Raw genomic sequence first — 126,219 nt, forward strand, 5'->3', positions numbered from 1 at the left:
GTTTTGCGGACTCTCAGATCAGAGGTCCAAAGTTCGAACCCCACTCTATCCTAACTTGATTTCCAATTTCTAATGGTGAGTTATTTACAACTCGTTGAAATTGGTTAGCAAAATTGAAATATTTGGGTAAATTATAAGAAAGCTAACATTTCTTTTAAATATCAAATAAATTTGGGTTTTATTTATGTACCACTTTATTTAATACAAAAAACCAACTAGTTTCGACAAAACACCATGCCTTCTTCGGGGTGACCCTGGGAGAACCCCTCAGCAGCTCAATTATAAATAACTATCGACGTGCTAATAAGCGACGTGATAACGATTTCTCACCATGGTCGTTTATCGTATTCACGATCACAATGGAACACCTAATATTAAATGTCAAAATATTTACGTTTCGCGACGCATAATTCTGCTGCGGAATCACACATTTAAATACGGAAAATATTCCAAAAATGCTATTTTAATTAATTTATTTATCACGCCATTCATTGCATTTAGCTGGCGGTTGTCCGGCCAAATGTCAAGAAAAGCAGTCGCCATAGTAATTGTAATCTAATTTCCACTTGCTTGTATTAGATACTCCTTACTATTTTGCAAATGCAATATATTGTATTATTTTTTATAGTAAATGCAGATTTTTCGCCAATGAACTGTATTTATTTACGAGGAAAACAAACCGACACGAGCGTTAACTTAGAGATTACACACGCGTTTACTTATGACTGCGATAACTTAAGCATTTTCATTATTGTTCATTGTGATCGCTCAAATGCTTAGCATGTTTTTAAGGACGTCGATAGTTATTTGTGATTGAGCTACAGGAAGAGTTAGTGAGAAAAGGTTATTTCATTTTTAAATATTGAATAATAATTAGTTTCACAAAGTTGATGCTATTTTTAAAAAATAATTTTAATGACCTAAAAGGTGTTTTGCCAGAACAAGTTTCTTTTAACATTAAAAATATAATAAAATTGATAAATAGAGTGCCCTATAAACAAACTACTTTAAATGATGACAAGATAAACCTGTTTTTTTTATATCAAATTTGTAAGTTTGATTACTCGCGCTAACTACATTGCACGCAGCACCACGCGCCGGACAAATAAATAAACATAATATTATCCCTCCAAATTGGTTCCGGTTGCGCCTTGCGCCCTAAAGGCCAATTATGGATATAATTAATATAGAGTTAAACTGGCGGAACGAAACGAACGGAGGGCCGCGGCCGCTTTAGTAATCAGCGCCACGCTTCCCCATACTTCCCTAACTTCCAATAACTTATAGATTCTGAAGTATTGTTGTACCTGCCTCCCTGCCTCCCTGCCTGGTTGATCGGGTAAATAGATTCACCTTTTGCGTATAAAATAAATTTGCGATGGCGGACAGAACGATAAATTATTTCTACACACTGACAAAGTGAGCTAGTGGATTATGCAGCCAACAATGTATTATTGGTGTACTCAGACCGGAGAAAATCATCATCTAATATCACTAATCCGGTCTTATGAGGAACTTCAGCCCTACGGGAAATTGGATTAAAAAAATATTTTCTTGCGCGTGATAAAAAATAGAGCATCAAATTGTAAAATGGCAAAGTTTCTTGAAAATGTACGAAAAAAATAATGAATTTTTTGAAATAAAAACGCACTACTTTGATTGACGTCGCTGGTTCATACGAACCATCCGATGATGCGAGAGCTGGAAAGGATTTCCGGTTTGTTTACCGTAAACGAACCAATGGGAAGAACTAACAGGGAACAACCTCTGACGTCACACGCGGAGTTGTTTCAGAAATACAAAACTTTAAAAAAATCATAGCGCTGATAATACGATAAGTAAAAAAAAAATTGGCTTAGTTTAATAGTCTTTTAACAAATAAGAAAAATAAAAAAAAGACAATGAACTTCCTCATTAGCTTACGCTACCGGGTAATGGTCTGAAAACCCGAAGGAACATTGCAGACGCACAATTTCGACTAGAGGCGAAGGAGGGTGACGAAAGGCGATGGATGATGATATACTTCATGTTTGTGGCGTTCGTAAAAACGCATACGGCACATTTTATCGCTTGCAGGATGAATTCAAAAAGGGCGCAAAAAAAGTCGTCAAAAAAGCGAAAAAGCGCGCGCGGGAGCAAACAGTGCAGCCAAAACCAAAAATGTCTTCTCCGCGTAGAAATATTTCTTTCGTTTCTTTAGAATGATATTGTGTATTTAAAAATAGGATAATTATATTATAATTTACATTTTAAAGTATTGTTCAATTACGTCGGTAACCTGTAAATGAACACGTTTAGAAAAAAAATGTAAAGTAAAATGTAAAGGTTTCATATGAGGCCAAAAAATAATTTTTATATGAGGGTACTTTTTGCAAACCCGGCAAAATCCATCTTTATTTATTTTGAGCAAATCACAAAAAAACTGATAAAATCCTTAACTTCAACTTTTTTTAAAGTTCTTTTTTTTATTATAATCAGTAAATATTTTATACGTAAACAGTGATGACATAAGCATGATTGTGTCAAGAAACAGTAGTGAAATAGTAAATTTAATTTTATACATTCCACGTTTACAATACTCAAGTAGAGGTTGCCGTGTTTGCAACAAACCCGATAATTTAAAAGTCAAGTTTTAACAAATAAAGCCATATTTTTAACTGAGAATATTAGAATTTTTGTAAAAAATTTAATTCTGAATGAGGTTCAATTAATATCTGACTTTTTTCGACATAGACAGCTTAAGCTGTTTTATCTTCCCGCTTGCAGAACCAACCTGCATTGCCATTGGGTAATGCCAGTAGGAAGAGCAACGTCTTTTTTCAACCGTATCTCTTCGAAAATCGACATCTTTCGTGTCGCCGTCGTCGCCGAAAGAAAGTTCATAGAGAATAGCTTCCTTTTACTCTAATTACTAAGTATTTTTGTTTTAACATTTAAATTGTTTCGCAAATTATTTTTACGTTTTATGTGTGCCACGAACATATTTTACTAATGTATATAAAGGTATTGAATAAATAATTTGGAATTGGAAGATGGCGTCTGTAATCGCCCCCCTGAGGCCCTAATTGTATTCATAGCACTGTAGCACTATGCTATGCAAATACATAATATATTTGTACCTGTACAGTTTTATAGAACTGTCGATACATAAATAGATCGTCGGTAAAATTAAGTACCTATGATAAAATAGCGAGCGTCGATATATCAGTGAGGGGCGAGGGTGAACCGCGAACTCGATGATTCAAAAATAAATATATTTAGACAGGTGCAAACATTATTATTAATTTGTGGTCTTCTACTAATCGCGTATTATGTTTTCGTGAAGGGGTATCGTTATTAGGGTTGTAAAATTAAACGATACATTTTATTTCCTATCATACTTCCGCGGGACTCACCCGGAAACCGATGCCCATCGACCTACTATCGCCTTAAGAAGATATGCGTCGAAGAGCGGATTGACCAATAGGTATTTGAATATATATTATGTTATAAATATTATCATTTTTTGGGTAAACTCTACTAATGTACAGGTTGTTTTTAAAATAAAAAGAAAATGTGCTAGGAAAATGGTAAATGCTGATTACCTGGCTACATGTAGGCCAGTTTTGATTAATTTTTAGTCAGTGACGGGTATTTATATAATGGAACTTTGTGTTGTTGTTAAATCAAGACCTGAATATTTTAGGACACGGGAAGAAAGTCAGTTTCGTAACACCAGGAATAAAAGTAAATTAAAAATTCCATTAACGAAACAATCATTTATACAAAGAGGGCCCGTGTGCGTGGCAGTAAAAATATATGATAAGCTCCTCAATAAAATTAAGGAAATAAATTGTGTTAAAAAATTTGCAGGCGTGTTAAAAGTGTTTCTAATCAACAAATGTTTCTATAATATAAATTAATAGTTGGAAGATGTAATAGAATAATGTAAAATGTATGAAATATAATTGATATAAGCAATAGACATTATAATTTTTACTGTTTGTGCTTTTCTAAACTTTTTCATTTATTTGTTTTTTATTTGAATTTTTTATTAATTTTAAAATTAATTTTTATTCTATTTTTTAATTTAGTTTTGGTTATACAGTAAGAAATTGCAAGTGACAATAAGTGCGCCATTTAACTGTGTATATCTTTATTATTATTGTTGTATGCATGACATTGTATATTACAGATAATAAAGATTTATAATTATTATAGTTTTTCTCTCACTCTCTCGCAGACACCTCCCGAATAGTGTGCGAAAAAGACAAACTGATAAACCTAACTAGAATCGACAAAATTAAGGTTGCGTTATTCCCCTTTTCCGCACCCCAAAACTGTACCGATTTTATTTATTTTTCTTTGTCACCGCGTTTTGCTTTCATTCAGAAATATCATATCTGTATACCGTACGTCCGAAGACGACAGATAAAACGGGACTAAACTAGACGTCAGAAATATCATATCTGTATACCGTACGTCCGAAGACGACAGATAAAACGGGACTAAACTAGACGTCAGAAATATCATATCTGTATATCATACGTCCGAAGACGACAGATAAAACAAGACTAAACTAGACGTCAGAAATATCATATCTGTATACCGTACGTCCGAAGACGACAGATAAAACGGGACTAAACTAGACGTCAGAAATATCATATCTGTATACCGTACGTCCGAAGATGACAGATAAAACGGGACTAAACTAGACGGGTTCTCGGATGGTCATGGCTCCTTAAAAAACAATTTGTCAAAAAACAAAAAACAAACATGTTCTCTCATTATATTTATGAAAAACTTAAACTGGATGTATGTACTATTTTTTATATTTTATGTTCTTATATAACAACCGCCGTTTTTCCAAAATAAATCTAATTAAAATAAGGGCGGGCATATTACGATAAGGCATTTTCTTCCTGTCTACCCGAACCGTTCAATTTGAGAAAACCAGTGGCGGATGGATGGATGGATTATGGATAACATATCTAGCGCCATTTTCGTAATATAATACCTTAAGGGCCCTTAACGTAGTGATTCTATAGATAAATAAGCTTTTAAATCTGTAATTTAATTAAAACAATTTTTTTTATCACATGCTACGGATTTATTCAAATGATTTAAAGAACAAGTGGGTTTTAAGCTTTTTCCGAAACATCACTTCACTCTCACAGCCTCGCACCTCTGCTGGGAGCGTACTCCATGCTGTAGGGCCCGTTCACTGAATATGTTGCGCTGTTTGAGTAGAGGTATAATAACTGGTATATGTTTATACATATTGATTGTATATTATAATATTTGCATTATTTAAAACAAAACATTTATAACTACAATAAAAGGGTTATTTTTTAAATTAAAAGACTCTTCTTGTTTTCCTTGTATAATTTCCAAAGACTACAGACTACAGACTACAGACTACATATAAAACAGGACACCTAATGAATGTCGTCGGTCGGGCGTCAGGAAGGGGCGAGACACTTCTTCCTTTTCGGGGAGCGGGGGTGCTCACCAGATTAAAAGTGGTGTTGGGGCAGGAATTTATGTATTTCATATGTTAAGCCAATTTTTCCCACCTCGTGGCTACCGGGCATTCGTAATTCTTAGGATTCGTAAAATACAAACTTTCAGTTCCAATTTGACTCTAGAGCTTCTCAACGGTGTCTTGCGCCTTAACAACTCCTCACATAAGCTCAGGTTTCTTTTCATAGACGATGCTCGTCGTCCCTCAGCGCGTCTAGTATATTAATATGTGCCTCTTCTTCGGTGCTGAGTAAAGATCCTTATGTCTTCTAAGGCCGCGGCTCTTAATAAATGTAATGCGTGCATTGCTAGAATAGATAAACATATTTTAATTGTTATATAAATAAAACACGAGTGATACTTTAATCCACAAATTTGGAATATCCAGTGACCGGTTTCATCGCTTTCGCGACATCTTCGAGACTGGTATCTTTATTAAAAAGTTAAATGTATTTATACAGAACAGAGGTAAGGATACATAATTTAAAGTTATATGTAAGTAAATTAAATAAAGTTATTTTTATCTTAAGGATCATTATCAACAAATTTTCTATGGGTTAACTAATGAATTGAAATAATGCTATTTTAATGAGTTTAAGTTTTTTTTTAAAAAAATTTTTTAAAATTGAAAATACAAATAATTTTTTTTATTAACCTTTGTTAAAAACGGCAGTTTTAAGTATTCTCGGTATTGATACTAAATATGCCCGGTTATTGATTTATCACTAGAAGATTATAGTTTACTAGGTACTATTTATTAATGATTTGAAACATACCAAACAAAAATTGGCAACGTATTGACAGTTGCAAACGCAAAAGCGAAATGCCAAACTACATAATAATAGCTTTCGTGTAAAATGACTTACTTTCGGTATTAAAACGAAACGAAAAAACCCATTTATGATGTGTATTTTAAGGAAAATTATAGAGAAGATTGGTTTTTAAAGGCAAAAATGAAGACATACATACTGTGCAAGTGTGCAAATAAGCAAAGACTCGATTTCGCTTTGTCCCCCGTATAAAATATCCTGCCGAATCGAACCAAATTCTGTCATCGCAATCTTGCGATGAAGTCCCGTCCCTTCAGGGTCGTATTTCCTGGAATCTATGAAAGGTGGATAAAAACATTGGTCATTATATTTAATTTTTCCTTCATACAATTTGTTTCCGTTTTCATAGGCAGAGTGAAATACATTTTATTTCATTTTGATCAATGAAAATATTGAGTAATAACGATTAACATCATATTCGCCTCGGCCGACTGGCGTCGATGCCGCCGCGGAACCGCCGTGGAACCCGTGGAACTTAGGAATACATTGAACAAAGGTTCATCTAGACATGTTCTTTTCCCCATTAGGAAAACCGAGAGTTGTTTTGTGTCCATTTTGACTAGAACAAAACAAATTATTTTTATTATAAGTTGTTAAAAATACATTTTATTTAATTAAGGTCACTAAAAATATTGGCCTATAATGATCAAAATCATATTCACCTCGACAGACTATCGTTGACGCTGCCGAACTCCTAATGCTTCCACCATTCGTCAAACACGAATATATCTATGGTTTTACGAGTACATGCTGACCTTCCGTTGTGGAAAACACCGCTGAGGTTCTGGTGCCCATTTTGACTAGAACAAAACAAATTATTTTTATCATAGATTGGTAAAAAAAATAATTTTAATTTTGTTTTTTTTTTACGCCTCTACTCGTTTGCGGGTGATTTCGGCTCTTAGAAACAAGAATTAGAAATTTAAAGAATATACGCTTCAGTGAAGGACAAAAAAAAACCGTACCCACAAAAAAATATAATATAATGTGAGGTAATATAATCTAAATAAAACGTAAACATAACATGAAATTTCGGGCCAAAAGTAAAGAGGGACATTCAATTTGACTTATTATTTAAATTTGGTAAATAATATTAAACAAATTAAAATATTTTTATTATTTGTCCTTAAGAATTTAGTCAGAAGTAAATTAGTATCCAAATTGTTCTGGGCGAGTAAAAATTTTACGTTAAGAGGGAACGTATTATATTCTTCACAAATATTTTGAAGGAATTCACTTCTGTCGTAGAGGGAACAGTCGAAGAACAGATGATCTAATGTCTCATCGTCATTTTCACAAAGACACATTGTCGAAGTAAAGACACCTATTCTCAATAAGTGCGAGACAACGAGACAATGTCCTATTCTCATTCTTGATATTAAAGAGATGTTCAATTTTGATTGCTTTTCGATTTTAAACCACGGTGTAATGGGGATGGAGCATTGGATACTCCTATAAAAAAACCCAGTCGAAGAATTCTGCCATAAAATTGTCCACTCAGATCTAATTTTATTAATTATGGTTGGTACGCAATCATCAGTAGGACGACTAAAGGAGTAAGGGATGCTTCCATGAAGGCATGCTTCCTTTGCTAGGAGATCAACTCTTTCATTTCCAGAAATTCCGATATGCGAAGGGATCCAACATAAGGTCACCTTGAAATTTCTCTCAAACGCAAAAAATATAAGATATTTCAGTTCACAAAATAGTCTATCATTACCACCATAATTCTAGATGTCAACTTTTTGATCAGACTTATCAGAATATAATCGAGATGACTACGAATCAATGCTTTATACAACATTTTTAAGGTCGAAGAGTGAGCCCCCCACCACACTCGAGACACGGCTCGAAGAATATTAAGGCTCCTCTCGCACTTTGCGACAACCTCTTCCATGTGTATATTCCATGATAATTTCCTATGGATAGCCATACCCAAGAATTTCACTGACTGCTTAATTGGAATCGGTATTTCCCGAAGTTTGATGCATATATCCGGTATTTTATGTTTATTGGAAAATACTACTAATTGACTTTTTGAGGGAGCAACTTTTAAATGATTACTGCTAAGCCACAACTCTAGATAATGCATTATTGTCTCCATTTCGATCGCACCCTGCGTTATCTTTTTATGGTGGAGATAAATAACAAAATCGTCAGCATATTGTAAAATTATACTCATACTTGGGAGGGAACTATGTAGGTCTATACTATAGTATATATGTTAAATAGCAAAGGGCTAAGAACTGAGCCTTGTGGTAGGCCCTTATAAACAGTTCGCAAAATCTTAACAACTACCTCTCTCTGGGAAAGCATAATATGAAAGCGTACATATGAAATCATATTCACCTGGGCAGACCGGCGTAGAAGTCGCCTCATTTCTCACGGAGCTTTAAAATCTATCAAACGAAGCTACATCCAGGCATGTTATCTTCCCCACTGAGAAACCCATAGGTTTTTTTGTACCCATTTTGACTAGAACGATTTTTTTTTTTATCGTAGGTTGGTAAAAATTCATTTTATTTAGATCTTAATTTGTTGCAATGGAGAGGGAAAACATTTTCGAAAAGGGAATTCGGAAGTCTAGGCATTTACAGGGAATTGACCTGTCATTGTCTGGTTTTAGTGGCCACCTTTCACCCTCTGTTCATACATCCACAAACCCTCAACCCTTCCATCTGTTGACTTTTGTGAAGTAAAACCCCGAAACCTTTATCATGTGCTGTCATTACCTTTATCGGGTGATATTCATCCGGCTGAACCATTTCAGCCTAGTAAGGCAACGCCTGAAAACAATTTTTATGTTTCTTATATAAGTTAGTTTAATCAATAATGTTTTGGGTAAATCCAAATGTTTGTAGGTAGGCAGGATTTCCTCCCGAGGGAGTTATTTAGATTTAAAATTGTCGCAACAGAGCGGGAAAAACATTTTACAGAAGGGAATCAACAAAAGTCAACAGATGGAAGAGTTGAGAAAATTTGGATGTTCAAATAAAGCCTTTAGAATCATTTGAAAAAAAAACAGATACACGAGGGTAAAGTCGATGGTAAATGAAATGAAATTATTAACATATAAACAAAGAATATTTTACAATACAATGATATTTGTTCATAAAATTATAAACTCTAATAAAAAAACAGAATTTTGGAAAAAAATTGATCGGAATTAGCATGAACACGATCACAATACTAGAGAAAAGAACAAAATTAGACTTCTATTTAGGAAAAAGGCAAAGTCACAAAATTCAATTTTATTTAAAGCAATTAAAAAGTATTACGAAATGGAAAAAAATATTTATGAAGAAAAAAACATATCAAAATTTAAAATAATGGTCAAGACATATGTGATAAACAATTTATAAATTAAATATATTTGCAATGTTATTATTAGAACACACATAACAATATGTATGATATGTGTGCCCTACTTTAAGATTTAAATAAAAAACATATGCACAAAGGTGAACGTTACACAGTGCGTATAGTTATGACGTAAACTAATCAATGGCGGGTCATAAGCCTTTGAATGCCTAGACGTCCTTATTTTCTAGTAAAAATGTTCTCCCTCTCTGTTGCAATATATTTATGCCAACAATAAAGCTTCAGTCTATTCCGTGTCTGCCGTTGTGCTCTAATTGATTGCCGGTAACTAATCTTTGAGTTTCAATTTGTGTCACTTTGTTGTGCAATTTTTCTGAAGTATTAATTATGAACCTTTTAAATGAACTGTCAAATATAAATATATGATTAAAAGGGGAGAAAAAACCTAAAAACACAGATATCAATGCAAGCGCAGATATCAATGCAAGGTATTAAGTTTTATTAATTTTCATTTAAAAAATGTAAACTGACTTAATAAAGCACCATTAAAGTTAGGGGGCAAGTATAGCGTGTGAGCTCGCATATCAAAAGTAAATCAATTTAATTGTGTTTTACTCACATCGATAATTTGAGCGCTGCAATAGTCCGCACGCTTAAACAGGAATTCTGTGATGTGAATTGTTGCGCGAGAGATTTTAGGTTCCAAATAATACTGAAATTAATCCGAACAGCCGTTTAGAGATTATACACGTGTAAGTCGTTCACGAGCCACCGATGAACTTTGGGAGTGTGTTACCATATGGCCGTTTTCACACCTGCCACGCAAATCCATACTACCCGATATTTTACCGCGCTTATCCTGCAAACGCATACAAAATCTGTTACCTTTTCACACGCGTTGTAAAATGAATACGACCCGGTCTGTCAGACATAAATCTGTTGGGGTGTGCTTAATCGCAAACGATTATTATCAATATTAATAGTTCGAATAACCGAATTAGATTATTCCCGTAATCGACTTTTTATTTATGGATAATGCGTTGTTTTTTCAAAATACTTATGAAGTATGAAGAATGAAAGAAAAAATATTAATTAAAAATCTATAAAATAAATATGCCTACTCTTATAATGCTTTATTGTATACACTAACTAAAAAAATACATAAAAACTTATGTATTGTACTCGTAATATTATTATTATTGTAAAAAAATATTTTTCGGTCATTTCTGTTTAGAAAAAGGTGTTTTTTAATTAGGTATTTTTTCTATTTTTTGTTATTATTATTACCTTTTTTTTTAATAAAAGAAATATTCCTTCACACAGGTTTTATCAAGGGGACCATTGAGAAAGAGTGGTGTATTTCTATAAAATAATTTAATAAATATAATAATAATAACGCGTAAATCAGGGAATTTTCATGTACCTAAGTTTTGCTCAACGAAGTTCAGAAAAAGGTTTCTGGAAAGTATTGACCATTCCGAATTTTAAATAAATATTAAAACACGAAAAATCGAATAGCCAATTCAAAAGTGTCGTAATTAAAAAATATTACTTAAATCTTTTTGATAGTGATAGTTATTAATGTTTTTTATATAGATGGTGTAAAGTACTATGCTTTATGTTTCTTTCTGTTTTCTTACAATTTCGGATGTATTTACTATGTATGATATTATGTATTGTCACAAAAATGTCTCATTTTTATTTACGGTCCCAAATGAGGTTTTTTTAAATTCCTGGGAGTATAATATCTTAGATATGTATTATATATTTCATAAATAAAATAAAAATAAATATAAATGTGTATATATATTGAAATATTCGATACTTTTGAGGCATTTTTTTCAAAACTGTAATTATTTCATATATGTAATTCTGTCTGTAGCTCTGATTTAATATAAAGAAATACATTATGCTACATTGCCTCTGTCACTTCAAAACTTTACATTTTTATATTCGTGCTTTTCTTGTCTGATAGAGTTATGGGTTTTAATATTTTTTTGTTTTTTTTTATTTTTGTTTTGTAATAGTACAAACACAATACATGAATGTGCTAATATATTAACCTATAAACAATTATTAGTTGGCCTCGTGGTGTAATGATAAGCGCATTTGTCTCCCATGCAAGAGGTCTCGGGTTCGATTCCCGACATGGATGATAAGAAATATTTATTTAAAAAGGTGTTTTCCCACCAGAATATTTCATAGTGCCTGGACTGGTACCTGAAGCGTAAGACTGATCATCTTACCTTCATGTAACAAAAAATGATCAAGATACGCTGCGATTTGTGTACCACTGCAGTAATCTAAGCACCATTAGGTATGGAAAGGGAATGACGACGACGAATTGTTATTAAAATATATAATAATTATTAACATTTCACTAATTAAAAAAATTCTTTAAGACCAACTCGAATGCAATCACTTTTTAAGAGCTAACTTATCTGCTACACACATGTTTTATCGACTAACATTCAAATGAAATGATTTTTTTTTGTTCTCTTATTTCTAATGGTCTTTCCTTAAACTCTTATTTCTGATGGTCCACCTCGGTGAACCAACGAGTTCTGTGTCTTTGTTTTCTTACTAAATGGCAGACTTACTTCATTTTTATTTCTAGTTTCATATCCGAGTTCACACTGATTAGAAAAAATCTTGTTCCCTATGTTCAAAAGATTTTTTGTTCATTTTGTTTATAAACACAATTGTTTTGTATTTTGCTTTCAATACACAGGAATTTGGTTCTATGGAGTTGAGATTTGGTCTCAAAAATTGATAAATTAATTTAACTAAACTAAAATTATTTTTCTGTGTTAAAAACCTAACATGTTTTTTAAAATTGAATTTCATATATTGAAATTGATCAGGCAGAAACCCAAAATTTAGGCAAAAGAGCAAAGATAGATATTTTTTATTTGGCTAGGTTGGCATTGATTTCTTTTACTATTTCGTTAGCTTAATAGAAAAAAAACTGTATTATTTTTAAGTATTCAATATATTGTTAGCTATAGAGTGATTTAGACAAGTAAAAAAATACCGAACGTATTAAATATTTTTGATGAATTTTCATAATGTTCCTTTTATTGTAAGAAACATGACTAAATAAGTATTTTTATACACAACGTATTATTATTTAAATTTTGTTGATATGTTTTAATTCGTATATATCTTAAATCTGCTAGTTTTTATTCACAAATGAAATGATAAATTAGGAACCGTTAAGTCAAACGCACAGAAATGTAAATAAACCACGCTGCTAATTAGCGTATTATTAAATAATAGCTGTCGTCTTCATAGAGATCCCATCCCGCCTGACATTAATGTATTTATTTGCTTTACAAACAATGAAAAATAATATACAGAAACATTAAAATAAAAAAATGCACTACTTATTTTTCATCAATTACGTGCAAACACTTTTAATAATATTTTACTTAAACTTAAAATACATATATAAACAAAATGAACAATATAACCCACTTATTTATAATATAAATTAGAAAGGGTATAAATAAATAATATGCACTTATTAGTGCAGTTTTTCGTTTTCATGTAAATTATTTATCATTTGGAAAATATTGCTCTTAAATAAATACCTTTTTTTTTTTAAACTGATATAAAATATTCGATTATAATAACAGGTTTAAAAATATTCATAAGAACATCGCAAAGAGTTTTTACGAATGTGTTAGTGAAAAAGTAATGTACCGCCATTATTCGTTTAAATAAGTTTCGATAATAATATCGATTTATCGTTTATAAAAACGAATATTTCTTTATATTAAAGTAAATTTATATATACATCGGTAAAATTTATATTGAAATACATTATCACCAAACCCTTATCAGAACCTAATGGTGCATAGGCCAGTGCATTGTTAATTTGAATGTATATATGATTTAAATCATTATATAGACATAATAAAGTAATAATTGCATACAATAAACATTAACGTATGCGAGTGTATAAGTCCTTGTTTACACCTTCAACTTTAGTAAGCAGAAAATTAACTATCAACAAAATTACCAAAACAATCAAATTATACAACAACAAAAAAAGATTTTTTTTTGTACAATTTGACTGTCTAGTTTCGGCTACAAAATGTTTCCCTCTTTAGGGTTATTTAACAAGTAAACATACATAATACATATATTATATATTCGGTTGTGTAAGCAAATACAGTGGATTACAAAACAGTATTTTTTATTCTCAAATAAAAATTATATATTACGATGATCCACAATATTAGATTTACAAACATCTAAAATAATACAATAACATTATGTTCATCACCATCAAACTCTTATTCGCACCCAATGGTGCATAAGGTACTGGAGGTGCAAGTAATGATGTACCGCGGGAAAATTCCCGAAAGCGTAATTCCCCGGAGCAGGAGTACATTCCTCCATATACCCGAAACCGTTTTAAAGACTGTGGGTCTTCCTATCGGTTTTACTCATTCAAAAAAACAATATTTTGGTCAATAAATGAGTAGATCTTTTGAAATTTCTAATTTCGTATATTATTTCAATTCAATTTAACTTTATTACGTTCACTGCCCCTTTCACTGTGAGTTTGAAAGATTATATGGAGGGTCTTAGTCGGATATTGTCATTCATCCTTATGAACATACATGTGTATATTGCAAGCATAAATGGTAGCAAAAACGATATTTACTTGTATCGCAATAAATTCGAGATGCACGGCGGTAAAATCTCCGCGGTATTTTACGGTAATTTTCGGTAAGAAATGAATATGACGTACTAATTTTTATTTTTCGAAGATGCAACAAATACAAGTAGCTTTGTTTTAGGACACGTTACATGACAGTGAAAACCAGGTTTAGATCCATCGGGTGGTTTTCAAGATTTATTATAAGTATGGGACGTTCAAGGTCATTCGGTGTGTACTTTTTTAATTTTTTTGACAAAAAAAGTTATCATATTTTGAAACTTAACAGGATCGGTGGACATAATGCCCTTAGCCCTCCCGTGCCTAAGGGGGGTATCTGGGGTCCCCCAGGTAGCATATTTGACGAAAATCTATTCACAATATTAGACAGCATCAGTCGAAAGGTGGACTACACTTTTCCTAAATCCCAAATAAATTATATATCACGGGTACCGGTTCATAACTCTAAAGAGAAGTCAATAATAGTGAGTTTTATTAATCGATATTTAAAGGAAGATTTCACATCAGCCGCTCGCGCCATGAAAAACTTATCAGCTAACGATTTAGGCTTCCATTCGACCAATCGAATATATATAAACGACCATCTGACTCCGTTGACCAAGAAACTCCTTACGATGACCAAATCCAAGTTGAAGGATGAAAAGGGATATAAGTATATTTGGGTAAAATATGGCAAAATTCATGCAAGATTGAATGATACTTCGAGTGTCCACATTATAAACACTGAGGCCGATTTAAACAAGTTCGTTTAATATGTTTATTATTATTTATATCGCTCGCACTTTCCTTATGTATTTTTTATGTACTCGCATTACTGTCAATGATTGTTTTGAATGTGTTTGTAACCCCTGTTTTCGAAAGCAAACGCTCGCTTTATTATATTATTATATACTCATATGTTTACTTACAATTTAACTTTATTTATCTACAACGCAAGTATCTACATCTTTATGTCTCTTTTATTCGCACATTTATTGCAAATTATATCCGCTCGCCCGCTCTAACATTACATTTACTTTTTTCTGCCTAAACTACGTACCGGTAATCTTCGGAATCAATACTCGCATGTTTCTATTTTATTTTGTTTCATAATTATGTTAATTAATATTTACGATCTTTCTTATGGCTAACACCAACTTAAATATACTGTACCAGAATGTAAGGGGATTACGTTCTAAGACTACTATATTCCAACGTAATTTAAGCATATCTAGTTACGATATTATAGCTCTATCCGAAACGTGGATAAACGACAACATTTCCGATAGTGAACTATTTGACAGCCGCTATATGGTTTGGCGTCGCGATCGGGATTACACGGCAACGGGACAGTCGCGGGGCGGCGGTGTTCTCCTAGCGGTACGTAAAGAAATATCAGCTATTGCCCAGCCGACATTCAACTCCAGCGCTGAAGATCTGTGGCTAACACTATCTCTTAATCTCGCAGGTACCCGTACGCGCACCAAACTACACTTATGTGTTCTATACCTATGTAAACAAAAATCAGGCAATTCCTTTTCCGACCAATTGATAAATTTTTTCTCTAAGTTAAATATGACAATTTCTAATAACCCGCTTGACAAATATTTGATAATAGGTGATTTCAACTTGAGCGGTATTAAGTGGCTTTCAACTGATAATGTTTCATACTTGCCTTCTAATGCTCAAAGTCACGATGAGTACCTACTTATCGATGAATTGAATACACATAACTTGTCGCAATTTAATGGAATTTTTAATAAACACGGACGGATCCTAGATTTGGTAATTTCTAATGACATTGTTAATGTTAGTGAATGTATAGACCCATTGGTACCTATTGACCCGCATCATAATGCTCTCTTCATTAATGCTCAATTTATTGAACTTACTTACCTGAAGCCTGCACCGCTAACTAAATATTTGTTTAATAAAGCAAACTTTGATTCAATAAATAGTACAATCTCTGACATCGACTGGCATACTGAATTCTCAATTAGATCATTTGACGAATCCGTAAACTTTTTTTACAATACTTTTACAAATCTGAGAGATAAATTTGTACCCGCTGTTAAGACTTTGAACAGTTCATATCCTATATGGTACTCCCCCGCGCTAGTAAAAGCAATTAAAGAAAAGGATAAATACTTAAGAAAATATAAGACTTACGGCAATCACTCCAATCTAATAACTTTTAAATTATTACGTGATAGAATCAAACATCTTGAAAAGGATTGTCACGATTCTTACATTGCATTCGTAGAAAAGTCCATCGAGGACTCACCTAAAAATTTCTGGTCGTATGTGAAGTCCAAATCCAAATCTAACTGTATTCCTAATAGTCTTGTATTAGGTAATATGCGAGTAAACACTGGTATTGAAATTTGCAACGCATTTTCTGAATATTTTCACTCCACTTTTCTAAATCCAGCTAGTATCCAATCGAGAAATTCCACTAATCCCTCATCTACCTCGTCTCATGTGTATACCTCAGATATTAATTCCATAGTGATTACCACAGACTATGTAAAAAATCTACTCTTAAAGCTAGATACATCAAAATCAGCTGGACCTGATCACCTTCCCGCATGTTTTCTCATAAATTCTGCTAGTACTATATGTGTACCAATCACTTTGCTATTCAAAAGATCTCTCAAAGAATGCACAATCCCACATATTTGGAAATCCGCTTTTATAACACCAGTCCACAAGAAAGGGCCTAAAACCGATATTGTCAATTATAGACCAATTTCTAAACTGTGTATAGTGTCTAAAGTATTTGAAAGAATAATCTATAACCAACTATATTCCGCCATTAAAAACTCACTGAGTCCATCTCAACATGGCTTTCTAAAAGGGAGATCTACTGTTTCAAATTTAATCTTACTTAATGATTACCTTACTGATTCAATGGACGGTGGTCATCAGGTAGACGTTATTTACACCGATTACAGTAAATGCTTCGACCGAATCGATCACAAATTACTATTAAAAAAATTAACTAAAATCGGTATTAGAGGTGACCTCTTCAGATGGTTTTCATCTTATATAGACAACAGGTCGCAAGCGGTAGTGGTTAATAATTTTATTTCTAGTTGGGTACGGGTCCCCAGCGGGGTGCCTCAAGGGTCTCTTCTGGGACCTTTGCTCTTCATAATTTTTGTTAACGATATTGATAAATGCTTTACCTCTTCGCGTTTGCTTTGTTTTGCTGACGACATGAAAATTTTTGCAACAATCAAGACCCCAGCTGACGTCTTTGATCTGCAGTCAGATCTCGACCGTCTAGAGGATTACTGCAACTCCAACTGCTTGGACCTTAATCCTTCTAAGTGTTCAGTTATTACATTTAGTCGCAAAGTAAAATTTTTACGTACTAACTATGTGCTTAAGGGTCAAAACCTCCAACGCTCATTATGTGTAAAGGATCTAGGTGTCTTCCATGATAGTAAATTACTTTTTGACGCCCATGTTGACAGCATCATAAAAAAGTCATCGCGTGCGCTTGGCTTTGTTATGCGTAGCTCTACGTCGTTCACTATGGCAAAGACACTTAAAATCCTTTACTGTACGAAGCAACTTAGAATATGCATCACAAATATGGAATCCTATGTACAATGTGCAGATATCACGCATTGAAAATATTCAAAAAAATTCGTAAAGTTCATGTGTTTCCGGTTGAAACTTGAGTTTAAATCTGACCAGTATATTCATATATGTAAAAAACATCACCTACTGCCTCTGCAAAAACGTCGTGAAATAGCGGATATAATTTATTTACTTAAAATTGCCTCTGGTTCAATTGACTGTCCTGAACTACTTTGCAAACTTTCTATCAATGTTCCTTCCAAAGTTTTAAGAAATAACCCTCTTCTTCACATACCTCTTGTTTCATCTAATTATAGGCAAAATTCATATTTATGGCGAACTTTTAATAATTTTAATGTACTAAATAAATCATTTAACATAGATTTATTTGAAAATAATCTTAATAACGTGCGGCGTTTGCTTTCAAAATAACTCGTAGTATTTTTTTCTTTTCTTTTAAATTTACATTTAATTACTATTCATTTTATGTTCGAGAATCTTTTTTAACTTACTGTGATGCTACTTGTGAAAACCTGTAATTGGCTTATTTGTTATTTGTTTTGTTATATAAATATGATATCATTATAGCTGTTGGTTATCCAAATAAATAAAAAAAATAAAAAATATAAAAAAAATTGTTCAATACCATTTCATTTTATGCATAACTCTACTCCATTATGTTACAAATGTATCGAAGATATTAAAATATTTTTCCGCGGAACTCATTTAATAATAATTCACATTTGTCTTTGTTTCCCCACCGCGCAAACAGCATGCATCACAATTCATTTGCTATTTGCTCCACAGTTTAGTGATCTTTGATACTTCGGTCAATCCAGTTTACGCGAGTAAGATTTTGCATGCTAAGGGTGTTTAGAAAAAAGTATTATTATGACTAATAATTTCAAATAAACATAATTTTTATATTTAGCTATCTGGATATTGCGCATTGGATTTTGCATACAAAGGTGTTTTTTGAATAATAAGTGAATTTTTTAAAATTTATAAAACCTTTTTTTACTTCACCAATCTCAAAATGAGTAGAAAAAAATTGACGGATGATGTCATTGAGCAGCTTCTAAACGATACGGATATTGAAGTGTCTTCCAGTGATGACAGTGATTTAGAGTTAGAATCTTCAGATGATGTTTCTGAAACAGATGACTTTGTAATCGAAGATTACGATGAATCTGATTATTTCGACCAGGATAGTGTTAATTTAGAAGAAAACAGCCAAAATGACGGAGAAAACGTCTTCGCTTCTAAATCGGGTTACCAATGGAGCAATATTCTACCTTCAACTTCAACAACACGTTCCCATAACATAATTAGTCCTACGTCCAAATTAACTTTTTTATTTTAATTTTGCATATTATATAAATTTTTACACGGCGTTGTTCGATTTTTGAGTTTTTATTTCTTGATTATTTGATTTTCAAGTTTTTTAATTTCGTATTTTAGATTTTTTAAGGTCTCGAGTTTTTTTTTATTGTACTTAATTTTTTTTAAATCGATTTAGTGATTTTTCAAAGTTTTTTTGCCATGGAGTTACTGTGGAGTAATAGAAATTACTATTTTGTATTATTTTTAGTCGTCGTATTCTGTAAAATTGTATAATATATCTACCTATGTAACCGATAAAAGGAATTCGTGCCGTGTTATACTTTATTGTATTTTATTTGGGAAACATACCAACAATTTTAAACACATTAAGATTGAGCTGTGTGATTTTTTTTCTATATTATTTTGTAAAATATTATTAGTTTTTAAAATTAATTCAAATAAATTAACAAACACGCTGTATATGGTTTACGAACTCGCTCATCCCTCTCCCGACCGCCCGCCGTACCGCCCCGCTAGCTAGTGGCGTAATTTCAATCAGTGGTATCCAAAACGTGGCAGCGGGAGGAGCGCGCTGCCATATAAAATATTATCGCAGCAGTATTTTATGAAAAAATGTATGAATTTCCTGCTGGAAAAAACTGGAAATATTATGAACCAGTTTTATAAACAATACCATGACAATTATAAAGACATTTTTTAAATATTTTTTTAAGACGTATTTATAGCATTTTAGCTGGGGTATTCGTAGTACCCCCGCTCGCGGAATTTTTTCACCCTCAGGCTCCCAAAGGTTAGTAAAACCGTGTGTGACCTTGAACGACCACCGCTCATGCCGCAATTTAAAAAAAAAAAGTTTTTTGCTCTTAATTACGTCCCTATAGATTTAATATAAAAAATATGAAAGCCTAAGAAAATAAAATTTATTAAAAATGTTCATATATTTTTTTTCTTTGGACCAATTCTTTTCAAGATACACGTTTGAACATCAAATAGAGTTGATCGAAATAGCGAAAAAGCGGTATTTGCACTAACTTTTTACTAATTGTTTGATAGTCGACCTATCAAAAGTCATCATCATCATCATCATTCTATGTCCGCTACCTAGTTGGAGCATATGGTGTTCACAAAGATCCTCCAAAAGCAAAAGAAAGAGCAAAAGTCGTACGGGTTTTGGGTATGTCATAATTCATGCTTTGGGAAAACCTCGTACGGACATTTTGCTGAGACCTCTCCTCATTGTTCGACCAAAAGCGTGTAAGTGCTTCTTTTAGGTACAGTTGTCTCATATCCAGCACCTTCATGTATTGGAACAGCTGTTTTGACGGGTATGTTGGAGGGTGCCGGAATATTATTCTCAATAATTATTTAATGATGTAATCGTATGTGTGTATATGAGTACTTACATATATATTTATATTTTTGTTTTTTATTACTTTGTTGAAAGTTTTACATATTTTTGAATTTGGATTTTAGGCCAGAGCATTCTTAACAATTTTAAATCGATTGATAAGGTGGTTGATAGCTTTCCTCATAAAGGTTTGAAAAAAACAATTATTTTTTGACAATCATTGTTCAATAAGTCAACTTATATTCACTACACATTGTCACATATATGCACACCCATACATGAATACACAATATATTTAGTAAATACACACCCTCACACAATATATTTAGTCCCCCTCCCTAACATGTACAATAATACTGATACATTGTAACAAGTAGGTACTTAGCATAAATATTATTATTGTACAGTAAAAGTTATCCTCATAATGTAATAGGGTATTTTCACGTTTTTATTTTATTTTGCAAAAAAATAGAAAAAAAAATTACGATAGTAACTGTACAGTTTTTATTTTTTTATGTCCACGCGTTAATTTTTCAGAGCGGTTTAAAAACGTATACTTTGAATTGGCGCCAAAACGAACATTCGGATGCCGTATGGGCTTGTGACGTCACGCGTTACGAATTTGACTGACCGTTCAAACAAATTCATACGAATTTGTATAGCCTACGTGTTGTTTTTGTTGTAATTGGTTGTTTTAACTAATTAACGCGCATAAAATGTATTTAGTTATAAGATACAAGTACTGTTTAGTTCCGATGTGCACAAACACTACGGTGAAGACGCAAAATAAAGCTTTTTTCGCCATTCCTAGTACCTAATGAAAAAATGCAGAAAAAATGGTTTAACGCATTTGAACGTTATGAAACGAGATGTTAAAAAAAACAAACCACTATTCTTTTTTCCGTAGGTCTTGTTCAGTACAAAATACTATATTTTATGGTGTAGACTGTAGACTATAAACATTTACTAACAGTAGGTACTGAAATTAGCACTTATAAAGCTTGACAGGTACTACAATACTAAAATAGTTTATTCTTTGAACGTTATTGTTTATATTTGTATTATATTTCTGTACTTATGTTACTTAGTTTAATTTGTGGAACTGTTGGTTTTCTATATGAATAAAAAATAAAATTACAAAAAAAATCCTGTATGAAAACCTACCTTATTTATTTGTGAAATTTATTGCATTTACAAAATGGCAACTGACCTTGAGATGCTGGACAGTCTTCACACTTGCAGGAATCTATTATTTCCTAGACTTCATCGCAAATCACGTCACCGAGTACGATTTGGTTCTAACTTTAAGTTCTGCTGGGGTGACTCGACCTTTTACCATTCAAATATCACCCGTCCGTTTTACTTGAATGTAATCTATGGCACTGTCTCCGTAATTTACCCTAGCTGATATATTAATAAGTAAATCACATTTAATAAAAAAAGGCATTAACACGCACTCGAGCAACAGAGATGTTTACAAGCAATGGTATTTTATGGATTATGTTGTTTCAAAGTCACGTTACTTCCCTTTTGCATTAAATGTACGCTAAACAATATATTTATAGTACATGCAAATAATACAACTATTTGAATGAATACATTCTGGAAGCAAACATTACATATTTGCTTACCTTACGGCCTTTACTTTCTATACTCGAACTTAAAAAGTTTGTATTGGATGAGAAAAAAATACCCATCATGATTATATCTATTTTGGGCAAGTTATCGGACTTTCCTTGTAAAAAACCAATTTTAGTCATAATGCTATGGATGTTTATAAATGAAAACAAAAAAAAACAAAGGAAAAGACGAAATTTAACAAGACAAAACAAATAAAAAGCCACAAGCCGCCCGCGTCGGAGTATCTCAGTATAGAATTTGAGTGAACGTAGGATATATAAGTCACGCGTGACGTCATCAACCCTTTTGGCCTGTTACGGGCCGTTTTATTTCTATCAAACTTTAAATAGGAAATTATAAATGAAAACATTTGTTTCAGATTTTGATAGTAATATGGTTCGAATCGTAAAAATATTCTTTAAATACTGAATACATTAAAAATCGTATCCCCAGTTTATGAAAATACCCTATTGTACACATTATATATAAATGTATATATTTGTACCGACATATTGAAACCATTGTATAAATTATATAATGTGTTAATAATGTGGTTTTATAGTACATAAATTTAGAGTTAACTCTAATGGACCGGTGAAGTTTACATATTATATTACATGCTAAGTTTATCAATTAACTGTTTGAATTTTTTAAGTACAATATTGTAAGGGAAAAAAAACATAAATGAAAGTAATTAAATAATTAAAATCGAAGTAAAAAAGTTATGTTAAAAGTTTCTAGTTAGTATTTACATAAATGGAAATAATATTAACATTAATAAAAAAACTTACTTAAAGTAATTAAAAAGTAAGAGTTAAAATAAAAAAGAATAAAAAAACATGATCAAGTGCACAAACCATTTTTTTTAAAGGTAAAATATATTTACGTACCTACATATTTCAAGGGATTCAAAAAACCGATGAAAAGCAACTTTAAAAAAAAAGACAGTAAGTTTAAGTTAATTTAAAAAACATCTTCAGAATTAATGTTAGGAAGATAGAAAATATCAGTCTAGTGCGTCTAGAGGGGACATGGTATGCAAGTAGATTAATTAGTTCTGGGGAATCAAATTTATTATTTACAGTTTTGTAAAGCAGGATCTGATTGAAGATATCTTTTCTGTGTTTCAATGAATCAAGGTTATGAAATTTTAAAGAAGTTAGGTATATAATTTGGAAAATACAAATGAAATTTGTATGTATATTTATATATATACACATACAAATGAAATTTGTTTGTATATTTATATATATACATGATCCCGTAACTTCGAATCGATATTCGAATATTCGAATCGATACTTTAGGAATGAAATGGTTCCGCAGTCCCCATCCCCTTCTCACACACACAAATACAATTCTACTGACTATGCGATGTCGCATGGATACGCGCTGCACATGTGAAATGGGCCTATGGGTGAAAACAGTTAGATAGTTTTAAAAAAATAGTGAAGTACCTACTTACAATAACTCATTTCACACTACAGTAAAAACCTTTTCTCTTTTCGAATGAAAGACAGTTTTGTCTGCAAAACTAAGACGTTTGTTTCCCTTTGAGCTCAATACACTTCTTTCAACGTTTTTCTAATTTTTATAAGCCTTCCAAGTAATAAGATTTGCTTATATCCTCAAAACAGGCGTTTGTTTGAATGATAATAATATTATCGTTTGAGCTAAGGTTTGGGCTTAAGAAATTGTCACTAGGGGCTAAATCCGGAGAATATGGCGGATGAGAGGAGAATTCGTAGCCCAATACATGAAATTTCGCCATGGCAGATGCGCACGGGTGCACCTCAACGAAATAAATGGCTCCGAATCACCGCGATATTTATCAAGCTTATCCCGGTTTAAGCGACGTTTTCTCCGTCAAAAGTAATGCTCGATTAGAACACGATACTTACTTTTATATATTTTTTCCAAAAGTTCGAGCGGTTATCTGCTTTCGATGTCTGTCAAATGACGCGTCATGCTCACTTCGAAAGCAACTAGCTAGGTACCCCTTTCCCGAAGCTGTTTATATATTATAAAGACTGTTATCTTTCTTCAGTTTCGCATTTTCACGGAAGTTGACAATGCACGGTGGTCCCCCCGTAGGTCACAGCCCTCTAATATTGATGTCCAAATTATGATGTGTCACTACAGGTAATTAGTGACTAAAAGCCAAATTTACTGAAAGTATAAAAACTACCTAGGATTCCTAAAAGGTTCATTTGTATTTCGACATCGAAAGTGAGTTCATCCAAGAAAGTGCTAATTACTGTAATCAGTGCGCTTATTAGTCACCGTGTTAACTGTTCTATATTTCTCAGAATTAGTCATTGATGTGTGTTGTTTTGTGATAGAAATTCAAGTTGAAGGTACGTTTGATAATTTTTGAATACTTTGAAACGCAAATGAACAGTTGTTTTTGAATAGTGTACCTGCTACATCATGCACAAATTTCGTTTAAATTAAAAAAAATATTTTTGTTTCCATAAACTTTTAACTATTTTGCCCTGCTCTGCCCCTAATGTTATTTACAACATAATGTTCATAAGAACACTTTATTTATAAAATAAAATATATTTTTATTTGCACAACTCTGCTCCGGGGTTTAATATGAGCCATACACTCCGTACATTGCACACACATAAAAAAATTAGGGAAAATTCCATGCCTGATTTTTTTGTAATTTTTTTTTAGGATCTCTTTACAAGTGTTTATTTACGCGGATGTACTTGTTTGACATTTGACTAGCTGAAAATGGAAGTAATGTGGAAAAAAACGCCATACTTTACATGTGTTAGCCGAACAATTAGGTACCTGATGTTGAAAATATCATTATTATGATTACATTTGCAAAAAAAATTCGAAGTATTGGATGCAATGTGCCCGTTCAAAACCAAAAATGGTCGGTAAATATTCTGATTGGTTGAATGTGACAGAAGGATGCGACATGCGACCTTTTGTGATCCACGCAACGTACAAGGGAGTCCAGAAGCATCTACAAGGGATGCCATTTTCGACATAAAATGATCGACACAGGAAGAATTTCGCGGACTGTAGCAAACGATCAAAACGTAGGTTAGCAACTTTATCAAAGGTAGACGATTCTGCCGTAAATACTTTATTAAATTACTCCGATCAATCTAATACATCTTTTTCACAAGTCAGTACTGACGAAGTAGTATCTCTCAACTGATCAACAACTAGTTTAGGAAAATCCATGGCACTACTAGCCATCTTCTGTTCATAAAATACTTATTCATGGGTCTGAGGTGATTGAGCATATTAACTACATAAACAAGTTTTTTTAACTTTTGCTGAAACATTATCTATGTGAATTGTCCAGTCTCAGATACAATCGATATTTTTTACATTTTTATAAAGTTCCATGTGCATTTGTCACTATCCAGATCAGTTTTATTGCATTTATGCATCGTCAACTAATCACACTTAGGTTGTCCTATTTTTGTTTTACTAAAATTAATGAATTTTGTCATTTATTCGTTCAACATCAGAAGATTCGAGTCTAAATAACCCTTGATCGTGGAAAGCGCTTTTTCTGCTGCTTGGTAGGTTTCCTCCCAAGTGTTTCCATCAATGAGAATAACAGTGTCATCGCAAAGCTTATAATTTTCTTCTTGAGGATTAAGGTCATTTATATACAGTAAGAAAAGAATTGGTCCCAAAACACTACCCTGAGGTATTCCAAATGTGATTGGTAATTGGTGACTCAAGATTCCATTTACTTGTACTATTTGTGTTCGATTTATCAAATAGCTCCTTATCCAAGCCAGTTGGTGTCTTTAATATTTACTTTACTTAGTTTACTATATAATTTATGATGAGAAATGTTTTCAAGAGATGGAAGATTAGAAAAGATGTTAAAAGAAGAGTGAATGCGGGCAACAAAATGAACGGAGCACTAAGCACAGTAATTTCTAATAAAAATATGTCAATCGAAGCTAAACTGCCAGTCCACAACGGAGTTTTAGTCCCAACACTTATGTATGGAAGTGAAACATGGAACTGGCAGAGGAAGGATGAAAGCCGAGTGAACGCGGTAGAAATGCGATCTCTTAGACGAATGTGTGGGAAATCAATGTATGACAGGGTTACGAATGATGAAATCAGGCGAGTGTAAATCTGAGTCAAGTATAATTGATAAGATTAAGAAAGGGTCTCTGAGATGGTTCGGTAACGTAGAACGAATGGACGACGAAAGAATAGTAAAACAAGTATATATGGCGAAAATGAACAGCAACGTGAGACGAGGACGACCGAGGAAGACGTGGCATGATCAGATAAACCAAAATCTTAAGTCTGGTCATGTCAAAAGCAGACAGAACCGAAGGGCATGTATGACAAGATGTATGAATGTGGAAGAAGCTAGGAATGTATGCCAGGAACGACGTGTGTGGCGGTCCATTCTCTCTGCCTACCGCTACGGAGAAATGGCGTGATGGTAGTAGTAGAAATGGTATCAAAAGCCTAACTTAAATCCAAAAATATTCCAGTGAACTTTTTACCTTTGTCCAGCTTTAAAATAATATGACTTGTTAATGCACTCAGCGCGTCAGAAGTTCCCATGTTTTTGCGGAATCCAAACTGATTTCTTGAAAGAATATTATTTTTTTCCAGACAATTGGACAGTTGAGCTTTGAATATTTTTTCAACAATTTTGGAAAGGACATTGAGAAGTGATAATGGTCTGTAGTTGCTAACAATTGTTTTTAATCCATTTTCGAAGATTGGAATGACTTTAGCTAATTTTCAGTGTTCAGGAAATATACCAGAGTTTAAACTTTTATTTATCAGAATTTTCAGTGGAGACAAAATTTATTTTTTTATATTTTAATAAAAGTGCAGATATCCCAGCTAATCTATTCCTCGACGTTCTTAACCTCGTCGTCTTCTTCGGCCTCCCCCCTATCGCGCTGTACCACACGAACATCACGGCACAGGTGTTTTGAGAAGGTTGAATTCCGGAATAATTATAATTATATTATTTTCATAATATATTTTTGAGAAATAAATAACAATATATTTTAACAGTAAAATATATTTCAGTAAACATAAAAAGCTATCACACAGATCATTTATTTATATATCTTATTCTTAGAGGTGGGTCAGTGCTATGCGAGCTCCTGACGTTACTGCGACCTGTGAAGATCTATTGTGACGGGTCCCCGTGAAAAGTTCTCCCTCTCCAAACCCAGACCCGTAAAGTATCGGGCTATAAGGTAGGGGGCGAGCTCTTTTACATCCTCAGGTTTATTTATTTATTTTAAAGAAACAAACAGTCGACAATGATATACATAATAACATTTTTATTTAAAATACAGTTTGAAGACAGACCAGCAAAGTTCCTAAATAAAAATACATATTTTTAAATTGTGTTACAACAAAAGGATGTGTTTATGTGTATTTGTATGAGAGTAAGTGTAGATGTGCGTTTATGTGTATTAGTCCGGGAGTAAGTGTTCAGGAGTGTGCATCATTAAATAGTAAGTGGGATCGTATCGCAACCAGAAATAATAAGTCTTCATTTATTTTTAAATAAATTAAGGGGTATGTAAAATATATCAATAGATGAAAAAAAACATTATAGTTAGTTGTGCATATTTAGTGATACAGACTGGCAGATGGAATGAATACTTATTTTTTGTCACGCGAAAGGGGACATTAAGATTAATTTTGGAAAGTAGGTTAAAAGAGTCTACTTTATTATTTAATAATTTAGGTAAATAGCATAATTCAGATACAGTGCGTCTATTTTCAAGGGTAAAAAATGGCGGGGGGGGAGGTGATTCGGATATCCCTCAACACGAGGCACCTACATTTTACCTTTGGACCTCACTTCTCCGGCCACCTGCATACTAAGTGACATTTGACATTAAGATTGACATTACAATCTTTTTGTTTAGTATGTATTTAATAAATTAGCTTTGTTTACACAATTTGGGTCTAATTGTGAATCTAAACTACCCAGGGACTCACTTAAACGCACACAAAATCACCATCAAATTTCATCAAAATAGGTCCGGCCGTTTAGGAGAAGTTCGGTGAAATAAAAGCTTACAGAACAATTATATATATAAAGATGTGCAGCTTTATATCAGGTATTTTTGTATCTAGTGAAGCTGCTAGGAATATTTTCTTGCAATTTTTACATGTCAAACACTTATTTCGTATTGTAAGTATGTACTTAAGTTTTTTTTGCCAAAAAACGCCGTATTACGGCACAGAACTGAACTGAAAGACAGAGTGATTTTATTTTATCCTCTCTGCCTAGCCATACGGAGAAACGGCGTGATGATTTGTTGGTTTTTAATTATAATTGACTGACGATTGCGGGAGATTCTTTGAATCGTATGCAAAAAAAAAAAGGATTTAAAATTATAAAATATGTAATCTGAAGAAATAATAAAAGAAACGAAAATCCTTGAAATATTTACAGTTAATTTTTGCTCGCTTCGTGGTCGGGTAATCGGTATAGAAGCCGGTGTGTAATGTTAACTGGCGAGCGTGGCGACAGTGCCAGCGTTGAAAATCTCGACCCAGTAGCCATCGGGGTCCTTAACGAATGCGATTCCCTTCATCTTTCCATCCTCGGGACGCTTCACAAACTCCACTCCCATCTTTTCCAACCTAAAGACCGATACAATTAATTACATTAAGTTATTCAAGTTAGTGGAAATTCTTACTGATTTATCATACATGGCGTGTCCAGTATGTCAAGGATTTTTTTTACGCGACTTTACGTCGGAGCGCACGCGGACCGGTTGGGAATGGCAGTGGGGGATATTAGCTAACGAACGCTCAGTCTTCTCCGGCCATCCGGAGAGTGAGGACAGGCGTTTCCGTGGAAGTTAATTTGGGACATTGTACAAGTCAACATGCGGCGCTCGGTAGAGCAAAGGATGGCGATCAAGTATTGCCTCAAAATCGGAAAGACTGCGGCGGAAATGATCGCAACAGCCTTGAACAAAGATACTCAGCCAGATCGGCAAAAGGCCGGCGTCCCCTCGCTCTTAAAAGCAGCCAATGACTTAGTCATGAGATCATAAGTCCTGTAAATGCCTAGACTTCCATATTCCCTTCACAAAATGTTTTCCCTCTTTTATTTATAATTTTCACCAGGAACATGGTTTCGTCGTGACCGAGATCATCAGACTGGTGGGAGACTAAACAAATGTCTATGTTATATACAAGCGCAAGCGGGGGTTGTTAATCATGATTTTATATAATTATGGGAATAAAAGTGATTAACTTAATAATATTTTTAGAATAACATAAATAAATTACAAAAAAGATATAAACGATGTTTTCAAACAATGTTACATAAAGAAGAATTATAGATGTAATTTTTCACTTCATTCTTAAATATATTGTATTCTTGACTGTACTTTTTATTATCTTTGTTCATTTCATTTAAAATAGTTTTAAGTATAAAGTAATAACAATTGTATGAATTTAAGTTTTGTTTGAATGTATATAATAAAAACAGATGTTAAATATATAATATTATGAAGTTTTATAATAAAAATGTATTTGAATTATGTATGTGTATTTAAATTTTATTAAAACTATAAGAGGGGCCGCTCGTCGGTAGTTCTTCGACAGCCATGCCCCCGAGCCCGGGGGCAATTAAATGATTCACTGAAAGCACAATTCCCGGCAGTTAATTCTCATCGAATAGTGTTATTGTTTGTATTTTGATGGATTCAATAATGGGAAATAAACGTGTGTTGCCTGATTGTTTAACATTATTTCATTGAGGCAATTCTTTAAGCAGTTTATTTCTAAAATATCAAGTTTATCTAATTTTTTACCTTTGCTGCATGGGTGAAGGGATTTAACATTTGTATTTTTATCAAAAACATGATTTGACTATATAAGGTGGTTTGCAAACGTGGAGTTTTCCTTGTTATTTCTCCAACTTAATGACCTTCCCGTTTGGCCCACGTACTCGGCTTCTCATGAACCACAGCATAATTGATGTGTGCCTGAGTTAGTATCCCTTTCCCTTTATTAATTAACAATTTCCCCATATTTGAATTATTATAGAATGCAATACAAAGCTTTACTCGTATTTTACGCGTTTTTGAATCTTTTATAATAAGTAATAAGTCCTTGACTGAGTTGCAATGCAACTAGTTTTTTCTGTTTTTTTCTAATTAATTGATCAATAAGATCACATTCACATCCATTATTGCGTGCTAATGATTTAATTGTATTTAATTTAGTATTAAAGTTATCATTATTTAAAGGTACATGTAAAAGTCTATATATGGTCTATAGAGAGTCATCTAAATGTAAACCTCCAACTCAAAGATATCAATATTGAGAGAGTGAAACAGTTTAGGTACTTAGGCAGTATCATCACAAAAAATCTAGACCCCGACATTGAGATAAAATGCAGAATAGAAGCAGCCCGAACAGGATTTAACCAAATGAAAAATCTTCTTTGTGACGATAATATAAACCTTAAGCTGAGACAACGAATGGTCAAATGTTATATATGGTCTGTCTTACTGTACGCTGTAGAGGCGTGGACTCTAAAAGTTAATAAAGAATATCTCGGACCGATATGATAACCAACAATGAAGTATTACGTAGAGCCAATACTAGTAGAGAACTATTCGCCGCTGTTAAGCGCCGTAAGATTTCATATTTTGGCCATGTGTTGAGAGGTGATAAATATGCCATACTTCAGCTTGTCACGAAGGGGAAGATCGAGGGACGTAGAGGGGTCGGAAGAAAACAGCTTTCCTGGCTTCGAAACATCCAAGCATGGACCGGGATTAGAGCTGTGGAGGAGCTGTTTCGCACTGCTCAGCATAGGGAAGCTTTCTCCCGATAAATCGTCAATGTCGGGGGGACCCGACATGACAAGTGAAGAAGAAGAAGAAGTAAAAGTCTATGGATAAAACTATGAAATATAGCGAGTTTATGAGTGATGTGACATTTTTATTATAAAACTTCCTAAAGTTTTTATTTTATAAATTCATACAGTTGTTATTACTTTATACTTAAAATTATTTTAAGTTTAGACTCTTTTGTTCCCATCATTATATAAAATCATGATTTACAACCCCGGCTTGCACTCACATAGAAATTTGTTCAGTCTCCCACCAGTCTGACGATGTCGGCCATGACGAAACCCGTCACTGGTAAAAATTATAAATAAAAGTGGAATAAACTATTAGTGGTATTTTTATTATAATCATTTAACAAAGGTTTTTTGCAAATTTTTACAGAAGTTACCGCATTTATGTCAAGTGATATTTAAAAAAATAAATTTGAGATTTCAATCGATCAAATCACTTTCAAATACCTTAGATATTAACCTAAATACCCGTATAGAATCAACAATTCGATCATCAAGAGTAAATAAAGTCAAATAAATAATGACATCTGTGTAAACTCAGTCAAACTAATACCGCAATTTTTGAAGTGTCGGTAGATGGCAGCAGAGATAAGATCGTATTAAATGTCGAAGTCAGAGCATTCCCTTAAGATATTAACCGTTAATAAATAAATAACTCTAACGTCATCGATGTTACATCACCTATCGCAAGCGGCTCGCACATCCGGCACCATGATCCCGATGTGGCCGAACCCCCTCGGAGCCTCGTTCCCGCTGTGGAAGTCCTCCTCCCCGCCCCAGTTGTGCGTGAGCTCGAGCGTGGCGGGCTGCGAGAGCGCCCACGCCGTGCGGCCCTCGCGCGGCGGCGCCTGGCGCGCGTGGCCCAGGAAGTACAGCGAGAAGCGCGCCTCCGGGAAGTCCAGCTTCCGCAGCAGCGTCATGCCCAGCCCGCGCGAGTAGAAGGGCAGCGAGCGCCGCGGGTCCTTGATGCGGTACATCGTCTGCTGGAAGATGTAATCCTGCAACCGGCCACGGGAGACTGTCTATCGTAAGAACTCGTCAAGAGAGGTAACAGTATGCGTGATAGATATATTTTACGAGGTATATTGATTTATTTTATTTTATTTTGAATCTTGAAATAGGCCACACATAAACATATTCTTATGTGAGCTCTAATAATAACTTAGAAAGTAAGTTCCGCTTGGCAGGTCGAAGCATTCACAAAGTTCACATTCACAAATCACAAATATTTGCAGAAAACATACACACGGTATACCGTAAGATTTTCCCATCAGTATCTATAGATACTGATGGGAAGATGAATGCCTCCAGAAATTTAGTTCTCTTAAATAAATTGTATAAAAGTATTTTAATTCTTTAAATTCATTAATTTTATAATACCTGTAATAAAAAAATATGTTTTAATACAGAATGCCACTTCATACATTTATTTATTTAACACTTTATATACATATACATCGATCGATGCATTCGAGATGCGGTGTTGGAGAAAGCTGCTGCGTGCCTTGGACAGCCAGAAGGACGAATGCATCGACACTGAAAGAGCTCCATATTACAATTCGTCTATCGGTGGTGTGTTTGAGATGGATACTGTCTTTCTTTGGACATATTGCTAGACGCGAGCCAGACAATCTAGAAAAGGCAATAATGTCTGGCCGAGTTGAAGGTAGGAGAATCCGGGGTAGAATCCCATATAGATGGACTGACCAAATAAAGGTGGCTACGGGGCTAAAATTTGATGAGTCAGTTCGTCGGGCTGAGGACAGACTGGAGTGGAACAGGCTAATTAGAAGTGTGACTGACTTGGAAGAAGAAGATACATATACAATATATATACATATAAGAGCGGGCTCTTCCTACCTACCCAAACCGTTCAGTTTGAGAAAATTACAAATACATGTACATATTGAATCTTACAATTTTATACAAAAATTAAAAACAAAGATTAACAAAATAAACAAAATTAACACTATACTATGAAGAGAGGAGAGGGGATGGGAACGAAAAAAGAAGGGTAAAGGAACAATTTAAATATTTAGATAGTGACATTTCAATCTTGACTTAAATGTAAATAAAGACTCTAACTAATGTTATTCCACAATCGAGCGGCTACTACTGTGAAAGAGGAGGCAAGAAAATTAGAGCGATGACAGGGTATTAAAGGGGTTCTCTCGTTACTAGAACGAAGAGATAGTCCGTGTTGTGAAAGAGGTTGGAAGAGCTCTCTCAGATAAACAGGCGAAGTGGGATATTGTGAAGAAGTGATAGAATGTGAATGTTTCTTCTATGCCTGATGCTGAGGCGGTGTAGTTGCGTGCGATACTCGGTTCAAAGTTTGAATGAAGTATCATCTGATCTGGCTGTTTTCTGCAAAATGCATATTGTGTGGTCAGCTGGACTTTAAAAAATTGTAAAACTAACTTTAAAAAAAAAAACTTAACTTTAAAACTAACTAACTTTCTTGTAAAACCAACATAAAAAAAATCAATCTTTACAAAACTCGGCTCTTAAATTAATTAACAGATCACCTAGAATTGATAAGGAAGAGGTACCCGAACTTTTTATAAAGCAAGGTGCCTGTCTGTAAATGCTATTCCCTGGCTCAAATTTGTTACTAGATATCAATTTGATAGCAACTACCAGAAAAGGTATACACATACGCACAATACAAGGCTAGCACAGCGTGAAGGTTTGTCAGTAGCGAGATTTGTGAACAAGTATGGCCAAAGAACACTTCATTTTACAATTCCTATTCCTAAAATTTTCAATAAGATTCCTAAGCAGATCTGGAAAGAAAATGTTGACAAAACTTTATATTGATTATTATTTTATGTTAACAGTCATGTATTTAAATTTTTGTAAATAAATTTTGTGTAAAAAATATGTATGCTTTTAGTTCTTAATAATGTTTATATAAAAATTTTAATTTATGTAATTTCTTCTTTGTAAAGAAAAAATAAGAAACCTGCTGACAAGCCGGTTTCGCGGTTTAGTGGGTTTCATTATTTTTCCTTTTATATTTTCTGTTCACGTTTACCTTCTTTTTTTTATTTTTATTTATTTACAATTTTAAAAAACCCGTTAGGGTTACATTAGAAATTTAATATTGTCTAGTCATTTTATGTCTCGTCTAGTCTAGTTAGTTCAGTCATCATGTGCTTTTTCAGATTGATTTTAAATTTGTCTCCAGTAAAAGTTTTCAAGTAGTAAGGTAGGTCGTTGTAGTGTTTAAGTTCATTATGTAGTATTTTTGACTGTTCTGTGTTTGTCTTTGCTTTTTCAATATGATAGTGTTGTTGTTGTCTGGTGTTATATTTGTGTATGTTAGCATTTTTGACTAATATTATTTCGTCGTCTTGTATGTTTCCCAGTGTTATTTTGTGCACAATTTTTAAGGTCTCAATTTTAGTCAAGTAGTTTATGTCAAACTGGTGTGTTTTTTTGTACAGTTCAGTCGTAGAGGTCAGGTAGGGTAGGTTGTATGTTAGTTTAAGAATTTTATTTTGTTGTCTTTGTATTCTTGTTATGTCTGTCTTGTTGCCAGTTCCCCAGAAGGCGATCATGTAACTCAATTTACTTTTGACATAGGCTTCGTACATCATAATTTTTTCCTTTCTCGGTATATAATCTTTAATTTTGTAGAAGAGGCTATGTAGTGATGCCATTACTTTAGTGAGTCCGTCTATGTGTTTTGTCCATTTTAATTGTCTGTCCATTGTGAGTCCTAGGTAAGTCACATGTTCTAGTTCTTTAAGAGTTTCGTTGTTTATTTTTATGTTCATGTTATGGTTCTTCTTTTGTGTTTCGAAATGTATTATATTGCATTTCTTGGCATTTAGGGTTAAGAAGTTTTTGTTTGTCCATTCTAATAGTTTTTGCACGTCATTGTTGATGGTTTTAGTCGTTTCAATGTCATTTTTGTTTTCATATAAAATTCCTAAGTCGTCCGCATAGATTGTTTTTTTTCCCATTATGTCACTGTGTATTATGTCGTTAATGTATATTATATAAAACAATGGTCCTAATATTGATCCCTGAGGTACTCCGAATTGCATTGTTGGTATTTCACTTTTGTGTCCTTCAATTTTCGTAAACTGTTTTCTTCCTTGTAGATAGTTTTCCTTGTAATATTTTGAGAGCTTGTCCCTTAACTCCTGTATGTTGTAGTTTATCTAGAAGGGTATCTATGTGGACTGTGTCAAATGCCTTCTTGAAGTCAAGTATGAGTGCAGTCACTGTATTTCCTTTATCAATGTTGGTTTGTATAAAGTTGCAAACTGATGTCATTGCTGTGGAGGTACCCTTTCTTTTTTGAAATCCATGTTGGTCTTTTGCAATAAAATTAAGGTTTTCGAGGTGTTGGTATAATTCGATATGTTCAATACCTAATGATTAATGATACGCCTTACATCAGAACTTTCTAGGGCTGGCTGTTTTCTGCAAAATGCACATATTAGGAAGCGTGGTCAGCCAGACTTTAAAAATCATTAAAACTGGTCAAATACATAATAAAATTATAAAAAACCGAATGTATGCATTATTTTTCATTTGTCAAAATAAATCCAACTGTTGTGTAGATCTGATTATTCACTCTTTTCACAAAAGTGCTATCATCTCAGTTTCACTTTTCTATCGCTGGCTGCTTTCTGCATAACTCCGTTCAATTATACCTATCTCAGATTTGCACTTTTGCGCAATTGATTTCACCATTCGTAACCCTGTCATACGTTGATTTCTTGATGTTCTTCCAACGCAAACGTCCGATGTTCCAACGGGTACGTCTCGAAACCGGTAGACATAGAAAAGTCGGTAAGTGGTTTTATGCAAATATTTAATAACATTTAGTAAATAATTATTCCTCGGAAGTAAACATAAACTGTTTACATCATAAGCGAGGTAACTAAATATAATATGAAAATAAACAGGAGCGAAACTAAAGTGATGACCGTTGCCCGTAATGAGCGGCAAATAAATGTAGTCATGTCGGGAGCGACTCTGAAAAACGCCAAAGAGTTTGTTTACTTTGGAAGCAGGATCACAGAACTTAATTAATAATATTAATAAATCATGGTTTATTAACAAAAATAACAATTACTTTACCTACTACATACACACTTAGGTAATAGATTTCTCTGGATCATGTCTAGTCTGCCTAACTAGGTACAACCTGTTTTAAGCAGACATTTTTATGCAAAATAAAAAATAACATTAGTACCTACTAGTTAATTTATTATACAGTTATACAATATTAATATAGAACCATTTATTATTTAAGAATATTTTTGAGTAAATTTTACGATTTTTCTCTACCTAAACCCAGAAACAATTTTTTTACAAATTTATTTAATTGTATCCGGGTCATGGTTTTGCAATGTTCGAGTAATATATTGAATATTTTGGGGCCCAGAAACCTGAAATTTCTTTGCCCGAATTCAAAGTTTGCGGTGGACTCCATGACCCATCCTCTAGTTTGACTTCTGGTATTGTGGGAGTGTTCCTTTTGGGATTTGGTAGAATAATTTGCTTTCACAAACATTATTATTCTAAAAATGTATAATTGCCTTATACCTAGATCTCAAATAACTTGACGCTGGGGTACCTGAAGGGCTTTTAAAAAATTATTTTAACTATTGATTTTTGAGCAGATTCGAGGTTTTAATATTGATTTATTAGTGCCTCCCCATCCTATTATGCCATAAGTTATAATTGAGTTACATAAAATAAAATATAGTTATTTGAGTTTAATTAGGGATAAGATGTTACGTATCGACTTGGAGATATGGAAAAGTTTTCTAATTTAATTTTTCAATTGATTACCTTTGTATCCGGATCTTGGACACTGCATAGCTGTTCGGCTTCTTCATCCGTGAGACCAGCTGCCATGGTTCTAAAATAATAAGGGATATATATTTTTTTTTTAATATTACAATATGCTCGATGAACTACTCAAACTTTTAACTACACAAATAAAATGTTGAATTTATCGCGAAAATAATACTCAGACCTTATCACAAAAATATGATAGTTACTGATAACACAAGTGCAATGAATTATTTCTTTAAATAATAATTAGTATATTATTAATAATAATATAAATAACTTTCTAAAGTTATCTAAAGACGCTTTTTAAGTGGAAAAGGCGTTATTTTGTCTTACCTGCTCGACGTTTGGAGGTTATTAATTATAAATGTGCGACTTTATGCACTTTCCAGAACGCACTTTTAATTGAAAATGCAATAATTATAAATTAGACAAGCAGACCGGGCCGTGCGCCGCAAAAAAAAATGTGTTAACATTTGTTCGCAAATTGCACACACAGTTGTAAACGTCAAAAGTTCTATTGAATATTTGTGGGGCAATTTGTGCTCTTGAAGTTATCAGAAAGTTTTTTACCATTCACTCAAATTCACTATTCATATTATTATTCATCGTCATTATTCCTTTCCGCACCTAATGGTGCATAGGGCACTGCAGTGGTGCACCAATCTCATCTTATCTTGATATTTTTTTGCTACACGAAGGTAAGATGATTAGTCTTACGCTTCAGGTACCAGTCCAGGGACTATGAAATATTTTGGTGGGAAACAACCTTTTAAATAAATATTTCTTATCAACCATTTCGGGAATTGAACCCGAGACCTCTCGCATGGTAGGCAAACGCGCTGACTATTATATCACGAAACTGACATATTATTATTACCTTTACTCTACTATAGCATTTGGTTGTCATTACTCATACTACATTACTTGACTTTCCTACATTATTTCACACATACTTTTTGTTTGTGTCTACTTTTGACGGTTATTATTTTTTTTCCAAGTATGAAATATAATAATTTCTAATACAGTAAAACTCCAATGATCCCAATTGATGTGTGCTAAATTTTAATGCCTTTGAATCAATACAGTGAAATAGAATCACATTATAAAAATACTAAAACACGTCCAGCAAAGTTAATTGAATATAAGTTAAAATTAAAAACATCTCTATTTTTTATTTCCTGACCACGATTTGCATATTTCCGAATGACTGAAGTTCGGATAAACGGAGTTCCACTGTATTAATTTAAACCTTGAAATATGTTGGGAGTTTTGTGATAAGATACTATTTTTTTGTATTATCAATGATCTCTCAAAAGTATTACGGGTGGAAGGCGGTTTGAAGGAATGAAGTAATAAGAAAACGGACGCAGCAAACTCTCGTGACAACCGTCATCGAGCGGAGGTGATACAGTTAGCTGGGCCATAGAAAGTAAGGAGCTCTATTTCCTTTATTTGTTTTATTATTTTAGGTTTAATAGACACATTACAATAATACTTAATGATTTCAGTGTTTTATATTAATGAAGTAATAAGATAACGGACGCAGCAAACTCCAGTGACAACTGTCGTCAAGCGGAGGTGATAGGGTTGGCTAGGCCATATACTGCGGATGGCTCCTGGAGCCTTAACTACGCTTGCCTACTTTACAAAGCATAAGGTTCTCGATGTCTTGGACGTCCGCTGCTGACTGTTCGTCGGCAGTTTTTGTCATAACTTTGGGACGAGAATCTGACTTAGGACACAAAGATAGAGATGCATGGAGGCTCTTTGTGGATACCATATGCTCCAACTAGAGAGTGGACTTGGAATGATGATAATGATGATGATGATATAAATTTTAACAAATAATTATCTATTATTTGTATTGATTTATTTTTGTGTTATGCTTTCATATTTTCACGCAGTTTAGATTTTTTGTTATAATATGTAATAGGTTTTATTCGTAACTAAACTTAATTTATTGTACTGTAGTATTATTTGCATCCAAGCGATTTTATAATATAAAGATATTGAGACAGAAATAGAATGTTATAAATTTGATAAATATGAACATTGTTTTCGATGAATAATATTATTATGTACATTGTAAATAGATACATATACACTTTGTTAATTACGAGTTTAGTAAAACGTCAATTAGGTTATAATAAGACAAACATATTTATTTTACCGAGATTTAGACAACCATGATACGTGTTTTTACATCAAAAGAAAAATTGTAAAGCTAACTAAATTATTAGTTGGTGTGTTCATAAATGGCGCTCCATGCTCCTGTTCCATAATTGAACAGAACAAACATTACTGCTCGTACGTTGGCTCCTGCGCTCCTGGTTTGTTACGCCGTCAATCTTTGGCGCGAGGGACATTTTACTGTTTTGATTTCCCTAATAAATCCAAAATTACTCGCAAATATCGCTAGAAAGTAGCTCACACAACAGGTAATACAATGCCTTATCGAATCAACTGTTGTTATCCGGTATATACGCTCGTCGGCGTCCTCAAAAATCTGCCGCCGAGGAGGCCATCATAGATAATAGCATTTTGTCATTTTTTAATAACATAACCTCATTTACTAATGTTTGTCATTGAAAAGACGCGTATCCGACAAATTTAAACCCGTACAAGTAATGCAACTGGCGAAGGATTTAACCCTTAAATAGATACATTAATTCGATTAACGCGTTGTGCTTTTCCGCGCCCTTCGGTTCGTGCGCTGGTAGGCGGGATTTCGTGTCATATTTTTACCGCTCGCTGCATATTTTCGGATTTCGTTAACTTTCTGCGTTGTTTTAGCGAAAAATGCCGGCGGCTAGAGGATTAAAGCGAACCGCTTCGAAGGCTGAAGCCAAACCCGCGGCGGGGTCTTCAAAAATCAAGAAAAAACAAGGTAAGCGAACTTGTGCATATGTATCAATATATTATAGCCGAGTACATACCTACATGTCCACTGTTTATAAACTAATTTTCGCGATGTCGCGTGCTTTCTGCACCGAGAAGGGAGAACACGCAATGATTGGCCTAATATAGCGTAAACTGGACTGTATTTACAAAAATCTTTGTATTTAAAGTGTTTATATCGAAATTGAAGCGTGTCTTTGACAGCCAATTGTTCTAGAAGACATCTCTGGATAGATCGAAAGTATGAACATTTAATTAAGTTTCATGTTTTTCATCTAAGTATTTCATTTTTTAAGCTTAATTTATTTTAATATTACCTATTTATTTATTTAATAAACGCCCAGATGGCTCTTACAATATACAGTTAAAAGTACATGCAGTTTTATATAAAATAATAAAAATAAAATCATAAATATTATTACACTAAACACGTAATTCATTTTTAAAAAAAAAGGAAAAAAAGGGAAGATGAATAGAGAAACACATTAAATAGGGGAGAATTGAGGGGATGGATATTCGATGGAAAGGATAGCTAATTTAAGGAGTGGTGTGGAGCGAGTCCAACAGCTACGTAAAAAGATAAATTTATCTTAAAAAAAGTCCATTGCAGGAGAATGCCGCGAGATATTGCATAGATTTATATTATTAAGCGTGTTGTCCAAATGTTTATTAAAATTTATGTTTTTTTAAACTTATTTTTATTTGTACCGCAACAGGCCAGTAGCTCAATCACAAATAGCTATTGACGCGCTAATAAGCGACGTGATAACAATTTCTCACCATGGTTGTTTATCGTATTAGCGATCACAATGGAACATCCGTGAACACCTAATAAAATATTTACATTTCGCGACATATAATCCTGCTTCGACGTATAATCACATATTTCAATTTCACCGGTGTAAATATGGAAAATATTCCATAACTGCTATTTTTATTTATTAATTTATCACGCTATTCGTTGCATTTAGCCGGCGCCGGCGGTTGGCCGGCCAAATGTCAAGAAAACCAGTCTCCATACTAATTGTAATCTAATTTCCTCTTTTTTGTATTAGATGCTCCTTACTACTTTGCAAATGCAATATATAGTATTATTTTTTATAGTAAACGCCGATTTTTCGCCAATGAACTGTATTTATTTACGAGGAAAACAAAAAACAAACCGACGCGAGCGTTGACTTAGAGATTACACACGCGTTGACTTATGTCTGCGAAAACTTAAGCATGTTCATTGTGATCGCTCAAATGCTTAGCATGTTTTTAAGCACGTCGATAAATATTTGTGATTGAGCTACAGGATGCCCAATTACAGTGGTGAATTACAGCGCAAAACACCCGGGCTCGAGAAAAGTCACGTATAATTTTTGCGTTCTCACCGGGAATCGAACCCGGAACCTTCCATATGTGAGTCAAGCGTCTTAACCACTGCACCACGGAAGCCGCCGCAGTTAATGTAATAATTTTAGTATTCTTCAATAATATGCATCCTTCTACTCTTCATTATGTAGTATCTTAACTCAACACAGGGCTCTCGGCTCCGTAGAGTTAGGGATAGGTTCTTTTTTTTTGTAATGTTTATCTTTATATGAATAAATAAATAAATAAAAGTCATAAACTGAATATCTAGTTACTGCAGTTTTGCCTCCCGGGTTTCACAGTTCCCCGAGGAATATTGATATGTGAGTGAGGCTTAAATAAAGATCTGTTCTTCGTGATACCGAATCTGTATTCAACAAAATGTCGTCAAAAATGCTACATACTGCACTGAATAGTACGAATGTAAGGACGGCAGTATTGTGTCCCTATAAAAAACAGTCAGCGACGAAAGTGTCCCGGGATTTTAACCAATTAAAATTCATTACATTCTAACGGAGACCCTCGACCCAGATATAGAAATTAAATGCAGAATGGTGGCAGCGAGAGCTGCTTTTAACAAAATGAAATCCCTCTTCTGCAATGATAATCTGAAATTCAAAATAAAGCAAAGATTGGTAAAGTGTTATGTGTGGTCTGTATTGTTGTATGACTGCCAGACTTGGACTCAGAAATCGGACACTGTGAACAGGCTGGAGGCTTTCGAGATGTGGTTGCATCGCAGAATGCTTAAGATATCTCGGACAGACCTGATAACGAACTCGGAAGTCTCAAGTCGAGCTAGAACGAACAGACAACTCTTAACCACCACAAAAGTTCGTAAAATTTTGTATCTGGGGCATATAATGCGTGGAGAAAAGTGCCACTCGCTTCGTTTAATTTTGAAAGGCAAGATTGAGGGTCACCGAGGGAAGAAGACGGACGTCTCAGCTGCGTAATATACGAGTGGAACAGATTTTCCGGGCCACACAGGACAGAAGACCTTCGCCAGAGCGATTGTCAACGTTGGGGATACCTGACAGGGCACTAGGAGAAGAAGGCTATTATCCGGTCACAAGCCCTGTGATTGCCTAGACTTCCATATTTCTCAGTTTTGTGTTACGTAACGACTACCGATTGATTGCAGAGACCAAGACCGCTGCCAGCAGCTCGGAGCTCAAGGGCCCGAGTCGGCGTGGAGAACTGCTAACCACCGGCCAGGGGGATGTGGGACAGCTGGGGCTAGGGGAGGATCACCTCGAGAGGACCAGGTATTGCATTTTCTTTGTACATAGCACGAACTACTAAAGGTCACCTGTCAGTGGCGTCCGCAGAGTTTTTAACCTTTTAAGTGCCGCCGAGCATTGCTATGACATTACCCAGTAGGCCGTGACATTTAAAGCAATTTTTAAATAACTATTTTTAAAATATGTATGTCAAACAAAAAACATAAAAATTCATCAAATAAATGCGCGATATGTCATTTATGACGCCATTGCAACAGAAAAATGTAATAAAATTTTTCACAAATTGTCAGTGTTAGTCATTTGCCATATATTATAAATTATAACAGAAAATGTACCAACTGAATTTTATAACTAATTTTTAATAAGTTAATTAACAAAAACGAAGTCCATTAAATCAATTGTTTTCTACCGTGTGGTAAGCTTCGGTACTTTTTAAAACTGAAAAAAAAAAACGTTTGACACGTTATATTTAGGTTTGAAATAAAATATATCATAAAATGAATAAACACAGACTCACACAATCTATACTAACATAAATGCAAAAGTGTGTGTCTGTTTGTTTGTGTTTCTTTCACGTTGCAATGGAGCGACCGATCGACATGATTTTTGTGTAGGGATAGCCGGAGAACTGAGAAGTGTCATAAGCTACTTTTGGTCCTGAAAAAAACATCTCACTCCCTCGGGATCATGCTTAGTGGAAAAATGCCGTTTGCATTATGTAATGGGTTAAACAGCCCGTAAAGTAATGCAGACTACAATTTGTCAAATAAATAAAAAGAATAAAATTTATTTTGTATTTGAAGAACTAACTTTGGTTATTCATTATAGTTAAATAAATAAAACCACTTTGTCTTAACCACTAATTATTTTTTTCCACTGACCGGTTTCGTAGCAAACGAGCTCACATAAGCCTCGACGAAGAAGCTCGTTTGCTTTGAAACCTGTCAGTGGTTTTTTTTTTTATAATTTTCAATTTTTTTTTTTTTTTTTAAATAACGACGCTACGTCGCCATAGATAAACGCACCATCGTACTTTTTGCAAAGCTATAGTTGGAGGACTGGCAATCGATCAGGCTACTTTTTATTCTAAAAATTGTTAAATGTCAAAACTAAGTTTTCCCTGATTCTAAAAGTTAGTTTACTAAATTTTCTGCGTGTATTTTAATATCTTTAAATTAATGAACAGTAAAATTTCGCGAAAATAATGAAATAAAAGGACGGGACATTATGACAAACTAAGCTTGCTCGAACTGCCTGGTGCTTACAAAATGTACGGCTGGAAGGATGAAATGCGCGCCTCCTTCTAGAGCCTCGATCACCGCGATGTTACAACTGAATGGAGTGCATTCCTTGCAGATTCACCATTGTGAAGACCCTCCACAGCATTACGGCCATATGCGCCGGAGGAATGCACACTGTGGCTATTGACGCCGAAGGAACTGTAAGTCCTCTGCTTTTATTTTACATACAAATGCCAATGTCGATACGTCCGTGTGGGGGCGATAGCTTTTCACGATCATAGACTATTTGTTGATAAATTTACCACGAGTTTTGTCGTAAGGTTGCGTTTGAATAAAACTAAACCACCACTCTTTGTGAGTGATTTTATGTCCAACCGAAGTAAATATAACAGTTACTGGAATCGACAATGTTTTGAATCTGTCCAAATGTTTGTATACAACAACTGGATTCAACCCCATCATAGGGAGCTGTTAATTTTATCAATTATTTATTTACGGTTCCGTGAACCTTTTACATAATTGCGATAAAACTAGTGAAAAAAAATAACATCATTTTAAAAAGAGAATAAAAACATCGAGAAAAGTATACAATGGTAAACAGTATTTATATATAAAAAAGAAATATTACGTCTGTGACAAATATAAATATTTACCTTTATAAAAGAAAGGTAAATAAAAGAAAATATCAGTTTTTAAAAAAGAGGAAGAGAAGAGAAAAAAAAAAGAAAGTGCTTTAAAAGGAAAGTTAAAATTTTTACTTCGTGGTTTATATAAATATTAATATTAAACAGTAATAAATTTAAAAAATAATTATGCACACGAGAGTAAAGAGTTAAAACAAAAATAAAGAACTAATCATTATTTGAATTTTTAATTGTTAATTCTTTTTCAATACATAGGACTTAATCATCAGCGGCGTGGTATAAAATAAATCTAAATCATCACTGTATTGATTTGCAAGTCGCTGCATGCGAATAATCGGTGGATTCAATGAATAATTAGTACCATGATGATGACTGTAAAACAAAAAATTAAGTCTCGTTGGTCTATGTGGAATACGAAAGTTTGTTCGGGGCAATCTATTTTATTATTTAATAATTTATAAATAAACAAGAGGTCATTTATTGTCCTCCTACTTGAAAGTAATTATATTAAAATGTTCTTCATCTCTGTTGTAATATCGTCGCTTTAGTTCATTTTTGTCCAACAGACCATTTTTAATGAAATTGAGTGAAGTGCGCGGGAGTTCTGAGAAAGCCTTTATTTATATAATGAAATTGTTGTTGATGCGGCCTCCAGGTGTGGACGTTCGGGTGCAACGACGAGGGCGCTCTGGGGCGCGACACGGAGGAGCCGGGCGGCGAGTGGGCGCCGGGCCGCGTTCAGCTGCCGGGGCGCGCGGTGAGCGTCAGCGCCGGGGACAGCCACACTGCGGCGCTGCTGCACACCGGGCAGGTGTTCGCCTGGGGCTCCTTCAGGGTGAGTACTGTGCCTGCGTAATCACTCTCTGTATTGGCCCGTCGGCGCGTTCCACCCCAAACGTGAGGCTTAAAATTTAAGTTGTATGGCCCGGCCCTTACAGTTGGGAAACAATGTTCATTTCACTTGTATTTCAAATTCTTTCATTCGTTTATTCATTTTTTATCCATTATAAACAAAGATTAATAATAAAAATAATGTAACCTCACTGGGATTACCCGTGCCGAGGACACTTAATGTACTTTTAAAAAATATTTGTACCGTGTGAGAATAAACAAAGAAGCCTTAATATACACAGAGATAATTAACAAAATGTTCAGACATTCAATGTTCAGTTTGAAACACTACGTCTTTATGTTTATATTTAATGTATGTACACCTATATTATTTATATTAACGTGCAATAAAATAACAAAAACATAACCTAAACTATACATTTGTGGAGCAGTTGATTCAATATTGGTTTGGGTGAATGAGACAATCCATTTTACTTCTACCTAACTCCACTATCTATTTTTAATAGCCTTTTTGAACATTTTCTCATTTCTAATAATGTCTATATTTGGACTGTCAATGACATTTATGGATGATACTACGCAAAAAATCATTGAAATGTTTTTTTTTGTTTGACCGATCAATATAAAATAATTTTTAAATGTTGCACAACCTAATCTTCAATATTGCAAATTAAGAGCTATTATCTCTATACCTGGTTATAATTAGCTTTTTAATCGTGGCGGTTTGGCATAGCGTACTACCTTCCGAATTCTATTAAATGTCATATTATTTATCATTTCTATCGACCGTTGGCCACCGCTGCCTTTTACCTCGGATCGGGCTATCATCGGACTCATTACTTCCGTCTGCGCAGGACTCGCACGGCACGATGGGCCTCACGCCCCGCGGGCCGGAGCGCGCGCCCACCGAGATGCTGGCGGGGCGCCGCGTGCTGCAGCTGGCTTCGGGCGGGGACCACCTGGTGATGCTGACGGAGCAGGGGCAGGTGTTCACGTGCGGATGCGGCGAGCAGGGCCAGCTCGGGCGCGTGTCGCTGCGCTCCTGCGACCGCAACAGTCGCAACGGCATGAGTAAGGAACGCTATTTGTTTATTTATTCAGCTTAAATTTACAGGTTCGGCCAAGTCAGATATTTAGTCGGTTCAGGGAGCCCACTGAGTCACCGAGCCATCGAGCCATCGAGAATTTCATCTAGGATGCTCAACAAGGAACACATTATTATGTTTACAGCGGAACTTCTTTTTACACGGTTTTGAAATATTATCGCTATATTATCTGTTCTGTTTATTCATAAATAATTTGTAAAAAAAAAATTATCAGTAAAAGGTACCGAGTCTTCCAATATGTATCTCGGTGATATTCTGAATTGCAGACGCCCTCCTGGTGCCGGCGCCGCTGTCCTTCACCCGGGACAAGCCCAAGTTCTGCTCCATATGGGCCGGCACGCACTGCACGTTCGCCAAGCGCGCGCCCAGCGGGGACGTGCTCGCCTGCGGCCTCAACAACTACCTGCAGATCGGCGTGACGCGCGGCGCGCCGCAGACCGTGTTCGCGCCCGCCGCCGCTCAGGCCTTCGCCGGCACGGACTGGACGGCCATCGCCGGCGGCCCGCACCACTCGCTGGCGCTGGACGCGGCCGGCCACTGCCACGCGCTCGGCCGCAGGGAATACGGCAGGTATGCGAACATACTCAACTTAACTCCGGGTATAATCATTCTGTAGTGATACTCTACACCCCCCTGATATAAACATGCTAAAACAACATTAAAACTGAACTTTAGCACGATTATGCACTCCATGTATACGCGTGCTGCTGTTTAATTATCTTCTTCACTTCAGGTATAATTGTGTTGTAATAAATCTCTACTTCACTTCAGGTATAACTGTGTAGGATTTAAGTTGTTGAGGGTTGGCTGGAGCTCCTACCCCAGTTAGATATTGACAGAGAAGACACGAGATTGCTGTTTGATGTTTATTTATTACATGGCAAATAAATAATGAATTATATCGGGCGAGTGTTACGGCGATGAGGAGTTGAAATAACTGCACTTGAACTACAGGCGAGCGTTACGACGTCGAGCTGGTCTGACGTGAACTGAACTTGTTGGGCTGATTGACTGAACGGGCTGACTGACGTTGGCTGCGTCCTGTATTCTCTTTATTTCCTTTGCAGTTCATTTCTTCATGGTAGGGATTATGTGAATGTCGTGCAGAACAATGCTCCCGGTTTAACGTGCAATACTATAAGAGTTGCATTATACTAATGTATTGGATTCGATAGAAAATAATGACATTGCATCGTCGGTCATTAGTCTACTTCAGGTGAACTAATTTAACATGTGTGTGTCATCGACTATGGACCCTACAATTGTGTTATAGTGAATCTCTACTGCACTTCAGGTATAATTGTGTTATAGTGAATCTCTACTGCACTTCAGGTATAATTGTGTTAAAGTGAATCTCTACTTCACTTCTCTGTAGGTAGAATTGTGCGACTTGACAGTGTGTGTTTCTTCCACAGACTAGGACTGGGAGAGAACTGCGAGGATGCCACCCAGCTGACCTTGGTCCCGGAACTGAAGGACAAGAAGTGTGTCTCCATCTCGTGCGGCTCGGCGGCCTCCTTTGCCGTCACCGACTCCGGTAAGGCCGGAACATAATCACCACTCGAGGGATGAATAGTTTTTCTATTCAACACGGGCCTTGTTGCCAACATAAAACCACGAGTCGAAAAGATTAGTCATTTTATTACTGACCGTTCGCTGCTAGTTTAGATATAATTATTGTAAAGGGAGGAATCATTTGATCAAAAATTAAATTACCTTTTTGCAAAATTGCAAGGTGTATGATACACCTCCATTCCTCCCGATCCTGGAGCGAGTTATTCGATCGGTCACCATTTTTGGATACATACCCTAAAAAATATAATTAAATGGATTTTCAATCTTTGACAGAATTTATTTTTAATTTTAAATTTCTATTTTTAAAAAGTATTAAAAACAACGATTTTCTAACATAAAAAGTTAAATTCCTGACGATGAGGTAGTAACCCCGAAACCGGTCGAAGTGTAATTAAAAAAAAAATTGAATGGTTTATACAAATTTATAAACAAATAAGTGTAAAATGTCATACCACAAAGTGAAAAATGTTTTTGATAACAATAATATAAAAAGACCCATTAAGTTTTCATAAATTATGAAATAGTGAATACTAAATAGCCTGGTCAATCTGTTGGTGTCTGTTGCAGGGGAGGTGTGGGCGTGGGGCATGGGCAGCTCGGGCCAGCTGGGCACGGGCGGCGAGGAGGACGAGGCGGCGCCGCGCCTGCTGCACACCGGCGCCCTGGCGGGCCGCGTGGCGCTGCGCGTGAGCGCGGGTGGCCAACACACAGTGCTTCTGGTCGTAAGTCTCCAAATTGTATCATCTGTATCGCGCTTGCCTAAAAATTTGACACGTTCAGTATTTAATTTTTTAAATAAGAAAATCAACTATAAACTATTAGTTAACTAATCGTTTTAGTAACTACTGCAAATATTTTTTTAAATTAATTTGTTGTTAATCGAAGTGATCTGAGTTCGGAGTTCATTCATTAATAACTTAATAAAAATTGCACTAAACCCTCACACAACCTTTCGCCTGCGCAGTTATGCGCTTACTGAAGTAAAATTCATCGCGTTCCGTCAGTTTAAGTGAGGTCGTTCAGTACTGAATACACAAGCGGAAGCAGTTCCAACAAACCAATCCATGTTTATTTTCCATCTATTGTAACTGTTTTCTAACAATGTTAGCACTTAAATCAGTCGACACGATGGTATTATAATATGAAATCGTCTAATATTTATATCTGAGAAAACGCCATATTAATTTTTGCCCTTGTGTGGTGACGTCGAGTCTCCGATTCGTGGCTTTTATTTCAGCAGTGGATTAACACGTCCGGTTTTTCTATTCTCCAGGCCAAGACGGAAGAGAGCGAGGACGCTGTGACGGAGCCCGCGGCGGGCACCACGGCCCCCGCGGTGGCGGTCGGGGGGGGCAAGCGCTCCCGCCAGCCCTCCGCCGAGGGGAAGCCACCCGCTGCCTCCAGTGTGAGTATAGACAGTCATCACATATTATATGGATAATTTTTTATAAATAAATGAACAAATATATCCGGGTTTAACTGCTTTAGAACGAGGTAAACAGACAACCCTAGATAGACATTTAAAGAAAGGAAAAAAATATCTATTTCCAGAAACAGAACGGCGGCAGCCCGGTTCCCGAGGAGATAAAGGAAGATGCGGAGGCCGAGAAGGCCGAAGAGCAGCCCGCCGCGGAGGAGAAGAAGGAAGAAGAGCCGACCGCGATGGAGGTCGCGGAGGAGGCCAAAGAGGAGGTCGCGGAGGAGGCCAGCGGCACCGAGCCGCCCGCGCCCCTCCCGCTGGCGGACAAGACCAACCAGGAGATGGAAACAGACAGTATGTATGTTGGGTACTGCTTGCTTATTTACCTACTAACACCGCACTAACATAATATTATGGCTGGAATTACACTCGAACATTACACTCGGACCTCTTTGTGCAATTTTGAAGTTCTGCATTTTTTAAAAGCAATTAATCAAAAAGTTATAATTTAGTAACTACATAAAATAAAACCCCTAAATTGCGTTTTTTAATGGAAGAACATAAAAAAATAATTCGGTAAATTATATTTTAATCGCTATTTTTCGTAATATTATTTTCTTAAATAATAAATGTCCCTAAAACACAATAAACCATCTGTAAAATTACAATAAAAAGACATAAATGTTCGCAAAACGCAATAAACTGTTTGATGACTTCTAGGTTTTGTCTATTAATTTAACTTACCAACAAATTGGTACGATGATAGAGACTAACTTCATACTCTTGAATTGTCAGTTTTCGGTGCAGATTGCAAATTTCACCGACCATGAAGTTGGCATAATAATAGATAGAGACTAACTTCAGTTTCTTGAGCTTTTAAAAGCAAGAAAATGGCGGCAATAAATGTCCATAAAACACAATAAACTGTCCGATGACTTGTAGGTTCTGTCTATTGATTCAACTTGCCAACAAATGGCATGATGATAGAGACTAACTTCAAATTCTTGATCTGTCAGTTTTCAGTACGGATTGAAAATTTCTCCGACCAAGAAGTTGGCATAATGATAGACTAACCTCAGACTGTCTTTAAAATTACAAATAAATTATAAAGACAGTTTTCAGTGTGGATTGCAAACTTTAAATGCGGGAAAAAAAACTTCAAACTGGGTTTTTAATGTACCGAAATACAATCAGCGAAAATCCCATTAAAGGAAATCTAGTAGAGATAAGTCTGCCTCGTATCGTAGTGGCAAAATTCCCGGTTCCATTCCTAGCAAGGTCGACAATGGAATATCGGTTTAAAGTGTATACCGCGATATTCCGCTGTCCCTGAACTGGCGCTGGATGAACAAGATATACCGCATTTAGCGTACCAATTCAGTGCCCTATGCATCGCTGTGTGCGGACAGAGAAACGAGGATTCAGGTTTAGATTAGACAAATGTTAGGATTGTCCAGCCATACATATTGTGCACTGTTCCCCGCTAGCCCCGCATTTGACTTTGCTATGTTTCAACGCATGTTTCGTTGATTGCCCGCTTTTTACTTTGGCATGGTGAGGTGTTGCGATAACTTGTACGCTGTTTAACCGAACAGGAACAGAAATACATATCGGTAAAGGAGGTTCTGAGGTATTTGTATTATTTCAAGGTGAGATGGAAATGCATGAAAAAATAGATTGGTTTATTTAAAACAAAATTATTTATCCTTTTGGTAAATGTCCGCTTCTGGGTGTTATGACTGGAATGCTAGTTTTTTATTTTCCAGTATCGATTCCCAGTAAAATCGCAATAGTTAAATTAGAATAATTTACTGATTTTTGTGAAAAATCACCTCAAGGGGGCTTTACAATTGTATACATTCTAACTAAGCTAAACTGAGATATTATATTAAATGCATGTATTCTCAAGCTTGGGTGTTTAAAAAATTAGTTTTTTTTTTTCTAGCTGTGTTTTATTATTTATTTATATCTTACAGTTTCAGGTTTACAGAGGCATATCGTCATTTAACTAAAAACTTAGCTGCGGTATATTGTCAATTGGCGCCCAGCCTGTAGCCAAATTATACAAAAAGCACTTTTTCAATTGGCACCCAATATAAAGCCAAATTGTACATTAACCACATTTTCAATAAGCGGCCAGTGTGAGGCCAAATCGTGCATAAACTGCATTGTCAATTGGCGACAATGTGGTGCCAAATTGTACTAAACCCGCATTGTCAATTTGCACCCAATATGGGGCCCATATAGTACATAAACTGCATTGTCAACTGGCACCCAATATAAAGCCAAATTGTACGTTGACCGCATTGTCCATTGGCGCTCAGTGTGGAGCCAAATCGTGTAGAAACTGTATTGTCAATTTGCGCCAAAACACGTGCGTCAAAACACGTGCGAGCTGAGATTATTAAACCCTAGAGCGATGAATTGTAATGTTTGCCGTTTGCATGGGAGAAAGCAAAGGCCCATCTCGGTATCATCTCAGTCGAGTTCGGTATCGTCTGGTGGCACGGTAACGATAAAGTTGCCCTGCACTAAGTTGTCCTATATAGATGCATGTATTAAATTATATACGCTTTGAGTTTACTATTCTTTGAACAATTGCATGTCATTTAATTGTTACAGTAGGTATTTTATTGGTATTCGTAGTAGTACCACATACTACGAATACCAATAAAATATTATTTACAAAAATTCATTGTATTTTCAAAACCAATATGGATATTGTGGAGGAATGTTTCCATGCATAACTTTTAAAATCAAATTGTTAAAAAATATATGTTTTCCAAAATGCAACATATTTGGCCTTGACAATTGAGGGCATTGGAAGCAAATCGGTTGCTATCTAGCAACCTCCAAAAAAATTTTTTTTCGGTTATGATGTCATTCTGTAGATTATCAACTTTATTTTTATAAAAATCAGGAGTTGAGTTGCAAATGTAGTTTAAAATCATACTTCTGATGGTTTGAAAATAGTGTTTGGAAGCAAACATGGCAGTATCCATCAGCCATTTTATTTGACCAATGACAGGCTCGAGATTTAAATTTTAAAAATGGCCGTGCCATACAAATATTAGGAATGTTTTTTGAATTCGTGTTTCTATTAAAGCTAATTTATTAGTATCTTAAAGTTTAAGTTCAGTAAAAATAACATTTCTAGCATAAGGACTCTCTTTGGCATTAGCATTAGTGTGGCAGTTCTTGTTATTCTTCTCAAAAACACTAGAACGGTAGTTTGCTTTCTTTGCTTCCAATGCCCTCAAACTGTGACGTCAAGATCCTTGACGATGTTTTTTTAAAATTCTTAATTTAACCGAATCCAATGTAGCGTGGTCAATGTGATGAACCATTTTTGCGGGAATTGAAAATTGTAAATTTAAAAATATTCTTTTACTCGACAGTATTTCATAGACCCTTGTTAATTTAAAATTGTAAAAAAAGGGGTTTTTCCCTATTTCGTTTACAGGTCTCTTTGTACCGGTGCAAAACAATTCATTATTTATACGGAAGTCTGAGCATTTAGGTGGAGGATGGGTTGAGGAAATGCGAATGTTCAAGCATTGGCAGGATGGTGAATGTTACAGTGTGTAAAGTGGCCACTTAAACCAGCCAATGACAGGACATAAACCCTGTAAATGCCTAGACCTCCATATTCCCCTCTCTAAAATGTTCTTCATCTCTGTTGTAATTTGTTAAGATCAAATGAATTCTGAAATTTTTTCGGGATGATAAAAAGTGTAAAAAAATGTTAATTGGAGAGAATATTTGTATGAGAATGTACGAACGAAATGAGACCCGACTATTTAGGTGTACAAAGTGGGAAAATGTAAAATTGGGGAACGTAAAATGAGGTTTTACTGTAAATATAAATATATAGATGTTCGAGATTCATATACTGTCTGATGCCCTCACTGTCTACTTAACTCACCCCCCCCCTTGCAGCAGCAGAGGCGGCGGCGGAGGCGGCGGCGGAGGCGGCGGCAGAGGCGGCAAGCGGGGCCGCGGTCGAGGCCGCGGCGGCCGAGGCGGGGGCGGGCAGCGAGCGGGCGGCGAGCGCCCCCGACAAGCGGTGCGCCAGTGAGGAGCCGGCCGAGGCGCCCCCCGGCAAGAAGGCCCGCGTCGCGGACGTTCCCAACGGAGCCCTCTAGGCGCCCGACCCGACTTCCAGTACAATCCCCCACACACAAACTCTTCGTGTCGATTGCCCGGTATTACAGACACGCGTGTTAGCATTAAGGATTCGTACGCATAAAACTATAAGAGGTTAATTTTGACATGAAATATTAATAAAACTTCTCGCTCTATCGTACTATTTTGTTTATCAAACAACGACCGCTTTGGCTCGATGCTATGGTTTCTTAAGAGAGCGCTTGTCCTAACAAACCAGATACGGAATAAGTCCTCGCTGTTTTTCGTTCGACTCCTCTCGGCTTCGATCGGTACGGCGCCCGATTTCCTCGCTTTCGAATTGTTCGGCAACTGTTGCGCGATCGACTCCTAATGATTTTGCGAGTTCATTTTGCATCTGGAACAGTCTTCATCGAGTAATGCTTCTGATTCACTTTCTCGTAAGGCTATTCCATCGCTCCGCAACTCGGTCAGTCTGAAAGTCCTCCCCGGGCCGGTATTCTGAATGGCATAGCGCGCATAGAGAACGCTTCCTCAGCGCGTATTTAGTACTGGACACGAAGGACGTACTGTATAATTTCAATGAATGGCATTGATTTTAACTCCGGTACAATATTATTGCTCCGTTAAGATTTTAAATATTTCGATCGAGTCACCACGCTGCGTCCGCTCTTCCGGTGAACTATATACGAGAGAAGACGGCGAAAATTTCCTAGAGAGCGTCGGCGCTCATTGCTAGCGGAACACCAAACAGCGATACTGTCATTTGACATCATCAAAATGGTGAAATCTTGATTGATTTTGTAAGAAAACACACAATATTGAAATTTGCACTAAACCTTGAAATGCAGACTGTGTAGCGTGATATTTAAACGCCTCACTCTCCTTCGAACTTTTGTTTTCAACTTCTGATGACATGGCCGCCGTATATCGGCACGGCCCTTTTACGAAATCATAGCTTCGGCAGATATCTTCCGGAGTGGTATTGTTTTTATGACAAAACAATTTACCAGTCCTAAGGACGGCTACTCGGCCGAATAGCGCACGTTTTTCAGTAAATAAAATAGTACAGTCGAGGGCATTGGAAGCAAAGATAGCAAACTCCCGTTTTGGTGTTTTTGAGAAAAATAACAAAAACTGCTACACTAATGCCAGAGTCTACATGTTACTAAACTTCAACTTTAAGATACTAATAAATTAGCTTTAATAGAAACACGAATTCAAAAAACTCTTAATATTTGTTTGGCACGGCCATTTTGAAAATTTAAATCTCGAGCCTGTCATCTGTCGAATAAATTGGCTGATGGATATTGCTATGTTCGCTTAACGCTATTTTCAAACCATCAGAAGTATGATTTTAAACTACATTTGCAACTCAACTCGTGGTTTTTATAAAAATAAAGTTGATAAACTACAGAATGACATCATAACCAAAACAAATTTTTTTTAGAGGTTGCTTTCTTCGCTTCTTATGCCCTCAATTAGTAACTCTGGAGTTTTATAAAGAAATATCTATAAAAAAACATCAATAATATAATAGAAAATATGAAAAAAATATGTAAATTAATGTACTAAAAATTAAATTAAAAAGCTGCACTGAAAGCGCTCCCTCCACAGACCCAAACCCTTTAAACCGAAGGTCTTCTTGTCAGTTTTGCTTATTCTTTAAACTATTTTCCTAAAAACCATCCCTTCCCTGCGATGTGTAGCCAGTACACATTGCGACTAATAACTTAAATATCTCCATAAATATTATATAAACCGGGATAAAATTTTCGGTATTCCTCCGTTATACATTTACGTAAATTAGAATAATTACTTATTGGGCACAGAAAAAGCATTTTATCAGAAATCTGAGATAAATCATTTATTCGATCGAATGTTTACCAATGTGTCGCACGTTGCGGTGTATGAATATACAATTGTCGCACACATTCTCGATACTTCGGGTACTCGATATTCGGGAGCGAGAGAGACAATTTTCACGCATCACGGGCGCGAATAGCAAAGTTGCCAGAACTTGGACACCGGTAGTAGCTCCGGTGACTCTCCTAGCTTCGTTAGGAGTGGTCCTCGTGTTGCGAGCGTTAGCTAGTGGTTTTTTCATGTTTTTAGCAATTTTTTACTTCAACTATAAAATAATTAAAGAAATTGTGTATGAAAATTCAATTTTTTCAATTTAAAATATCTCATTTTTGCATGCGTATTACATAGCACCGTAGCGCGAGGATGTTTTCGGCGCGGTAAGGGAAGGTTTAAATATCACGTTACTTTTTAAAATTTGAACTCTACCACTTACGTCGAGTTTGCGTTTTGTTCGTGAGACTCGTGTCCTCAAATATCACTCCGTATGGTAAACAATCCTTCGTCATCGTCTGTTTTTAAACCCTCAAGTATCGATAGTAAATGGATAGCGTAATTAATCTCCGAATCAATACGATCGTTTGAATTATTTCCATACAAAACTCCTTTTAATACTGGGCAATCGATATTTTTTACAATATTTTGAGTACACACACAAATTTTGCGAAACATCGTACGGTTTTAAAGATACATATAGACCGATAGTTTTAGAGATGTGGAAATATTATACACGAGCAGAATGGTGAGGATTACACGGTGTGTTAAGTGATCAGCGCATGACAGCCAAGAACGACTTCTGTATTCTGTTCTGTGATCTCTATTGATAACTTAATTTTGATGAAATTACTCGACGGTTATCCCGGGAGACGACCGCCGTACTTACTTGTCTACATAAATAATCACTCAGAATATTGTTTCATCGGAAGTGACTGCGTCAGGCGTAGTTTAGTTCGGAGTTCGGTATATTTGGTTGAGATGCACAACTTAATATATTATTTTAAATTATGATCTTCGCATCGCCGTCCCCACTTCACATTCACCTATTCAATGTAATTATTTTATCAACTCTGAATAAGTTCAGTTCACATAATCTCTTTTTCCCACATAAACCAGCAATTTGTCCAAACATTTCTAGACGAGAACTGAGAACTGAATTCAACCCCCCAATGAGCTGTCTGTCAATATTAACATATTACAACAGAGATGAGGCACATTTTATAGAAGGGAATATACAAGTCGAGGCATCTACAGGGCTGACCTGACATTCACCATTCTGCCTATATTTTAACATATATATACACCTTCAATTCTTCCATCTATTGATGTTTGTGAAGTTAAAGAGCTGAAACCTTCATTGATGTGGCTGAGATTCATCTGATTTGGACAAACTCGAAACATGCCGATAAATCCACCCGGTTGGAGAATAAATATAAAAATGCTTTCAAGCGTTCCTAGGATGCGAGTGAAATAATTCAATCGGACGAATCTCAAACACATCAATAAAGGTTTCAGCTCCTAAACTTCACAAACATCCGCAGATTGAAGAATCGAAGGAATATAGATGTTCAAATGCAGGCAGAATGGTGAATGATACATGGTGTTTAAAATGGCCGCTTAAACCAGCCAACGACAGGTCATAAGCCCCGTAGATGCCTAGACTTCTATATTCCCTTGCCTAAAATGTTCTCAAGTTGTAACATGTTTTTTATGAACATTTAATTCAATGGTCAGCATTTTTTATTAAGTCTTTTGTTTAATTTTATAGTTTCAAATATTATGACTGTATATTTTCCTCGAAGAACCAGATGATGCGTTGTTTAAATTCTCTCACTGCGAGTTCTAATGAATATCGCCACTTAATGCGACTCGAGTCGTGGTCCCGTCGCAATGGCGCGGACTTCGGTGCGGAGGTCCGAGGTTCGCTTCGCCCTTGACTAGAAAAATAGCCACTAAATACTCGGGTATCTTAGAACGCGGGACGGCGGTGCGCGGTCGATTAATATATTTTATTTTTAAAGGTGATTAAATTAGGAATGTCGTGCGGGGTGATTTGGAGCAAACGGCTGTAAATATCCGGAGGGCGGTTACAAATGACTATTTTCATCTTACAATCCATCGTATTGTAAAACTATATATTATATTATTATGTGTAGGTTTAGTGACATTACGTGCATCGTGACTCGCGCTTCACTGTTCCCCCCTGTTCCCGCTGACTCCCGCACGTTCACACTGCCGAGCCTGCTAAATAACGCTACAAATTACTTTCAAATTTAAATTATTCGCAAATATTTTTGGCAGGTCGTTTGAGAAGAAAGGTTTTTACTATAATAACCAATATAGAATTTTAAATTTAATCGAGTGGTAACATTAAAGTTGTTTTCTTTAACCCAACTTTTGTTTTTTAAATTTGCTACATACGAGGATTAATTAATATGCTCCACCCCTGACAGTGGACGAGAAAAGGTTTTCGTACCGTGGTGTAGTGGTCAACGCATTTGTCTAAAACGACATTGAAACGGTGTTTTTAAAATGGAGCGTAAGACTGATCATCTTACCTCCATGTAACAAAAATGATCAAGATACGCCGCGGTTGGTGTACATTGCAGTGCCCTGTGCACCATTAGATGTAGATTGGGAATGATCACCTTTTATTGTATCGAAATTAACCCCTTTCTTGGCAATGATCGTTCAGGATACATATTATGATTTAATTTATTCTCATGAATTCAGTTTAAACTGCTTTACCATATTCATTCTTAACTGTATTATCACAATTCATTAAAACTTTGAATAAAACAAAAATTATATTTACAAAAAAAGCCTCTCCAACCATCAAATGTGTAAAAAAAAAAAACAATTTTCAAATATTTAGGTTTTTTTTTTTGTATAGAGGAGTGTATCGCATGGCTCATCGTGTCAATAAAATAAAAAATAGCAGCATGAAAATGAACTCTAAAGACATATCAATTTTTAGCATACTTATTTAGCAATTTTAATTGATTTCAAGTGTTTATGAACTTAACTTACCTATGTTTTAATCAGAATATAATTTAACTAAATCCTTGAAATTGAAAAACAATTAATACTTGTTCAATAAATTATAAAATGAATGTGGTTATTTGGTTTATAAAATTCATCAGTGTAATAATTATAAAAGAAATGTAAAATGTCTATTTTTTCAATAAATTATTTTATATGCGTATACTATGTAATACTTTTATCTAACTGACCATATTTTAATTAATAATTTTATAAATGGTACTCGGGTACACGTGTGATTTTAAAATTAAATAAAAAAAATATTTTAATGTGGAAATTACATTTTATTTGTCAATTATAATATATATCGCCGGTCTAACTTGTAAAACTCGTAACTCCCAAATTTACTTTTGTGGGGAGAGTAATGACAGGTTTTACTTCAGTAGCGAATTGTAGCAAAGTTTTTTTCACGAGTATGCGAGTTCTACTCGCATATGGATTGACAAGTCCTAACAGAAAATGCCAAAATATCATTTTTGTCCATTTGTGGCCTTGCGAGTTTTACAAGTTAGGATGACGATATGTAGTATTGCTTCCTTTAAAAACTAACCTAAATGTCTCTCGATACTTGTTTCTGCCAAATGTGGAAGAATGTGCCGTATATTTCTACAGTATTTAATCGTGTGGGGAAATGAAAAGGGCAGTGAAGCGATCAGTTGCGAAGTGCTATATAATGACTGATGACGATAGACGGCTGTTGCGTCTGTAGAGTGGTACATAATAACAATCGTCAGGTTGGCACTCTATCCTCTGCGGGTACTGTTAGGCTGAATATTATTATTGTTGTAAGGAGGAGAATTGTCACTGTTAATTTACGTGGAATAACAAATGTTCATGATTATTTTAAGAAAAATGTTTGAAAATAATATTTAGAATAAACTAAGTTTGATAGAAATTTGTGCTATTTATTTTTACCCCCCATTTCCCAAAAGCATCATTTTATTAATTTCATACTGTAGCGGTGGTTGCAGAGGGAAATTGTCTATCAATAATAATGTTGTATAGTAACTGTATTTAGAGGAAAACAAATAAAGTCATTGTTATTTATTTTATATCGCAGCAATTGTTTATATATTCCTCTAAAAGTAAACATTAGTATCAATAAAAATACATACAAATACGAGTGCACCCAGCCCGTTCCCAGTGAAAAAAGAAACTACCAGCCTATTCCAGATTATTTCTCCATACAAAAAAGTATGCTATATTTTACATCTTAAAACTGATTGCGGTTACTTTCTACTAAAATAAACCTGCAGATCACAAATATTATTTAGAGCATTCTCAAACATTATTTCCAGCGCCGTAGCTAAGAGTCAGGATCGCCCCTGGCAGGATTTGAATTTTGCTGGGCCCAAGACTTCTTTTCTAGGAAGAGAAAGAAAAGAAGGCTGCGGGTCAGCAAAGTGCGCCCCCGCCGGACAGCTACGACGCTGATTATTTCCTAAGGACTATGTTCCTTCGACCAGAATACAATTGACATATTATGATCACCAGTTCTTTCGTACGTCTGTCGTAGATCGCGGCAACTTTAATGTATTGACAAATAATTGACTGGAATTTCAACTTATGGAAATATAATTATTATGTAAGATAGGTCGGTATTTTATTAATAAATTATCCATGTTAATTAAGCAGAAAGGAAAAGAAAAATACTTATGGGAAACTTTACAAAATGTCCAATGTTTTATGCAGAGATTAAAAACATTACAAAGTTTATTTAGGTAAATTGAAACTGATGCTAGGCAGCCCAGGACTACCTGGCCCAAATCCTTTCTGAAGAGAAAGCAGATAGCACAATCCGCAGTGGATACCATCATGCCCAATGGTTCTCTGACCTAAGTAGGAAGGCAGCTATATATGCGAGCCGACAGCGAAATCGGCGAGTTCCGACCGGAATAGTACGCATCTTCAGCCGCTACTTTTCCCCGAACGACCCATTTGCCGATATTGACTTTTTAGTCTAGTTTTTAGAAACTAGTGTATTCGAGATATCGGCCATGTCGTAATCACCGGAGACTTCGACGCAATCACCACCATTAACAATCGAGAAACAATCGGAAGAAGCAAAAGCCAGCTCAGCGTTGCGGGGAATTACGAATTACCACTGCGATTCTTTTTCAATGTGTCAGACACCATTGCAAATTCATAATGAATTTAATTAAAGTAAAAAAATAATATGCTAACATAAGAAAATTCATTGCTCAAATAATTTTTTTCATGTAGCAGGACGTAAAATACAATAAAACAAACATTCGATGGAAAAATACATTTTTATTTTAACATTTAAACAAAACAGTACGGTAAAAAATATGACTTGGTTTTGTAGTAAAATAGTGTTTTTATAAAACAATCCATTGCTTTTTGAATTTCTTACTTTAAATGGAAAATCACATCACTTATAGAACAATAATGTTCATGCTTCAGGCTCAGAACTTAGAAATAAGAATCATTTTTAAAAATAGATACATCCATTAAATTATCATTTTGGCTTAGTCCAAATACAAATAGGAAAATTGAAAAATAATATACGCATATCATAGAACAGTAGCACTTCTATATTTGGTTTTCATATGTTCTTGGGGGTCTAACAAATAAAGAATGAAACAAACCAACACGCCGTTTTCCCCTCGACAGGACAGAATGCAATATCACTCTGTCTTTGTATACATATCTCACTTCCTCTACATTCATACATCTTCTCATGCACGCGCGCCGATTATTCCAACTTTTGACATGTCCATCTTCGAGTACTGGTTGGATTTAGTCGTGATATTTCACTGTCCATTCGCTCTACATGTCCACACCAACGCAGGACTCCTCGACTTTGTTTGACATTATTTGAATAGTTGAATTACTTATTATTGGGAAAAATCCAACCAAAATAAAATTAAATTACCTTAAATCTAAATGAGTGATGTAGAATCAAAACCTCCATTTTGAAAATATGCATAAATTAGAAAAATATCATCTCGGGTTCGATTACCGACACGGTTGACGATCACGATACACTGCGATTGGTGTACCAATGCGTTGCCCTATGCACCATTAGGTGGGGAAAGGGAATGATGATGATGCCAAGTTATTCTTATAACACTATCTATGCACTAAACTAACAATATGCATCCGAAACCTGGGCTATGAAAAAGAATATCGAGGGAGCCATTGCAGCTTTCGAAAGAAGAATCCTCAGAGAGGTCTATGGCCCGATGTAATCAACATATATGTAGGTTGGCTATATAATTAGAAAACCCCATAATGTGCCTGACTCTGTGCCACAAGGACGACGAAGACCGGGAAGGGTCAAAATGCGACGGGATGGACCGCACGAGGGCGGATACGACGACGTCGGAGTAAGAAACTGGAGAGGAGGGGCGGCAGACCGGCGAGAGTGGAGGAGACTCCTGGATTCAGCCGAGGCCCACCCAGGGCTGTCGAGCTTATGATGATATTTCACAAAATTCAATAATTGTCAATGGTACCTCGTTGCTGTACAATATACCATTTAACGTTGAAATACAACTGTTTTTTCATTTGTACGGTATAAGCCCTTCTACGTGGGCACAATTGGTTCACAGGCACGGGTCCTTTGTGGCTGTGCCTCTGTGATCAACTAATGTATGTATAAAAATAAAAAAATGTACGCATAATGCTTTTAATAAATATAAATCAAATTCAGTAATCTAACTTTGGGCCTCTGTTACAAATATCTAAGATATTCAATCCATTATTACTATGAAAAGTGTGATTATTTTCAATTAGGTTCATAGTGAATAAGTAATTATATAATTTAACAAGGAAAATCAGAAAGTTAGTCCTTTAAATATTAATTTTATCTTAAATCTACTTATAGTATACACACGACTTTAAAAGCCCGAACGTATCGAACCGGACACAATCTCATACACAGAAATTCAATTATTTGTAATATAATATATCTTAAAAGCTGCAATATTTGACAAACAGAAAGTATATTAGTGTTATCTCGAAAGCTCTAAGATTATAGAAAATTTAACAGTTTTGGAAGATCTCTCCTCCAATCACCACCATTATCTGTGTGATGATACTTATTTTGATAATGGTTTCGAGAGATCTTACTTCTCACTTCCAATCGACAAATTTATAATTTAATTTTTTGAATCTCAAACTCGGAGATTTTCAATTATTTAACATTGTTTTAAAATCCCTATTTTAAAGTAATAATTACGCCGATGGGTTTCAGAACTTTTACCGCACTAAGCTTACAAATATTTTTTTAGCGAAAATTCTAATACTATTACGAAAAATATCTCAAAGTTTTTGTCCGCGGACATAATAAATATGTATAATACTTATTTCTACGGGGAAACACCTTCCTAGTACGAAGCACAGCCGATTAATAATAGTATAAATAAAGTGGCATGTCATAGTGGTTTTTGAGGAACGATAAACAATTTGAAAGTATTTAAATGCAGTATCTCCTTCTCATTTAAACCTAGAGTTATCACCTCGAGGTGACAAAAACCAATTGCTACACGAAAAAGCATATTTTTATTTTTAAAATGTGAAACTCGTTTATAACATCATTGAGCAGACCGACGAAATAGGGAAATACCACATTTTTAAAGTAATAAAGGTCTATGAAATACCATATTCATTTTGAAAATACAATTAATTATTCTAAATACATTTCATATATTTTTATTGGTATTCGTAGTATGTGATATTTTCCTATTGTGACGTTATATCAGCGATGCTATAAAAGAGAATACTATTTTAAAAAACAGAAAATGAAAAAAAATTCTAAAAAACCACCACGCCTTTTTCATGTAAGGGTAGGCAGAGAGGATAGAACGCCGTATCACTCTGGCTTTGCATACATATCTTGTTTCCTCTACATAGACAGTGCTTACTATGTTTGCTTATTTCACTTTCACAATGCAGCGCCCTATGCACCATTAGGTGCGGAAAGGGAATGAAGATGGAGACTCTTCATAAGGACAGCAGCATAGATTACTCGTGTTGGATACATATAAACCGTACTGTAAATAAATAACCACTTTAGTTTTGAGTTTCTTTGGAACAATATTATTTCAGATTCGTATATCTCTTTATTCGAGTGTCGCGTCATTCCTTCCTCAAGACCGCGGGCGCGACGTCTCCTCGGACATCCGGTGCCGGGCAAATATAAAACAAAACATGAATGGCGGTGTTCCGGGCCCCCCGGTCCAGAACAAAGGGAGGAAATTGTTAGTTCTCACATCTTTCATTATTCCAGGATTGACACTTAAAAATATAACGTCCAATAGTTGGCGTAAAATTAAACGTTCCCTATTTTCTTCGAACATGCGTATTTCGAGAGGGCAGTCAGTTTAGTCCCAGGGTCGAAAGAATTAAGCATCCAACAAAAATTTAATGTCCAAATTTTTTGTAGACGGATACTGAAAATTCAACCCATTTTGGATTATATTTCGAATGTGAAAGAATTATCATGGACAGAGATTGAAATGAACATATTACAACGGAGACGGAAAACATTTTTGAGAAGAAATAATAATCAACTGTCATTATCAACAGTAAACATACTTGAATTCACAAATCTATCTCCTAAATTGAGAAAAAATAGTATCTGAAGTAAATATGTTGATATAAGGAAAGTTTTTAAGCAACATAATACACGGGTCGGGACAATAAATGCCAAAAATCAATGTAAATCATGAGAAAATATTCAGAATCAATTACCTGTAAAAACTGACTCCTTTAACGCCTTTGACGCTCCTACTGCTGCAACCCACCATATTGCAGCTGCAATACTGCAATTCACCATAGTGGATTTTTATTTATTATAACGTAAACATCCAAGTTATTTACAAACAAAGCCAAGGACAGCGACAAAAGCATACGACAGAACCGTTATGCGTTTGTTGTCAAACAAAACAAAATTGCCACCAATTGGTTGCTAACCAGCATTGCTTGCGTTCTATGAAACATAGTGATAAGGCTTCTCTTTAGGTTACGCATTATTACTCAGATTTATCCATATACATACATCCTTTGTCTTTCTATCTTGTAATAAACTTTGTAATATGCCATTCGGACATCTTTTATTTAATGTTTGTCTGATCACCCGTGAAAATCTGCGAGCGCTGTCAATGGAAATATATTTTTATGGAGTAACTTGCGAAAGACTGAGTCGGTTGGTGAGAACGCTTTGTGACGAGGTCATGGAGAAACTCCTTAGCGACTTCCCTTAAATTCTCCGTGCTCCCGGTCCAAAGCGTCGCAATGGCGCCCAACGTGTCACAACACTCCCTTCTCTTAAATAATGAAATATAGTAAAAACATAAATGCAAACAAATACAAATAATCTTAGCGCATAGAAAAATCTATTATATAAATCTTTTATACCTATAGCACTAATCGTCCGGTTGAGAACTCCATTTAGTTATTATATTTTGTATTATAAAGTAATCGTGAATGTAATAAATTTACCTGCTTGGAAAAATACATTTTACAAAGACTACGGCCCATCTGTGAGTTATGTACAATTTGCTCTTTTGTAGCTCTTGACATGTAAAAATTTATGATGGCAAGTTATACAGGATAGATGTTATAATGGGTGTCCAAAAACCTACTTAAATTTGGAATCAATTTCGTTGCGTCAAACATGGAACGTGGATATTTTGTAGTCGTCAATAGAAAAGATTAAGGTTAAGTCAAGCAACGCATAGAAATTGTGAAAACTTTAGAGACACGTTTTGAAAATATCGCACATTTTTCAACCATCATAATGCACCATCTCGAGCGGCTGTGGAGAATTTAATTAATAAATTTGAAAGGTAAATGTAAATAATTCACAGACAAATCCGGGGTTTAAATGGAAATTCGATGAGTTATTGACGAAATTCATCCACAATTATGTCAAAAAATGATCGAAAATTTCGTACATAGGGTGAACGTTTGCCAACAAAGCCAAGGCCACCTTGGTGTTCACATTTTACATTGAAAAGAAAACACCCTCAAAATTCAACTGCAGTATGTGTTTAAATTAAAAATAATAATTTAAGTAGGTTTTGAGACACCTTTATAAAAAGAAAAAAAATGTGTTGATAAAGAAAATTCTCAACAGCTAATACGTTAAATATTTAAAAGCGCACTTTTTGGTTTTATATTTTGTACAATTTTATACTTCGCATCCCCAGAAGTACACTGTAGTATGTCTAAATTAGGAATTTCGCAGGACAGAAAGTAAAAACTATTTAATGCTCATAACTAAATGCATTAAAATTATACACAAATTATCAGTGACACGAGGGGCTATGAAAAGAAGAGTGCGGGTATTTCATTACCGAACAGAAGATCAAAGGTCGCCGATGTGGCTCTGCGGGTTGCCGACCGGAAATGGAGCCGGGCGGGTCATGTAGCTAGAGCCGCGGACTCTAGATGGAATCAAATCCTGGAATAGGCAGAAGTGTCCGATGACATAAGACGGGTCGCGGGAAGTATTCAGATGCGGTTGGCTCAGGGGAGGCAGATGTGACCATTGAAAACTAAAAAGCCAGAATTTTTTGTAGTATTTGCTTGACTGTAAAAATATAAGAAGAATTGATTTCAAAGAATACCGAAGTTTGTGGTATACTTTGATAAATAAAAAAAAAGGAAATACACAAGTATTTTCTTAAGAAAAAAAAATGGTTTAAATGCATTTATAACTCAAAACAGTCAAATTTAGACCAACAACAGTGTACTTCTGGAGGTGTAACTTCTGTACACTGAAAATGCGTATGCACACATTTTCAGTAACCAATAACGTGCAAAAATCAAAGGCTATCTGTGTTTAAAAACATAAATTTTACGACATAAATCATTTTGAAATTAAAATATACGATGATAGGATTGTTTCGAAGCGTTCTATCGTGTCGAGAAATAAAAATTATGAGCATAATTGTACGCGGGTATCACTCTCGTGACTGTCTGCGCGACAGCGACAGGTCGAATGTTTGAGATTCTGCGAGTTGTCGATTGCAATTCTAGATTGCGGTGAGATGTTGCGAAAAGGCAGATCGGAAAAACACTTGCGAGTTGTCAGTCATGTTTTTATCGGTTGCGAGATGACGGATGTTGCGCGGGCGGTTACAGGTGTGGTCTTCATAATATTACGTTTCCAGGAGGTGGTATCACGGCTTCTTCAGTCAATCGTCAGCAAACTGTTCAGGATCGTACTCCATGTCTCCTTCTGGATAAAACATATTAACCAATTATTCCATTGTACAGTCGTCATAACTGCGTGGTAATAAAAATATTTTTTATTTTATAAATTTAAAAACATTTTTATTTATTATATATACGGCCTCAGCCAATTACAACAGTTATATGAAAAAACATATGTACAAGAAACTGAACCAAAATAACATAAAACTATGAAGTAAAGACAAAAAATTGGACTAAAATAACGGTATACAATATATTCAAGAACACAATCAACATGCAAGATTTCGAGATAAACCGTGGCAATCCATCTTCATCCCGCACTGTTTTAGTGGCTAAAAGATCTACAGAAAGGCAGAAGATCTATTCCAGAAAATTCTAACTTGAATGACAAATAGACAAATCTACACATTGGGCCATAAAAGCAATTAGAATTTATTTGTTTATTCATTCAAAATTACACTCGTTTAAATATTAATGAACTTATTAAGGCTTCCTAGGCTGTGCCTGTGTCAAGCCATAATAATTATCAATAAAAAATACATAGTAAAATTAATTAGATTAAATTATAATTACATGCGGTGCAATAGGATGCATGCTTTGTACTGGGGATGCTAGGCTATCAGTCATTTTGGAGGAGGAGGGACGTTCATTTGGGTGTTCACTTTTTCCAGGTGATCGGTGGTCGCAAACATAACTCAGAAATTCTGATGGATGTAGGTCTGTTCGTACCTGATAACTATCTTCGACAAAGACAGCATCGATTGTTTTACCTACCGCGATGCAGAAACAAGCTGCCAATGGTTATGCCGGTTGGTAGAGCGATCTTGCTACTTAATCGCATCGCCTCGGATGTCGACATATTTCGCGACAGTGGGCCTTCCCTTAGGAAAGCACTTTCTAACTTTTAATTGTTCTTTTATATTTTGTTATATTATTTTAATAACATAACTATCTACTGTTATTTGTGATCTATTATTGTATTTAGAATGAATTAGGTATTTTTTCTGAAATGTTCTATATATCTGAATAAATAAATGAAATGAAATAGAATAACAATCCAGAAAAACATGGTATAAAATTCCAAAGAATACAATGTAAAAGGATAATCAGATATAAATATTAAAATATAAATTATAAAAATTTAGATTCGTACATAAACAAAATAATAGTAAAATATAGTAGTATTGAAAAAAACAAAATAATTGTATCATAGAAATTAATATAAAAATAAAATATTTATATATATGTATATAAATGATTGAAATGATAATTGAGATATGGTTTCTAGAAACTTACTCTATACTATAGTTAGAAATAGGAGTAATAAATAATATGCCAAATAAGAGTGAGTACTAAATTAAATAATACAAAAATACATAATGAAAAAACATAAAAATATCAAGATATATAAAAAGCAAATAAAAGTAAAAGTATGGAAGGAAAGCAGATTTGTCAATTTTTGCTAAATGCTAATCTCGAACTTTGAGAATTTTTGATAAATAGAGAAGAAAATAATATTTGATAAATGGCAGATTTTGACTTCCGGTGACATGTTGGCAATTTGAAAAGAAATTGATTGTAATGTAAATGTTATTTATTTCTTTAAAAATAGAGAAGCACATGGCAGGATAGAGCAGGCCGAGGCCCACGGCAGGCTGTAGAGCCAACGATGAAGCTATCGCTAAGAACCATCCGCCTCTTGAAGATAATAAATTGATCGGACTAACCTTCGGCAGAGTTCCCGCCGTGGCCGTTGCTCGTCCCGAGTTGCAGGGCTTGAAGTTCATTGGCGCTCTGCATTATCTGAAAATCCCAACGGTCTAGTTACACTCCGATACTCGCTACATTTAGGTAGAATCAGGTTCAATTTATTTTAAGATGCCATTTTAAAAAAATTACCATGGTAAATTAGAGGTGTAAATATGTACCTTAGAGGATAAAACACGGGAGTCCACTTTTTGCCACTTTGAAGTTAAAAATGCAGAAATTTTCGCAATAAGCTATTTTATAAGGTAATAAAATACCCAAATTTTAAAATAAAAATAACTGCACATATAAATAATGTAGCGAGAGATTTTTTTGAAAAATATATGTAAATCAAAAAACGTAGTACTTTATATAATTGGTACACATATTATTTATATTTTTATGTATTTTATTGCTTTATATTTGTTTTTTATTATATATTATACTATTTTATTTATGTTTAAGTAACATGTATTCTTGGCACATATATATACTTTATATTTGTATAATAACGATTTTTAATTTCTTACATTTCTGATTAGCTAGACATTTATAATTAAGTAGTTTTATTTTTTCTTTTTTATGTTATTGTTTTATTAGTATAGGACTACTTATGCTCTAAAGATAAAAATCTCCATCTTAGAACAGGCTGAGCCATGTAAGATGGAGACTATCATAAACAGAGAACACTCCGTTTTCATTTTACATGAATTAATTTTATAGAGATTCCCTGTTATTGTACGTATACAAATTTTTTGCAATAAATTTATAAAACCAAGTCAACTTTCGTCATAAAAATGATTTCAAGTCCAATTTGTTTTGATGCAAAAAACATCAGTAATCTCAGATACGCTATTTAAATATGTAATTTTATTACCAAAATAATAATTATTATACATTGAAGTTCAACCTATAAAAGGTTGAAATTATTTCATTTGGTTCAAAAGTTGACGTGTTTTAGAAAGCGCACAATGAGCTCATTTTCAATCCCAAAAATTATTAATGACTCGCTTTGAAAAATTTGTTTGTTTTTGTAAAAATCCGCTGTAAATAGGAATTACATTTATTGCGTTTTTCTCGACTTGTGAAAATACCCTATTACAACGGTGAATTACAATACAGAACACCCGGGCTTGAGAAAAATCACATTCAATTTTCGTGTTCTCACCGGGAATCGAATCCGGAATCTTCCATGTGCGAGTCGAGTGTCTTAACCGTTACGCCGCGGAGGCCGCCAATAATGACGGGGAATAGTAAAAGATATTCCGATAGTGTCACGAGTTACGGCAGATACTCACTTGCTCGAGCGAGTGGAGAGGATGGAAGTTATCCGGGTCGATCACCTGATAATATTCCTCCTGGTCGTCGGCATCTTCGTACTCATCAGAATCTGGAACACGATACATCATTCTACGCATTCTCTTATTTTTTATTATTTTGAATCTTGAAGTAAGGCACAGAAATATCGGTAATATAAATGGGCAAAAACGGTCCATTTACGATTATTGTAAATTTTGAACTTCGTGACCATTTAAATTTGACGTCACAACTATTATCAAGGTCAAACATGTTGCATTTTCGTTGCGGCATATTTTTTAATAATTTATTTTTTAAAGTTATGAATGAAAACATTTCTCAACAATATCCATAGTGATTTAGAAAATACAATGAATTTTTCTCAATCCATTTCATATATTTTTATCGGCATTTGTGGCGTGTGGCATTTCCCTCTTACATTGTATATATGGTTGGCGTTCGGACAAAAGTCACTAGCGTTGGAAAAAAGTTGTTTTTTACATGTGGATTTATTTTAATTCATCAATTTTTAGCCATAGAGATACATTATTCAGATCTGTTATTTTATATTTTTTTAAATTTTTTTTTTGTTTATTCAGAAAAACAACAGCAATACAAAAAAATATACACAACATTATTAAAAAAAACATAAAATAAAGCCAAATCAGTTTTCCACATGGACACAATAATAAAAATCCAGGTATGTGAATATGTGTGTGCGATTGTATATGGGTGTGAGGGTAGGTTTATGGACAGGGTGAGTGTGTGTTTGATATGAGTGAATAGAAACAACTTAAATTTATAATGTAAAAATTTTTTTTTTTTTATAAACGCCTTAATATGTATATCGGGAGATATAGGGTCGGGCATCTGTAAAAGGGTCTTATTTTAGAATGTTTTATTATTTTTTATAAACGCCTTAATATGTATATCGGGAGATATCCCTCACTGCCGTATTTCTGCCTCTCACTGCCCTATTCCTATCTCTCACTGCCACTACTCTCCCTCCCGCACTAGTGCCTTACCCGGCCCCCCGGCGGCCCTCTCGTCGGGGTTCATCGCCTGGCACTGGTTCATGGCCAGGAACATGCGGTGCAGCATGGTGTCCAGCGGCGGCGCGAAGTACATCTCGGTCACGTCCTGGCCCTCGTCCTCCTCGCCGCGCTCGTCGTCGTCGTCGTCCCCGTCCCCGCCGGCGCCCCCCTGCTCCTGCTCGCCGCTCCCCCCGGGGGGGGCCAGCCCCTCGGGCAGACCCATGATGTGGTCCACCATGATGTAGAGAGACGGCACGGGGTCCCTCCTCACGGCGTGGAGGGAGATGTTGGGGTACTGGATGGTGAATCCCAGCTGCTTGGTGCTGTCACACCATGAGAAAGCTCTGCGGACAATCACAAATATTTATTATCGAGCTAGCATTTATATTGCAGAACTCCATATTATAATTTTAATACTAAAACACAAAAATAATTTTTGGCAATATTTTGAGTACGCTCAAATCAGGATTTTTCCCTGATTGGTTCTGCCAACACTTCCTTATTCCCTTCTCAAAGAAGTTCAAACAAAAAAAAACAAAAAATAATATTTATATTTGAATATAAATTATTTTAAGCTTTTTTAATCACTCATGAACAAATATTTACGATTAAAAAATTTACACAATCCTTTTAACAGTGTTTATCTAAAAGACTTTTCCACACTTTCATACTTGAAAAAAAAAACGTGGAGACATACTGCTTTATAATTCCTTTTCCACAATTAATTTATGCAAATAAACATACGTATAAATTAAAAATCAATCATACGCGCGTGCATCCCCCATCACCGACTGAAGACTGAATATGTTTTACACAACACCCGCCACATAACAGCGTCTCTGTCTTTCCTTGTTATGAGCTCTATCTTCGTGCTTTCTCTAATACAGATGTGTTGCTGAATTAGCAGGCATTCATTCTTCACATAGCAAGGACAAATATTTTTTGTATTAACATCCAGCATAGTTATACAAATTTAACTTTCCAAATCCGGTGTGAAAATGTCCATTTGAAGATGAAAAAAAATACGAGTTCATCATTTAAAAAATAAGAGAGATATATCAAGCCCTGTGTCCTGCGTCGACTAGTGGGACGTCACAGCCACACAAGAGTTCATTCATTTTTGTTTGCCACTTTTTTGTCAAATTAATGTCTGACTTTATATTTACATTTATGTAAAACATGTAAAAGCTTACAAGGCGTTTAAATAAATAAGTAAATTATGTGAATTGGGTAAATTGCTTAATTATTTTTTCGCTTCATAACCAAATCACATTCCATTTAGCGGAAATATTTTAAAACGTAATAAACGATCAAAAAATATTTATACCAATTTTTGTAACAATATTTTTTTGGTGGGACTGATTAATTGTGAAATGTGTAATTTATTCGCGGCTATTACGGAAATACACTATTTATAATGTAAGCTCGAGTTATCTTTAAAATAACGGTTGAGATTGCACAAACCCGCCGGCTATCATGCTTCATAACCTCGAAAACATCGCAGTAACATCGCGGTAAAATAACTCAATTAAAATCAATACAATAATTATAATATATTTTCTTACGATTCTGCGATGTAGATCGTCCCTTTTCCGATTTCTTTATCATTGAAAAATGCCCGAGTATCTGGCTGCTGGACGATAATACGGCTCGTCGGCAGGACGAACGTATTTATGACGACCATGGCTGGAGACGACTGAGCGAAAGTGAAAATAAAATCACTGAACGAGCGTCCAACGGGAAACAAATTATATATTTTGTATATTTACACAAAATTTATCGTGAGTTTACGATTTGCCGACAGGAAACACATTCAAAAATTTTTACTCTGTGTTGTTTTTTTAACGTTCTTCTTCGTTTTCGTTTAGTTTGTTTTTACGCTATCCAGTGCTGTCATATGTGAGCAGGTAAAGAAAATAAATCTTTTTATTTTTTATTCATTATTCCGTGAGGAATTAGGTCTGAATCAAACTTGAAAATATAAATGTTTTTATTAATTAGTTAATATGAACTGAAATTATAAATAATTTCTCAACTTAAATCTTCCATGGTGCGGCGATTGATTTATATAGAATTAATGACACCCCTTTGCTGACTGGATTCTGCTTAGATTCTGGTGAGATGGCTGTTTTCTTTCCTAATTTGATATTCTATCGCCAAGTGGGAAATATTAACTTTATATCCATACCTAAAAAAAAAATATCCTAACTTAATATGATTTTAAAAAAACCTAACCCCAATCTAAAACTTAGCCCTCTCCCATATAAATATGTATATTTATTTTTTATCTACGCACACACGCACTCGCACCCTCGCGCACACATTTACACACGCATATACACACACATGAACACAAACTTCGCACACACACCATTATGTAAATTCTATTCTTCTCAAATAAATATGAATTATTAATAAAATTATCAGAGATTTTTTTTTAATTCGCTCTAGTATTGTTGAATAATACCTGTTAAAATCCCAAATAAATCAATAAAATCACAATAGTCTGTTTGAATGTTTAACCCTTAGACTGCTAAACAACGATATATCGTTGTTGTTAATCCCCATCATAAAGTTCTAACTAGACTGATGCTGACGTCATAATCCCCAAAAGGGTAAATGAATTCGGGAACTGCTTGTTGCACTTAACCGTCAGTGGTATAAAACATTTTCAAAACATAAAAATTACTTATTCGACGGGTTATTATTCAGTTTCGTACCTATTTCAGCCCTACGGAAAATTTAATACAAAAAATGTTTTCTTACGCGCGGTGAAAATTCGAGCATTAAATTGTACAGCAAAGTTTCTTGAAAATTAATAAAAAATAATATAAAATATTTTAATAAAAACGAACTACTTTGAACGACGTCACTTGTTCATATGAATCAACCAATGATAAGAGAGTTGTGGATGATTTACGGTTTGCTAATCGTCAATGGAGCAATCAACAGAACAAATCAAGAAGAAGCGGAAGAGAACTTGCGACGTCACACGCGGATTAATTTCGGAAATACAAAACTTTAAAAAATCGTAGCGCCGATAATACGACACATAAAAATTGAAAAAAAAGCTTTGTTTAGTAGTTTATTAACAAATAAATATATTTTTTTAAACAACTAAATTTCCTCATTATACATTTATTTATGATTTTTAAATTTGCAGTGCTTTTAAAAAAAGAGAAACGACTAAACACAGGAAACTTCTAGCTAGCCGGGACCGGAAACAGGGAATTTTTTTACATTGCAAAAACAGTGAAATAAAAAATAAATCATTTTAATATTTAGAATTTTTAATCACTTCTATGATATTTCAGAACAATAATTATATTCTGTGTCTTCCCTGCTATTATACTCGATCCAGTGATTACAAAAATATTGATGTATTTCCGTAATGAATAACTAATTGAATACTTTACCTTTAATATATTAAGTCTTATCTAGTAAGGTCCCTATATCACCGGAAAACCCCGTAATTAAGAATATAAACAAATAAGTAAAGAGCCATACAATATAAAAATAATTCACCATGGAACCTAAATGATTGTCGATTAGGACGTTTGAATATTAAAAAATCATTTGTTGATTTATTATAATGGGTACCTACAGTAATGTGAAATTAAAATGTTTTAGCTTTTCATTAGGTAGTAATTATTACTCTACAAACAAAACGTAATTATTACTATACAAACTCTATTCTAGAAACTATTCTACAAACAAAACGTAATTGTGGTAAATAAAGTATATCAGCTCGATCTTGATCCAAAAATATTTCAGAAATGCTTCTTCGATTTTGAGCTCTTCATAAGAGTCATATAAACTATCATCACTATCACTTAGAAGTTGATCGTTATTGTCGAATTCACTTTCGGAATAGGTTGAGCTGCTAAGCTTCCGAGTGAGGTATTATTATTTCTATATCACTTTTAATATCTGTTATCATTTTGAATGATATACTTTGTATATTTATTCACAATAAAAAGGACCCTTTGCAGAGTTAACTTGTCAGTTAGAGTAACAAAGTAAGATCAAAAATATATATAAATGTACACAATATGTAATTTACCGTGTCTATCTCGCTCAATCCATTATGCGTGAACTAGCTATTAGTGAAACGGAATATTTTTCTTGGAAGTGATATCAATTTGTGAGACAGTTGTACGAAAACATTATATTTTAAATTAAAATTATATTATAACATCTACCAAGAAATAACATCACTTCTTAGTACATTTACCCGTTATCATGAAGTTTCAATCTAAATAACTCCATACAAACATTTGGACATACTCAAAATATTGTTGATCGAAATAACTTGCATAAAAAAAATATTTTTTAAGTATTTTTAGGCATTACCTAGGAGGTGAAATAATTTATCCAGATGAAACTCGCCAAATTCAATAAAGGTTTCAGCTCTTTTAGTTTGCAAAAGTCAACAGATGCAAGAGTTGAGGTAATGTAAAAATAATCGTGAATGGTGAATATTTCGCAGTGTGTAAAGTGGTCATTTAAAACAGCCAATTACAGATCATAAGTCCTGTAAATGCCTAGACTTCCATATTCCCTTGGCAAAAATGTGTTCCCTCTCTGTTGCAACAAATTACAAGATATATTTTACTCAAATTTTGTTTAGCATGCATTGATGGAAGTGGTAGGTTTGATAATAAGGGCACTTTGCCCCGCAATCAATGTTTGGAAAACAACGTATTCGATAAAATATTTTTAAAATGTATTAATAATAAGATATCTGATTAGATTCTTGAAAAACTGCGTAGCAGCGTAAGGGTTAATAAAAGCCTATGTTGATGTGTTAATGCCTATCCGTGAATACAGTAAACATAAAATTTTCGCTTTTTGAATGATTAATATGAAAATTTTCTGTTACGTACATAAGCAAAGCTTGTTGAAGATTTCAATAGACTTTTATTCTTTTATATTTAGTATGCAGCAAAGGAAATACCAATAATTTATTCATAAATTAAATTTAGTCTCTCTTAAACATATTTTCCTTCTCTTCCTCTTTTTCCACATCCGCTCCTAAGTGGAGCGTGTGGACATCATTAGATGCCTCCAGGAGATCCTATAGGCAACCAGCACTCTCGCCTTCTCCCACATCAATCCCGCGTTCCCTAGTTCTGCCGAACAAAGCCAAAAGATTGACATCGGCAGCCTCCCAGGTCAACGGGAGCCAGTATGTGTAAAAATGAGGCAACTTGGGTTTAGGTTCTTCTGAGGCATACGCAACTCGTGTCCAAGCCAGGTCTACCGCCGCATTCTCAAAAAGAAAATTATAGGAGGCTTCTGTGTTCGTTCTCGGACAAAATGTTAGTTATGAAATCGAACCACCTTATGCCTAATATTCTAGTCAAACACTTACCTGCTGAAACACACTTACAAAGACGTCCAGCCTCACACCCGTACCCGTCAAATATTGTGATCGATTGCCGGACTCTTGGGAGATCTTTTATTTTGCATAAAAGCACTCTAAAAATTATTTACTTTTTCCTTAGTAGAATCAATTATGAGATATGGCATGAAGTCGTGGGCACATTCAACTTAAACTAATATTAAAATGATACAGGGTCTACAGTACTCTATAGTTAAGAGAATTGTACCAGCAGAGATTTACAGACAAAGAGTGATAAAGTCCTCCTGTAAAAAACACTCAAAACTCTGCCAGTTCGAGGATTACTGTGGCTTTGCATAATGTTTGATCAATTTGATAATAGTAATCATTTCGAAATTCCTCTCGAACATAACCATAATACGCACTTCACACATAATTATGGTTTAGTGTTACAAAAAAAATGTAATAAGTATGGTAATAGAACACTAAATTATTTATTACCTAGCATTTTAATTTAATTGCTAAAAGAACTTAAATTTAACACACAATGTGACAAGAGCAAAATAAGAGAGGCGACTAGATCAAAAGTTTATATATGAATAGTTATCAAACTAGCTTATGTGTGAATTAATAATGTATTTGAAATAAAAAACAAAGGAAAATAGTTTATTTGTATCTATGTATTACTGATCTGTCCGGCTATTATTTATGTCTGTAAATTCATTGTTTTTATAAATTAAGGTAATATTATATAAGTAAGTATTAATGAAAATCGCCACCAACAAGCTACAGAAAGTGGCTTGGTGGGTTTTTTGTTACTTGTAAAAATAAAATTAAAATAACAAAAATTGTAAAAATATATATTAAAAAAAAAGCTTTGTACAGGGCGATGATTTGTAGGATCAAGGAGCAGGTATTTATAAAAAAAAACAAGAAAATTAAAAAATGTTTATTCAGAGGGTAAATTATATGCATATTCATCATACCTGAATAGTAAAGTATGGAAAATTAGAATTATTTGGATGGTAAATTTAACTACAGTCTAAAGCTAGCTTCTAATTATCTAACCTTCGTCAATCCTACCAATGACCTATCCTCAAAAACGATGACACTCAACTCATGCCCAAATGCTCAGTCATGTCCGATGCGTATTTAGTCGTTCATCGACCGCCAGCTGGGCGGGCAGCTAGGCGTGATGTTTAGAATCGAAACAAAAATGTCCACTTATGTCATGAAAATGTGTAAAAACCTTTCGGATAAACATTGTAAAAAGGATTGTGTAACTTTTCGTGGGTAAATATTTGTTCATGAGTGATTAACAGAACTTAAAATAATTAATATGAAAATATAAATATTATTTTTGTAAATGTATAGCATGCAGAGCTCTTGAAGCTCTCGTGAAGCTCTTCTTAGTTACAGTGATGCAGTGATAGGAATATGTTTTAATACATAATACATAAACTTTTTTATGGACCAAAAATGAGTATCCTTCAATTTTTGGTAGCATATACATGCTCACTGAATGCAGCTCTGGTTTAAATAAACAGTACTTAGTAACTATGAGTACGTTTTCAAGTCACTACTTTTAAAAATATTTTAGTCTGTAGGCATGTCAATGTATTATAAGTCAATGGACGTGATGTTACATACAAAACTGCTACCATGTGTGATGAAAAAATGCTTTTTTTATGCTGCAAATATTAAAAACAACAGATATGGGCGGTTTAATAAAAGTTTGTACATGGTAACAGAATTTCACCTCACTAAATTCAACCTAAACCCGAGATGCCTCTTCTTTACAACTCCCGCCGTCCTGGAAGGCCGTCGATGACGATCTTTCGACTTATTTGGCGAAACGAAAGGACCCGACATTGACACGGGGGAGGCGAGAGTGCTGACTGGCGATAGGGTCTTCGGAGGCATCCGGTGATGTCCACATGCACCACTTAGGAACGGATGAGGAAAAGAAGGTGATTAGTTAGACAGAAATATGTATATCTCTTTCTCGCACAAATATTTGCATGTATATTGTGATTTCCTACCTCTTTATTTTCAATCCTTTATGGCAACACAATATTACAGCCCAATTATTCATGCGCCTAGTAAAGGAATAAAACATCTATTTTTTAGTATATGTCTGAATCCTATTGTCATAGTAATAAATTGAAAGCATATTATTTTATAAATTGTCATAAAATTTTAAAACACAACATGGAGTAATATTATCTACTTATATTAAAGTACAAACACCAGTATGGTTTTTAGCTATAAGATTCATTGACGAAATGAATTTATAGAAAGGATGAAAGATTGTTATAAGATTTTTAATTAAAATTCAAATAACTAAAAACATGTATTTGAAATCCCGTGTCATTTGTAATTTATTATTCCATTTTGAAAAATGTCAGAAAAAGAGATCAAATTCAGAATTAACAGAGTTTTGATATAACAGATAATGAAAATAACTGTTTGAACGTGAAACATCTCTGCGGCAAGGTCAATGTGAAATATTTGATTTAAAGGTGGTTTTACACTGCAATATTTCACTGTCTTTGGACTAGAACCCGAAGGGCAAGACTGACCACCTTACCTTTATGCAACATATGATCTACAGCAGTGCTCTGTGCACCGTTGCAGATTGGCAAATGATGAAGAATTCATTCACATTTTAAGAAAACACTAATATTTGGTGGCGGTTATATCAAAAACTTCAATCTTCTAAGCCTAGTTATAGTAAAATGGTTCTAGTTTCAATATGCAACGAGTACAAGCTACTTATATAAGGCTAAGTCATTCTAAGAATGCAAATTATATAAAACGGCTGCATTAAATATAAATACTGTGAGCGAGGAACATGTACATACCAACGTTGATAGTAAAAAGGAAGGCGCCAAGTGATGCCCCATAAAGTTAATTTGGCAGGAGAGTCAATTAAAGATTTTTAAAATGAAAAATGAGCATAAGATATTTGTTGAATCAATTCCAAAAAAGGTGTTATAGGGGGTTAATGTTTTCAAATTGTATTTTTACATTTAACCAGAGCAAAAATGATTTATCAAAATCGGTTCAGTTTTGGGGTCCATACAACGTCGATTGTCTGACGTGCAGTAGTCTTTTTTGTACAGTATTTGGGAAGGCATCTGCGAGAGAATAAAAAAGAAAAAGTTTTATGTGAAATGAATAAATAAAATGCCTATTCATCAAATGACTCTTTCAACGCATTTCCGCTTAAGAGTTTTGTATAACTAAAATATTATTACTTTCGACAGACAGATTGCGCCTCTTGAAATTTAACTAAACTTAGGACATTACTGAAGACAGTCCCTACTTAACTAAATACATCGAGCTATTGGAAAAAGTCCAAAGATGTGCTACAAAAATACCCAAATTACTCAAAAGGACGCCTTACCACGGTAGATTAAAAGCACTAGGACTTACATCATCGGAAGAACGACGGAAGAGAGGGGACTCGATAGAAACTTAAAAAATACTCAATAATTACTATGACTGCCCTCTGCATGAGATGTATCAATTAAATCCCAACATAAATTTACGGGGACATTACTGGAAGCTCTATCGTCCCCAATTCCACCTCAATCCTAAGAAAAACTTCCTTTCCAGCAGGGTAATTTCAGACTGGAACAGATTGCCAAGTCTAGTTGTCCATTCTATTTCGGTCAACCGGTTCAAAAACCGTTTGGAAGCATTTTTGAAGTAAGAAGAACTTGGACAAAAAGCAGTAAACAAGATATAGGCGCATCAGCAAAGGCTGCCTGCCTATAACGAATAATAATTATTATTTATTGATTTGGTGTTTATTTTGTAGAACTCCATATTTAAACTTATAATATTAGAAATCAAACACTGATTTGAGTCTACTGAACACTTTATTTTATTTTTACAAATGTAAAAATAAAAACTTCATGACAATTGTTTCGCCTTGTTAGGGCGTTCGTTTGAAAATACCCTAACTTAGTAGCTGCAAGGCGAGTTGTAATCTTACTCCTTTTTATTATTCATATTATTTTATTTTTTTAATACACTAAATTTATTTGTCAATTTTTAAAATGTGTAAATGGGAGCTAAATTTCTAACTGTCTATGCGCTCTGTAGCTGCAGGACGTCCTGTAATCTAGCTCCTATCTGTTATAATTTTTGATTGATCTTAATTGAAAACGAGGAACTAGAATCCCAACCGTCCATGCGCTCTGTAGCTGCAAGACATACTGGGATATTTATTAATTGTACAGCGCCTGTGAGGTGATTTTCACAAAAATGGCGCTTTATAAATTATCCAACTATATATATAACAAGGCGAAACAATTGTCAAGAAGCTTTTATTTTTATATTTGTAAAAATAAAATAAAGTGTTCAGTAGACTCAAATCAGTGTTTGATTTCTAATATTATAAATAATTATTATTATTAGGTACTCATATAAAGACAAAGTATTCAAGTAAAATTTGTTGTAATGATTTGAAGATTGATTGTATGATTTCCTTACTTTTTATCAAACTACATACAGTCTTAAATATCTGAATTAAAATTTAGACTTTGACAACAGCGCTCATATTTAAGGCAGCCAAAATCATAATTACACAATAAATAAATTATTACATTATTTCTATCACAATGTTTTACAAAGAACTATCGAAGTTATGCCATAAATATTTATGCTTATATAATTATATGTATACTTCAACTAACGACATGAATATTACGGTGCGGCACTTTCTGATATGTCAAATATTATTTACAGTATTATATTAATTATGTAAGTAACAAATTATAAACTAGTACAATAACACAATTATTTTTAAACCCTTAAATTACCATGCATAAATGTTACGCATATTATAATTGAAAAGCTGTAAAAGCGTATTATTTTTAGATAACTTCTTCACTATAGGAAATAAACATTAAACATTTCAGCCTGGGTGTATATTTAAACAAAACCTTTACAAAATTTCTAAGTCATTTAGGTAAAGAAGTGCAGTGCGTTCAAATGTAAAGAAGGGTTGAGGAATATACAGACATTGCAGAGACTAAAAGAGCTGCACAACGAGTTCCCGAGTCTTCTGATGGTGTTTCTAGGGGGACTTTGTCCCTTTCCAGATTTAGTTTACGGAACCAGAGGCAGTACCGTGGACCGTGGAGACCGGTTGAGACCTCGGGTAGAGGGAAGATGCCGTCAGCCCGGAAATGAGAATGCAAGCTGATCGGTTTGTATAGCTTCAATCAGGTCGATATAGAATCACTAAAAGATAAAATTAAGAGTTCACACATTCGCGGTAGTCCGGGTGTCGCAGACATAAACAGCGAGCAGGAAGAGAGACAGCAGAGATGGTACGGGCACATAAGACGAAGACCACCAGACCACACAGAGAATAAAACGATGTTTGTGGATCTCTATGTGGATAGTTATCCAGATGAAGGCCAAATCTGTCTCTCATATCTGGCAGGTTAGGTGACACTCTACAATTAGCCTCTTGTCAAATACAAAGCATTCTTCATTATTACGAATAAACTGTGATACAAGTATAAAGGCGTTCATACTGAAAATAACTCTCACATCTAAGGGTAAAAGAATAACTATGTTAATGTGTGCTTACTAACACAAACTAAATTTGTATGTTTATTCGGTTCACCAAACAAAATAACCCTGAACAACTGTGCCAACGCCCATTGTATTGTGATAGGGCTGTGTGGGCTGGAAAATTTGCGAAATTTGGTGTGATAGGCTCTACTTTTTCAAACAAAATGGGAGAGCGGTCACTGTTAACTCTGAGCGTTATTTGACCATGTACGTGAGTTTCTCGTTCCGGAAATTCGTCGCCGTCACATAACTCGTCGACATGTGTGGTTGCAACAAGATGGAGCAACAGCTCACACTTCAAATGCGTCTATGGACGAAGTAAGGAGGTTGTTTCAACGGCATTCATAAATTACTTTCCATTAGTGTACAGTTTTACAACTGAATGAGATGATTACTGTTTTTGGCATTGCGCTGAGGATATGTATAAAATTAACTAAATTATTTTAATGCAGTTTGACTGCTATGTGGAAAATATAAAACACACGAAACATATTTGACACAATTATGAAAATATTTTAAATCTATCTGTCAATAAGCAAAGAATCCAAGGTCAGTCTTCTTTTTTATTCGAGTTTTGTCCGTCGACATTTGAATCGATCGTTTGCGTCTTACGACAAAGTGATTCTTCCTTGCTTTTCTTGAGGATTCGGCCTCCGGTGAAACCGATTGCCGTCCCGCTCAAAAATGCCAACCCACCGACCTTCAGTCCTGTGACAAGACCGATAGGTCCGGCCACGAAGCCCCCGAGAACTGCCCCCATAATCGGGTACCATACGGTTTTGATTCTCTCTGTTCTGGCGAGAGTTTCAGTACCTACTGCAATGTTGTCGGCCGCCAGTTCTACATTTTTGTCTATGGTGTTGACTCGGTCTTTCTGCGTGTCTATGACGTCTTGGAATTTCACGAATATTTCGTGCAAGTCTTGAACCTCGTCCTGCAGGGTCTCCCAGGATTTGAGGCAGGACTCGCGTTGCAGGATCTGCTCCCGGCTGAGCTGGTCTTCTTCGACCTCGAGGAGCAGGTTCTCTGTTCCGTGGAAGTCAAATGTCTCCGACTTCCTGTCCTGGGAGGTGTTAGGAGAGTGGGAGGAGTACCCGCTCGAGGGGCTCGGCGAGGGCTGACTGTGGCTGAACTGCGGCATATCTGACAACAGATATTAGTTTATTGACATCAATTTATAACAATTGAATACAATTTAATTATTGATTCAGGGAGAGGAAAACTTGTCGAAATCCGGAGAACATGCTTTTGCCGTTGCCGGCCCTTCTGCCTGGAACCGATTGCCTTCAAACTTACGAATCATCGACAGTCCCAGTCAGTTCAGATCCCAACTAAAATCTCACTTCTTTAGTTTATCATACCCTCAATTTTAAATCAGAAAAAAAATGTAATTTTAGGTTAGACGGAATGTAAGTTTACGTATACAATTGTAAAGCGCCCTTGAGGTGATTTTTCACAAAAACGGTGCTATGTAAATTGGCCAAATATTATTATTTTTATTAACGAAGACGTTTAAGTTTCAATGATGAAAAAATAAGTTAATTAAAATTAAAGTATCAAAAGTTACATCTCACTAAGAGCCGGTTGCATAGAAAAAAATTAAGGGTCAATAATGAGGAAGTGTAGAGCTATTGGAAATTGGATATAAAAAGTGTTACATGTGGTGAAAATTAGAGTGTTTTATCGTAAAGAGAAGTTTCTCCAAAATGTATGAATAAATCAATAAAAATAAACTATTTTGTAATGTCACAGGTTTACGTGACCACGTGTTTGCAATAACCAATAAACCATACCGTTGTTATGTTATTGTGGCAACCATGTGCGATCATGATTGCAACTAGCATCAGATTTCAAGTTTCCGAGGTAGCCATGTTTTTTGACGTTTAGTATGTTTGGGGCACGAATTATAGGGTGGGCCTTAAATGCATACCTAGTTTCAATTACCAAAAATTTAATAATTGTAGAACTTTCCAGTGTTTTATTTGTTTTTTCAGAAACTACAATAAATAGAAATTTTAATAATATCTAAGTTTTAAAAACTATATTGTCCAAGTGAGTTCCACAAACTTGTTTACATTGTTTAAGGCGGATTCAAAAATTCTCAAAAAACACATCGAAAAGTTGCCCGTGGGATGGCGTTAATTTTCCATTGAATGTTTTAACTGATTTATTGTTGTTGGATTGTCTTGGTTTGAAGTTTCCCTACAAAAAAAATCACACGGGCTGAGATCCGGGCTCCGTGGAGGCCACTCAATGTCTCCTCGTGAAATGAGTTTTCCGGGGAACATCTCCTTCAAACGGTCGAAGATAGGTATCATTCGGCTTTAACTCTCGCATCAGTTAAATTTTATAGGCTTTTAGATGTAAACCATGGCATAAAATTCTTCGTAAAATGGTCCTCTTGTTGTTTAAGGCTTGACTTCTCTTGCGAGTTGATTGTTGCGGATTTTCCGTTACTAATTCACTAACACGCTGAATAACTTCTGGTATCCTCGCCGACTTCGGGTGGCCTTCATTAATTATTCTTACTGTTGAGCCGGTTGTCTTAAACATTTTGATCAATTCCCGAATAGACTTTGCGCTTGGTGCTTGACTAATGTCTCGTAAACCGAAGTGAGCGCGGTACATTTGTCTCGAAATCGTCATGGAATAATTATTTGGAAAAAAAACTCACAGCACGAGAGCCAAACAGTGCTCTTACTTTCTGGATATGCCTCGTAAATATATAAAACTAAGCTAAACAGAAAAAAAAAAATTATGGACAACTTATTCTTATAGATCTCGATGGGCTGATTCCAAATACACTAGAAACTAATTTTACATAAAATGTAGATTGTAATGGTTATGCTAAGGATGGCAAAGTTTTTCAATCCCAAACACGCAGAACGCTTACATAATAGACGTACCGATATATTCCTGAATGGCCTCGCTGGTGAGGAGTCGCGAGCGCTCTGTGAGCCGGTCGAACTGGGCAACGTCGCGCTCCGCAACCTGCAGCCGCAGTCCCTCCAGCTCCTCCAGCAAGTGGCGGAGCTGCACCACAGTTCGCGTGGCGTTAATCTGCTCGCTGCGCGTCCTTTCCATGTCGCCCGCATTCTGAAACTAAACAAACAAAACTGATCATCATCTAAATGTTCATTAATATTTGTACATAACCACTTACCGACTTTTCTATTTCTACCAGGTCAGGACACCAATTGAAATTACATGCAAAACCCACTATACACCTTCACCATAGTTTTTGTTAAACATGGTTGAAAAATAATGCTAATTAATTTGCGACAAATAGTCTCTAGGATGTATGATGTATACCCGGAGAGCGAATTGGTGATGAACGAAAGTAAGTCAAAAGTGATGGTATTTGAAAGGGGAAGTGAGGTTACTGACTGCATAATAAATGTAAACAACTAATGTCTCCAACAAGTGGAAGAATTTGTGTATCTGTGAAGCATGTTTTCAAGAGATGGAAGAGTAGAAAAAGATGTTGAAAGGAGAGTGAATGCGGGCAACAAAATGAATGGCACACCAAGCACAGTAATTGCTAATAAAATATAAATCAAAGCTAAACTGGCACAATGGAGTTTTAGTCCCGACACTTATGCATGGAAGTGAAACATGGAACTGGCAGAGGAAGTATGAAAGCCGAGTGAACGCAGTCGAAATGCGATCTCTTAGACCAATGTGTGTGAAATCAATGTATGACAGGGTTACGAATGATGAAATCAGGCGAGAGTGGAAATCTGAATCAAGTTTAATTGATAAGATTAAGGAAGGGTCTCTGAGATGGTTTGGTCATGTAGAACGAATGGATGATGAAAGAATAGTAAAACCCGTATATATATGGCGTAAATTAACGGTAACGTGAGACGAGGACGTGGCATGATCAGATAAAACAAAATCTTAAGTCTCGTCATGTCAAAAGCAGACAGAACCGAAGGGCATGTATGACAAGATGTATGAATGTGGAAGAAGCTAGAAATGTATGCCAGGATAGACGGTGGCGGTCCATTCTCTCTCCCCACCCCCACGGAAATGGCTTGATGGTAGTAGTAGTAGTAAAATAATGCTAAAATTTCAGTTCAAAAATATTAGTCAAATAAGATCGCATTCATTTGCCAGTTCTACACTATTAGTGAAAGTGGTATATTTGCAATTTGAATAACAAAATTTAAAACAAAATACAACCACTTCTTGCCACATAATTTAAAAAGTCATAAAAAACTTATTAAATCGTCCTTTAGTTTAATGTCTAACTAGATACTGTCACAAATAAACACAGATTTAATGTTTGTCAAATTTAGATTTATTTTTAGAATTTATGTCACATACGGCGTAGAATATTTCATAAAACCAGACGTTCGTCAAACAAAAAAACAAAGATGAAATCAAATCATTACAACGCAACATTTTAATAAAATTAAAAAATACAAATTACCTTAGATATGTTATTTTTATGCTTGTTTAATAAGTCTATGTGGTGAGGTATTGCAATGGCGTTGAAATTATTAAGAGATATTTCAACTCTTCTAATGGATAGTCTTCTATTTGCGTCCATTTTTACTGCGAATATAAATCATAAATCCGTATTTTGACAGCTGTCAAACTGTTGCGCTTGCGTGCTGACCAAAGACAATACATTAATTAATTATTTTTTTTGTCGCCTTTTTCATCTAGCTAGTGGGGATAGTGGGGAACTATCAAATACAATGTAAGTATCTATTATTACATTTTTTACAACATGGGCGGCCAAAGTTTCCGAAAGAGGTAATTCAAATTAAAAATAAGTTGAAGTATTGAAAATCAAAATAGATGATAATACCAATCCAATAACAACTTATTTTGATAACATCAATTAATGATGACATTAAAATAATATACATATCAAACAAGACGTTCTTTTTTCGTTTATTTTAGTTTTATCAACCCAAGCAATATGCTTATTATTAGCTGCACACTTCATCATATATTTATGAAGTATCAGAGGGCGCACTGGAAACATGAAACTGCATATTTTCAGCAAGCTTATCATAATTTAGTTCATAGCTACTTAAAGTTATTCGTAAACATGATGCCAAATAGTCATCTGCCAAAGGGAATAGATGTTTTGTTTCGATTTCATTTATTGTAGAAGTCATTGTAAAAATTGTTTTTTTTTAACTCTCTGTAACTTGTCCGCGTCTGGTGTGTATTACTTTGTTGGTAAAATACGTGTTTATCTTAATATTTTTTGGTTGAGGAGGGGTAGGGATTTGCGGAAGGGATGCCGAGAAATCAAAGATGTACTCCATTTTGAGAATATAAAAAAGTTTTTTTTTAAATGACTTTTTGGAAAAAAAAATAGGTTTTTTTCTAAAGTTTACCGTTAGGCACGTTCCTTTCAAGTTTCGCAGTATGGCCCTGAAAAACCCCGTAAATACATATATACATGTTTACTGGGTGGGGACAGTAAAATTAGGATAGATGTAAAGGGTGCAATGTCAACATATATTCTAGACCTTTAAAAGGAATTCAGGATAACAATAATAGTTTATGGAATAAAGCAAAAAACGTTTCTTGCTGAAATTTATTTCGGGTCCGGGAAAATGAAGAATACAATTCAGTATGTCAAATAGAACCAGAACTATGGAGTTTTTTTGACGAGATTGCTACTATCGTTCTCGTAGTGGTCAGTGCGTTCGCCTACCGTGCGTGAGATTTCAGGTTCGATTCCTTATGTTAAGGTCGACGTAAAAACAAAAGTATGGTTTTTCACTAAAATATTTAACTGTTCCTGGACTAATACTTGAAGCATTTAAGACTGCGATAATTTTACCGTCTAGTCAGATATTTTATAGAATCATGATGCACTGAACTTGATTCACTAATGTGCTCTATGCACCGTCAGGTTCAGATATTAGAATGATGAAGAATATATTATGGAAACAAACATATATTGTGAAAATTGGTCTACTATGATCTCTCTATACTTGAGTCTAAATATAATATTTTATTTATAAGGATTTCTTGCATAAGAATCTTAATTTGATTTGAGTAGTTTATTGCAAGTTCATTGAAAATTGTAATACAAAAAAGCCAGTGTGTATTATCATCTATTTTGCGAACCAAATAATAACAGAAAACGGTTGGCATTTTTTTCTAAGCACATCTAGGGTGATATTCCGGACGCTCTCATGGCCGTAGAAAACACTTTAAACTCCCGTATTTTGAATGTTCAGTGATAAACGCGAGATAAAAGTGTTTTCGACGGCCACGAGTGCAGTTCAGAATAGCACTACTGAAGCTCACCATTTTTTTCTCGCTTCTCGCTAAACATAGAGTGTTAAACTTTAAGTAGCAACTGGCAACACAAGCGGCATCTTAAATTTTCGTTTTCGTTTTTGATCTCTGAGAATTTGCGAATGTCCGTGGAGTGAATTTTGTTGTGCGCTCTAATTCTTGGTAAAATTTAGGATTTCTCAGCCGCTCGCAATGGCGAAGAGAAAGGCACTCATCGACTCGGATTCCAGCAGCGATTGTTCGGATCTGGACGCGGTAAGAAACTAGCATGAATTCATTTTTCCCGTTTAAATTTACGACTTAACTTGTGTGTCATGGACGCTTTTGCCCCGTGTTTTTCTACGCAATTTTTAGCATAACAACGCAGTCGTCACATGGGTCCTATCCGGACTATGTACAAATAACGCCGAGAAGATGAGATTATTCGCCGCATCGAAATTCATCAATCTTTCAGTAGAGTTGGTTGCGTTTAACTTGTCTCCGTTTCGTATTTTGTTTATGTCCGACTTGTTTTGAGGTTAGTTTTAGTTTAACGGAAATATGGAATTCCAGTCCTTTTTTATTACAGTTACATGATCTAATGGGGTTTTTCGCTCGTATAATAAGTTAATATTCGCAGTTAATATGGCTTCCTAAACGGTTAAAATGCCTAAATTAAAGTCAAAACATTAGAACAAAAACCTGAATTAGTTTTGTATACGTCTCTCACATCCTTGAATGATTATTTATATTCATCGATAGTTGGCAGGCAAACCTTTATCCATATATTATCATTATACAATTATTTCGCATAAATATTTACCTCGTTCTTCTTCTTCTTCTTATCGGCCCTTTTCTCTCCACTGCTGGATGGCGGCCTCTTCCAAATTTTTCCCTGTTTATCTGTCCTGGGCACTCTGTTTCCATCCATGGCTCACGAGTTCGACGACGTCGTCAGTCCATCTCCTCTGCGGTCTCCCCACTTTCCTTTTACTTTCGTAGGGTCTCCAGTTTAGTATTCCGGGGGTCCGCCTACCGACTCCTTGTCTCGCCACATGACCCGCCCGCTGCCATTTTTGTCTTCCCACTCTTTCTGCGATATCGGTCACCTTTGTACGGCGTCTTATCTCCTCATTCCTTATTCGGTGTCTTAAGGAAACGCCCTACATTTGTCTTTCCATAGACCGCTGAGTGCACTTAATTTTGTGAACACTTCTATTAGTGAGGGACACTGTTTCGAGACCGTATGTTGCCACCGGCAGAACACGAGAGTTGTAGACGTTGGCCTTCGGATTATTTGGGATTTCCTTATTTCTGAAAACGTGTTTCAGCTTTCCAAACGCAGCCCAAATTATCCGATTCGTCTAGGCAGTTCCGCAGTTAGATTAAATTTTCCCAATTTGATTTTCTGCCCAAGGTAAATGTACTCTTCAACAGCACCGATAGTTTTACTTCCGGTACATAGTTTGCTAGGTATTGGACTCAAATTCTTGGTTTTGTCTTTACTCATTTCCAGACCGATCTTTCTAGAGGCTTCGTATAATTCTTTTACCATAGATTTCAGTTCATTTACCTCTTCGCTTATTATTACTATATCTTCTGCAAAACGGAGGTGATTTAGATACTTGCCATCTATTTTTATTCCAATTTAGCATCTTGAAAACGTCTTCTAAGATGAATGTAAAAAGTTTTGGAGATATCGTGTCACCCTGTCTTACGCCCTTTTTGATCTTTACCTCATTCTGAAAATAAATTGTGAATTATGAGCAATTACAGTAGGTCCTCGACTTCCGCACATAATTGCTTCATATGTGCGAATGTTGAATGTTCGAAAGTCGAGGGCTGTAAAAAGCATCAAAAATTGTATTTTGAAGTATTTACTGTCGGTCTCGTGGTGTAATGGTCAGCATGTTTGCCTACCATGCGAGAGGTCTCGGGTTCAATTCCCGACATGGTTGACATGAAATATTTTAAAGGGTGTCACACTAGAATATTGCATAGTCCCTGGACTAGTACCTGAAGCGTAAGACTGATCACCTCTCCTTCATGTAACAAAATTGATCGAGATATTTAAAAAAAAAAAAAAAAGAAATATATGCATTCTTATGATTTACCCAAACATTTAATTTTGAGGGCCATTTTCAACGAGTTGTAAATAACTCACTATTAGAAAATGGGAATCAAGTTGGGGTAGAGTGCGATTCGAACCACGGAACTTTAGTCCGTGAGTCTGAGACACTAGCCGCAGGACCACAACCCGATCTGCTGCGATTGGTGTACTAATCCAGTGCCCTATGCACCATTTGGCGCGGAAAGGGAATGATGATGATGATTTATTTACTATTCCTAGTAAAGTATTTATTTATGGTCCCTTGGAACAGCTCATGTACTTAGCCAGCTTCCTGAGATTATTCTTGACAGTCTTCCAAAAAAAAATATGAGCTGGAATATTGCGTACCTATCATAGAACGTAACAATTCAGACTTAAATGGACACCGAGTCATCGAAACAGTACGCACCATCCCTCGGTTACAGCAGTTCCAGGAATAAGCGAGCAGCCTGTCGGCCACATGTCCGAGGAAACATTAGTTGTCATTTTAGTTCATGGTTTTCTCCATACAATTGTTATAATGAGCTACTTCTCGGACATACCGAACAAAAATATTGTCAAAAATTACACAAAACGCCGAGGGAAACATTTTAGATAATTTTGAAACATGCTTTATTAAACACAATAAAAAGGTGATGATAGCGAATTGATCATATCTCTGTTTCAACAGCAATTCCTGAACTTGGCCAAGAAGAAGAAGAAACCGGGAGAGGTTTCTCCGCGTGGGCGGCGCCAACAGAAGCCAGCCGAGGAGTCGGACTCCGACGGCTCCGACGATGGAGAGGATCCGGCCAGTCCGCCTCCAGAAGGTATACTACTAGCGCCGTTCTTGTTACAATATTTTGAGTTTGTTCAAATGTTATTAGACAGAATATTGTAATCAAACCAACTGGTCCAAGGGAAGTTTGAAAATTTAAAAAAAAAATTTCAGGCGTGAAATAATTTGATCAAATGAATCTCTTCACAACAATAAAGATTTCACCTCTTTAACTTCACTAAAATTTGAAAATTATCAGCGACCTCCTGGTCAAGACGCTTGACTCACGCACGGAAGGTTCCGGGTTCGATTCCCGGTGAGAACACAAAAATTAAAATGTGATTTTTCACAAGCCTGGGTGTCCTGTGATGTAATTCACCACTGTAATTGGGCCTCCTGGCCTGTTGTGGTGCAAAAATACATTAAAAAAAAAAAAAGTAATAAAACAAATCAACAGATTGAATAAAAAAACCTTATACGAGTGTACGTATACTGGGGTTTACTGTACATATACGACAATGTTTTATCATTACGGTTGCATTGTTCTTGACCTGGCATCTGAAGGACTGATCGCCTCATCTTCATGTAACAGATGATCCAACTATCATGAATTCGGTTTAATAATGTAGTGCCTTATGCGCCATAATACAGCGGCCATTATTATAACCGAGTTGATTTTTACTAGGGCAACATAAAATTGATGCTTGAATGTTGTTTTTCTTCAGCCAAAAGCAAGCCCGGGAAGATCCCTCGCAAGAAGTCCACGGACAGCGCGGGCTCGGGGGGGCGAGGCGGCAAGTCCAGCAAGGACAGCAAGGACAGAGACGAGGAGCCCGGCTCGGAGCCAGAAGAAGGTAAGACCATCTCCGCATCCTAAACAAATATTTTTAGTAAGTGCTAAAAACCCCCAACCTCCATGCTGCAATAGCTAAGATGCTTGACCCACGTATGGATCCGGGTTCCGATTCCCAGCGAGAACTAAAATATTTACCGTGGTTTTTCTCAAGCCGGGAGTTCTGTACTGTAATGAGGAATTCCAGCACAACCCGGAATTAAAATTTAAAAATGTTTCCGTGTACACGTGAAAATTTAAAAATTTCGGAGTAGAATGAAATATCTCAAAAACGCATGCAAAAATAAATAAAAAATGTTAAAAATAGTATTCATTTTAAAATCATAAATAATGACGTCACTCCTTATATCTACGTGTAGTATTTCCGGTTTCCGCTTTAAAGCCCCCGCACCTTGTAAGGAACGTTTTGACCATAGAAAAAAAAGAGTATAATTTGTATAATTTGACATTTCAACCGGAGATTATGTCAACTTTCTAGGTTTTTCTAAATCGAAACGTTCGTAAAAACAACCATAACATAGAAATGAGCAAATTACAATCAACCAAATGAAGTAATCAAAGCAATATTCCATAGATTCTTGTCAGGTCAGTGAAAGTAAGAACGCCAACCGTTTTATGACGTCACTACTGAAATGTGACACATTGACTTTAATCAAAGTCATTTGGCGCGGTATTTGATAAATGTAACTTTAAAAAATCATATCTTTGTAAATAACACTCAAAAAAAAAAAATTTGCTTAGTTAAATAGTACGCTAACAGAAAAAATAATAATTAGAAAACAGTGGAATTCCTCATTGGGCCTGCTGATGGGGATAAGTAATTGTGGCGCAAAATAGTGGGGGCGTTAGGGTCTCCCGGAGGCACCCGATGATGTCCACATGTTCCACTTAGGAGCGGATGTGGAAAAGAAGAAGACAATTTACAGTTGTGACTTTTTTGTGTCCAGGTGAAGTGTCTTCTAACTCCTCGGACGACGAAGGGGATAAGAAGTCTGCGGCATCGGGCCACGGCTCCGAAAGTAGCGGCTTCGACACCGACGACTCTGAGTTCAACGATGGGTAATATTATTTTTATGTAATGAAACAGATGCCAGGGAACCGAAAATACGTAATATTAACCAACGATGTATTGACTTCAAATTAATGTATTGGGTGTTAGCATAAGTTGTCTGTTTTTTTCTGATATTGTATTCGCTTTTACTTTATCATATTATTTTATTCGATTACAAGCCTTTAAAACGAAATGTCAAGTAGATGAATGTGAGCATTTTCGACACCTCTTTCTGCTAGCGTTCAATCGAAGAATGAAGCTGCCAAAGCTGCTAGCGATGTTTGTGCAGTGTACGGTGAAGATGCTACGAATTATGCACCTAATATATCATAATGGAAATGAAGAACGTTTTAGAGAAGATAATACAATATCAAAACAGTGTTATATATTGTATTTATCATGTATTAGAATATAAAATAAAAATGCTGAAAATGAATGACACAACATGGGTTATGCCCAGTGAGGTGTTCATAAAGAAAAGAAAAAAAATATAATGTTTTATGTGAAATAAAAATAAATAAGTAAAATTTGGATGTCTAGGCATTTACAGGGTTTGCGACCGTTTTAAGTTTTTTTCTGTCAACAATATTTTGAGTTTGTCCAAATTTTTGTAGACCAGGACTGGATTCATTAACATTCATTCACCTACAAGGATTGGCCAATGACAGGCCATAAGCCCTGTGGATGCCTAGACTTCTACATTCCCTTCTCTAAAATGTTCATATCATCTATGTTGTAATATGTTGATATTGACAGCTCCCTAGGGGGCCGAATCCAGTCCTCGTCTACAAAAATTTGGACAAACTCAAAATATTGTTGATAAATTCACCTGGTCCAAGAAGTATAATTTATTTTTTTGAAATTCCGGCGTTGCCCAGTCTGTGGGTGAAATAATTCAATCATATTAATCTCACACGCAACAATAAAGGTTTCAGCTCTTTAACTTAACAAATGTCAACAGATGGAAGAATCGAAGGAATGATGTTCAAATATAGGCAGAATGGCGGATGTTACACAGTGTGTAAAGTGGCCACTTAAATCAACCAATGACAGGTCATAAGCCTTGTGGATGCATAGACTTCTAAATTCCCTTCTCTAAAATGTTATTCATCTCTGTTGTAACATGTTGTTTTTTTCTTTCTGTATTTGAGATTATGTTTGAATATTCTTAACTGTTCAAAATAGCATCTATCTCTGTCATTTGAATGAACAAATTGTTAAAAATAGCAATTTCATATGTAAGCACCTAAAAATATATATATTTTTTTTAATGGCACATATCAAAGCATACCATTAAACCTTTCATCATCCGTCCCACTAACAAATCATCATCATCGTCGACTAACACTTCATCACCTCATCACTAACCCGCCTTCACCGTTCGTCCTGTGCGCCTCGCGCCTTCACCACGTACTAACAGCTCCTTCCCGTCATCGCCCGCCTCCCTCATACTATATTTGCTCTGTCACGGCCGCAACAACCGACGTGGCGGTCGCGACGGCAACATGTGCCACATTATATCGAGATAACAGGACTGGTGTCTATGAAGATTGGATTCCCAGTAGTAATATATCTCGTACAAACACTTATTCAATTATTAAGAACAAATTTCTGTTTTGAAAATAGAACCAGAAGCCTGGGAGTGTGTATTTCACTCCGCTACTCTCAGGTAAAGTTTTTATAAAAAGTGGCATAAATCGTATACAGTAAAACTTCGTTTTTATATTTCTCAATTTTAAGTTTTTACATTGCTCAATTTTTAATTTTTAAAGTTTTGTATGCTGAAATGTTCAGGTCCCATTTTTTTTCATTCAAATATTCCGCCCAATAGGCAAATATAACATACTACGAATACTGATAAAAATATATGAAATGGCTTTAGAATAATTAATTGTATTTTCAAAATCAATACGGATATTGTGGAGAAATGTTTTCATATATAAATTTGAAAAACAAATTTTTCAAAAAAACGTCACTCGAAAAACGTGACATGTTTGGCCTTGATAGTTGTGACGTCAAGATTCGTGACGATGTTCTAAACTAATTTCAATGGTCAGGAACAAATAAACATGAATCGTGACGTATTGGGGGCGTGGCCAATGGAATGACCGTTTTTGCAGGGAATTCAATATTACAAATTTGAAAATATTTTATATGCTACTAATAATTAGCAAAAACTTTTTTTTGCTGGACAGTATTTCACAGTTTGCGTTTTTCATCACCCCGGTTTTACGTTGAAAATTTTTCAAAACTCGTTAGATGTGTCAAAAAACGCCAAGCCGCGTGCTGCCACATGTCCCCAAACTGAAAAATAAAAACGGAGTAGTTAAAACAAGGGTAAATTATTGTCTCAAATTAAATTCAAAGTGGTAACTGCGCGTCCAGGGTTCTGGTTCTATTTCTCATACAGAACTGTATTCTACGTTTGCCTGGACACAGACAAAATATACATATGCATATTATAATGAGCGTTGTGTAGTATAAATAATATAGATATACATAAATTAATTATTAACATAAATACGCAGTGTTTAAAACTGTCAGAACATTTTGTTAATTATCTCTGTTTATTAAGTTAGTCTTCTTTGTCTATTCTCAAATCTAAAAATATTTTTAAAAAAGAGTATATTGTGTAATTGTATTGTCACATTATTTTTATAATCAATCATATTTTTTAATGGAAAAAATATGAATAAATAAATTAATAAAATATGAAGTAAACAAATTGCTTATATTACATTTCTGTAACCGTATAATCTGAAAACCTTTTTTTCCTGAACTGGTATTCTGAATACTCTTGCGGGGGTAGGGAACGCTTTGCTAGCGCGTAATTAGTATGTAAATTATGCGAGAGCGTTCAGAATCGCATCTCTGGTTCTTTATGTTCATGACATTGATGTTTATTAAAAATGTCCAGAGTAAAAAAATATAGGTACAAAGCTTATTTGAATAAAATTAAAAGACCATTTTGTCAGTTAGTTTATTTCACCCGCCATGGGCTCATATTCACAATTAACTTTATATGTAAAGTTTTCTGTCCGCTTTTTCATATGAATATTCAACCGTGTTTATTTACACAAATAAATAAATATTTCAGCTATGACGAGAATCTCATGGGAGACAGCGAGGACCGAGCCCGGCTGGCGGGAATGTCTGAGAAGGAGAGAGAACAGGAGATCTTCAAGAGGATAGAACGCCGGGAACTCATGAAGACAAGGTAAACCGATATACTAGCCATTCGAGTTTACAACCCCGATTATTTACAACTCTGTAGGATTTTTAGATGGTTGAGGGTTTAAGCTCATACCCCGGTTGGAGATTATCACGAGAGTATCGGCGATGAGGAGTTAAACTGGTTGCACTTGGACTACATGCTCTTTAGGCTGACTTGCTTAGCTGACCGGGCGTTACCACGCCCTGTGGTCTCTTTATTGGCCACATTCCTTTATTCTCCATGGCTCCATGTCATTAATGTATTGCAGGACGTTGCTCTTATGTAGATGGACGTTTTATGTGCAATACTTGATTGCGCCACTCGCCAGATAGCAGATAAGACGCTTGAATTTTGCAGGTTTTGCTGGTTTGCGGATTTTGTCATTGCAATTGCGTTATCTTCATTTACTTTGCCGCTGAACCCCAATACAAATTAATGCAATTACCTACCTTGTAATGGAATCCTCCCAACCTTTATGTTTGAACTTCTCTTGCGGCAGGCTCTTTCAGATCAGATTCCCGACAAGTGCCGATCACAAGTGTCATTTGTCCGTTTCTTGATTCATGCGATAATACGACACATCGGATTAGACTGACTTGTTGATAGCTAAAATAACTTGTTAGCGATCGTGCTGAGAATACCAAGATCACATGCACATTCGATGACAGTTTAGTTGTTATTGGGCCGGAGAGAAAAATATTGTACCCACAGTAGGATAATCGCAACATTCAAACTAGGGTTCTGTATGTAGCAATCTAGTAAATGTGCAATACACAATACATATAGTAAATGTGGCTCAACCAACTCTGATGGTTTTACAGAATATAATGTATTGTATCTTTAAATATAAAATTATCCTGTATGTGTGGTGTAAGTCAACGCCTCCTAAATGGCTTAACCGATTTATGTGCGTTTTTTTTTGCACATAATGAGCTTTGCGCTGCGCATGTTTGTAGATCTTAAAATCTTCAATATGATCTGTAAAAAAAATAAAATAGCATTAAAGTTTTATTCATCGGCCTACCTACCAGGGTTGCATTCAACAAGAATGCACATACCAAAAAATTGGGAAGATGTTATTTTTTAAATAATAAAGTCAGTATTTGAATTTTTACAAACAGCTTTCTTTTTTTGTGGATCTCAATCAGATTATTTCCTTAAATTCCTACCCATTTATTTCTTTTTACTGGATACTAAATACTAAAATAATATTGTAATACTAAAATAACTGACATTCAATGCGTGTTTGAAAATCGCAATCCAAAATAAAGTGCGCCCCTGTTGTCAAAAGAAGCAGAGTTTGACATTTGCAAAAACAATTCTGTATTTAAAAAATATTTATTTTATGTTTTGGAATCCAACCGTAAAAAAGTACCTAGGTACCTTTTTAAATTCAATATTTGAATGTTTTAATTTTTAGTTTTGGAATTCAATTATAAACAATTACCTAGGTACCTACTTATCAATGGAAAGTCTTTTTCCAAACTAATAGCTGGCAAGTCAACGTTCGGGCAGGACAACGTCTGTCGGGTCCGCTAGTTCAATATAAAATGATTACTTTCTTTATCGGCGGTTGTTCTATATTTCAGATAAAATGATTGCACGTGTGTGTTTCATCGATCATGGATTAAGACCCCCACAACTCATTAAGAATAACCCCCAAAATGGAAATATTAGGTTTAAGGAATAGAATGGCCTAAGTTTAAGTTCAAGGCCTACTTTCACAAGTTTCGCAGTATAATCGTGTTTCTTTTCTTCAATCTGGAATTTTTCTGTTTCCCTTTCATCATTAAATACTACTCTATTTCGATAGATATCTCCTACAAATTTCTGTTTACGCGTGGACAATAGGGCGGCTCCCGGGTCAGAACAATATTGTTCAAAGACATGTTCATTTTGTTCGTTCAGGTGGGAGATAGAGCGCAAGCTGCGACTGGCCCGCCGCAAGAAGGGGACTCCCCGTCCCGCCCGCCCCCGCCCCGCGTCCCCCCACCAGTCCGAGGCGCCCCCGCCCGCCCGGGCCGACAGCGAAGACAACAGCGAGGGTGAGTGCCCGTGCGCGTGTGCGTGACTCTGCTTTCAGGACGCGACCAGGAGGCCGTCGGCGGAAAGGCGCGGGCGAATTGCACTGTTCATTGCATTTTTTTATGATTTTGATAGTGCGTCAGTCAAACTCCATGGCGCGTTTATATTCACTGGGTTATTGCGCCGTTCGCCAACGTTGCAGTGCTAACAATCTAGGATCTTGGAAATCAAAAAAATATGTATATTTACAAACTCTCCGGTCCAAACAATACTTTTAATAATATTAAATTAATATTTTACAAAGGAGATAAAGAACATTTTAGAGAAGAAATATCAAAGTCTTGGCATCTACACGGCTTATGACCTCTTATTGGCTGGTTTAAGTGGCCCTTTTCACACCCGTAACATTCACCATTCTTCCTGTGTTTTTTTAAATTTTAAATTTATTTTTCTTTATAAATCATATACCACTAAGTATGGGTATAATACATTGAATTACATTCCCAGGAGTTACAGCAACTCAATTCGGGACACAAATAATACAAAATTTAATAAAACAACTTTGTTTTTAACCACTAATTTTTATTTTTCACTGACCGGTTTCAAAGCAAACAAGCTTCTTCTTCAAGGTTTATGTAACTAATGAATTGATTCCTTTTTTTTAATTTTTTTTTCTATCATGTTCACTAAATACTACACTAAAAATAAAAATAAAAATATATAAAAAAAAGAATCAATTCATTAGTTACGTAAACAACGACGAAGAAGCTTGTTTGCTTTGAAACCGGTCGGTGAAAAATAAAAATTAGTGGTCAAAAAAAAAGTTGTTTTACTTATTTTATTATAATGAATAACCACAAAGTTAGTGCTTCAAATTTTTTTTTTAAAATACACACATATTGAGAACAACAAAGAAACAAAGCAAGTTTAGCACCTTTATAACTAAATATAGCACAATATATACGCTAAAAAACCTTTCTTACACAAGCAGAATAAATATATATAAAAAAAATGCTTTTAAAAATGAAGAAAGTGGTGAAACTACTAAGGGAAATAAGGTCGTTAACATCACATGCCACACAGACAATGCAGCCACAGTGATAATGAGAACATATCCATCTCAGTTAGTTTTAACATCTATCAGATGATTTGTGTCAGTTTTTTTCCAAATTAAAATATAACAAATTAGTAAGTAATGTGTAGTGTCTTCACCGTATACTGCGTAAATAATGTGAGAATCTTCGCCAGCTTTACTCCCTTGATTGAATGTGAACAGAAGGTGTCTTGACATTCCATTTTGAAGGCTCGTAATAAAAAAATTAATACATGTAATGTAAAAGCAAACACAACATCTTATAAAGCTTCACTTTTGGTACTCATTTTTAAATTAGGAAGAAAAAAAACGGACACAACAAACACCTAATGTCTTCTTTCAATTCATCTATCTGTTGATCTTCAAGTTCAAGAGATTAAGGAATATGGATGTTCGAACATGGTCAGAATGGTAAATGGTACATAATGTGTTACGCGGCCACTTAAACCAGTCAACGACGGGTCACGAGCCCTGCCAATACCCAGACTTCAATGTGTTCTCTCCGCTAAAATGGCAAAGGCGGGCGTGGAATGTGTAACCAATAAACCGAGTCCCCATTTCTAGGCCTTAGCGAAGCCAACAAGGCCAAGGAGGAGCAGAAGGCGGGCAGCGGCGCGGGAGGCGGAGGGGGGTACCTGTCAGCCGTGCAGCGCGACATGGACGACACCACCGGTAACCTAACCCCACCCAACCCAGAGGAAACTACCCGCAGCGTACTCTCACTTTCCTTCTCATGTCATTCTGTTTGCCCTCATCCTAACCTAACCTGACATGACCCCGCAGGGCATCTAGATCGACCTAACCTCACCCAACCCAGAGGGAATTATTTTGCTCTATCTAGCACGTTTTAATCTGAACTTACACGCTTTTCTCTCCTAACCTCCTGTGCTTTTCTAGAACCTGGCGCTCGCCTAACCTAACCTAACCTAACCTAACCTAACCTTACATAACCTCTTCTTTCCATAGCATTTTATTTTCAATTTTCAGTTGGCGATGTTAACAGTAACAGTATTGACAACGCCCTCATCCGCTTTTTGTTATGATTTCTCATCACTAACTTTTATATTTCTGTTTACAGCGCTCATTTAACATTCTTTTTATATTTTGTTTCATCTTTTCATTCCTTTTTTAAATATTTATGTTTTTGTACTTGCATGAAAATTATATGATTTTGTATTTAGCTGTGAATTTTTCATATTCCCAGAAAGAAATGTAATACATTTATTTTTAACATACTACTTTTAGCTGCTTTTTAATGTTTTATCCTTAGAGTAATAACCTTATAGAGTCACTCGTATGGACTCATTTTTCTTCTTTCATTCTCATACAAATATTCCCCCAATTAACGTTTTTTACATTTTTCATCACCCTGGCTTTACGTTTAAATTTTTTCGGAATTCATTTGATGTGTCCAAAAAGCCAAAATTATGTCGTCTTAATGGTGCCGCAGTCCGCGCGTCACCGCGTGTGCCACGCGGATGTAGAATGAAAACAGGTAAACAACTAATAAAGGATAAATTATTGTCTTAACCTAAATTCAAAGCAGACCTCATTCAATTAACCTTTTTGTTGAAAAGCGTCTTCCTTTAGGGTTAGTTTTAGTTTTCATTTTAACAAAAACGTCATATTGACTTGTACAAATCATTATACGTAGTTGACAAAGGTTTAGTTACAATAAAGTTTTCATATCAATAAATGGCGATGTTTAAAACATATCATCATCATCAATCCCTTTCCGCACCTAATGGTGCATAGGGCACTGCATTGGTACACCAATCGCAGCGTATCTTGATTATTTTTGTTACATGAAGGTAAGATGATCAGTCTTACGCTCCAGGTACCAGTCCAGGGACTATGAAATATTTTTAGTGTGAAAACATCCTTTAAAATGAATATTTCATATCAACCATGTCGGAAATCGAACCAGAGACCATTTGCATGGTAGGCATACGCGCTGACCATTACACCACGAGGCCGTCAGTATTAAAACATAACAATATAAATATTTAAAGTTATAAAAAAGATGGTTTAAAAAGTTGTCATTAAAGTGTGAAACAATTTTGCAGCGATCTATATGACAGTTGTTTTAAGTGATGCCATAGAAAAAAAAGTCATACCGTATAAATAAAATTTTAACATGAATTAAATAAAAAAACAGATACAAAAATATAAAAATATTGTTTGTGAAATCATCGAAAATAGTCAAAAAAGTATAAACAATCCCCAATTATCGCCGTTTTCACAACTTTTTTGGAAGTATATGTACACTATGTCGGCCTCGTGGTGTAATGGTAAGCGCGTTTGCCTACCATGCAAGAGGTCTCGGGTTCGATTCCCGACATGGTTGATATGAAATATTTATTTAAAAGGATGTTTTTCCCCATAACATTTGCTACCTTGAAAAACTTAAAAAGGGGGTTTTACTGTATTTCTCTTTTTCCTTTAAAAACAAAATAAAAATATATTCGATTTCCATTTGTCTAAATTTCTTTCCGGGAGTAGCAAGTGCCCAGTCCGTTTGTGTCATGGTGCGTTGTGTCATGGTGCGTTGTGTCATGGTGCGTTGTGTCTGTAGGGGACAAGGAGCGGCCGAAGGAGCGCAAGAGGACGGTGGATGACAAGCGGGTGAACGCGATGGCCGCCCTCAAGGCCAAGCGGGAGGGCAAGCAGCGTCGCGAGCAGGACAACCAGCGGAAGGAGGAGGAAAGGCAGAGGCAGGAGCAGGTAATCTTTCCAATTTTCCTTCAGCACCGCTCAAATCGGAGGTTGGCGATCCTAATTCAAACTACTCGATCCTGGGCCATCCTGATCTGTTTAGAGAAGATTATCGTATGCAATAGCATAAAAAAATAACACCCTTGAGGTTTGACCTACATTTGAAAAAGTCAGGTCATTTTTACCTAGAGTATTTTTTAATCATTTGGCAGCACTCAGCCTACTTTCATCCTCATTTTTCCAATTCCAAAGTTCTCTCCCGTACATAAGAGCCGGCACCAGGATTCCATTGTGAAATTCTAATTTTGCCTCCTGCGACAAACATCAATTTGCCAAGGTGGTTAACTGCACTCTCCCTCCTTTCAATATCTTTTCTCAATCTTTCCATCCCTAGTAAACATGCTTCGCAGACACACGAATTTGTCTTCCTGTTTCGGTATAACCCCGTCAACAGCGATTTCACATTCAGTCGTACTTTCATTTGATTTATCATCATCCATTCAGGATGTCTCGCCGTTTACATAAATTGCGTGTAATAATATGTGGACGGTTGTATTGTTCAGGACAATGAAGGAGAGGACATAATCGGAGGGTCCAACAAGCAGAGCGTCAAGTTGAAGGCTTCCGATATCTACTCCGACGACTCTGGCTCTGAATCTGATGATAACAAGTCTCAAGGTATGATTCTCGCGTGTATTTATTTATTATTATGGTTCACAAACAATGAGCAATGCAGTGACAATAAACAATACATTGTCGTGTGAAAATCGGTAGCTCTTTGACTGATCGGTTCGGGGTCTCCACTGGAGTGAGGCAAGGCTGTGTCCTTGCACCGTTCTTATTTATCACACTGATGGATTTTATCTTATGCAAATCAATACCACCTGATCGAGGTATTGTTATTTTAATTTTATTTTATTAGGGAAATCAACAGTTCTACATATTTTTAGTAAACAAGCAGATATAGTGTATAAACTCAGAACTAATAACAGATTTCCACATAGTATACAAAGTTAGTAAAGAAAATATATATTACAGAATAGAATAGAAGTAAACTCCCCGCTAAAGTTGTGCGACTTGGAGTATGCAGACGATGCAGTTCTTTTTGGAAAATCTGTTGGCGATTTTCAGGAAATTGTAAGACACACTGCAGGAAAACTCAACTTCACAACTTCGTCTGGGTTTTAACATTAATTAAAAAAAGACCCTGTCTTGATCCTGATCAGCCTCTCTATAATAATGGACGGAGGATTGACAAAGTTGACAGCTTGTGAGTTAACATAACTGAGGATGGAAGCGCAGCACAAAGAGCTCGCAACCCGCCTAGGAATTGCTGGAGCAACTTTTAACATGATGCGTATTGTCTGGAACTCTAGTCTATACTCGGTCAAAACGAAATGCCGATTATTCAACTCTTGTATAATGCCAGTACTCCTATATGGGTGCGAATCTTGGCACCTTACCAAAGCTCAAAACACCAAACTTCGGAGTTTTGAGAGTAAGTGCTTGAGAAGAATATTAGGTATAAGGTGGTTCGATTTTATAACTGACATTGAAGTCCGAGAACGGACGCAGCAGCCTCCTATAACAAGCGTTTTGAAGATGCGGCGGTGGATCTGGCTCGGACACGTGCTGCGCATGCCTCGGGAGAACCTAAACCCGAGTTGCCTCTTCTTTAAACCTGCGCCTGCGAGTTCACGCCGTCCTGGAAGGCCGTCGATGACGATCTTTCGACTTTATTTGGCGGAACTAAGGGTTGCTGGATTGACGTGGGAAGAGGCAAAAATGCTCCTGGAGGCAAATGGTGATGTCCACATGCTCCACTTAGGAGCGGATGTGGAAAAGAAGAAGATTAATTCCACAAAACCACACTATTGACAATTTCCACTTTTCAATATAATCTCTGTAAAGTTTCACAGCCTTGATCCATCTTTTAACAAGGGTATGTATTCCATTCCGGACGGGTACGGATGGCCCTAACAGATGGAAATCTGATGGCGCCTGATCAAAAATGTATGGAGGACGTGGTCTGTCGAGCTGTCCACGCTTCCTGTCCTTTATATGGATGACCGTGGATGAGAAAGATTGGTGTTTATCCGCTTCAACTCCGCGCGGTATTGTGTCCACAGGGAGACAGCGTTCCTCGGACAGCTCCCGCTCGTCGTCCGACTCGGAGAGCGACAAGAAGTCGGTCGGCTCCCAGCGGCCCCGCGGAGCCAGCGCCAGCTCCCGCAAGCCCACCAACATCACCACCAAGGAGGAACTCAGCAAGATACGTCTCAGCAGGTAAGCTTTGTTATATTTTATATCTGTCTGGCCTGTTCATCTCTCATTTTCTTGTTATTTAGTCGGCCACGAAGCGAGGACAGTTAGTATGTGCATAAGTACAGAACAACCGTCACAAGTTGGTTTAATTGGTGTCCTGACGAAGAGACGGGTACGTCTCGAAACCAGTAGACATAGAAAAGTTGGTAAGTGGTTATATACAAATATTTAATAACATTTAATAATATAATAATTTGAACCTTATGATATACGAAGAAAGTTGAAAAAATAACGATGCGACCTTCCTTGCCGCGCGCTAAACAGCAACTGATTTCGCGAGCGCCACCGCACTTGTGGCACTTAAAACTTGTGTGCACACGAGCGCGATGGCGCTCGTCGGCACTATAATGGTTAATCTTGATAGCTACCTAAGGGTTGAAATCCACTCTTTTGTCTACGAACATTTGGACACACTCTGAATATTGTTAAGTATACAGTATTAATGAGCGCAAGATTTTAATTGCTTTTGAAATTGTACTGCGAATTGGAACCAAATCAAAAAAGTTAGCAATTGCACAATTTAATTAAAATTAAAAACTTATCCTTTATTTCACAATTAACGATCAGGATATTTGAGAATCCGGATGACTGAAGTTCGGATAAATGGAGTTCTACTGAACATATTTTTTATCCAATACTCTCTCTAGCGGACAAACTTCTTGTCTTGTCAGTTTACGCAAGTACTCATCGTCACTGTGCATCTTATTTTGCACGAGCTTTGTATGAAAAATAGTAAATGTTGTGAAACCGTGGCTTGAGCGAGATCATGCGGAGGGAGAAGACAATAGTTGGCTTATAACCTCACACTGTTAGTAAGAATTTCTATTATTCTATAAGTTATCCATAGCCCATTGCAAAGTACCCGCTAATGAGGAATTCCACTGTTTTCTATTTTTTTCCTTCTATTAGCGTACTATTTAACTAAGCAAAAATATATATATATATATATATTTTTGTAAATAACGCACAAAAATATACACCGCAAGACAAATAAATTTACGAGTTCTCAAAAAAAACTAAAATTGACATATAATGAATTATTCTTGATATTTAATTAGTTTTTTTTATATTGTTTGACATATGTGATGACTACTCGTTATTTCAAGGTTAAAATAAAAAATCTTACTCATGAATTGTACTTAGAAATTGCCATTATATATCAGGTATCAGATTACCCGAACCTTAGAGACCCATAACGGTCCATTTATGGTCGAGTGTTTGTGATGGAATAATAAAAGACATGTTATTTTTTAATTCATATTTAAGAAGTAGGTTCTTTTCGCTTTATTTTAAATTAAAGTATTTTACATTTAAACATATTTATAACATTTAAAAATATTTAGTACTTAGTGAATTCACCTTTATTTTTTATAACATGTAAAATTCTATTATTTAGAGAAGCGTAAAGCGAATCTAAAATTTCTGATGTTATTTCTTCTTCCCAAACTTGAATTAAGTTTTTTTTTAATTCCTCAATGTTTTTTGATTTTTTTTTCCCGACTTTTTTTTTCATAATCGCCCATAAATTTTCTATCGGGTTCAAATCAGGGCTATTCCCGGGCCACGTCAACGATTTTAAGCCAATTTTCTCCTTGAATTCATTGATCTATAAAAAAACAATAAATTATTTATCATGTGGTCACAAAATGCATTTAAAAATATATATATTTGTACTCACAGTGCGGGCTCTATGGCACGGCGCAGAATCGTCCTGAAAAATTGGGTCCGCGGTATACTGCGTAATGTCCTCGATTGTTGGAATAATATGTTTTTTTAACACTTTTTTGTACTGAATGGCATTCATCGTACCCTGTACAAAATTTAGAGGTCCTAAACCGTATGCTGTCATGCACCCCCAAATCATCACGTAGGGTGAATGTTTAACGGTTCGAGTGACGCACGACGGATGATATCTTTCCCCACGTTTTCGTCGAACTATCTTTCTGCCGTCTGGACCAAAAAGGTTGAATTTTGATTCATCAGAGAAAACAACATTTTGCCAATCCTCCAAGGTCCAATTCTGGTGCTCTTTCGCCCAATCCAGTCTAGCCTTCTTCATTTTGTCCGTGAGTAATGGTTTCTTTGCGGGACTCCGTGCTTGGAAACCATGCTCCAACAGCCGCCTGGACACTGTTTTTACTGAAAATGTTGATGTGCTGGTAGACTGCACCTCTGCGTGTATTTCAGGTGCCGTTAAAAATCGATCGCGCATAACAATTTTTTTTATTAAGCGATCATCTCGGGCAGATGTCACGCGCCCCCGTCCGCTTCCTTTTTTCCGTTCTATGGATCCAGTTTCTTGGATTTTTTTAAATAAAAACCTCACTGCACCTTCTGAATACCCAACTCGACGAGATATTTCACAATTAGATATGTTTTCTTGCGACAATGTGATTATTTTGGATTTTATCGCAATCGACATTTGCTTTGCACTTTCCATGATTGTTGTGTTATGTTCACTCAAACGCGGGTAAAACAAGACTGTTGAGACATTTTAAAATGTAAATATTGTAGAAAGGTGACACATAGTGTCCTTAATTTATTAAACAAAAGAAAGAGGTATCGATAAAGGATTTCTTAGAAAAAGTGTTCAGTAAAGTCAAGGGGCGCGGTAGCAGGTAAACTCGTAATTTTTTTTGTCTTGCGGTATTTTTGTGCGTTATTTACAAAGATATGATTTTTTAAAGTTACATTTATCAAATACCGCGCCAAATGACTGTAATCAGTGTGTCACTTTTCAGTAGTGATGTTATGAAACGGTTGGCGTTCTTACTTTCACTGACCGCGGTAAGTTGTATTTCCCCACCCAATAACAAAACTGACAAGAATCTATGGAATATTGCTTTGATTACTTCATTTAGTTGATCGTAATTTGCTCATTTAAATGTTATGGTTGTTTTTACGAACGTTTCGATTTAGAAAAACCTAGAAAGTTGACATAATCTCTGGTTGAAAAAAGAGTATAATGAAAATTATACTCTTTTTTTTCTATGGTCAAAATGTTTCTTACAAGGTGGGGGCTTTAAAGCGGAAACCGGAAATACTATACGTCGATATAAGGAGTGACGTCATTATTTACGATTTTAAAATGAATACTATTTTTAACATTTTTTATTTATTTTTGCGTGCATTTCATCCTACTCCAAAATTTTTAAATATTCACGTGTACACGAAAACATTTTTAAAATTTAATTCCGGGTTGGGCTGGAATTCCTCATTGCACCTAGTCTGTACAAAAATAGTTTTAAACAAAAAATATTTTTAAAATATCAATTTGTTTTTCAGGTTCAAGATTGAGAGATTCCTGAACCTACCGTTCTTCAGCCGAGTGGCCAACGGCTGCTTCGTCCGAATATCCATCGGGAACAACAATGAGAAACCTGTCTACCGGGTGAGTTTAAAATTCATTTTGTCCCTTAAGTAAGTTGTTATTTTTACAGAACGATGAAAAAACAGATTGTTTTTACAAAAAAGTTTGACTAAATTATGCCCTAAAAATGTGCGGGGTTCATAGTTCATTGATCGATGTCGCACATGTGCAATTATTTCACCTGAAATATAGACCAACTACCGATGAAGCGAGTCGTCATTTTATATTGAATACAATTCATTATATTCTGCAATACTAACAGTACAGTACATAAAATTTCCGTCATGGACACAAATTTTTGGTCGAGTTTTCAGAGTTCAAAAGTTAATCTTACTGTCCGAAAAATACGAAATTTGTAATTAATAATATCGTCGGCCTCGTGGTGTAGTGGTCCGCACGTTTGCCTACCACGCGACAGGTCTCGGGTTCGATTCCCGGCATGGTTGACACGAAACATCTATTTAAAAATGTGTTTTACACACTAGAATATTTCGTTTATTACACATTTTTTGAGACATAAGTCCCAACTCCGTGTGACTTAAAGTCCTGTGTTCAGTTGGGATAATGCTCATAGGATCATCTACATGGGTAGGGAAGGCTAGCACACCTTACAATGGCACCCAACGTGGTGCGTGTTTTGTTGAATGAATTTTTTTCATACATACTATGTCTACCGTGTGTAGCGGAGACCTATGTGTTACAATGGCGCCCAACGTGGGGCGTGTTTTGTTGAATGTATTTTTTTCATACATACTATGTCTACCGTGTGTAGGTAGCGGAGACCTATGTGTTACAATGGCGCCCAACGTGGGGCGTGTTTTGTTGAATGTAATTTTTTCATACATACTATGTCTACTGTGTGTTGGTAGCGGAGACCTATGCGTTACAATGGCGCCCAATGTGGGGCGTGTTTTGTTGAATGTAATTTTTTCATACATACTATGTCTTCCGTGTGTAGGTAGTGGAGACCTATGTGTTACAATGGCGCCCAACGTGGTGCGTGTTTTGTTGAATGTAATTTTTTCAAACATACTATGTCTTCCGTGTGTAGGTAGCGGAGATCGTGGAGGTGTGCGAGACTGCCAAGGTGTACGTGCTCGGGAGCACCCGGACCAACAAGGGACTGAAGCTGCGACACGGGGCTCAGGACAGAGTCTTCCGTCTGGAGTTCATCTCTAACCAGGTCAGCATCCTTATGCGTCATTTGGGCCGATTACAAACACTATCTAAATAATATTAAGTCCTAAAAGTGTGGAACAGTTTTGCCGCGATCAGAAGGAGCTCCGCGCTGGTTTGGACATGTAGAACGAATGGACAGCGAAAGAACAGCTAAGAATATTTACAATGCGAATGTTGATGGATGCAGAAATAGAGGAAGACCGAGAAAGACATGGCATGACCAAATCCAACAAATACTTGAAGATGGACATGTCAATAGTCGGAATAATCGGCCCGCGTGCATGAAAAGATGTATGAATGTAGAGGAAGCGAGATCTGTATGCAAAGATAAAGTGATGTGGCGTTCTATCCTCTCTGCTTACCCTTACGGAGAAACGGCGTAATAGTTTGTTGTTGTTGTATATACCAAAAATCATTATTCATAGTTACAATGAAGGTAGCCACTAATCCTTTTCACTCTCCCGCGTGTAAATAAAAGCAATTTTCTAGGACTTTTCCGACACGGAGTTTACCAAGTGGAAGGACGCCTGCGTGTCCGCCGAGCGGGCCCTCCCCTCCCTGGAGCACGTGGCCACCAAGGTCCGCGACATCAAGGAGGCTCTCTCCTACGAGTTCAAGGTGAGTTATTAGTTATATCGCCATTCGTCGCTAATTGGTTCATAATAAAAAAGAGCACTTTTTGTACCAAAACCACCCTGGCTTCAGCAGCAATAGCACAAAAGGCATTGATCCTAGTAATTTTGAAAAAACCTCACCGATATCGGAGTGATTTACTCTTCAAGGAATTCATGGTGTTAAGTATTTGTCAACATTATAATAACACCGTCAGCCTCGTGGTGTAGTGGTCAGTGCATTTGCCTACTATGCAAGAGGTCTTGAGTTCGTTTTCCGACATGGTTGATATGAAATATTATTCAAAAGGGTGGTTTTACACCAGAATATTACCCTAGTTGAGTACATAAAGCTAAGACTGATCATCTTACCTCCATCAACAATTTTTTTTATCAAGATACACTGCGATTGGTGCATCACTGCAGAGCCCTATGCACCATTAGGTGCGGAAAGGGAATGATGATGATGATGATTTATAACAACAGCAGTGGCGGCTATTCAATGAAAGAAGAACACTGGCGCCCAACGTGGGGCAAAATGTTTTGTATTTTTTTGTATGGTTTTTTTCTTTATGTTTGGCTGACACTTATATAAGCTTACCTGTTTCCGCAGGAAGAGGATGTGGAGAAAATTATACAGGAGAAGGATCGTTTCCGGGCGCACCCGACCAACTACGCCATGAAGAAGACGCAACTCATGAAGGACCGGGATGCTGCAGTGCTGAGGTACGCACGCCTCATGCTTCTCTCTCCATACTCTCTCCAATCCAGTCCGTGAAAACACTTCCTCTACATACTCAAAAACCGTTAAATATAGTGTTATCGGTATTACTCAGATAAAAAAAAATGGACAAAAATCGATTTTAATTGAATTCAACTCAACTGCTTTCAAATATCACAATTTTTATTTTATTTACTCTACTACTTTTGCGTGTTTGGCAAATTTTATGTAGGATCTTTCTCGGATATTATCATTCATCTTCATGACCATATCACAAACACAAATGGTAGCAAAAACTGTATTGACTTGTATCACAACAGCCTATGTCCATTATAGTCATTTTATAAATTTGTAGGATTAGGTTGCTGAAGGTTGGTAGAGCTCCTACCACAGTTAGAGATTGACAGAAGACCCAAGGTTGCTGTTAAATGCGTATTTATTACATGGCGAATAAATAATAAATTGTGTCGCGCGAGTGTTACGGCGATGAGATGTTGAAGTAACTGCACTTGGACTACATGCTGGAACTGAGTGACTGTTTGAACTGGACTGTTTTACTGAACTGGATTGAACTTAACTGGACTGGGCGTTGACTGCGCCCTGTGGTCTCTTTATGGGCCACGTTCCTTTGTTCTTCATATCTCCATGGTAGGGACGATGTTAATGTACTGCAAGACGTTGATCTTGTGTTTCGCAGAATGTAATGTAATAAATTCAATAAAATTAGAAATCGCTGAGTTTTTTCTTGGAGTCATGACTAGATTAATAATGTCCGATTAGATTATTATCATCTCAATGCTCTCACCAATGTCACGATTGTGTATGTGCGTGTTCTCAGGGGCGACGAAACCATCGGCAACGATCTGACGCAGAAGATCCAGGAGCTGGAGGAGCGAGCCAACCACCTGGACAAGGTTCGCACCTCCACCATACAGAGCATCTCCTACATCAACAACCGCAACAGGAAGCTCAACGTGGAGTCCGCGGAGAAGGCCATCATGGAGGAGGTAGGCACCCGGTGCATCTTGTCATTCTATGTTGCTGTTTGGCGGTGGGCAGATAATGTCTGTGTGTCAGAGGCGAATCATCCAAATACAGTAAAACCCCCTTTTTAAGGTTTTCAAGGGAGCAAGGAAAAAAAGTGTAAAACTGAGATTTTCCTCAAAGAAAAGTGAGGAAATTAAAAATGTATGGAAAAAATAGGAATTACATAAAAATAAAATTGATTTGCTACACCATGGTGTACATACTTCCAGAAAACTTGTAAAAAAGGTGATAATTGGGGATCGTTAATATTTATTTGACTATTTTCAATGATTTCACTAAAAATATTTTTACATTTTGCATTTTTTCAGACAGTATTATGTAATCTGTTTTTTTATTTGATTGACAAAAACAGCATGTTAAAATTATTTTACGTGTAAAAAAAAATAACGAAAATAAAATTTTGAATTTGCATAAAATAACATACAATATTTTTTCCCCAAATGTTGGGAAATTTTATTTATACGATATCACTTTTTTTTCTATGGCATCACTTAAAACAACTGTCATATAGATCGCTGCTAAATTGTTTCACTCGTTTTTGACAACTTTTTAAACCATCTTTTTATAACTTTAAATATTTCTATTATTATGTTTTCAACATCGCAATTTATTTATATTAAAACTTAATTGTTCTCAAGTGTTTGTCAACTGCGTATCTTTCTAAGACACTTAAACAAAAAGGTCAATTATACTGCACCTGCTTGGAATTTAGGTTAAGACAATAATTTATCCTTTATTAGTTGTTTACCTGTTTTTAATCTTCATTCACGTGGCATACGTGGTGGCGCGCGGTACCATTATTACGACATAATTTTAGCTTTTTTGACACATCAAATGAATTCCGAAAAATTTTAAACGTAAAACCGAGGTGATGAAAAATGTAAAAAAACGTTAATTGGGGGGAATATTTGTATCAGAATTTATGAGAAAAATGGGTCCTGAACATTTCGGCTGAAAAAGCAGGAAAACGTAAAATTGAGGAATGTAAAAATGAGGTTTTACTGTAATTCTTGTAAATACGATTTACATGTTTATTAAACGTAATTTGCTTTGCAAGGGCCTTAATTATTTATCCTACCTGTTTTCTTTAAAAAATGTTGTTGTAGCAACCCCTAAAATTTACTTTTAAAATTCCAAAAAAAAAACTTTAATTCGTTTTCACAGAGTAGATCAAAATTACAGGGTGACCTAAATAAAATTAAGATTTTTTTTAAACCTGATTTAAGGACCACTCCAATATTTATGTGTGCACTATTTTAAGATTCAAAATAAAATGGATAAATATACATACCCGCATCACATGAGATACCCAGAACTTTCCGCCTGCCTCTCTACCTGGTTTTATTTCGCAGCTCCGAGCCAACAAGGGCAAGAAGGTGGACGACCCCTTCACCCGGCGCTCCACCAAGCCCGTCATGAACTTCAAGTCCTTCGCTGCCATGGAACTGCTGGAGGAGACGCGGGCGCAGGACGTGGTCAGGGAGGTCGCGCATGAGGCTAAACAGATGCAGGTAGGTCACAGACCACATACCAGTTATGTAAATGCACACATCTGATTTATACCTACTAAAAAGAATAGTTTATTGTGCCGGTATAAAAATTCAGGATCAGCCAGGTCTGGCTTCTTTTCATACAAACATATTCTCGTATTTCTTCCTTGGATTATGGCACTAGGTTCCACATTATAGGCATCGCAAATGTATTAACCCGCACTCGGATGTCTTCGGCATTAGCGATCTTAAAAGAAAGCCGCCTGCGATGGCTCGGTCTTGTGAGTCGAATGGAAGATGGCCGAATACCAAAAGATATTATGTACGGAGAGTGGTGACGCGAGAGAGAGGCGCAAAAGTTGATTCCTCGATAGCTTAGAGAGCGCACGAACTGATCCAAGATGGTCAGCCAACACACACGTTACTAAGGACGTTTACTGCCACTTAATATATAATGAAAATCGACTCACCCGTTTTGAAGTGTTCCCCCTCGCTCCACCAGATAATAAATGCGGGAATGATGCGGATATTGAGTTCTTTCTTATTCTGCTTTGTGCCTCAGTATTTTTGGATATTGGATGCGGTGACGATAATAATTCTGACACTTTAGCGGTAACTTTATAAAGCAAGATAGCGGTACAAATATTATTTTGTGTTAGTTTTTCATGCGGATCACAGAAGACATATTCATTTGTTTGAAGAAAAATACAGATGTCAGTTTTATTTAAATATGGAATTTGTGAATTGTTGCAATGCGGTAGGTACTGCCAGGATGCTCAGGTTCCTACTTCTCGAGGAAAAGTCGACAACCAAAACATATAAATGGCAGTAAACATTCACGCGTAACCAGAGAGCTTTGTGATGCCAAAAGATCCCACGGTGGTCAGTGACTGCGATTAAAAGATGTCTGTAAACGCGACATGAAGACTTTTTCCATTGACGCTGATCATTGGGAAGATCTCGCCAGGGATAGAGATTTTTGGAGAGGAGCCGTAAAGGAGGGAAAAGCGGCGCACGACGACCTCCGGCTGGAAAGTCTGAGGCTTAAAAGACTGCGAGGAAGGCACTGCAGCCCCCCACAACCTGGAAGCGTGAGAGATGTGGCCGACTGCTGGTCCCGTATAGGACTATACAGTCACCGAAAAACTGTTTTTCCTAGTCGTCAAATTAAGTGATCTATCACCATCGTCTTTCTAAGACAGACGGCTCCCATAGAGATAGATAGGTATCCAACATTGATCGGGTTGTGGTCCTGTGGCTAGTGTCTCGGACTCACCGACCAAAGGTCCGTGGTTCGAATCCCACTCTACCCCAACTCGATTCCATTTTCTAATAGTGAGTTATTTACAACTGAGAGTTGAAAATGGCCCTCAAAATTAAATATTTGGGTAAATCATAAAAACGCAAATATTTCTTTTTTTAAAAAAAATTTTTTAAAAAAACATTGGCGTGTCCCTGTCGGTTTTTTTTTGTTGATAAATGGTCGTTTAGCTAAGACCGCTAATCTGCCGTCTTATGATACAAAATGATGACTGTTGAAAGTAGCAAAATGTGCCAACACTGATAATGAAATAATTGCATTATTTTCTAGCAAAAAGAAGACACGGCCCAGAAGGACAAGCACAGATCTCAGGAGAACAACCTGTACTCCCTCCATGACTTCGATATCAATATCGATCTAGAAGTTCCTCAACCCAGTGAGTATTTCTCCTCTATCCGATACTTCAACACATGATCACTTCCCAACTCCAGCATTTCATTATTTCTCTACTCTATATCACTTTTCCATTCCTGTACTTCATCATTTTTCTACTTTATTTTATTTTATTCAGAAAACATACAGTCATACATAATAAGTATTAAAAACAACAATTTTTTAACATAAAAAGACCAATTAAGTTTTCATAAATTATGCATATAATTGTTTTTACAAGTTGGTGCATAAAAAGGGGAATTTAATCTGGTATAGCAAAGAGGACAACGGAAACCAATATTTTGTAAAAGATACGGCGAATCAACTATATTATTTAGAATTTTGAAAAGAAAAATTAAATCACATGTAAGGCGCCTTTTTTGCAGTGATTATATCACTTTCCAACCCTAGCTCACTATATCACTTTCCAACCCCAGCTCACTATATCATTTTCCAATTGCACCTCATTATACCACTTTCCAACTCCAGCACTTCATCATTTTCTACTCTCGTCATTTTCCAGCTCCAACATTTCATAACTTTTCTGCTCCCCGCCTACTTTACTTTTCATCATCATCATCATCTTTCATTCCATTTCCGCACCTAATGGTGCATAAGGCACTGCATCGGTACACCAATCGCAGCGTATCTTGATCATTTTTGTTACATGGAGATAAGATGATCAGTCTTACGCTTCAGGTACCAGTCCATGTCGGGAATCGAACCTAAGACCTCTTGCATGGCAGGCTAATGCGCTGACCGTTACACCGCGAGGCCGACCACTTTTAGGCCGACGACTTTACTTTTAATCACTTCTAATTTTCCCTAATACTTTTTCACCCTTTTTGGCTTTTATCCACTTCAATTATATTTTTCTATTATTATTTTGTATATTATTCTGATTATTTTGCATATTGTTTTGATTACCTGTATATTGTTTTAATATGTAAACAAATATTTTTGATTTATATATCGAAGAGTCCCGACTTAACACGGAATTTTCTAACAAGTCGGGACAAAAAAAACATATAATTGTGTCTATGTAAATTTGTGTATTTTGTGCATTAAATAAAAATAAATAAATTTAAAAAAAATAAATTTATGTTTATTGTCAACCTAAACATGCGTAATTTTTTCAGTCAACGCCGTCTCCGTATTACCGAAGCCCCTCCACCCAAAGGCCAAGGACACGGGACCCAAACGCGCGTTGAACCTCGAAGATTACAAGAAAAAACGCGGCCTCATTTAACCCGCCCATAACTCTATTCGCGTTCCTGTAAATATTTCCACTCTTGTACATATAAGTAGTGAATTAGTCTAAATTATACTATATTTATATCATTAGTCCATAATCAGCCTAGTTTGTAATTGTATTAGTGATTTCTAATACGGGTGCAACTTGCGTAGCTCAATTTAGAACAATATTGCGCGAGTCGGTGTGAGAAAATCTTCCAAGAATTCATAAGTGCATTTTGTCCTAGATCGATAAATGGGTCAGGGAGTCAGGTGGTCAATAAACAGGCCTGGGAGTCACGTGGTCAATAAACAGGTCTGGGAGTCACATGGTCAATAAACAGTAGGGTGGGCCGATATTTTTTTCTCCAAATTTTCAAACGAAAGGGGTCTAAAAAGTTGCCTTTTGGATTACTCAGAATGCAAAAAATATTTGATACTACTTTTGGCCCCCAACCTCAATTTTTTGCGCAAAACCAGCTATCATTTCGTATTTAAGTAGGAAAATCAGTCCTATTAAAATTTAAAATGTGCATTAAACCTTATTAAATAAGCATCTAAGGGCGTGAGTTGCACTTTGTTTTGTAATAAATGGGTAGCATTGTTTTAATGAGCCATTGTTTTCATAAATATTAGCTGGGCGCTCAACGGAATCAGTTCCGTGGAGTGTAAACTTTTTGCATTTCGGTAGTTTTAAAACGTGTTAGAATTTGTAATGTGATTAAGTTATATCTTCAACAATGTTTGAGTATGTCCAAATACTTGCAGACTGGCTGGATTTCCTTCCTAGGAAGTTATTCATGCTTAAATTTATTTCAACAGAGAGGGAAAACATTTTTGAGAAGGGAATATGGAAGTCTAGGCATTTACAGGGCTTATGACCTGTCGTTGGCTGGTTTAAGTGGCCACTTTACACACTGTGTAACATTCACCATTCTGCCCATGTTTGAACATCTATATTTGCTGAACTCTTCCATCTGTTGACTTTTGTAAAGTAAAAGAGCATCTCACCCACGTGATAAAGGTTTTAGCTACACAGTTACACAGTGTGTACAGTGGCCACTTAAACCCGTTAATGACAGGTCATAAGCCCTGTATATGCCTAGACTTCCATATTCCCTCCTCAAAAATGTTTTCCTTCTCTGCTGAAATAAATTTAAAGTTATATCTTTGCTAATTTGATCAATATAGATAATTAACAAAATATTCAGACAGTTATAAACTTCAAACCTTGGTTGAGGGCCAAAAGTAGTATAGAATATTTTTTTAAATAATTTTTACATTCAATATGGTCCAAAATGCAACTTTTCAGACCCCTTTCACTTTGATGTCTAAAAAAATAAAAAACTTACATACCTCATCGGCCCACTCTAATAAACAGGCCTGGGTGTCACGTGATAAATAATCACAGATCTCAACAGAGATGGTGAGAGAAGGACATACTCGAACCAAACATTCACCTTTTTCCAGTCGATATTCACCATTCTGCCAATGTTTAAACATCCATATTTCTTAAATTCTTCTCCCGTAAGAAATCCATTGTTCTTACACCGACTCTCGTTTGATTAATTTTTAAAAAACCAAGTACTTATTTATTTTTTATAGTCAGTTTTTCAGTCGGCCTTTTCAGAATTGCGACACTTAATAATGTGCCATTTTTAAGTTGGACAAATTGACGTTTTTACCATTTATTCTGACGCAAGTCACAAAATGTCGAAATCATGTGATATTATTCTTTTTATAAATATTTTAATGAAAACAAGGTGTCGAGAATAAAAAATGGGCAATTTTACATATCGTGACCATGATCACTCCTTTTCTCACACCTAATGGTGCATAGGGCATTTAATTGATCATCAGACGGGTACTTTTAATTTCTTTTCGAGTCTTTTGACGGAACCTTCCGTGTGTGAGTCGAGCGTCTTGACCACTACACCACAAAGGCCGCCTTAAATTACAAATTCAAAAAGTTAAAATTAAATGATTTTTTTTTATATAATCACTATGTAAAGCGCTCTTGAGGTAGTATATTATGAAAATGGCGCTTTTATTATTATTATGGATAACTCATATAGCGCCATTTTCATTATATAATACCTCAAGGGCGCTTTACAAAGTAATTATATAAAGATATAAATTAAATTTTAACTTTTTAAATTTTTAATTTAAGAAAAAAAATGTATGTACTTTGTCACCACATGCTAAGGATTTATTCACATGATTTGGAGAACAAGTGGGTTTTAAGTTTTTTCCCAAACATCACTTCACTCTCACAGCCTCGCACCTCTGCCGGGAGAGCATTCCGTGCCGTAGGGCCTGCGACCACAAATGCGAGTTCGCCGAATTTAGTGCGCTGTTTGCGTAGAGGTATAATAACCATAGTAATAATAATAATTGTCCGAATCAATTAGTTTGAAAATCTAAAAATTGACAAATTGCAATTTTATACCGATGTTATATTTATATTTTATTTTCGTGAACCATAATAATTAAAATAAATAAATTAATTAAACAACGTCCCCGTCATTTTGTTTGAAAATTACAATGAGGAAGTCGAGTGGTTTTTAGAAAAAAAAATATCGTATTATTAGCGCTGTGATTTTTCATAAAGGTTTGTATTTTTTAAATTACTCCGCACGTGAAGTCTCTAGTTTTCTTCGGCGAGTTGTCCCGATTGGCGGGTTGGCTTCCCGGAAATCGAAAATCTATTACAACATTCTATTGTCGGTTGCTTTAGAAGAACTTGTGACGCCATTTAAAATAGTTCATTTTGATGTATTTTTTCAAACATCTTAGAAAAACTTCACTAAATGTTATTAAATATTTGTATATAACCACTTATCGACTTTTCTATGTCTACCGGTTTCGAGACGTACCCGTCTCTTCGTCAGGACACCAATTAAACCAACATGCAAAACCCACTATACACCTTCGCCATAGTTGTTGCACAAAAATATAAAACCAACATGACATGCATTTCAATAAGCACATGCATGCACTGATTAGGACAAACATGCGCTGATTAAATTATGAAAATATTCTGTTTTAGAATTAATGAAAAAAGTAGAGGGGTTGGAGGGAGGGGGTAAGTTTAATATCGTGTTGGTTTTATATTTTTGTGCAATAACTATGGTGAAGGTGTATAGTGGGTTTTGCATGTTGGTTTAGTTGGGTAATATTTAATAACATTTAGTAAAATGTTTGGCTACAAAGTGAATGCTTTAAATATTAATAGTAAAAAATTTACTTTTGAATAATTCAATGCCCTAATTTTTACCGCATGTAAGAAAACATATATATATTTTATATCCGGTTTCCCATAGCACTGAACTTCCTCATTTGAAAGCCGATCCGTCAGCCTAATATAATATTGTTAGTAAATGATAAATCAAAATGAAATTATATATTTATATTGTTTTTATGTCCAAGAAAACATGTTATAAAATTGTTAAACGTCCGTATTTTTGTACGAGGACGGGCCATTTTGAATTCTCGCCACCTTTAATACTCCGAGCTCGTAATAGTACCCGAGTTGAGTAAATATAAATGCCTTATGTAAGCAATGAGTAGAATTAGGATCTAATTTATGTATTGTTGTATCATGATGAAAAGTATTTTGTAACGATGATCTGATGTGCCGACATTTGAAATGTATTTTTAACTTGTATCAATTTTCTACCGAAACAGCCAAGTCGCGCCTGAGCGATGGTAATTGTCATGTTTGAGAAAAGTGTGCAGAAATTTTGGAAAAAAATGAAAACAGATTGAAATACGCTTTGTACCGGGGATACGTCCCACACAGTATCGTGTAAAAACAACGGCGGAGAACTCTTTCCAAGAGTGTTCAGAGTCGCAGCGCTGGTCTCAAAATTTCGGTACTATAATCCTTAAAATATAGCTTGATTAGAATGACAGTTGTCAGCAAAAGTGACGACATAATTTTGTAGTAACGTACGTCTAAGGAGTGATTTTGTTAACACACAAAAAATTATTTGTATCTGGCGTGTTAATTAATTTTTTTAATACAATGCTTGACATATAAATCAAAATAAATATATAAAATCAGCTTTAAAACTAAAAAAAAAAAAAAAATTACCTCAACAATGTTTGAGTATGTCCAAATGTTTGCAGACTGGCTGGATTTCCTCCCTAGGGAGTTATACATGTTTAAATTTTCTGCAACAGAGAGGGAAAACATTATTGAGAAGGGGATATGGAAGTCTAGGCATTTACAGGGCTGATGACCTGTCATTGGCTGGTTTAAGTGGCCACTTTACACACTGTGTAACATTCACCATTCTGCCCATGATTAAACATCCACATTTCCTCAACTCTTCCATCTGTCGACTTTTGTGAAGTAAAGGAGCTTAAACCTTTAAAAAGTCAACAGATGGAAGAGTTGAGGAAATGGGAATGTTTAAACATGGGCAGAGTGGTTACACAGTGTGTAAAGTGGCCACTTAAACTAGCCAATGACAGGTCATAGGCCCTGTAAATGCCTAGACTTCCATATTCCCTTCTCAATAATGTTTTCCCTCTCTGTTGCAATAAATTTAAATTAAATAAACCTAATTATTAACGACGTTCTTACAAGGTTACATCATTTTGCAAAAATGTTGGAGATTAGACAAATTGATCAATGTAAATTGATTGAATAAAAAAATAAATCATTCGATGTTGTTCATGAAAAAAAGTATAAATGTCTTACTTTTTGGTGAATAATTGTCTTAAACACACTATAATAGGCTTGTTTTTGCATTTTTATATCAATTTTTGGAAACAGAGTTTCATGTTTGCATGAAAAAACTGATAAAATCGATTTGATCAGTACATGATCGGTGATCAGTAATTTCCCATCACTAGTGACATTAGTTTGGCAGCTGTCATTTTAATCGAGCTACATTTTAAGGACTATAGTATCTCGAGGGACTCAATATTGAAAATGTCTCTAGACTCAAGTCTCATTAATTGGTAGGATAGGGAATTATCACATACTACAAATAATGATAAAAATATATGAAATGGATTTAGAATAATTAATTGTATTTTCAAAATCAATATGGATATTGTGGAGAAATGTTTTCATATATAACTTTGAAAAATAAATTTATAAAAAAAATGTCCCTAGAAAAACGTGACATGTTTGGCATTGATAATTTAATGTATTTATGCAGAAAGAAGCCAGTCCACAATTTTGAGAAAGTGAAATATTGGTGTTATCGAATGCAGTAGGGTCAATTCTATGTTATACTAAAAACAGCCAGACCGCTTTAATACAAAAAAACTGTTATAATTATTATTAATATTTAAAGCATTAACTTTGCGGTCAAACATTTTACTGAATGTTATTAAATATTTGTATATAACCACTTACCGACTTTTCTATGTCTACCGGTTTCGTCAGGACACCAATTAAACCAACATGCGAACCAACATGCAAAACCCACTATACACCTTCACCATAATTGTTGCACAAAAATATAAAACCAACACTAGCTTGGAACGGGGTATGTACCCTTGTTAGCTGGGCAAAGTGAACATGGAATTGTATTTTGATAAAGAGTGTAAATAAATAAATAAACACGACATGCATTTTAATACGCACATGCGCTGATTAGGACAAACGTGCGCCGATTAAATCATGAAAATATTCTGTTGTTGGAGAATTAATAAAAAAAGTAGAAGGGATGGAGGGAGGGGGTAAGCTTAATAGGTTTAATAGGGTGACCATTACACCATTGACGAAGAGACTGGTAGACATAGAAAAATCGGTAAGTGGGTTATATACAAATATTTAATAACATTCAGTGCTATAATTTAAAATAGTGTCGATCACAAAAATGGCATTTCTCAATTTGCAGAAAACACCCACAACACTAGAAAAATCTTACAGTAAAATCGTTAAATCTGGTCAAATACATAATAAGATTCTTGTTTGTGGTATTAAAAAAACTAATGTATTCATTGTCCATCATTTGTCAAAGCCAAAAAATTGGTTGGTTGGAAGAAATTGCCATTGGCAATAAGCCCGCCAATGTACAAATAACATTATGTACAAAGTTAAATAAATAAAAACATGTCATACTGTTGTGTAGATTTTAATATTCACTCTTTTCGTAAAACTGCTTATTATCTTAGTTTTACTTTTCTATGGCCGGCCGCTTCCTGCATAACTACATTAAACTTGAATCGGGTTGTGGTCCTGCGGCTAGTGTCTCGGACTCACGGACCTAAGGTCCGTGGTTCGAATCTCACTCTACTCCAACTTGATTCCCATTTTCTAATGGTGAGTTATTTACAACTTGTTGAAAATGGCCCTCAAAATTAAATATTTGGGTAAATCATAAGAACGCAAATATTTCTTTTAAAAAAAAAAAAAAAAATTGTGACGTCAAGTTTTGTGAAGATGTTCTATTAAAAATTAAACAGTTACAAACAAAGTTCAAAATTAACATGCATCATGACGTCATAAGGGGCGTGGCCAATGCAATGACCGTTTTCGCGGGAATCCAAAATTTAAAAATATTTTTTTTACTTGACTGTATTTCATAGACGTGATATTTCCCCATTGCCATTCACAATTCTGTCTATGTTGTTTGAACATCCAAAATTTCTTCCATTTTTCCGTAATATTGTAAATCCCAAGGAAAAACTCACCATTTGGCAAACCAGTATTTTCATAATTCCCGGCACGGTCGACTTGAAATATTTATTTAAATAGGTGCTTTAAAACTGCAATATTTCGCTTTTGTCTCTGGACTGGCCCGAAGCGTAAGACTGATCATCTTACCTTTACGTGACAAAAATGATCGAGATATGCCGCGATTGGTGTATCGATGTGGTCCCCTATGCACCATTAAGTGCAGAAAGGGAATGATGATGATGCTTTTATGAAAACAGAATTATATCAAAGTTGTAAAATTGGTATGAATACTAATAGAGGATAGAACGCCACATCCCTCTATCTTTGCATACAGATCTCACTTCCTCTACATTCATACATCTTCATGCACGCGCGCTGATTATTCCAACTTTTGACGTGTCCATCTTTCAAGTATTTGTTGGACTTGGTCTTGCCATGTCTTCCTCTATTTCTGCATCCGTCAACATTCGCATTGTAAATTATTCTTAGCCGTTCTTTCGCTGTCCATTCGCTCTACATGTCCAGAGTACTTTCTTGATTTCGTCGATAATGCTTGTCTCAGCCTTACAAATTGTATGGATCTCAACATTTTTAAATATTTTTTAAATGCTTTATTAAGGTTAGTTCATAACATCTTGAGAACTAATATAAACTTTTAATAGTAATCTGTTTTTCTCCTCATTGCTAATCTTATCTTTTTTTACCCCTTGTTTCATATGTATGACATTGTTGGTTAAATTTTATCATTGTTTTTATTTTATTCATCCCCTTAATTATTTTATGCATTTGTGCATATATCATACGTAGTTCTACCACCCATTCGCCTGAGAGATCGCATTTCGACAGCATTCGGCCTACTTTCATCCCCGTTTTTCTAAGTCCATACTTCGCTCCCATACATCAGGGTCGGGACCGGGACTCCGTTGTGAACTGCTAATTTTGCCTCTTGCGACAAACATTTATTTGCCAAGGTTGATTTATCGGCCATCGTTCACTCCGTACAATATTTTAGTAATTTAAATTGCAAATAGTGAGTTTTTGCTCGGGACCGACGAAGTGTTTTTTTAAAATCATTTCTTGATTTGGTGAGATTTTATGTTTGTGGTTAATTTTTTATAAATATGTATGTGTGTGAAAAAGTGGATTTAAACAAAGTAATGTAAATATGTAGTATAATTATTAACGTCTTATAAAACCGTTGTCTTTAAATCAGTTTTGTCTTCTTCGCACTCTGAGTCCTGGGGATATGTTTGCAAATAAGTTCCGCATCTCGTCCTCGCACACTTTTTATAAACAAACCATCACGCCGTTTCTCCGTAGCTCTATCTTTCTATACAGATCTCGCTTCCTCTTCATTTGTAGGAATAAGTAGTTGAGGGTTGGTTAAAGCTCCTACCCCAGTTAGAGATTGACAGAGAAGACACGAGGTTGCTGATTGATGCGTATTTATTACATGGCGAATAAATAATGAATTATGTCGGGCGAGTGTTACGTCGATGATGGGTTAAAGAGACTACACTTGAACGATATGCTGGAACTGTGTGACGTCGTCGAGCTGGTCTGACGTGAACTGAACTTGTTGGGCTGATCGACTGAACGCGCTGCCTGATGTTGGCTGCGTCCTGTGGCCTCTTTATAGACCATATTCCTTTGTAGTTCATTTCTTCATGGTAGGGACGATGTGAACGTACTGCAGAACAATGCTCCCAGGTTTTACGTGAATCACTAAAAGAGTTGCATTATATGAATGTATTGGATTCGATAGAAAATGATGACATTGCATCGTCGGTCATTAGTCTACTTCAGGTGAACTACACATTCATCCATCTTCCCATGCATGCGCGCCGATTATTCCAGCTCTTGAAATGTCCATTTTCGAGTATTTGATGGACTCGATCGTGCCATTGTCTCTCTTGGTCTTCCTCGTTTTCTGCATCCATCAACATTCGCCTCGTAGATCCTTTTAGCCGTTCTTTCGCTGTCCTACATTTTCGCTCTACATGTCCGAACCGACGCAGCGCCCCTTTCTTGATTCTGTGGATAATGCGTGTCTCAGCCTTACGCCGGTTCATGGATCTCGACATTTGTGCACCTATCATACTTCGTTTTACCACACATTCGCCTGAGGGATCGCATTTCGACAGCATTTAACCTACTTTTATCATCATTTTTCCAATTCCATACTTCGCTCCCATACGTTGTTGTTATATAAGTTCAAATATGGGCAGAATGGTGAATGTTACACAGTGTGTAAAGTGGCCACTTAAACCAGCCAACGACAGCTCATAAGTCCTGTAGATGCCTAGACTTCTATATTACCTTCTCTAAAATGTTCTTCATCTCTTTTGTAATATGTTAATGTTAACAGCTCCCCGGGGACTTGAATCCAGTCCTTGTCTGCAAAAATTTGGACAAGCTCAAAATATTGTTTTTGAGAATTTTCCGCGTGTATGAAAACATTTTTTATATCCAATTTTCCATAGCCCTGAACTTCCTCATTGAGGTTACTTTCATTCTCTAACAGATATATAAGAACTTTAACAGTGAAAGTAGATTGCTCCACATACCCGAAACCGTTTTGAAGACCGCAAGTATTCCAATCGGTTTCACTCGTACAAAAAAGCGAGGTTTTTTGCCAATAAACAAGTTACTCTAAATTTTCAGTTTCGATATCGCTAATTTAACTCTTTTTTACTTTCACTGCCCTCTCACAGTGTGTTTGGCAAATTATACGGAGAGCCTCTGTCGGATATTGTCATTCATCCTCGTGAAGAAATATATATATATATATATATTGAATTATTTACATACATAAGTTTATTGTACATCATTTGAGACATAAGTCCCAACTCCATAGAATTAAGAATAGTCCAGAAGGAGCGTAGAATCATATTTGAATACATCGGACCGTGTCCAATAATTCCCCCACCATGCTTTTCTTTCGCCGCGCGCATTCGTGATGTCCACACGTAATGTTGCAATATAATTATAACACAGTAAAGTAAAAAAAAGCAATCTGTTAATTTCTCTAAAATTTTACTATGCACGCGGAAATATTGATTGACAACAGAGTAGATAAGTAAAGGGTCATTTAATAAGAGTAATTGAATTAATGAACTTTAAACTTAAAATATAAAACAAATTTTATTTTACATAAGACGGATATCATGTTAAATAATATTTGATGTTTTAAAGATAATGTCGGTCAAATGTCCACCACAGAGTTGTTTAATCCGAGGTCCAATTTTCATTAGTTCTCTCATTAGATGAGCAAAGTAGAGTAAAAAAACTTACTACCCTGGCAACACTAACGAAATGTTCACTTTATTTCTTCGACAACCTGACAGATAGAATTTATTTTTTATTTTTTTAAGTAATGCATTTGCTACTTGCTAATTACTCATGAAATGTGATCCTATCCTGTTTCTTTAAGATCCTAGCAGTATTTCTACACTTTAAAAGGACACAACACGGCATAGTTAAATTTAAATCAGGAGTTGCGTACTGAGCGACGTCTACAAAAAAACTAATGGGTCAAAACGTAAACCTACTCATTTATGAGTAGCTTAGTCACGTTCTGTTTGATGTGCGTATGCGGTTTCTGGACTATTCTTAATTCTATGCCTAGCAATTAGTTGACACAGGCACATGAGTATATTACCACAAATATAGGATCAGAAACATAAAAAATAATTTTTAAAAAAAATACTCATGGCACATCAATATGGTAAACAGTAAACTTGAAGATTCGGAAAATCATCAAGGAGCTTCCTACTCAAATCCCTCCCACTAAGGAAAATTAAGTCTTTAACTACTTTTTTGAAAATAGTTTTTGTCCTCGAGGGCTTAATACGCTCTTCCAAAATATTGAACACTCGGTGCGATAAATGAGAGATGCCTCTGAGCGAAAGTCGTACGGGTTTTGGGTATGACATAATTCATGCTCTGGGAAAACCTCGTACGGACATTTTGCTGAGACCTCTCCCCATTGTTGGACCAGAAGTGTGCAAGTGCTTCCTCGGGTACAGTTGTCTCATATCCAGCACCTTGACGCATTGGGACAACTGGTCTGCTGGGTATGCCGGAGGGTGCTAAGAACTAAGGAATTGTGTAAATCTGTTTGTCTGGAATTGTTAAGGGTATCGCAACATTAGGCAAATACTTGCATGTAATTATTTGCCAAAATAATGTGGATTTAGATAGATTGTCAAACGGTTCATTTTGTATTTATTGTTAATAATTATAATATATTACTGAGCTGTAAACATTCAGTATAAAATGTTATGTATATAAAATGTGTATATAAATAAATTAATTTTTAAAATAAATACTCTTTTTTTTCTGTATGTT

At 35.6% G+C, this 126,219-nt stretch overlaps 5 protein-coding genes and 1 long non-coding RNA gene across 9 annotated transcripts; 2 read left to right on the forward strand and 4 right to left on the reverse strand.

The window, feature by feature from the left end:
• Positions 1-5,349: 5,349 nt before the first annotated feature.
• LOC148275588 (uncharacterized) lies at positions 5,350-10,402 on the reverse strand. 2 transcript variants are annotated; one of them, XR_015823991.1, is made up of 4 exons: positions 10,273-10,402; positions 6,995-7,132; positions 6,472-6,891; positions 5,350-5,810 (listed from the first exon to the last, which is right to left on the reverse strand). It is a non-coding gene; the product is annotated as an uncharacterized LOC148275588 (long non-coding RNA). The 2 variants fall into 2 exon arrangements; XR_015823992.1 differs by having other exon boundaries at positions 6,468-6,891.
• Positions 10,403-27,249: 16,847 nt separating this feature from the next.
• On the reverse strand, positions 27,250-37,413 carry Glo1 (Glyoxalase 1). Its single transcript, XM_088235487.1, has 4 exons — positions 37,253-37,413; positions 36,914-36,983; positions 31,778-32,094; positions 27,250-28,854 (listed from the first exon to the last, which is right to left on the reverse strand). The coding sequence occupies exons 2-4, from the start codon at positions 36,977-36,979 to the stop codon at positions 28,719-28,721; spliced, it is 519 nt and encodes a 172-aa protein (XP_088091613.1). The 5' UTR covers positions 36,980-36,983; positions 37,253-37,413; the 3' UTR covers positions 27,250-28,718.
• Positions 37,414-39,237: 1,824 nt separating this feature from the next.
• Positions 39,238-59,177, forward strand: Rcc1 (Regulator of chromosome condensation 1). 3 transcript variants are annotated; one of them, XM_088235483.1, is made up of 12 exons: positions 39,238-39,357; positions 39,713-39,806; positions 42,318-42,441; positions 43,774-43,858; positions 44,958-45,137; positions 46,009-46,225; positions 46,527-46,830; positions 47,676-47,797; positions 48,403-48,557; positions 49,109-49,240; positions 49,387-49,609; positions 53,195-59,177. In XM_088235483.1, the coding sequence occupies exons 2-12, from the start codon at positions 39,719-39,721 to the stop codon at positions 53,398-53,400; spliced, it is 1,836 nt and encodes a 611-aa protein (XP_088091609.1). In that variant the 5' UTR covers positions 39,238-39,357; positions 39,713-39,718; the 3' UTR covers positions 53,401-59,177. The 3 variants fall into 3 exon arrangements, with proteins under 3 accessions (XP_088091609.1, XP_088091610.1, XP_088091611.1); XM_088235484.1 differs by having other exon boundaries at positions 53,198-59,177; XM_088235485.1 differs by having other exon boundaries at positions 49,393-49,609.
• A 1,356-nt stretch (positions 59,178-60,533) lies between these two features.
• On the reverse strand, positions 60,534-72,386 carry icln (chloride nucleotide-sensitive channel icln). Its single transcript, XM_088235486.1, has 5 exons — positions 72,111-72,386; positions 70,537-70,889; positions 69,514-69,605; positions 68,197-68,272; positions 60,534-66,494 (listed from the first exon to the last, which is right to left on the reverse strand). Exons 1-5 carry the CDS (start codon positions 72,227-72,229, stop codon positions 66,451-66,453), a joined length of 684 nt encoding a protein of 227 aa, XP_088091612.1. The 5' UTR covers positions 72,230-72,386; the 3' UTR covers positions 60,534-66,450.
• An 8,424-nt stretch (positions 72,387-80,810) lies between these two features.
• On the reverse strand, positions 80,811-86,194 carry Syx17 (syntaxin 17). The gene is made up of 3 exons (XM_088235489.1): positions 85,920-86,194; positions 84,391-84,586; positions 80,811-82,627 (listed from the first exon to the last, which is right to left on the reverse strand). The coding sequence occupies exons 1-3, from the start codon at positions 86,037-86,039 to the stop codon at positions 82,035-82,037; spliced, it is 909 nt and encodes a 302-aa protein (XP_088091615.1). The 5' UTR covers positions 86,040-86,194; the 3' UTR covers positions 80,811-82,034.
• A 1,632-nt stretch (positions 86,195-87,826) lies between these two features.
• Positions 87,827-115,448, forward strand: Rtf1 (RNA polymerase-associated protein Rtf1). Its single transcript, XM_088235490.1, has 18 exons — positions 87,827-88,015; positions 90,520-90,658; positions 91,332-91,460; positions 92,407-92,518; positions 95,608-95,727; positions 97,633-97,769; positions 99,407-99,514; positions 101,418-101,566; positions 102,121-102,235; positions 103,687-103,843; positions 107,168-107,273; positions 108,304-108,435; positions 108,921-109,049; positions 109,656-109,768; positions 110,602-110,770; positions 112,163-112,321; positions 113,892-113,997; positions 115,133-115,448. Exons 1-18 carry the CDS (start codon positions 87,953-87,955, stop codon positions 115,240-115,242), a joined length of 2,253 nt encoding a protein of 750 aa, XP_088091616.1. The 5' UTR covers positions 87,827-87,952; the 3' UTR covers positions 115,243-115,448.
• The last annotated feature ends 10,771 nt before the right edge of the window (positions 115,449-126,219 follow it).

Source organism: Micrasema longulum, unplaced genomic scaffold, assembly GCF_059751315.1.
Source record: "Micrasema longulum isolate JH-2025_06_02 unplaced genomic scaffold, ASM5975131v1 h1tg001381l, whole genome shotgun sequence".
In the NCBI taxonomy this organism is placed as follows: domain Eukaryota; kingdom Metazoa; phylum Arthropoda; class Insecta; order Trichoptera; family Brachycentridae; genus Micrasema; species Micrasema longulum.

Bases quoted from the DNA above. Each gene is read 5' to 3' on its own strand.
- Rcc1 (XM_088235483.1), top strand. From the start codon at position 39,719: ATGCCGGCGGCTAGAGGATTAAAGCGAACCGCTTCGAAGGCTGAAGCC. The intron at 42,442-43,773 runs GTATTGCATTTT...CATTCCTTGCAG, and splicing joins GATCACCTCGAGAGGACCAG to ATTCACCATTGTGAAGACCC. The intron at 48,558-49,108 runs GTAAGTCTCCAA...TCTATTCTCCAG, and splicing joins AACACACAGTGCTTCTGGTC to GCCAAGACGGAAGAGAGCGA.
- Rtf1 (XM_088235490.1), top strand. From the start codon at position 87,953: ATGGCGAAGAGAAAGGCACTCATCGACTCGGATTCCAGCAGCGATTGT. The intron at 107,274-108,303 runs GTGAGTTTAAAA...TTCCGTGTGTAG, and splicing joins ATGAGAAACCTGTCTACCGG to GTAGCGGAGATCGTGGAGGT. The intron at 109,050-109,655 runs GTGAGTTATTAG...CTGTTTCCGCAG, and splicing joins CTCTCTCCTACGAGTTCAAG to GAAGAGGATGTGGAGAAAAT.
- Syx17 (XM_088235489.1), bottom strand. From the start codon at position 86,039: ATGGACGCAAATAGAAGACTATCCATTAGAAGAGTTGAAATATCTCTT. The intron at 84,587-85,919 runs GTAATTTGTATT...TTGTTTGTTTAG, and splicing joins ATAAAAATAACATATCTAAG to TTTCAGAATGCGGGCGACAT. The intron at 82,628-84,390 runs GTACGTCTATTA...ATCTGTTGTCAG, and splicing joins GGCCATTCAGGAATATATCG to ATATGCCGCAGTTCAGCCAC.
- icln (XM_088235486.1), bottom strand. From the start codon at position 72,229: ATGGTCGTCATAAATACGTTCGTCCTGCCGACGAGCCGTATTATCGTC. The intron at 69,606-70,536 runs GTAAGGCACTAG...ATCGTGTTCCAG, and splicing joins GAGGGCCGCCGGGGGGCCGG to ATTCTGATGAGTACGAAGAT. The intron at 66,495-68,196 runs GTTAGTCCGATC...TGTTTTATCCAG, and splicing joins CGGCGGGAACTCTGCCGAAG to AAGGAGACATGGAGTACGAT.
- Glo1 (XM_088235487.1), bottom strand. From the start codon at position 36,979: ATGGCAGCTGGTCTCACGGATGAAGAAGCCGAACAGCTATGCAGTGTC. The intron at 32,095-36,913 runs GTAATCAATTGA...GGCCGGTTGCAG, and splicing joins TCCAAGATCCGGATACAAAG to GATTACATCTTCCAGCAGAC. The intron at 28,855-31,777 runs GTGATGTAACAT...ATCGGTCTTTAG, and splicing joins GTGCGAGCCGCTTGCGATAG to GTTGGAAAAGATGGGAGTGG.